The sequence below is a fragment of the Oncorhynchus tshawytscha genome, linkage group LG03 (assembly GCF_018296145.1).
Source record: "Oncorhynchus tshawytscha isolate Ot180627B linkage group LG03, Otsh_v2.0, whole genome shotgun sequence".
Taxonomy (NCBI): Eukaryota; Metazoa; Chordata; class Actinopteri; order Salmoniformes; family Salmonidae; genus Oncorhynchus; species Oncorhynchus tshawytscha.
In genome coordinates, this window is record NC_056431.1 from 70084416 (window position 1) to 70228594 (window position 144179).

Below are 144179 nucleotides of genomic sequence, written 5' to 3' on the forward strand. Positions count from 1 at the left end.
GTGTCCCCCTTCTTATAGAACTTCTCATGGTCCTCACCCATCTGACAGATGAGAGGAGAGATGAGAAGAGGAGAGAGAGCTAGCGAGAGAGCAGCGAGGGGGAGCTAGAGAAAGAGAGAGAGAGAAAGTGAGAGAGATACAGAGAGTAAAACAACAGTAAAATATGATGGATCAAACTGACCCTGTACACTCTAAAGAACAGAACTGTGTTTCTACAACATCCCTTACAGGTCATCAAATTATAGGGTTCTTTTCTATTTCACATTCAAAAATGTACTGTGTAAAATCTCCCTAGCAACACCTAACTTTGAGGGGGTCCAGGATGTAGCACCCTGCCTGGCCCATAGGACCAAACATGTTGAGTACCCTTCGGTCTGTGATCTCTCCGGGCTGACGCTTGGGAATGGGAGCATGCTGCATGAGAGAACAGAGAAGAAAACCCACAGATGGAGAAGAGTCAGAATTAAAAACACACACACACACTTATACGCACACGCACGTGCCAAGCTAAAACCCACACACACAAGTGGCTGGTTCTTGCCCCCTAGTCCTTGGGAATGGAAGCAACATAACAGGGAGAAAGAAGACAAACAGACCAAATCCTTATAATTTGTCTTGAGGGACAGGCTTACTTTTCTATCTGGGGAAAATCCTTTTGTGCCACTGGCTAGGAGGTTCAGATGCAACCTTTCAGGATGACATTTAGAGAGAGGCAACCGAAACAAACAGCCTGACAATCTCTGGAGAAAGAAATAAGGAAAACAACAAGAAGTGGCCATTTTTTATGTTGAGTTAGTGTCTGAACAGTGACAGCTAAATGTTGTTGTTTTTTACCTTTATTTAACTAGGCAAGTCAGTTAATAACAAATTCTTATTGACAATGACAGCCTAGGAACAGTGAGTTAATCACCAGGGGTAGAAAGACAGATTTTTACCTTGTCAGTTCAGGGATTTGATCTTGCAACCTTTCAGTTACTAATCCAACACTCTAACCACTAGGCTACCTGCCACCCTTATTACTGCACACCTGTCAGGTTGGATGAGAGCTTTGTGAGGGAAGGGAGGGCGGTATAAGGAGAGATTGAAGGAGGGAGACAGAGAGAGAGTGATAGAGAGAGAGAGACCTGTCAGGGAAGGAGTGAGGGAGAAGACATCCAAGCAAAGAGAAAGAGGCACTTTTCCTCTTGACTACACTTCTGTCATGATATGACGAAATCAAATGAAAATGTTGTGCATTCTACCAGGAAATGGCTTGCTCTTACTCTTTTTTACGTGTGTATTGTATGATTTCACTGTTTTGGAGTGTCACTAAGTGGATTCACAGGAGCACTGCCTATATTCACTGGAGATTAACAACGGGAGGAAAGCAGAGGAACTCATGGACCTGTTGGCACACCAATCCCCTTGCGAGAATGCAGATACAATCATTCAGATGTATTCCCATTGGTTCACTGCATATTGTAGCCTGTATTTAAACCCTTGCAGAAGCAGCATGGAGGCAAAACGTCTCAGGGCGCCGATGAGGAAGGATCACAAATGAACATGAGAAACTGGAAAGGGGGTGAAGCTCTGGCGGCATCATTGATGGTAAACACGGACTGGGGAGTCCACAGTTTTTTAAAACATTTCCACTGGACAGGAATCACGTTATTTTAAAGAACAGATTTTGTTTTTTAAGGAATAGACTGTGGTTTATTGTAAATATATACTCAAAGACAATTGTGTGGCATTGTGCTGCTCAACATTTCTTTGTTCCTCAGGTCTAACCCAGAGGAGGTGGAGAGGACAGAGCAGAAGGAATACCATGATCGGACTTCCCCACCCCTTAAACTGGACTAAAACCTTTTCTCTTTTTGTGGAACGAAATTCCACTTCAGCCCATTAGTAGGTGGCTTATATTTTTATCTATATTTTTACGTGTTCAAAATAAATGTCCATACTTTTTGCTGAAATCACGCCTCCTTGTGTTTTATGATGAGTGTGGTTGTCACGTTCTGACCTTTTATTTCCTTTGTTTTGTATTTATTTAGTATGGTCAGGGCGTGAGTTGGGTGGGCAGTCTATGTTTGTTTTTCTATGATTTGGGTATTTCTATGTTTCGGCCTAGTATGGTTCTCAATCAGAGGCAGGTGTCATTAGTTGTCTCTGATTGAGAATCATACTTAGGTAGCCTGGGTTTCACTGTGTGTTTGTGGGTGTTTGTTCCTGTCTCTGTGTTTTGCACCAGATAGGACTGTTTAGGTTTTCACACGTTTCTTGTTTTTTGTAATCAGTTGTTCATGTGTACGTTTACGTATTAAAAGAACCATGGACACTTCCCACGCCGCATATTGGTCCTCTGATCCTTTTCGCCTCTCCTCTTCGGAAGAAGAGGAGGAAATCCCTGACAGTGGTTCCCAACTGCTCACGACAACCTTATACGTTTAAGAGTCCTGATCTCCAAACCTCCATCGGGTGGTGTAGTGGCAGGATTGTGACTACTGTATTTGGAACCCAGGACTGTAACAATTAGTGAAATTGCAGAAGAATCCCCATGAGTGTAAGGTACGGCTGCACCATTTTTATTGGAGCACCATGGGTGCCAAAATTCCAAGGCTCAGATGTGCGCTATGAAGACTGGAAAGATCAGATTCAAGCCATGTTGTGCGCAAATGTGGTCGGAAGCTCAGCAATGTGGTTTCATCATGAGTGCATTGGAAGGAGAGGCCCGTAGAGAAATGTTCATTCTTGAAGAGGACGAACAAGCTACCCCTAAACTAATTTTCCAATATTTGATATATCTACTGGTGCTTTACGTGCTCTGTTTTTTAATTGGAGAGAGAAGCCTGAGGAGTCTGCACGTTCATATGCCCTGCACCTACGTGAGCTGGCGCAGTGCTTTCAAAACTGAGACCCACAGGACCACTGCCAAGCAGACAGACACACATGACCAGTACATCCTCGGGTCTGCGAGAAAGGTCAGAAACTAAGACCCCAACCATAACTTCCATCAGCTGCGCCAGGAGGCCCTGTACCTTGAGGAAGATGGGCGTGGCCAATATGAAGATGAACCAACCTGCGCAGTGGTTTGGGATCTTCCAAATAACCCAAACATTATTCTTGAAAAAAAGAGCTAAAAAGAGAATTGCTGGCTGAGATGAAGGAGAAAATGGCAGAGCTCAGCTGAACCATCTGGGAAAAGCTTTGAGGAACCAGGGTGAGGTATGAGGACACTTATTTGTAAATGGACACTGGGTCCCAAGTTACCCTTATGGCAGAGGCTTGTTTAACCAACTTTTTCCAGAACAGGATGTTGGCTCCAAGGAGGACCTTGGCTGTCTGACACTGACTGCGGCATATGGGCTACAAATCCCTCACGTTGGCTATGTACTAGCAGATGTAAAGGTGGGAGAGCTTGTGTTGAAGTACAAAGGGATTGTGATTTCAAGGAGTGAACTCTATAACCCTGACTCCCTACCCAATATAGGCAGTAACATCATGACGGGATACATCTCTCTCTGATTCACAGATTAAATATGAGTTCTTTCCAACACTTTTTAATTTTTCTTTAACCTTTATTTAACTAGCCAAGTCAGTTAAGAACAAATTCTTATTTTCAATGACGGCCTAGGAATAGTGGATTAACTGCCTGTTCAGGGGCAGAACGACAGATTTGTACCTTGTCAGCTCAGGGGTTTGAACTTGCAACTTTCCGGTTACTAGTCTAACCACTAGGCTACCCTGCCGCCCCACATCTGCTGACCCCTCAGCCATGGATCCAGGCCTCCACAAAACCCACATAAAAGGTGTGAGTACCAGTCAAGGTGAAAAATCGAAACTCCTTTCCAGTCACATTGCCATGCTACCACAATAGATGGCCATACCTCCCACCATGTACCAAGAGGTTGATAGTCTCTTAGGGACCGTGCAGAAAACAGGTCTAGTAAGGGAAGCACAAGCCTCAGGGACGCACTAACTGTCTTAGTCAGAAAGAAGAACGGAGAACTTTGAATTTGTGTTGATTATCAGAAAATGAAAAATGTAAACTCATAAAAGATGCCCATCTGTTGCCCAGAATTGAGGAAGCACCGAGCACACTCACAAAAGCCAGTTACTATTCCACCCTAGATTTGGCCAGGTGGAAGTGACAGACCAATACCATGAGAAAATGTCTTTATGAACCCCGCTTGGCCTTTAGGAGTTTGAGCGCATGCCCTTTGGGTCGTGCAATGCCCCCGCAATCTTCAAAGAATAATGCAAAGCTGTTTGCGTAACTTCGTAGCAGAGTCCCCTTTGGTCTACCATGACAGCTTCATTGTGTATTTAGCAGACTTTGAAACACTTGACCTGGATATAGTGTTTGAAAGGCTGAAGAAATTTGGCTTGAAACTGCACCCAGACAAATGTACTTTGTTTCACAAACAGGTCAAGATCCTGTGACAAATTTTCAGTGGAGATTGGGTTGCCCCCGATCCAGAGAAGATTGCCATTGTCCAGAGCTGGCTGGGCCGTCTCTCAGACAGTAAAACAAGTGCAGTCTTTCCTCGGATTTGCTGGTTATTACAGTAGGCCCATACCTGGTTTTGCAAGCTTGGCCCGGCAATTCAATTGTCTCCTAGTCCCACTGTTCTTGAATTCTGGATCTACCACCTGGATGGCATTGTCCAACAGATAGAAACAGATCTTACACGCAGTCAGTAGAGCATGAGACTCTTAATCTCAGGGTTGTGGGTTCGCGCCCCACATTGGGTGCTCTTGTTTTTTGGGGGGGCGGCAGGTAGCCTAGTGCTTAGAGCGTTGGGTCAATAACTGAAATGTTGCTGGGTCGAATCCCGAGCTGACAAGGTAAAAATATGTCTTTTTGCCCCTGAACAAGGCAGTTAACCCATTGTTCCCCGGTAGGCCGTCATTGTAAATAAGAATTTGTTCTTAACTGACTTGCCTTGTTAAATAGGTTAAGTAAAACATTTTTTTTTAAATTACGTGATACTTCTCTCGCTTCTGAGGCACAGCCTCCCAAAATAATGTGTCGAAGCTCAGCACCTGAGGGGGAGAGATGGTGAAAATATCGCAGTCTGTAGTCATCCTTCTTGACAACAATTAACCACAATATGTATGCACTTTCCAAGATTCTTTCGAAAGCCCATAACAGTTCCATGACAGGCCTGTCAAAAGCCACCCATGACAGAGTGTCACTGCCCTCTCCTTTGGGGAAGAAAACCTTACGTTTTTGATAAGAGAATTGCCAGGCAGCATCGGCAGCGCAATATAGGCAGTATTTGGAATGTAAATGTACTTTATACTTCGTCCAACTCGTGAGAACGTCTTCCGTTCTTCACCAGTTTTAGGTTGCCATGGAGCGTGCCGGTTATCGTCCGTTGCCCGGCAACGGTGCAGCGACAGAGTCTAGGGTTTCAGTTAGATTTATTTTTTGCAACTTTCTTCTCTGAAAATGGTAACACCGCACAGGAACATTTTTGCAATATTGCAACAACATTTGGAAATAATATACAATTTCAATGACATAGTAACGATGACTTGAAAGATAAATTACTTTAATGAGCAAGCATTTAAGTCAAATTGGAGGGCAGGAAATGATCTGCGCCCTAAACTCAAAGTACTGAAGGAAGTTTAGTTTATTGGGATCCCTATTAGCTACTGCACTCTTCCTGGAGTCCACATAAAACACTCAAATACATGACAAAGTACAGAACAGTAATAGACAAGAACAATATAAGATTTTAAATTAAATACATTACACTAAATAAAAAATAAGTTATATATAGGAGACACCAAGAGACAACAAAAATAGAATTTACACACTATACATTCATATTCTTATATACAGTACAGGTAAATTAGATCTTTAGAAATAGTAGAAGTGCTGTGATACAATGTTTTTTAAAATCTGTTTTTTAAAGCTAAACTTGACACAGACATAGGCCTATTCTTTCATTTGAAATAAAGAAAGCCATGATTGTTGGTTGCATTTGGTATTTTATATTAAGAATATATACACAAACTACAACAGCATTGTAATTCAATAACAAAACGCAAAGGAGGCTAAATTACCTCCAAGCACATATTGCACCGCTCGTAAAGGCAAAAGATAGTCATGGTAATCCTAAATCAATAAATATAATGTGATTGAAGTATTAACTCATACAAATGAATGAAAAGGGCATATATTGTGCAAACATGGTACACTGCATGACTTGGGTATACTTGCGGAGTAGGACTATATTGACCAGAAAACACTTGAAAGAACTAGACCCAAATGTAATTAATAAGTTCCCGCATTGCAGCCCAATTAGGTGTGTATGTGTAACAAGTGCAACAGTACACTGTACATATACTGTACACATGCATGAAGTTCTGCTGAAGACCACACAGTCGATCTGAATAAATATAGCATCAATCGCAGTGTTTTGCATCTTCCTTATTCTTTTTACATATGTACATACGTCCATCTCCAGCAGCAGCTCAAAGCCATTGGAAGTGAGTATGTTTCTATCTCTCATATGATGAATATATGAATCAGAGTGAGCCAGGAACACTGGATCCCATTAATAACTGTTTTGTAGACCAGCGTTTCCCACAGGACCCACTGGCTAGTTCCTTTTGGGTTGTACCCAATTGCCTTGAGTTGGGGGCTAAAGCCTAGCTAGAAACACGGTTTTGTTTATATGGTGGAGCAGCAGGATATCTTGATTCCAGTTTCTATCAGGTGGTGCTAAAACCATGCAATTACATGGTAGATAGACAGGTAGGTATTGTGAAACAGCATAGTAAGTACACATTACAGAGTATTTACAACTACATTACCTTTTTTGCGTGTTGTGTAATTGGCTCAATTTGATATATTGTGCTGTGCATCTGTTCTTGTTGTTCCCACCACATTTTTAAAAGGGCATTTCACTTCACAGCCAGACCTCTCAAGTGATTCTTATATAAAACTGCAGGCCCCTGTTGTGTTCTTAGGATGCCAGCCCAAGCAAGAAGCCTCCAAAGAATCCACTGGTGACGATAATGTTTGTCTTCACAAACTCTGTGGACTGGGAGGGATTGAGATAAATAACAGTATTAAAATGTAAGAAAAGTGCAATATCCTTTTAAGACAAATAACAAATCTGAATGCATATGGATAATTGATCCCTTGACTTAGCAGCCTAGTCTGTACAAGTAGGCAGAATTTGTATTATGTCAGTATGAATGTAGTTCAATTCACACTGCTTTGTCATGCACAAATCAAATCTAATGCTATTTGTCACATGTGCCGAATACAACAGGTGTAGGGCTACCTGGTCGATAAAAGAGTTGAGCTCTGGTACAGCCCTGTCGGCTTTCTTCTTCAGGTGCCTCTTGGCTTTGTTGACATCCTTCTCCACTCTCTTCCAGTCCACCTGCACATAGCCACTGTGGTTGGCTATCTGGAGAATAGAATATACATTTTTTTTATTTTAGGGACTATTAAAAAAACTAAGCAAAAATGCTATGTAAAATAATCTATGACAATAAGGAATTTAGCTAATAGTATTGTAGCTAAAGAGCCATCTTCTCTTCGCAGTGGGTGACCAGCATGTGGAATAACTCATTTAGACTTTTATACTGTACATTAAAAACTTGTGTTGAGTTCCCACCTGTAACAACAGGAATCCTCCACCCACAGCGGTGGCTGCGATCTTCCCCACCTTCTGGAAAAGATATCCCGCACACCTGGCAGCGAGAGACAACGCAAAACTCAAATTAAACCCTATCCTGCATGTAGTACACTAAACAGGGCAATAGAATCCTCTACAGAGGAAGCCTGTATTTTGATCATACCATGCATTAAAGTACAGTAGCATTGACCAACATGAGAGAGATACATCAAATGATAAAGAACAGTCCTGAGGATGCTCCGTTGTATAATCAACATAGGCTACCTTGGCCTGCAGGACTTACCAGCCACTCACACCACCCAGTGCTATTTGTGTGGCCACCGAATACTTCTCAGCCATTGGACCCGAATTGTTCCCACCAAATAGGCAGCCCCACCATTGTTGACGCCTAGCATATTGTGTCAGGTCGACCACCTCATATGTGTCCTCATTCTCTGGGTCTTGGGGCGGGAGACACAAAGTAGAGCACTTTATGTACAAGAGGCGAACAATGGTCAGTTTCACAAGTATTAATATCCCCGTCAGACGTGTTGGATGATTGTGCCATATTCCATTGGCAACAGTACAAATGAAGTCACGTCAAACCATGTTGGAAGGAGAGGATTATGAGTCTAATTTCTTACAGGCACATCTTGGCACAATAATCCATTCGCGTATGTGGGGAAATAGCAGTCTAAAACGTCAAATTTGCATGGTGTTATAACGTGGTAACAATGTTGCAACTGTAGCCATTCCTACTTATCTTGATATAATCTATGACGTTGGTACATTGAAACATACCGAGTGAGTGCGATCAGAGACCGAAAGAGTAGACCTAATCGTTTTTTTAGCGAGTAGGTTGCCACATATTTGACATATATGGATATGATTTAATGCTCTATAGCGTACATCTAAGATGGAAATATGGGACCAAATATGGAAACATAAAGGTCGTTTTTTGGTTTGAGAGCGACACTTACCCTCTTCACGATCCGCCATTTTGGAGTGTCTTGACTTGAATGTTGTTGACAAATGCTGTCACAGGCGTGATGGGATACATGGTTGGCATAGTTTGTCAGACAGTCAAACAGAATTTCATGCATTTAAAAAAATATCACTCGAATTATTTATCTTATTAGAATGTCTCAATACAGTTTATAATTTAATGCAGCTTTCATAAATGTAGGTTGCCTCACAAATAAACAAAACTGACAAATAAAATGTTTTACCCCCCAAAAAATGTATAGCTTGCAAAATATATAACTGTACACAGTAAATGTAACAGCACAGAATAGGCTACTTCAGTCTGTTCTTTTGGAGCAGGATTATAGCTATAATAGAGTTGGGTCTGTATCCTTTGCAATAAATGACTGATTAATGTTTTTTTTGTGTATTTCATATTAACATTCATCAGAGTGATTTATGGATAATATACCCTGTGGTACTATTGTATGGTATGTGATATGACAACTGTACAGTATGACAAGTGACCTGGTATTCTGGGAGATGTTTTAGGATTACACATAACCTAACTCAATGTCTCCAATATCTAAGAGCTCTTGAGCTTTATGTAACTAAGCCTATGCTATGACTTCATGGTCATTATTATTTCCTTTATATTGAAAAGACACAATCTGGAGTCTGTGTTTCATCCCTTTGGCAGCCCACACATTTCATGGACAGATTTTATTAGATAAACTCCAGCAAAAGTTATGTGTTTCTACATGATGTAGAAAGTTATGTGTTTCTACAATGATGTACTGTTGAATCTTGGGTAAAATAATTAGCAGATTTGGTAGGCCTATGCATATTGGGCTTGCTGCCTATGTGTTTGATAACCATTATGCTTCATTGATTTAATTGAAACCAGGAGATTCATTTGATCCCTTTCTTTTTCCCTCAAACTACACAGCTTCCTGTTACAAGACGGTGACAGGTGGCCATCTATCTCTGTCACCATGACAGTGATGACAGATTTACAGCCCAGCCTATATTTTGGCGCGGGGGGCATTCCAATCGAACTGGAAAGCGACCTCTGCTCTGAGTTATCAAGTCTGATGGACGAAGCCACACCGTCTGCAGGAGACAACAACAACAACAGCCAGCAGGAGGCTCCCCATATACTTCATCAAGGCTCCCCATATACTTCATCCAATATCCACATTTTCACCTTGTGTCATTATGAGTTGAACATTGGTAACAACCCCAACTCCCCAAAGCCTGTTGTGTTGTGATGGACATGTTTAGTCAGCTCCAATATGAGTACTCCAGCATCAGACCATTTAGAGAAGCTTCAAGTTTCACTATTACGTGCACAAGTACAGTGAAATGCCTTTCTGGCAAGATCTAGTTTGGCATATGTCTGAAGATACAGCATCTTGTCTACAACGTCATTGGCATCTTGCAAAAATAAACACATTTGTCTATGCTAACACTTGTAACACTTAGCACTTATATACAGTACAAGTCAAACGTTTTGACTCACCTACTCATTCAAGGGTTTTTCTTTATTTGTATTATTTTCTATATTATAGAATAATAGTGAAGACATCAAACTATGAAATAATACATATGGAATCATGTAGTAACCAAAAAAGTGTTAAACAAAACAAAATATATTTTAGATTCTTCAAAGTAGCCACCCTTTGCCTTGATGACAGCTTTGCAAACTCTTGGCATTCTCTGAAGTATTATAAACTATAATTTTGTAAATCACACACTACATTGTTATAGCAAACAGTGATAACAAAGCAATCACATCAGATAAAATAGCAATAGCAACAATGCAGCATTCATGCATAATCCTTGGCAACCAACTGACCTGTACACCCTCCCATCCATGCTCGTTGGTACGTCCATACCCCCATGTAGTTTAGGTTTCAAATGGTCAAGGTAAGGGTTAACGATAGGGTTAGGTAACTATACTTTCCTAGTTTAAAAAAAAGAAAAAGTAAGGGTTATGTTAAAAGTTTATAGTAAAGGTTAGGATTAGGGTTTAGTGTATGGACGCTCCAAGGATCCCAAATTATCACTAACCATACTGGCAACCCTTGAAAAGGACAGTTACCAATAAGATACCTCAAAGTAGACCTAGAAAAACGTAATGCTTATCACAATACAACATGGGAAACCAATCGAAAGAAGCTGTGGAACTGCGTAAAGTTAAGGGTTTTTTATTCGTGTGTGTGTGAGGAACGACACCCAAGAAAAATGAAGTCACATGATTACACACAGATACATTCGTTGGTCACAGTGAGGAGAGGGCGTTCCTACGGTGGCGGCGTGCATTCGCCTATGTGACACAATTACAACAACTTTGAGCTGGTGTGGGGGGAAGTTTACTATATTACCAAATAACGCCCTATCATAAAAACCGGCATCAACTCTACTCCTTGCATTATTTGGCAAATACATACATGTAGTATTTTGTGTACAATCATGCGATAAGGCTGTTTTTGGACGGGTCTTGTTTTCCTTCAGGATTTGGCAATCACTCGGCTGAGCGAGCAACGTTTTCAGTCCTACCTACGGTGGTGTACTTTCGTTCTTATATTTTGGTGGAGTTTTGTCGCCCGCTTCCCTGTTCCTTTTCTATGAAATTGTGCGGAGTGTCGCTCGACGCGGCTGCTGCTCGAAGTCTCGGCGCTGCTGGTGATGAGGAAAAGAAAATGGCGGCGGGAAAAGCGAATGAAATCGAATTGGACTTTCTGAAGCTAACAGCGCAGGAGAGAGAGAGCTTGGTCGAAATTGACAGGTTAGCGAATGAGCAATGCATTTGCTTTCTTTGTCTACGTTTTTGTGTATTGAGTTTTCGTACATTAAAGTATTTTTAAAACGACCTATATGCCCCAAGTAATACGGAACCGCCTGTGTTGTCCTCTGCTTGCAGTTCACTATTTGGATTTCAGAGGCTTCATGAAGATGGCGCCAGAACGAAGGCCTTGCTGTTAAAGGTATGTCACAGATAGGTCCAGAGTCGCTCCTCCGCTGTCACTCCTGATTCGTGTGTATCTAGAATAAGTGTCAGGGACCTGCTGGACATTTAACCACAAACCCCTTCCATTAGCTAGAAGCCAGGCGCACAAGTGGGTGGATATTACGTTAATGAATTCCCTTTCCAGTCAATGTGAATTATAGTTGTATCTTGACAAAATGTGGAAAAGTGACACAGGCAGCATTTTAATTTAACTAATGTTACAGGACATTTGAGAAATGCATTGGGTGCGTAACTTGATTATGGCGTCCACCCACGGTGCTCATAATGACACAAGTCACATTTCGATGATCGTAATTAATTTTAACAGAACATGCAACTGTAGGATGCAACTGCGTGCGTCCTTTACCAAATTTCCGATGCGCTGTTAGAGTAACTGACACATTGACTTCTCCTCAGCCAACAAGACCAGTAATGAACAGCAAAATCACTAACCTATGTCAATCTACTATCCCCGTAAGTAGACAAGTTTACACTCAGTTTTTGTTATGTGCGAGAAAGAAATATGCTATTCCAAACCGACCCAGGGACAGTTGTGGGAAGATGGATCCTAAATTCATATTACCAGTAAGCCTAGACTACATCTGGCAATGATGCTGATGCAACAGAACAGAACATTTAGCTTAAAATGTTGATAAAACTATTATTTCATCTCATTATAAGCGCAGCAATGTGTACAAGTCAGTAGGCTACATACTAATGTTTGTTCCTTAAAGTGGCCGTTTGAACTACTTTGCAGATATGAAACAGACAATCATATCAGTCAAAAATATACCTTTCCCAGTTTATGCTACAAAACCAACTTTAGAAGAGGTTTTAATACTAGGTTCTGTTTTCCTCAACATTCCATGACATACACCAAGGTATTGTTGGCAGAATAGATGGATGCATTTCAGTGTTTGATTAATACACTGCTCAAAAAAATAAAGGGAACACTAAAATAACACATCCTAGATCTGAATGAATGAAAAATTCTTATTAAATACTTTTTTCTTTAATGTTGAATGTGCTGACAACAAAATCACACATTATCAATGGAAATCAAATTTATCAACTCATGGAGGTCTGGATTTGGAGTCACACTAAAAAAAAAAAACACACTACAGGCTGAACCAACTTTGATGTAATGTCCTTAAAACAAGTCAAAATGAGGCTCGGTAGTGTGTGTAGCCTCCACGTGCCTGTATGACTTCCCTACAACGCCTGGGCAAGCTCCTGATGAGGTGGCGGATGATCTCCTGAGGGATCCCCTCCCAGACCTGGACTAAAGCATCCGCCAATTCCTGGACAGTCTGTGGTGCAACTGTCCAGGAATGGAGGATGGAGCGAGACATGATGTCCCAGATGTGCTCAATTGGATTCAGGTCTGGGGAACGGGCTGGCCAGTCCATAGTATCAATGCCTTCCTCTTGCAGGAACTGCAGGAACAATGGAAGGACAAGCAGGATAGGTAAGCTTGATGTAGGCTACCCTTTTATTAGGGCATGTTTGGAGAGACTATAGTAGCTTGCATTGCTTGGGCATTTGACAGACATTTGATTAGTTGACTTGGCGTTAGTAGTTTGGATGGTATCCAGATGTTCATACCGTTTCTGTACCATGGTAGGACCATGTATGTGGTAGTACTGAATGTGCGTGCGAGGTGCGATATAAAAAAGAAAGAAAAAAAAAAAATTGTGTGTGCATACAGTTGAAGTCGGAAGTTTACATACACTTAGGTTGGAGTCATTAAAACTTGTTTTTCAACTGCTCCATAAACTTCTTGTTAACAAACTGTTGTTTTGGCAAGTTGGTTAGGACATCTACTTTGTGCATGACACAAGTCATTTTTCCAACAATTGTTTACAGACAGATTATTTCACTTATAATTCACTGTATCACAATTCCAGTGGGTCAGAAGTTTACATACACTAAGTTGACTGCCTTTAAACAGCTTGGAAAATTTCAGAAAATGATGTCATGGCTTTAGATAAAGCTTCTGATGGGCTAATTGACATAATTTGAGTCAATTGGAGGTGTACCTGTGGATGTATTTCAAGGCCTACCTTCAAACTCAGTGCCTCTGCTTGACATCATGGGAAAATCAAAAGAAATCAGCCAAGACCTCGGGAAAAAAATGGTAGACCTCCAAGTCTGGTTCATGTTTGGGAGCAATTTCCAAACGCCTGAAGGTACCACGTTCATCTGTACAAACCACAGCATGCAAGTATAAACACCATGGGACCACGCAGCCGTCATACCACTTAGGAAGGAGGCGCGTTCTGTCTCCTAGAGATGAACATACTTTGGTGCGAAAAGTGCAAATCAATCCCAGAACAACAGCAAAGGACCTTGTGAAGATACTGAATGAAACCGGTACAAAAGAATCTACAGTGGGGCAAAAAATTATTTAGACAGCCACCATTTGTGCAAGTTCTCCCACTTAAAAAGATGAGAGGCCTGTAATTTTCATCATAGGTACACTTCAACTATGACAGACAAAATGAGAAAAAAAATCCAGAAAATCACATTGTAGGATTTTTAATTAATTAATTTGCAAATTATGGTGGAAAATAAGTATTTGGTCACCTACAAACAAGCAAGATTTCTGGCTCTCACAGACCTGTAACTTCTTCTTTAGAGGCTCCTCTGTCCTCCACTCGTTACCTGTATTAATGACTGGTCTGAGATATGGCTTTTTCTCTGCAACACTTCCTAGAAGGCAAGCATCCTGGAGTCACCTTTTCACGGTTGACATTGAGACTGGGTTTTTGCGGGTAAGAATCAGAATGTCTACCAATGGGCTTAACTACAGACAGAACTATTTCTCAGCTCAGTGGCCTTCTATTGTGCCCCCCCTTCTATTTTTTTAGTGGCCTTCTATTGCCCCCCCATTTTAGTGGCCTTCTATTTTTTAGTGGCCTTCTATTGCCCCCCCATTTTAGTGGCCTTCTATTGCCCCCCCATTTTAGTGGCCTTCTATTGCCCCCCCATTTTAGTGGCCTTCTATTGCCCCCCATTTTAGTGGCCTTCTATTGGCCCCCCCATTTTAGTGGCCTGCTATTGGCCCCCCATTTTAGTGGCCTTCCCCCCCATTTTAGTTTTAGTGGCCTTCTATTGGTGGCCTTCTATTGCCCCCCATTTTAGTGGCCCCCCCCATTTTAGTGGCCTTCTTTGCCCCCCCCATTTTAGTGGCCTTCTATTGCCCCCCCATTTTAGTGGCCTTTTTGCCCCCCCCATTTTAGTGGCCTTCTATATTTTAGTGGCCTTCTAAAACATTTTTTAGTGGCCTTCTATCCCCCATTTTAGTGGCCTTCAGCCCCCCATTTTAGTGGCCTTCTACCCCCATTTTAGTGGGATTTTAGTGGCAATTTTAGTGGCCTTCTTTAAGAAGCTTTTTGTGCATACAAAACATTTCTGGGAACTTTTATTTCAGCCCATGAGACATGGGACCAACACTTTACAAATCAAATCAAATTTATTTATATAGCCCTTCGTACATCAGCTGATATCTCAAAGTGCTGTACAGAAACCCAGCCTAAAACCCCAAACAGCAAGCAATGCAGGTGTAGAAGCACGGTGGCTAGGAAAAACTCCCTAGAAAGGCCAAAACCTAGGAAGAAACCTAGAGAGGAACCAGGCTATGTGGGGTGGCCAGTCCTCTTCTGGCTGTGCCGGGGGGAGAGGAACCAGGCTATGTGGGGTGGCCAGTCCTCTTCTGGCTGTGCCGGGTGGCGATTATCACAGAACATGGCCAAGATCAAATGTTCATAAATGACCAGCATGGTCGAATAATAATAAGGCAGAACAGTTGAAACTGGAGCAGCAGCACGGTCAGGTGGACTGGGGACAGCAAGGAGTCATCATGTCAGGTAGTCCTGGGGCATGGTGCTAGGGCTCAGGTCCTCCGAGAGAGAAAGAAAGAATTAGAGAGAGCATATGTGGGGTGGCCAGTCCTCTTCTGGCTGTGCCGGGTGGAGATATGTTATGTTTATATTTTTGTTACCTGAGTTTGTGCCTGTGAGATTGAGTCCGAATAGTGGAAGTGTCATCTTCTCTTCCCTTGCAGTTGAAACTCAAACAGAAAATCAACGGAAGTTGTGATCAAAACATTGTAAATAGCCAAGAAACACAAGGACAAAGTTTCACTTCAGTAGACTTTAGTTTCAAGTCAATTAGACTAACTTTTATGCCTGTTCACAGGGCTTATATAAAGGAATCTTTAACTCAGCTCTTTACGTGTGCACAGATCCCCAGCCAGGCAGTTGCAGCGCCAGGGGGAATAGGCTATATAGGAGTCGTAGTTTGACTTTCATTTACCAGCTATAAAATTAAACGGCTACTGCAGCATTTATTTGACTATAAATGTGATCATACTTGACTTTGTTTTTTATTCAAGACATGATCACACTGTGGAGCCCTGAACACCCTCCAACGTGGCTGGTGAATAGATATCTCACCCGCCAATGCCAAAATCAACCCGCAGGCTGTTTTTAGACCCTGCCCCTGCACATCGACTCAACTTGGCTATATACAGGGGGAACCAGTAATCTCACACTGTATTTTATGCATTTTTATTATTACTGTACGTGTTTCACTGTTCTATTAAATAAATGTTTTTTTTTTTATATATAATTTTCTCTTTTCTTTCTCTGTGCATTGTTGGGAAGGGCCTGTAAAGTAAGCATTTCGCTGTTAGTCCACACCTGTTTTATGAAGTATGTACAATTTGTTTTGATATACCTTTGCCTGAAAGTATATATATATTCTTTTACCCTGCAATAGAATTGAATCATGTCGAGGAAATTTGAACATTTCTGGGGGACCGTACTTCATGCCGTCCAATCCCTGTTCTTCATTAGGCTACTCATGCTATGGAGCCTAGATGCAGTGCCTGATTGGACGGCTGGCTCTGTTCATCTGGCAACTCAGGACAGAGCACTGTACCCAGGGGTATATGGGAAATATAGCCCACATAGGGTGGTCAAATAGTGCTCTGGAGTGGTGTGTTATTTGGGGGGTGACCTGCGATGGTGCGGTATTTGGGGGGGGGGGTGACTGGGCATGTTATTTGGGGGACTGCAATGGCATGTTATTTGGGGGGTGACTATAATGGTGTGGTGTTTGGGGGAGGGGTGACCTGGAATGGTGTGTTATTTGGGGGTGTGACCTGAAATGGTTTGGTGTTTGGGGGAAGGGGTGACCTGGTGTGGTGTTTGGGGGGGGAATGGTGTGACTGGAATGGCGTGGTGTTTGGGGGGTGACATTTGTCTGGTTCATATCAGCCACTGTCTGCTTCAGTCAGGTCTTGAGTGATCCTGTAGCACAGTGTCTGGGATGTCTGTCTGGCTGGCTAGATCTGAATGGATGAGACAGGGCTGTGGTGTGACGATTGAGACTACGCTGTCTGTGTGTCTCTGTCTCCCCTCAGGACTGCACTGACCTCTCTCCTCTATTTCTCCTTTATTTTTCTCACTCACTCCACTCACTCACTCACTCACTCACTCACTCACTCACTCACTCACTCACTCACTCACTCCACTCACTCACTCACTCTGTCTGACACCTTTGGCTGCCGGACTGACTCTGAGATCCCCCTCCTAATCAATACAGCTCTACAGTGTCACCTGCTCTACATTGTGCGTCAAATGAGGAACACATGACTACCGCTACACCCTGGTTCCTGGTATGCCATTGCTCCTGCACTGTAATAACATTCCTAACAAATGCAAATGTCGTTTTGATATCAAGTTGGAGGATTTGAAATGGCTCGACCGAACTGCTCCCTTTTCTCTCTCTGAGTGGCTAGGCTATATCCCGGCCTGGTCCTGGTGATATACAGCTGGGGTGCGCATACTTTTTATTCAGCCAGTGACTCTCCATCCTCCAGCTCACTGCCTGTTTCTAGGTGCTGCTCTCTCATTTGACCCTCAGCCAAACTGGGTAGGCACACCTCCCTCTTCCCTCTTTGAAAGTCTGCGGTGATGATTTTGTGTGGCTGTTATTTACATTTTGCCAGGCTGTAACCCCAACTTTGGCATGGGAGCCTTTGCTTGTCACCTTGCCAAACGACTTGGGCGGTGAACGCCTTGCAATGCACCCTCCCACTGAAAGGTGGGATGGGACACCTGTGTGTCTGGGGCGACCTGCCAGAAACCTGTATCTATTTTTATGAGAGGTACAGCGATATGGTTCATTAGATAGACCGTAACCAACGTGTTTAGGAAACTTAGGCCTATAAGCTCAAACTGATTTAGTGTGGACTTCTAAAAGTTGGGGCATTCTTTAGGCCACCATTTTTAATACGGGGTGTTGAAATGATTTCCCTCTCCCCTCCCCCTCCCCTCTTCCCTCTCCCTCTTTCCTCTGCCCCCTCCCCTCTTCCCTCTCCCTCTTTCCTCTGCCCCCTCCCCTCTTCCCTCTCCCTCTTTCCTCTGCCCCCTTTCTTCCCTCTCCCTCTTTCCCTCTGCCCCCTCCCCTCTTCCCTCTCCCTCTTTCCTCTGCCCCCTCCCCTCTTCCCTCCCTCTTTCCTCTGCCCCCTCCCTCTTTCCCCTCTTCTCTCTCCCCATAGGCTGTAAGCTGCTATGACTCTGCCATCCTGAAGTCAGAAGGGAAAGTAGAGCCAGAGATGTTCTGCCAGCTGGGCCACTTCAATCTTCTCCTGGAGGACTATCCAAAAGGTGATCAAACGTACACATACACACACACACAGTCTACACCAGATCACATCCTTAATTTAGTAATAACAATGCTTTTGAAATTGTATGTTTGGCAGAATGTAGGATTTCGGTGTTGGAATTTGTCCTTTAAAAGTAGCAGCAGCTGCCAGACAGACTACACGCCCTCCCTCTTATTCTTCCCAAACCCTGTAAAAGGTGTCTGGAAATGACAAATAATAGTAGGCAGTTATGTTGGTGTGTGGCATGCTCTGCTGTCCCTGTTGTCACACGGAGTCCTTCACTTCTCTGCCGTTATGTAATGCCACTGCCATTGTTTGTGGATGTCTCTGGGCTTTATATGACTACAAGTCTGGGGGAGTTTCTTGAGGAAATGTAGGTCGTGTGCGTTTTCATGCTTGAGTGTTTAAGTTTGAAGAGCTGTTTTATTGTTATGCTTTGGGTGTTATTTGGCCTGTATTGCTGATGAGGTAGTGGCACCACAAGATTGTGTGTTGAGTGGATGAAGATGATGTAATGTTGGCTAATTGTTAGTGTTGTTTTGATCTGTTCACTAACTGCTCTCTCCTCTCAGCATTATCTGCATATCAGAGGTACTACAGTTTACAAACGGATTACTGGAAGGTGAGTGGCTACTTTCTGAAACACCATGTATCCAAGTAGCTGTAGACTGCTACTTTCTGAAACACCATGTATCCAAGTAGATCTAGCTGTAGACTGCTACTTTCTGAAACACCATGTATCCAAGTAGGTCTAAATGTTGACTGCTGACCCCTTGTTTTCTTGGCATTCAACTGCATACCTTGACGTTGACAGTCTGTTCATAAAGGAATGATGTTAGACTAGGGAAGCTGTTCTCCAGTGTCTAGGTCATATTCAGTTGACCGTTTGACCCGGCTAGGCCAGCCACCAGCTCTTATCATGCGGTGTGTCCTCTCCCTGCCCAGTGTGGGTGGATAAGGGGAGGATGGATGGTAGTTCCAGTCTGCCGTGGTGCCCATTGGTGTGTGAGTGGAGATGAGGTGTTGGGGACGTGACCTTGTTGGGGCCGTGACCTTGTTGGGGCCGTGACCGTGATGGTTGACGTGACCGTGATGGTTGACGTGACCTTGTTGGGGACGTGACCTTGTTGGGGACGTGACCGTGATGGGGACAGACAGCGTTGTGTATCTGCCCCTGTTCACTGCGATTCTGGTTCTGGGACTGTGACTGGGCCTGCCTGGGAGAAAGGGCTATGGCTTTAGACTGGAGTAAGGAAGGGCTACCTGGGACTGGGCAGAGGGCTGAAGCTGGGGTGTAGGGTTGGAGCTTGATCGAGGCTTTCTGGACTGAGCATCAGGTTGGGTTTTGGGCTGGGTGTAGGGTTGGAGCTTGAGTCTCACGACTGTTGGCGAGGAGCCAGGTCTCAGGTAGAGGACTTGACTGAGCTATGCTGAGACTGGGAGGAGCAGGGAGGTAGGCTATACTCCCTGAGTCTGTGGAAGAAATGGTCAAAACATTGACTGAACTTGACTGAGTCGGTCTGTCTCATGGGAGGTGAATGTGAAGGGTAGGCTGCCAGGCTGTCAGAAACATTCTTACTCAGACTCTCGCATCCTCTCTCACTTTCTCAACTCTCACATCGTCTTACTCTGGGGACCGATGCATATCGATGAATTATTACTGGTGTTGCATGGTATACTGAAACTTCTGTACTTTTTCCGATACTAGAACCTGAAAAAGGGTTTGATACTAAAATGTTTGTTGCTTTCGGTACTTCTGTCAAATGTGTCTCACGTCGTCTACTGATTGAGAGTGGATCAAGTCTGTCAGTGCAGCCGATGTCCTCTTATCGTCTGCTCCACTTACTCATTGCTAGTTCTAGCAGCTAGAGTCTGTCTGTTCTGAGGAACCACTGCACTCACTGGGAGTCTGGGCTGCATCAGTTATGCTGCACAGAAGTTCAACTCTAATAATGCATGTAGAAATGTTGAAAATATTTAATTACTGTTTGCAAAACAATGTCCATTACATAACTTTATTCATTCACTTCATCTCCCCCGCCTCACCTCTTTCCCAGTCAAGATCATCTTAGTTTGAGCCTCGCTGTCTGAGATGTCATGGGTCTTAAAGAGACAGTGCAGACTTTTATAAAATAACAGATGGCTTCTTCTATGCAGATGTTGTTGATCAATAAAGTCCCAAATGGAAGGGAAACAGTTTGTCAAATGGACTGTGTGATTTATATAATTGATTCATTAATGCATACATTCAAATCTAAAAAGTCAAATGTAATGATATTGTCCTCGTGTGGAAACCCTCAGCCATACTGTCTGTCTGATCCTCTCCTAACTCCTCAGCCATGCTCTCTGTCTGATCCTCTCTCCTCCTAACTCCTCTGCCATGCTCTCTGTCTGATCCTCTCCTAACTCCTCAGCCATGCTGTCTGTCTGATCCTCTCCTAACTCCTCAGCCATACTGTCTGTCTGATCCTCTCCTAACTCCTCAGCCATGCTCTCTGTCTGATCCTCTCTCCTCCTAACTCCTCAGCCATTCTGTCTGATCCTCTCTCCTCCTAACTCCTCAGCCATGCTCTCTGTCTGATCCTCTCTCCTCCTAACTCCTCAGCCATGCTCTCTGTCTGATCCTCTCTCCTCCTAACTCCTCTGCCATGCTCTCTGTCTGATCCTCTCTCCTCCTAACTCCTCTGCCATGCTCTCTGTCTGATCCTCTCTCCTCCTAACTCCTCAGCCATGCTCTATGTCTGATCCTCTCTCCTCCTAACTCCTCTGCCATGCTCTCTGTCTGATCCTCTCTCCTCCTAACTCCTCTGCCATGCTCTCTGTCTGATCCTCTCTCCTCCTAACTCCTCTGCCATGCTCTCTGTCTGATCCTCTCTCCTCCTAACTCCTCTGCCATGCTGTCTGTCTGATCCTCTCCTAACTCCTCAGCCATACTGTCTGTCTGATCCTCTCTCTAACTCCTCAGCCATGCTCTCTGTCTGATCCTCTCCTAACTCCTCAGCCATGCTGTCTGTCTGATCCTCTCCTAACTCCTCAGCCATACTGTCTGTCTGATCCTCTCCTAACTCCTCAGCCATGCTCTCTGTCTGATCCTCTCTCCTCCTAACTCCTCAGCCATTCTGTCTGATCCTCTCTCCTCCTAACTCCTCAACCATGCTGTCTGTCTGATCCTCTCTGTCTCTGATCCTCTCTCCTCTGCCATGCTCTCTGTCTGATCCTCTCTCCTCCTAACTCCTCTGCCATGCTCTCTGTCTGATCCTCTCTCCTCCTAACTCCTCAGCCATGCTCTCTGTCTGATCCTCTCTCCTCCTAACTCCTCTGCCATGCTCTCTGTCTGATCCTCTCTCCTCCTAACTCCTCAGCCATGCTCTCTGTCTGATCCTCTCTCCTCCTAACTCCTCAGCCATACTGCTCTGTCTGATCCTCTCTCCTCCTAACTCCTCAGCCATACTGTCTGTCTGATCCTCTCTCCTCCTAACTCCTCAGCCATGCTGTCTGTCTGATCCTCTCTCTTGTTTTCTGGTTGATTGGTATGTCTGTATGAGTAGGAGGTTCTGTGCTTAGAGGCTTTTGGTTGTGACTGATACCGGTACTACAGTGTCATGTGAAACTATGGCACAATGGTAACCTCAAAGGTGAATTACTGGGACACAATGGTAACCTATGAAAGGTGAATTACTGGGTCACAATGGTAACCTCTGAATTTCACTCTTTGGAAATGAACTGCAGTAGGTATTTAGGCCTCTACTCTGCCATTGACCTTATGGGCATAGAATGCACTTTAATCCTGAGAGGGATGAGGAGCTGCTGTTTTTTGGCTAGGCCAACTAAACGCTTTCCATTTAGATGACTCAGTCAGGACTGTATGTTAGTGATATCAATCCCTCCAGGATTGCATTATCATTTTTTGTTGGCAAAATCAACAATTCCCTTCGTATTAGGCTATGCGAGGGCCTGCAAACTTGACTAGTCACGGCACTATTTCCTCAAAACAGTAAAATCGTCTCAATTTTTGTGCTTTTTCGTGACAAATTGGATCTTTGCATATTGCAATGCAGAAAATGTCAATTGGCACTGCAAAATGAAGTGTCCCCTTCTCTGCAAATATCACAACAAAATCCCAGCTAAATCCTAGAGGGACTGTGACGTGTCCTTTTTTTGTTGAAACTTGACTGAGCAATGTGTTGTTCAGACAGTATCTTTTTTTAAATTTTAAAATTTAAAATGTAATTTTGTACCAGTGCCGTTTGAGAAATAGACTAAATGTTCCTGCCACTAATGTTTGTCTCCCTCTCTCAAGAATGCTGCCTTTTTATATGGCCTTGGTCTGGTCTACTTCCATTACAACACATTTCACTGGTAAGTACGCATGGACAGTATTTTCCTTTGGACTGTAGTGTGTTTTTATTAGCTTGGCCTCGTGGATCTGTGTAGTGATACACAGGCTATATAGTACATTACGTTTGTGTAGCTATTGTATGTTCCTTACTGTGTGTATGTTTTCATTGAAACCTTACCTGACTGGTGGGATTGACTGTTGAATAGTCAATTATGCTTCTTTCATTCTATAAACTCATAGTTTAAAGTCCAATAACATTTTATTGGTCACATACACATGGTTAGCAGATGTTTAGCAAAATGCTTGTGCTTCTAGTTCTGACAGTGCAGTAATATCTAACAAGTAATATAACAATTCCCCAACAACGACCTAATACACACAAATCTAAATGGGTGAATGAGAATATGTACATGTAAGTAAATGGATGAGCAATGGCTGAGCCGCATAGACAAGGTGCAGTAGATGGTATAAAACAGTATATGCACATGATATGAGTAATGTAAGATATGTAAACATTATTAAAGTGGCATTATATAAATTGGCATTGTTTAAAGTGACTAGTGATCCATTTATTAAGTGTCCAGTGATTGGGTCTCAATGTAGGCAACAGCCTCTCTGTGTTAGTGATGGCTGTTTAGCAGTCTGATGGCCTTAGACAGAAGCTGTTTTTCATTATCTCTGTAAATTCTGTTTATCAGTGCTGCCATTGCTTTGTATGACACTTGTTTTTCTAAGAATGTTGCTATTTACTGCCTCTGTCAATTGTAGGTCAGACATAGCCCAGAATACTACTTACAGCAAATATGGAAGAATTGATATGCAGCAAGACTAGAGCCTGTTTGAGTTTTGGGCGGGGGGTGGAATGAGGAAGTTAGGCAGCTGACAGTTCAGGGAAAGGAAATCCTTTTACGTTCATACACTCAAGAGCTTAAGTTACGATCATGAAAAGGTTAAAGCGTGGGGAGAGGGCGTAGTGTGATGGGGGTGCGACCAGTGAAGAGGCGATTCCGGGATGCTGGCCTTCTAGGCAGAGTTCCTCTGTCCAGTGTCTGTTATTTTGGCCATCTTAATATTTTCTTTTTATTGGCCAGTCTGAGATATAGCTTTTCTTTGCAACTCTGCCTAAGAGGCCAGCATCCTGGAGTCGCCTCTTCACTGTTGGCGTCGAGACTGGTGTTTTGCGGGTACTATTTAATGAAGCCACTAGTTGAAGACTTGTGAGAGGCATCTGTTTCTCAAACTAGACACTCTAATGTACTTGTCCTCTTGCTCAGTTGTACACCGGGGCCTCTTCTCTTTCTATTCTGGTTAGGGCCAGTTTGTGCTATTCTGTGAAGTTAGTAGTACACAGCATTGTACAAGATCTTCAGTTTCTTGGCAATTTCTCACATGAAATAGCCTTCATCTCCCAGAACAAGAATAGACCGACAAGTTTCAGAAGAAAGTTCTTTGTTTCTGGAGATTTTGAGCCTGTAATCAAACTCACAAATGCTGATGCTCCAGATACTCAATTAGTTGAAAGAAGGCCAGTTTTATTGCTTCTTTAATCAGCACGACAGTTTTCAGCTGTGCTAACATAATTGAAAAAAGGTTTTCTAATGATCAATTACCCTTTTAAAATTATAAACTTGGATTAGCTAACACAACGTGCCATTGGAACACAAGTGATGGATGCTGATAATGGGCCTTTCTACTAGAGGTCGACCGATTTATCGGAATGGCCTATTAATTAGGGCCGATTTCAAGTTTTCATAACAATTGAAAATCGCTATTTTTGGACACAGATTTTTATTTTTTAAAATTATTTTTTACACCTTTATTTAACTAGGCAAGTCAGTTAAGAACACATTCTTATTTTCAATGACGGCCTGTGTGAAGACTTTCTTCCTAACAAAGACAGCCAACTTCGCCAAACGGGGGATGATTTAACAAAAGCGCATTTGCGAAATAGCACAATCGTTGCACGACTGTACCTAACCATAAACATCAATACCTTTCTTAAAATCAATGCACGGGAGTATATATTTTTATACATGCATATTTAGCTAAAACAAATCCAGGTCAGCAGGCAATATTAACCTGGTGAAATTGTGTCACTTCTCTTGCGTTCATTGCACGCAGAGTCAGGGTATATGCAACAGTTTGGGCCGCCTGGCTCGTTGCGAACTAATTTGCCAGAATTTTACGTATTTATGACATAATATTGAAGGTTGTACAATGTAACAGAAATATTTTGACTTATGAATGCCACAAATTAGATGAAATACGGAGTGGTTCGGTATTTCACTGAAAGAATAAATGTTTTGTTTTCTAAATTATAGTTCGCGGATTCGACCATATTAATGACCAAAGGCTCATATTTCTGTGTTATTATGTTATAATTAAATCTATGATTTGATATTTGATAGAGCTGCCTGACTGAGTGATGTGTACGAGTCTGCTGCTGCCTACCATTCATTCAAACAGCACTTTAGTGCGTTTTGCCGACAGCTCTTCGCTGTGCTTCAAGCATTGAGCTGTTTATGACTTCAAGCCTGTCAACTCCCGAGATTAGGCTGGTGTAACCAATGTGAAATGGCTAGCTAGTTAGCGGGGTGCGCCCTAATAGTGTTTCAATCGGTGACGTCACTCGCTCTGAGACTTGGAGTAGTTGTTCACCTTGCTCTGCAAGGGCCGTGGCTTTTGTGGAGCGATGGGTAAAGTTGTCGATGTGTTTCTGGTTCGAGCCCGTCGAGGAGAGGGACGGAAGATATACTTTTACCCCAGGTGGTGAGGGTAGGCAACAACATCTCCACCCCGCTGAACACTGGGGCCCCACAAGGGTGCGTTCTGAGCCCTCTCCTGTACTCCCTGTTCACCCACGACTGCGTGGCCACGCACGCCTCCAACTCAATCATCAAGTTTGCGGACGACACAACAGTGGTAGGCTTGATTACCAACAACGACGAGACCGCCTACAGGGAGGAGGTGAGGGCCCTCGGAGTGTGGTGTCAGGAAAATAACCTCACACTCAACGTCAACAAAACTAAGGAGATGATTGTGGACTTCAGGAAACAGCAGAGGGAACACCCCCCTATCCACATCGATGGAACAGTAGTGGAGAGGGTAGTAAGTTTTAAGTTCCTCGGCGTACATATCACAGACAAACTGAATTGGTCCACCCACACGGACAGCATCGTGAAGAAGGCGCAGCAGCGCCTCTTCAACCTCAGGAGGCTGAAGAAATTCGGCTTGTCACCAAAAGCACTCACAAACTTCTACAGATGCACAATCGAGAGCATCCTGTCGGGCTGTATCACCGCCTGGTACGGCAACTGCTCCGCCCACAACCGTAAGGCTCTCCAGAGGGTAGTGAGGTCTGCACAACGCATCACCGGGGGCAAACTACCTGCCCTCCAGGACACCTACACCACCCGATGTCACAGGAAGGCCATAAAGATCATCAAGGACAACAACCACCCGAGCCACTGCCTGTTCACCCCGCTATCATCCAGAAGGTGAGGTCAGTACAGGTGCATCAAAGCTGGGACCGAGAGACTGAAAAACAGCTTCTATCTCAAGGCCATCAGACTGTTAAACAGCCACCACTAACATTGAGTGGCTGCTGCCAACACACTGACTCAACTCCAGCCACTTTAATAATGGGAATTGATGGGAAATGATGTAAAATATATCACTAGCCCCTTTAAACAATGCTACGTAATATAATGTTTACATACCCTACATTATTCATCTCATATGTATATACTGTACTCTATCATCTACTGCATCCTTATGTAATACATGTATCACTAGCCACTTTAACTATGCCACTTTGTTTACATACTCAACTCATATGTATATACTGCACTCAATACCATCTACTGTATCTTGCCTATGCTGCTCTGTACCATCACTCATTCATATATCTTTATGTACATATTCTTTATCCCCCTACACTTGTGTCTATAAGGTAGTAGTTTTGGAATTATTAGCTAGATTACTTGTTGGTTATTACTGCATTGTCGGAACTAGAAGCACAAGCATTTCGCTACACTCGCACTAACATCTGCTAACCATGTGTATGTGACAAATAAAATTTGATTTGATTTACATTGGCAATACTAAAGTGCCTATAAGAACATCCAATAGTCAAATGTATATGAAATACAAATGGTATAGAGAGAAATAATCCTAAATAATAACTACAACCTAAAATGTCTTACCTGGGAATATTGAAGACTCATGTTAAAAGGGACCACCAGATTTCATATGTTCTCATGTTCTGAGCAAGGACCTGAAACGTTAGCATTTTTACATGGCACATATTGCACTTTTACTTTCTTCTCCAACACTTGTTCAATTTGGTTTAAATAATGCAAAAAAACAAGTTTCATTATTCAGAATTTAGCCAGAAGCTTGGCAGAAGCTGGCTAACTAACGTTAGTATTCAGCTAACCACAGTTGGCGGTCATCAGCTATCCTTTAGCTCGAAAAGCTATCGCCAGTTTTGTACAACGCGACTCAGACCAGAGCATACCGGACCTATTTTCTATCCATATCCCCGGATTTCTACTGCAAGCTCTGTACATTTACACCTGGATGTTGCAGCTAGCTAGCTGGTATCCGAGTGACTATTGGCTGACGTCGGTCCCGGAGCAAACATCAATTATTCTGGAGCTAGCCAGCTGAAGAGTTCCATCAGCCACTCCTGGGCTACAATCACCTATCCGGACCCGTTTTAATGCCGATACGGAGCCCCACCGGTCCTTCACGACTGGACTACCGACGTTATCTGCAGCTGCGGTCATCCCCCTCATCAAAGGGGGTGACACTCTTGACCCAAACTGCTACAGACCTATATATATCCTACCCTGCCTTTCTAAGGTATTCGAAAGCCAAGTCAACAAACAGATTACCGACCATTTCGAATCCCACTGCACCTTCTCCAATGCAATCTGGTTTCAGAGCTGGTCATGGGTGCACCTCAGCCACGCTCAAGGTCCTAAATGATATCTTAACCGCCATCGATAAGATACAATACTGCGCAGCCGTATTCATTGACCTGGCCAAGGCTTTCGACTCTGTCAATCACCACATCCTCATCGGCAGACTCGATAGCCTTGGTTTCTCAAATGATTGCCTCGCCTGGTTCACCAACTACTTCTCTGATAGAGTTCAGTGTGTCCAATCGGAGGGCCTGTTGTCCGGGCCGCTGGCATTCTCTATGGGGGTGCCACAGGGTTCAAATCTTGGGCCCACTCTCTTCTCTGTATACATCAATGATGTCGCTCTTGCTGAGTCTCTGATCCAACTCTACGCAGACGACACCATTCTGTATACTTCTGGCCCTTGTTTGGACACTGTGTTATCAACCCTCCAGACAAGCTTCAATGCCATACAACTCTCCTTCCGTGGCCTCCAACTGCTCTTAAATACAAGTAAAACTAAATGCATGCTTTTCAACCGATCGCTGCCTGCACCTGCCCGCCCGCCCAGCTTCACTACTCTGGACAGTTCTGACTTAGAATATGGGGACAACTACAAATACCTAGGTGTCTGGTTAGATTGTAAACTCTCCTTCCAGACTCACATGAAGCATCTCCAGTCCAAAGTTAAATCTAGAATTGGCTTCCTATTTCGCAACAAAGCATCCTTCACTCATGCTGCCAAACATACCCTCGTAAAACGGACCATCCTACCGATCCTCGACTTCGGCGATGTCATTTACAAAATAGCCTCATTTACCCTACTTAATAATTTGGATGCAGTCTATCACAGTGCCATCCTTTTTGTCACCAAAGCCCCATATACTACCCACCACTGCGACCTGTATGATCTCGTTGGCTGGCCCTCGCTTCATACTCGCCTCCAAACCCACTGGCTCCAGGTTATCTACAAGACCCTGCCAGGTAAAGTCCCCCCTTATCTCAGCTCACTGGTTACCATAGCAGCACCCACCTGTAGCACGCGCTCCAACAGGTATAACTCTCTGGTCACCCCCAAAACCAATTCCTCCTTTGTCCGCCTCTCCTTCCAGTTCTCTGCTGCCAATGACTGGAACGAACTACAAAAATCTCTGAAACTGGAACCACTTATCTCCCTCACTAGCTTTAAGCACCAGCTGTCAGAGCAGCTCACAGATTACTGCACCTGTACCTAGACCATCTATAATTTAGCCCAAACACCTACCTCTTCCCCTACTGTATTTATTTATTTAGCTCCTTTGCACCCCATTATTTCTATTTCTACTTTGCACATTCTTCCACTGCAATTCTACCATTCCAGAGTTTTACTTGCTATATTGTATTTACTTTGCCACCATGGCCTTTTTTGCCTTTACCTCCCATATCTCACCTCATTTGCTCACATTGTATATAGACTTATTTTTCTACTGTATTATTGACTGTATGTTTGTTTTACTCCATGTGTTACTCTCTGTGTTGTATGTGTTGAACTGCTTTGCTTTATCTTGGGCAGGTCGCAATTGTAAATGAGAACTTGTTCTCAACTAGCCTACCTGGTTAAATAAAGGTAAAATAAAATAAAACATTTGAGGCTAAATAGATTTTATTAATGTATTATATTAAGTTAAAATAAGTTTTCATTCAGTATTGTTGTAATTGTCATTATAACAAATACATTTTTTTTTTAAATCGGCCTATTAATCGGTATCGGGTTTTTGGTCCTCCAGTAATCGGTTTTGGTGTTGAAAAATCATAATCGGTCGACCTCTACTTTGTACGCCTATGTAGATATTCCATTGAAAACCAGCCGTTTCCAGCTCCAACAGTCATTTACAACATTTAACAATGTCTACACTGTATTTCTGATAAATTTGTTATTTTAATGGACAAAAAAATTAGCTTTTCTTTCAGGAACAAGGCTATTTCTAAGTGACCACAAACATTTGAACGGTAGTGTATATAAGATTTATGAGAAGGGGGAGATGAATAGAATATGACGTTCATCTAAACTAAAGGGGGAAATTATTGTCTAAACACCCAGCAATGATGGTGAATATGCACAGTGCTCACTCAACCGGGAATATGGCCGATGCTTTCCACTGGTGCCAATAAGATATAGGCCTACTGTTGTTCGATCAATTAAGTTGAGAATTTTGATAATTAAAAAGCAGATTTGTTTTTTAAAATTGTGTTCTCTTTACAGCAAGAGCCATTTGCTTTCCAAACGTATGTTTTCCCATGATTACATTTGGTATAAACTGTAATATGCCTGGCTGGGCCTCTACTTTTCGCTGACAGTTGCAACTCAACAATCGTCTATTTGGTATAACTCACGCACGTTTCCCAAATTACATGCGCTGCCTGCCTTCCAACTGTAGGCAATGCGGTTTAAATCAAGCTAATGATCCTCTGTGTTCAAATCATGCTTTTGTAGTCTATTTTGAATGATTGTATTTATTTATGTATAGACAGAAGTAGGCTATATAATTTCTTGGGGAAAGCTTCCCTTAACATTATGGACGTGGCGCCTATGATCCTATGTCAATCTACTATTCCCCCATAGTAGAAAAGGTGACCTATTCAATTGGTCAACTTGTCGAGAAAGAAATAACCCAAACAGACTCTAGGACAGTTGTGGGACGATAGATCCCAAATTCATACAACCAGTAGGTCTAGACTACATAAAAAAATTAAGTACTTAAAAAGCAATGAATCTGATCAGAACATTTAGCTTAAAATGTTGATAAACTATCATTTATTAAAATGATTAGCGCACAAGGCAGTAGGCTATGTACAAGTGTGCATTTGGCTACTGGACAATGAAAGCAAGTTGAAAACCAATAGAAATAGCCTACTGGACAATGAAAGCAAGTTGAAAACCAATAGAAATAGCCTACTGGACAATGAAAGCAAGTTGAAAACCAATAGAAATAGCCTACTGGACAATGAAAGCAAGTTGAAAACCAATAGAAATAGCCTACTGGACAATGAAAGCAAGTTGAAAACCAATAGAAATAGCCTACTGGTTTCAAAGGCTTTTGGAAGTCTTTATAAAACTATTGCCTCCCACGGATATGGTTGCGTTTTGCCTAGGCTACTTTGAAACGAGGTTAAACATGCCTCATATGTAGTGAATCGTTCAAGTAAAAAAAAAAAAAAATGAAATAGCTATATGTTTTAAAAATGCCTCCAGCTCGTTGCCTAAGCATTTGAATGGCGAATGAGAAGCACACTTTGTAATCATGGCCCCAAAAACTTTTTTTAACACACGATTGCATTTAGAAATGTTGCGCTATGATTGGGCTTATAAAAGCGTTGTCTGACGGTTTTTGCGTTCTGTCTGTCTGTATGCTGTGTGCATGTGATCAATAAGATGCATAACGAATACACACCAATTTAGTTCCTTTTAAATTATGCAAATTAACTCCATAGACAGATTTACATCAACTGGTATTTCCATCGATGAATAGGCTAAAAAGCATTATTTTGCAATGGGATGTTATTTTTCTCCTGGACAATTTGATTTGTCTGCTCACACTGCTTCTGCAGTGGTGTGCTCTGTGTGTGGAATCCAGTGTTCAGTCTTCGTTATCTGTCTCAGCCAGGTAACCAGTTACCAGACCCTGCTGTGTTGTTAACAGTACTGTGTCTCGGTCTCTTCACATGCTTACCTCACTGTTTTCTACCATTTTCCAAGCCTGTAAAGTGTATGGGACGAGCGACTACCACAGATGCCACTATAACCGAATAAGCCTAAGTAAATCATTTTTAATCACAAAATAAAAAGTACCCCAGATGCTTTTTACCAAAATACTCTCTCTCCCCATATACCTATTATAGGGAATATATTACTATACTTTAGAGTTGAAGTTGGGACCTTATTGTGTAAGTACTTTGCTGTGTAGTGGTGTTAGGCATCTGTGGCATTGCCTGATATTGACTACTGTAGGTGCCCTTTCTCCCTGTCTAGGTCAGTGCAGACCTCCTCCTCAGAGGCCCAGGCAGGACAGAGAAGGTAGGCACGCTATGTTGGTTTCCATATGGAGAAATTCTGCTAGAATGTGTCTTTGACGCAACTTGATGCCATCTTGAATCTACATGTTGTCTAGGCAGTCATTATGCATCTACATTTGAGTAATTCCATAGAGAATAACGCAGCTAGGAAGGTCATATTGCCCTGACTAGGAGCCATCTTGAATCTACATTTTGTAAAGCCAAGTCGGACCATCACGGTAGAGAACTCCAGTGTCGCCCTCCCAGAGTGCAAAGAAACTTGGCGTGTCCCTGGAGAAACACCCTGTCGTTCTCTGCATACATCAAAGCAGTGACCCGCTCCTGCAGTTTTATGCTCTACAACATCTGTAGAGTATGACCCTACCTCACACAGGAAGTAGCACAGGTCCTAATCCAGACACTTGTTCTCTCCTGTCTGGACTACTGCAACTCACTGTTGGCTGGGCTCACTGCTTGTGCCATCAAACCCATGCAACTTATCCAGAACACTGGAGCTCGCCTGGTCTTTAACCTTCCCAAGTTCCCCCATGTCACCCTGTTCCTCTGTACACTCCACTGGCTTCCAGTCGAAGGTCGCATCCACTACAAGACCATGGTACTTACCTACGGAAGAGGAAGAGGAACTGCCCCCCCCACCCCCCACACACACACACCTTCAGGCTATGCTCAAACCCTGCACCCCAATCCGAGCACTCTTCTGCCACCTCAGGTCTCTTGGTCCTCCCACCCCTACTATCAAATGTAATGTTACCAGATGTCTCCAACCAACCCTGGTCCGAGAGCTACAGGGCTTGAGCTGTGGTCTCCAACCAACCCCGGTCCTAGAGAGCTACAGGGCTAGAGCTGTGGTCTCCAACCAACCCTGGTCTGAGAGCTGGGCTGGTCTCCAACCAACCCTGGTCCTAGAGAGCTACAGAGCTAGAGCTATGGTCTTCAACTAACCCTGGTCTGAGAGAGTTACAGGGCTAGAGCTGTGGTCTCCAACCAACCCTGGTCCTAGAGAGCTACAGGGCTAGAGCTGTGGTCTCCAACCAACCCTGGTCCTAGAGAGCTACAGGGCTAGAGCTGTGGTCTCCAACCAACCATGGTCCTAGAGAGCTACAGGGCTAGAGCTGTGGTCTCCAACCAACCCTGGTCCTAGAGAGCTACAGGGCTAGAGCTGTGGTCTCCAACCAACCCTGGTCCTAGAGAGCTACAGGGCTAGAGCTGTGGTCTCCAACCAACCCTGGTCTGAGAGAGTTACAGGGCTAGAGCTGTGGTCTCCAACCAACCCTGGTCCTAGAGAGCTACAGAGCTAGAGCTATGGTCTTCAACTAACCCTGGTCCTAGAGAGCTACAGGGCTAGAGCTGTGGTCTCCAACCAACCCTGGTCCTAGAGAGCTAGCTCCAACCAGGGCTAGGGCTAGAGCTGTGGTCTCCAACCAACCCTGGTCCTAGAGAGCTACAGGGCTAGAGCTGTGGTCTCCAACCAACCCTGGTCCTAGAGAGCTACAGGGCTAGAGCTGTGGTCTCCAACCAACCCTGGTCCTAGAGAGCTACAGGGCTAGAGCTGTGGTCTCCAACCAACCCTGGTCCTAGTAGAACAGTAGTCTGGTCCTAGAGAGCTACAGGGCTGGACTAGTAGAGCGGTGGGACATATTCCCTACATTAGATAATACAACAGGATTTTGTCAGTAATAGCATAATTATAGTATTATTGGGGTTCAGTCAGAGAACACTTTGCATTGTTTAATGTTCTCCCTCTGTCTTCGCCGTCTGTCTGGCCTGGGGACTGTTTAATGTTCTCCCTCTGTCTCTACCAGTCTGTCTGGCCTGGGGACTGTTTAATGTTCTCCCTCTGTCTCCACCATTCTGGTTTTCTGTTAGCTTGTCTGCTGTGCACTCATTTTCACTGCCAATCTGTTCCAGCCTAGAGAAGCTAGTGTGCCTACCACTCTGGAAGGAAGGAATGAATAAGAGGGAGGGAGGGATGAAGGATTGGAACAGGGAAAGGAGGGGAGGGGGAGTGAGGCCAATGGGTTCAGAATGCTTATCCTGTGAGTTTGTGTGTAGTGAGATCAGTGTTTCTACTGTCGTCTCTCGTGCTGTGGCCCTGACATGCGATAGCCTTTGTTTTCACAACTGCACTGTGAGTGGATTTTTTTGGTTTGTGTAGGTTCTTGTAATTGTTTGTTTATGTGTTGAATACGGGTATTTGTATTATCAGAGGGGTGAAGGAGTAGAGTGGGTCAGGTTTACTTTGCAGCCTATATAGTTTGTTTATGTGGTTTACATCAGTGTTGTTATGGATGGGGGTTATGTTGCCACGGTAACAGCGCTGCTTGCTCTCTTGCATCTGTTCATTCTCTCTCATTCTCTGTGGCTCAATCCAGAGATGCTCTAGCAAGGCAGAGAGCTGCAGGACTCTTCCATGCCTCTGAATGTAAAATACAAATGTATTTTACCGTAGTAGGAGCATGTCAAGGTTTTTGTTCCTCGATTTTTATCCCAGAAAAAAAGCAGCCTCATTTAACATATCGTTATTTCTACACATTTTGCTTTTGTGATTTTTTTGTGGTTTATTGTGTGTTTTGTTCCATCCTATGTTTAACGCTCTCCTCCTGTTTCTCTCTGTATGCAGGGCGATACAAGCATTTCAGGATGGGCTCTATATTGACCCCAGTTTCTCCCGAGCCACAGAGATCCACATGAGACTGGGCCTCATGTTTAAAGGCAACACCAATTACAAATCCAGTCTGAAGGTATGTACTATTAAAGGGCTGATCCCAATTAGTCGACTGCATTTGACTTTTAGTCTATATCACTTCCCCATTACATGTATCATCAGTAGTACGTTTACCGTACTTCCTATCATTTCTAATCTACGTTTGTTCGATTATGGTAATTTATGTTAATGCATTCAATTTATTATTATTTTAATTATTCCAGTCTTACCGTTCACATTGTTTGAGTGGACACAGTGTTGTGGAGCGATTCTGTCAATGTTGAGTAAGGACGCGTACCTGATTATGTGTAGAAGTATATAGACTACCTGGGCTGCGAGCAAATGTATATGGGGATGTGATGGTGTTTCTGATTTGCTTCACCTACCACCACTAATGACCTGGGGAGCTTCTCAGAGTAATGTTTTCTTCACCTCAAACATCAAGCAAACAAATTCTGTTTTTACATCCATTGAGAATGACAATCAATTCCTCAATGTATTTGAAAAATCTTTCCAGCGCTCTCCCTTTTAAAAACCTCTCGTCGTGAAAGAGAAAAATGTCATGTTCTGATCCAGTGGAAACATCATAGAACAGGCCGACCTGATTACTTCTTATCAGAGCTTGACTTGGACTGAAATAGGTTCCGGTACTCATTTTGGGTAGTGATGCACCGATATGCCCCTTTTGGCCGATACCGATATCCGATATTTTCCTTGCCAAAAAAAAGATGCCGATATTTAACATTTTAGCAGCCTTTGAAGCATTCTAGTACAATTAAATAGTTAACACACATACATGGACGCAGTGGTCTAAGGCCCTGCATCTCAGTGCTAGAGGCGTAACTATAGTCCATATGCGAGTCCCATAGGGTGGCGCACAATTGGCCCAGCGTCGTCTGGTTATGGCCGGAGTAGGCCATCATTGTAAACAAGAATTTATTCTTAACTGTCTTGCCTAGTTAAATAAAGGTCACACACACACACACACACACACACACACACCAAAAAGTAATTTTGTTGGCATTTACGTATATCCCCATAACCAGTAGAACATCATAAAAACCTATTTCTTTCACTTTACTTGCTGTGCTGTTTCATTGTTCATTTGTTCAGTTTCATTCTCAACCAGGATTTCTATGGGAACACTGTTTGTGTCTATCTGACGTGTCAAATAAGCTTGTTGACCAATCAGGATCTGAATATGACGGCACGTCACATAATAATTTAACGCATTCATACATTTCTTACGTAGTTCTTACACATTGATTACACTCTCACTCGTATTTCACGTCACAATGATTAATTGATACATATGCCTTGATGATGGTAAAGTTGTCTCGCGCACCTACAGTGCTGGTCATAACATTTTAAAAAAGCTAGCTCATTGATGCAAACAATGTTTTTCCCCAGAAACATAGCAAAACGGCAATCTAGGTGTCATCATCTAAAATAACCCTAATTTATAAGACAGTTCTTATTTGATTAATGGTGGTTGGACCCAACGATGTGAAGCTAGCCACAATAAGGATTAGTCACAATAGTGGAGTTTGCAGTTAGCCATCAAAATAAAAGTATGACATAATTCTACCTTTTTGTATTAATTTGTATCACTGTCGATGACATACTTTTATTTTGAAGGCAAACCACAAATTCCTCTTGTGCCTAATCCTTATTGTGAGCAAATCAAGTGCACTATAAATCTACCGCTGGCATAAAAGAAAGCTACAGCAAAGTTGATCTTGTGAGGTTTCAAAACGTTTAAAGCAATGACTAGAGAGAGACTGTCAAAGAATACAGCGAAGAGCTACTGTTTTTGAGTGAATTCAGGTTTTAAGTTCTTACACAGCACTTTCAACATTTTTTTTTTTATAAGACATGAAATGTTCTTCCTATTTCCACTCAGTGCTACATCACTCACTGCAGCAGTAATGAATGATCGGAGAAGTGTATCATGAGGCATGTGCTATTATTATTGTCTTGGGTCTTTTTTTAGAATATCAACTATCGAGAATGTCAACATATCTAGATCTCTGCCTCTCTCTTGAGTCATTTTGTCTTATTTCATCAAACCGTAAGCTTAAAGAATCAGACCAGCTCAATGCATATCGTTGATTCTATTAAAAACACACAGGGTGTGTCTATATATGTAAAAATACACTTTTAAAAATGTAAACCAATCGATTGGTTGAAAGAACAGACAACTTTTGGTCGACCAAGATTTTCTTTAGTCAGGGACAGCCTGCTGATGTATAAGCCTAGGTATGTATCAGTGCTCTCCTTTATGACAGTCAATGTCTCCTATTTCACAGAACGATCGTCCCTTCTGGAGTATGTGTAGAAAAGAATAGCCTGTTTGGTGGGTGTGTAGGCCTGTTTGTTGCCATTGACATTGACACTATAAGCTAGGGTGGATCTCTGTCTTTTCTCCTCTGTGAAAGTGATATGTCTGAATGTATACTTTGTTCTGCTTTGTTTTGTCCAGACCAGACACACGCACCTGAGGGCTTCTGAACCAGACAGGGTTAGAGCTGCCATGCACTGGATAGGGGTTGAATGGTGCTATTATTACCAGCAGAGCTTAGAGAGGAGGAGCATGTAGTAGACTGTCTGAGTCTAAAATGGAATGTGGGACGGTGGGTTTACATGGAATGTGGGACGGTGGGTTTACATGGAATGTGGGACGGTGGGTTTACATGGAATGTAGGACGGTGGGTTTACATGGAATGTAGGACGGTGGGTTTACATGGAATGTTGTGGGACGGTGGGTTTACATGGAATGTTGTGGGACGGTGGGTTTACATGGAATGTTGTGGGACGGTGGGTTTACGTTGTTGTGGGACATGGAATGTTGTGGGACGGTGGGTTTACGTGGAGTGTTGTGGGACGGTGGGTTTACGTGGATGTTGTGGGACGGTGGGTTTACGTGGAATGTTGTGGGACGGTGGGTTTACGTTGTTGTGGGACGGTGGGTTTAAATGTTGTGGGACGGTGGGTTTACGTGGAGTGTTGTGGGACGGTGGGTTTACGTGGAATGTTGTGGGACGGTGGGTTTACGTGGAGTGTTGTGGGACTAAGTGTAAACTCTGACAGTCTATTAGCTAGAAAGGTATCATGGTGGTGTAGAGAACATGTTGCTGTTGTAAAGCACATTTTCTGCAATTCTATAAATGTTCCCATTGAGCTAAGAGAAAATTAGGTGTTTTTAAGCACATTTTTGGAAATTCTACACATTTTGACATGGAGATGAGGGACCATTTTGCAGTTAAAGCTAATTTCCCCCAATTCTATGCATTTTGCCATGGCTATTGTTGTTCCTCTGTTCAAACATGGAACTAAATCAATGTGCATGTCTCCCTGACTGTTCAGATTTTATTTGATTGTTAGTTCTCAGAGATGGTATTATAAAAAATATATATATATGTAGTTCAGTGTACTTTTTATCTGGTTTTGGTTGTTTAAGTTGACACAAACTGTTTGTACATTCTGAAAATTACCAGTAAGTCGGCCCACCTAAGAATTATCTATACAGAAAAAACCCTGTAATTAACTTCATATTAAAGGGATAGTTTGAGATTTTGTCAATGAATCCCTTTATCTACTTCCCCAGAGTTGGATGAACAGGAACAGCTAGCATGATAACTTCCTTCATTCTGGACGCAGAGACATTTAAGTGGTATCCACGATGGTATTCTGTTCCAGCTAGCGATATTTATAAAATAATGGTTTTTACATGGACAAATCCCTACAAATATTTTTTCAATAGTGGACACAGTTTGAAAACCCCTGCGCTAGGCTTCGTCCAATGTAACTATGGATTTGCATGCAGTATATTGGATTAGGGGAATCGTCCTCAGGGATCTGTTCAATAGAGGTAGACCGATTTTTATGATTTTTTTTCAGCGCCGATAACGATTATTGGAGAACAAAAAAAAGCCGATACCGATTTAATCGGACAATTTTTTATTATTATTTTTATTTTTTGTACTAATGACAATTACAACAATACTGAATTAACACTTATTTTAACTTAATATAATACATCAATAAAATCAATTTAGTCTCAAATAAATAATGAAACATGTTCAATTTGGTTTAAATAATGGAAAAACAAAGTGTTGGAGAAGAAAGTAAAGGTGCAATATGTGCCATGTAAGAAAGCTGACGTTTCAGTTCCTTGCTCAGAACATGAGAACATATGAAAGCTGGTGGTTCCTTTTAGTGGAAGTGGTTTCCCTCCCTCCTGAAAGAGGGAGGGGGGAGAGGGAAAAAGGAGGGGTGGTGCATACGGCCTAGTGGAAGTGGTTTCCCTCCCTCCTGAAAGAGGGAGGGAGGGGGGAGAGGGAAAAAGGAGGGGTGGTGTATACGGCCTAGTGGAAGTGGTTTCCCTCCCTCCTGAAAGAGGGAGGGAGGGGGGAGAGGGAAAAAGGAGGGGTGGTGCATACGGCCTAGTGGAAGTGGTTTCCCTCCCTCCTGAAAGGGGAGGGGGAGAGGGTAAATGAGGGGTGGTGCATACGGCCTAGTGGAAGTGGTTTCCCTCCCTCCTGAAAGAGGGAGGGGGGAGAGGGAAAAAGGAGGGGTGGTGCATACGGCCTAGTGGAAGTGGTTTCCCTCCCTCCTGAAAGAGGGAGGGAGGGGGGAGAGGGAAAAAGGAGGGGTGGTGCATACGGCCTAGTGGAAGTGGTTTCCCTCCCTCCTGAAAGGGGGAGGGGGGAGAGGGTAAAGGAGGGGTGGTGCATATGGCCTAGTGGAAGTGGTTTCCCTCCCTCCTGAAAGAGGGAGGGGGGAGAGGGTAAAGGAGGGGTGGTGCATACGGCCTAGTGGAAGTGGTTTCCCTCCCTCCTGAAACAGGGAGGGGGGAGAGGGAAAAAGGAGGGGTGGTGCATACGGCCTAGTGGAAGTGGTTTCCCTCCCTCCTGAAAGAGGCATGTTGGCTGGCTAGAGAAAAGGCATAGAGACGGTTTGTATTTTAATGTAAAAGGAATCGATGAGCCAACCTATGGAAATATCCAGCCATTTTGCATAAATTGATGTGCTTTTGACACCACATGCTACTGTATCTACAACAAACACACCCACTCAGTCACTCTCTCAGCAGGTGCTAATGTAGGCAGTGAGGGAGACCGAGGGAGAGGGTTAGGGATCACTAGAGGAATTGATTGGTACATATTAGTCAGCTGATGAGGATCCTTCTTCCTGGGGAGTGAGGGAGAGGGAGATCCTCTACTGCAGCCATCTGCTGAATAGTAATCATTGACACTAAGAGGGGGAGTTCCTCTACTGCAGCAGTCTGGAGAGCTGTGGAGAGGGAGGGAGAGAAGGGGCAAGGAGGAGCTGTAGAGGGAGAGAAGGGGCAAGGAGGAGCTGTAGAGCGAGAGAAGGGGCAAGGAGGAGCTCTAGAAGGAGAGAAGGGGCTGTAGAGAGCTGCTGGAAGATATTATGATGTTTCAGGGAGGTCCTGCATCGTACAGAAGGTTTGGCATGCATGGTAGAGTATTGTTTGTGTTTTGGTCTAGTGATACATTTTCCATGTTGAGTGTGTGCGACTTTGAAGATGTGTTTGTTTGCTCCGGGTATATCTCCTCAGGAGGGAGGGAGGGAGGTGTGGGGGAGGGAGGTTGGCTGAGGGAGGTGTGGGGGAGGGAGGTGTGGGAGAGGGAGGTTGGCTGAGGGAGGTTGGCTGAGGGAGGTGTGGGGGAGGGAGGTTGGCTGAGGGAGGTGTGGGGGAGAGAGGTTGGCTGAGGGAGGAGTGGGGGAGGGAGGAGTGGGGGAGGTTGGGGGAGGGAGGTTGGCTGAGGGAGGAGTGGGGGAGGGAGGTTGACTGAGGGAGGTGTGGGAGAGGTTGGCTGAGGGAGGTGTGGGGGGAGGTTGGCTGAGGGAGGTGTGGGGGAGGGAGGTTGGCTGAGGGAGGTTGACTGAGGGAGGTGTGGGGGGAGGGAGGGAGGTTGGCTGAGGGAGGAGTGGGGGAGGGAGGTTGGCTGAGGGAGGTGTGGGGGAGGGAGGTGTGGGGGAGGGAGGTTGACTGAGGGAGGTGTGGGGGGAGGTAGGCTGAGGGAGGTGTGGGGGAGGGAGGTTGACTGAGGGAGGTGTGGGGGAGGGAGGTTGGCTGAGGGAGGTGTGGGGGAGGGAGGTTGGCTGAGGGAGGTGTGGGGAGGGAGTTTGGCTGAGGGAGGTGTGGGGGAGGGGGTTTGGCTGAAGGAGGTGTGGGGAGGGAGGTGTGGGGGAGGGAGGTTGGCTGAGGGAGGAGTGGGGGAGGGAGGTTGGCTGAGGGAGGTTGGCTGAGGGAGCTGTGGGGGAGGGAGGTTGACTGAGGGAGGTGTGGGGAGGGAGGTGTGGAGGAGGTTGGCTGGGGAGGTGTGGCTGAGGGAGGTGTGGGGGGAGGTTGGCTGAGGGAGGTTGGCTGAGGGAGGTGTGGGGAGGGAGGTTGACTGAGGGAGGTGTGGGGAGGTTGGCTGAGGGAGGTGTGGGGGGAGGTTGGCTGAGGGAGGTGTGGGGGAGGGAGGTTGGCTGAGGGAGCCTGATTTTTATCTGCCTGACATTGACAAGTGACTGTGTGTGTGACACCGTTAAGTGTGTTTATTCTAGACAGGCGCCTCTGTCTGTTGTTATTTTTGATGAGGTGTTATGCCTTATCTCTTTGATTTGGGTTACATTCCTTTGCTTCCTGTTTCCAGTGTTTCATTACCAGTACAGTGTGTTCATATGTTACAGTATGTATTTTATTATAAACTGGGTGGTTTGAGCCCTGAATGCGGATTGGCTGACAGCCATGGTATATCAGACCGTATACCACGGGTATGACAAACATACATTTTTACTGCTCTAATTATGTTGGTAGCCAGTTTATAATAGCAATAAGGCACCTCTGGAGTTTGTGTCGCGCCTAACAGCCCTTAGCTGTGATATATTGGCCATATACCACACCCCCTCGTGCCTTACTGCTTAATTATACTATGTTCTGTTGGTGTGTCACAGGCTGGTGATGGCAATAAGATGTTGTCTAACACAGAGTAATAAAGGCGTGCTGCAGAACCTGTGATATGTTTTTTTTCGTTCTTGGAGCTTAAGCATTATTGTTATGATGTATTCGTGTAGGGGTCAGAGTATCTGAGCTGAGCGGTCGGAAATCAAAGCTCCGAGCTCATGGAGTGGTGCTTGCGCACAACCTTTCCAACCGCTCTGCTAAAACCCCTCTGCTAAAACCCGCTCTGCTAAAAACCCGCTCTGCTAAAAACCCGCTCTGCTAAAAACCCGCTCTGCTAAAAACCCGCTCTGCTAAAACCCCGCTCTGCTAAAACCCCGCTCTGCTAAAACCCCGCTCTGCTAAAACCCGCTCTGCTAAAACCCGCTCTGCTAAAACCCGCTCTGCTAAAACCCGCTCTGCTAAAACCCTCTCTGCTAAAAACCCGCTCTGCTAAAACCCGCTCTGCTAAAAACCCGCTCTGCTAAAAACCCGCTCTGCTAAAAACCCGCTCTGCTAAAAACCCGCTCTGCTAAAACCCGCTCTGCTAAAAACCCGCTTTGCTAAAAACCCGCTCTGCTAAAAACCCCTCTGCTAAAACCCCCTCTGCTAAAACCCGCTCTGCTAAAAACTGCTAAAACCCGCTCTGCTAAAACCCGCTCTGCTAAAACCCTCTCTGCTAAAAACCCGCTCTGCTAAAACCCCTCTGCTAAAACCCGCTCTGCTAAAAACCCGCTCTGCTAAAAACCCGCTCTGCTAAAACCCGCTCTGCTAAAACCCGCTCTGCTAAAAACCCGCTCTGCTAAAAACCCGCTCTGCTAAAAACCCGCTCTGCTAAAAACCCGCTCTGCTAAAAACCCCTCTGCTAAAACCCCCTCTGCTAAAACCCCCTCTGCTAAAAACCGCTCTGCTAAAAACCGCTCCCCCGAAGGAAAAAAAAACGTATAAAAAAAATAAATAAACTGACGCTCCGAATGTGCTCCATTCATTAAAATAACTCATTTCAAATAGGCTACATGTCGTTTTTAAAAAGCATATAAATACTCTAAATATTTCAGGAGCCAGACAGGTAGTCTAAAAACGAATAAAAATGTATTTATGCTATTTCATTTAAATTATTTCTAGGCCATAGTCTACAAAACTACATTGTGAAGCAATTGCGAGAGTGACACTCTAGGCTGGCACTCAGCATTTAAACAACATTTCGAAACATGAGTTTGGCTTCAGGCTCAAGCGATGGTGTCTGGAGAGCAGGCCAGCAGTAGAGACTACCCTCTCAGCGCTCGGAGAGCAGGCCAGCAGTAGAGACTACCCTCTCAGCGCTTGGAGAGCAGGCCAGCAGTAGAGACTACCTTCTCAGCGCTTGGAGAGCAGGCCAGCAGTAGAGACTACCCTCTCAGCGAGCAGGCCAGCAGTAGAGACTACCCTCTCAGCGCTTGGAGAGCAGGCCAGCAGTAGAGACTACCCTCTCAGCGCATGGAGAGCAGGCCAGCAGTAGAGACTACCATCTCAACGCTTGGAGAGCCACTGGGGTTGCTAAACAACCTTCAGGCCACTCTTACCAAGCTGGGCAGGGATGTGTTTTCTTATTATTTTTCTCTCTTGGTAGACCTAAGGGTTATTTTACCTAATGTCCTTATCAAAACAGAAAATCTCCTTGAAAGAGGTAATATGCCAGGCATATTAGGCCGAAATCAATGATGGCCTATTGTATAGATAATAGAACAAATGAACAAAAGTTTTAGGAGATTTGATTTTTTTATTTAGAAATACTTTGCTACAATGACACACCAGCTACTCACCTGGTTACTTTATGATATAGCATGTGCACGTACCAAGTACACCATCATGCTTTTGGGATACTTGTCTTTTCAGATTTCACAATGATTATTTAGTTGTGGACACTACATTTCCTCCTCATCTTTGACTACCAATGCATGCTGGGCCATGCATGCCCTGAGCTCGTGAAGTGAAAGTTACTGGAGTGTAATTGGAAGGCCAACGCTCCAGCCTTTGGGGAAATTGGCGCCACGCTCCAGTCAAAATTGGGCACGCTCCATTGCTCGCTCCATTCCAGCTTCGCTCTGCTAGTAATACTCTGATAGGGGTGTAGCATGTGCAGGCTTTCGCTCCAGCCCAACACTAACACACTTGGTGCCTAAATGTAGGTTGTGGTATCAGGTGTGGTATAGCTCGCCTGGAACAAAAGCCTGCAGCTCTCCAGCATTACTGGGTCATGACCAGAACATGACACTGAAACCAGTAGAGGCCTGAACTACATCTTGAGACCGGGGCCTTCCGCCTACCTCGGGTACACTCAGGGCATACCCAGCCCAGCATGCATTTGTGGTTTACTTGTGTTCCGCTAAAGATTAGGAGGACCAAGAGCAAGAGAGGGAGTGTGGTGATGTAGTGTCCACAATTAAAGAATCATTGTGAAATCTGAAAAGACAAAAGCATGATGGTGTACTTAGTATGTGCACATGCTATAACATAAAGAAAGGAAGGAGGTGGGTAGCTAGCTAAGTGTGTCATTGTAGCAAAACAAAAAAATCAGATCTCTTAAGTTTCATTAATTTTCGTTATATTATCTATACAATAGGCTGCCATTGATTTAGGCCTGGCAAGTTACCTCTCAAGAAGCTTTCTGTTTTGATAGGGTTATTTGACCTATAATCCTTTAGGCCTACCTACAGGGGAAAAAACAACTATACATCCCTGCCCAGCCTGGAAAGAGTGACCAGAAGGGTGTTTAGCATTCCCAGTGGCTCTGCAAGCTCTGATATTCTTCACTGCTAGTCTGTCGCATGAGCCTGAAGCCACAGACTCTGGCCACACTCATGTTTTTTTTTAATTATTCAAAGGCACTGTAGATGGAGCCTAATAAGGCATTTTTCATTTCATTCTAAGTCACAGTTTAGACTCATGATTTAATACAACAAAATGTTGAAATAGTGTAGCCTTGAGAATGTTGATCTTCCATGTGGAAGGTTCTCCCATCTCCACAGAGGTACTCTGGAGCTCTGTCAGTGACCATCAGGTTCTTGGTCACCTCCCTGACAAAGGCCCTTCTCCCCTGATTGCTCAGTTTGGCCAGGCAGACAGCTCAAGGAGTAGTCTTGGTGGTTCAAAACTTCTTCCATTTAAGAATGATGGCGGCCACTGTGTTCTTGGGGACCTTCAATGCTACAGAAATGTTTTACATCTGTTTCTCGACACAATCCTGTCTCTGAGCTCTATAGACAATTCCTTCGACCACATGGCTTGGTTTTTGCTCTGACATGCACTGTCAACTGTGGGAACTTATATAGACAGGTGTGTGCCTTTCCCAATCATGTCCAATCAATTGAATTTACCACAGGTGGACTCCAATCAAGTTGTAGGAACATCTCTCGAATGATCAATGGAAACAGGATGCACCTGGGCTCAATTTCGAGTCTCATTGCAAAGTACTTGAATACTTATGTAAATACGGTATTTGTTTCTTATATTAAATACCTTTACAAAAGTCTAAACCCTGTTTTTGCTTTGTCACGATGGTGTATTGTGTGTAAATTTAATGAGGAAAACAATACATTTAATACATTTCAGAACAAGGCTGGAACTTAACAAAAGGGGGGAAAAGTCAAGTGGTCTGAATACTTTCGAATGCGTTTTATATCACCCGGCACAGCCAGAAGAGGACTGGCCACCCCACATAGCCTGGTTCCTCTCCCCCCGGCACAGCCAGAAGAGGACTGGCCACCCCACATAGCCTGGTTCCTCTCCCCCGGCACAGCCAGAAGAGGACTGGCCACCCCACAGCCAGAAGAGGACTAGCCTGGTTCCTCTCCCCCGGCACAGCCAGAAGAGGACTGGCCACCCCACATAGCCTGGTTCCTCTCCCCCCGGCACAGCCAGAAGAGGACTGGCCACCCCACATAGCCTGGTTCCTCTCTAGGTTTCTTCCTAGGTTTTGGCCTTTCTAGGGTGTTTTTCCTAGCCACCGTGCTTCTACACTTGCATTGCTTGCTGTTTGGGGTTTTAGGCTGGGTTTCTGTACAGCATTTTGAGATATCAGCTGATGTACGAAGGGCTATATAAAATAAATTTGAATTGATATGTAGGGCAGACAATTGACTACTCATATTCCACATCAATCTGGCCATGCAATATTGGGTTACATTACCTCATGTGCCTCCCCCCCCCCAGCATTACTATTCACGGTTTCAGATATGGGTGCGTGTCAAAATATCTATAGATTTAACCGCTTTTGCAGTAAAATAGTTTAACGCAACCATCATTTTGATATATGGGAGACCTTGGTGGTGTTTTGTTATACCTCTGGTAGAGGTATCACATTTTTGTTGGGGGAGGGGGACTTGCCACTTGCCTATAGATCGAGCCATCTCCATATCAAATCATATTTTGCACATGTTATTGTGGTTGTAGTGAAAATGCGTGAGCTCCTAGCTCCAACAGCGCAGTAATATATGACAATTGATAACAATACACATCTAAAAGTAAAAGAATGGAATTAAGAAATATATAAATATTAGGACGAGCAGTGGCTTTGGCTAAAATACAGTAGAATAGAATACAGTATATACACATGAGATGAGTAAAGCAGCATGTAAACATTATTAAAGTGACCAGTGATTCCATGTCTATGTAAATAGGGCAGCAGCCTCTAAGGTGCAGGGTTGAGTTGCCGGATGTTAGCCGGCTAGTGATGGCTATTTAACAGTCTGATGGCCTTGAGAAAGAAGCTGTTTTTCAGTCCCTCGGTCCCAGCTTTGATGCACCTGTGCTGACCTCGTTTTCTGGATGATAGCGGGGTGAACAGGCTGTGGCTTGGGTGGCCGTGGCTTGGGTTGAAGAGGCGCTGTCACGCCTTCTTCACCACACTGTCTCTGTAGGTGGACCATTTCAGATCGTCAGTGATGTGTACGCCGAGGAACTTGAAGCTTTCCACCTTCTTCAATATGGATAGGGGCGTGCTCCCTCTGCTGTTTCCTGAAGTCCACAATCAGCTCCTTTGTTTTGTTGACGTCTAGAGAGAGGTTATTTTCCTGGCCCCACTCTGTCAAGGCCCTCACCTCCTTCTTGTAGGCTGTCTTGTCATTGTTGGTAATCAGGCCTACTAATGTTGTCTCATTTGCAAACTTGATGGTTGAGTTGGAGCTGTGCGTGGCCACGCAGTCATGGGTGAACAGGAAGTACAGGAGGGGGCTGAGCACGTAACATTGTGGGTCCCCAGTGTTGAGGATCAGCCAAGTGGAGGTGTTGTTTCCTACCTTCACCACCTGGGGGCGGCCCATCAGGAAGTCCAGGACTCAGTTGCACATGGCGGAGTTCAGACCCATGGGCCTCGAGCTTAATGATGAGCTTGGATGGTACTATGGTGTTGAAGGCTGAGCTGTAGTCAATGAACAGCATTCTGACATAGGTATTCCTCTTGTCCAGGCGGGATAGGACAGTCTGCAGTGCGGTGGCATCGTCTGTGGATCTATTGGGACGTTAAGCAAGTTGAAGTGGGTCTATTGTGTCAGGTAAGGTAGACGTGATATGATCCTTAACCAGCCTCTCGAAGCACTGCATGATGACAGAAGTGAGTGCTACGGGGTGATAGTCATTTAGTTCAGTTACCTTTGATTTATTGGGTACAGGAACAATGTTGGACATCTTGAAGCAAGTGGGGGACAGCAGACTGAGACAGGGAGAGATTGAGTATGTCCGTAAACACTCCAGCCAGCTGGTCTGCGCATGCTCTGAGGACTCTAGGTTTTGAGTAGGTTTTAATGGTCACCATGGGAACAACATACCCTATACACATATCCAGTCCCAATCAGGTCTACACACACAGGACTAGGGGAGTTGGGGAAATGATATGTTCTAAGGCAGGGCTTTCCAACCCTTTCCCTGGAGAGCTACCCTCCTGTATATTTTCACTCCAACCCTGTCCACTACCCTCCTGTATATTTTCACTCCAACCCTGTCCACTACCCTCCTGTATATTTTCACTCCAACCCTGTCCACTACCCTCCTGTATATTTTCACTCCAACCCTGTCCACTACCCTCCTGTATATTTTCACTCCAACCCAGGTGTAACTAACCTGATTCAGCTTATCAACCAGGTAATTATTAGATTTGGATGTGCTAGATTCGGGTTGGAAAAACCCCCCACAGGACTGTAGCTCTCCAGGAACCGGGTTGGAGAGGCTGGTTGTCAGGCCGTGTGCGTCCGCGGAGAGTTGGGTCTGCTGTTGAGGAGACACTGCAGCAGGGTTGTGCAGGCTAGTCACATGGTCAACCAGGTCTTTGAACGTCCTCTCTGTCCGTTGCGTTGTCATACTTCAGCTGTTGTTTGTAAGCCTGGCGGGACCAGACATGTGTTGTCTACTTCATTTTAAATGCTAACCTTTTGTCATAATGGACCAACGCTGCATAGAAACCCTCCTTAATGACATGCATTCTCTCTCTGCAGCATTTTCAGCTGGCTTTGATTGACTCCAACCCCTGCACTTTGTCCAAAGCTGAAAGTAAGAACCATTACATCCCCATTTCTCTCTTCTACACTCACACTCAAGCACACCATTCCCCTCCCTGTTTGGTACCGTCACTGAAACCCCAATGAATTCCCCTTCCTGTTTGGTACCATCACTGAAACCCCAATGAATTCCCCTTCCTGTTTGGTACCGTCACTGAAACCCCAATGAATTCCCCTTCCTGTTTGGTACCGTCACTGAAACCCCAATGAATTCCCTTCCTGTTTTCCCCAGTATGTGGAGTTATGTGACCACCTGCCTGAGATTGAGTTGCCTAGGAGACCACATTAGAAGGGATCGGCAGAGAGCTGCTCGCTAGAGCTCAGACTCTGCCACACGTACATGTGAGCAATTTTATGCATATACACACACACACACACACACACACACACACACACACACACACATTGGGGACCTAACCTCTCTCCCATCTCTAGTCACACACCATGCAGACTCCTTCCGTCTGCACCCAGGGACTCAGAAGCAGTACCACAGGGGGAGTCAGAAGCAGTACCACAGGGGGAGTCAGAAGCAGTACCACAGGGGGAGTCAGAAGCAGTACCACGGGGGAGTCAGAAGCAGTACCACGGGGGAGTCAGAAGCAGTACCACGGGGGAGTCAGAAGCAGTACCACGGGGGAGTCAGAAGCAGTACCACGGGGGGAGTCAGAAGCAGTACCACGGGGGAGTCAGAAGCAGTACCACGGGGGAGTCAGAAGCAGTACCACGGGGGAGTCAGAAGCAGTACCACGGGGGAGTCAGAAGCAGTACCACGGGGGAGTCAGAAGCAGTACCACGGGGGAGTCAGAAGCAGTACCACGGGGGAGTCAGAAGCAGTACCACGGGGGGAGTCAGAAGCAGTACCACGGGGGAGTCAGAAGCAGTACCACGGGGGGAGTCAGAAGCAGTACCACGGGGGGAGTCAGAAGCAGTACCACGGGGAGTCAGAAGCAGTACCACGGGGGGAGTCAGAAGCAGTACCACGGGGGAGTCAGAAGCAGTACCACGGGGGGAGTCAGAAGCAGTACCACGGGGGAGTCAGAAGCAGTACCACGGGGGAGTCAGAAGCAGTACCACGGGGGAGTCAGAAGCAGTACCACGGGGGGAGTCAGAAGCAGTACCACGGGGGGAGTCAGAAGCAGTACCACGGGGGGAGTCAGAAGCAGTACCACGGGGAGTCAGAAGCAGTACCACGGGGGAGTCAGAAGCAGTACCACGGGGAGTCAGAAGCAGTACCACGGGGGAGTCAGAAGCAGTACCACGGGGGGGAGTCAGAAGCAGTACCACGGGGGGGAGTCAGAAGCAGTACATGGATTTATTTGCCATAGCTCTCTCTGTAAAAACATGTTTTTATCCATTTCATGAATTTCTACCAGCTGGAGCTTCTGTTTGGTTTCATCTCTAAGGGGAAATGTGAGAGAGCACACTATGTAAGTGATTTAACCTCCAGTCCTTTGTATCAGTTTAACTCTCTCTTTCTATTTACAGTTCAGTTCCACATCGCTCATTTATATGAGATTCAGGTAAGAAATCCTTCCTTATTTCCCCTTTTTCTCTGGTGCTGGTAGTGAAGGCTGCTGAGAAGTCTGCTGTACATTTTGGTGGTGGATAGGTTGAGTTGACCTTGTATAGATCTTCGAGTGACCTAGTATCACTATATACCTTATAATATGGCCTATCTTCTAATCCCTTATCAGTTGTTGTCATTACTCCTAAAAGGGAAGGTAGCTGTGGTCTGTTTACCTTGTGGTCTGTTTACCTTGTGGTCTGCACAAACCGTTATTTCTTTGTCCTCTGTGACAGCAGGAAGTAGGCATATGCAAACTGAAACAAGGCAACAGTCAATATGTCGTCTGCCTCGAATGGGCCTGTTAGTGACAACTAGAAACATTAACAACATTTGTCAGCTGTATCTGTATGGAATTAAAGTACCAACACATCTACACACACTTATAATATGTTAACTTTTTGTGAATGCGCTTATCGAGTCAGTCAAAAGTTTGGACCTACTCATTCAAGGGTTTTTCTTTATTTTTAATATTTTCTATAATGTAGAATAATAGTGAAGACATCTATGAAATAACACATATGGAATCATGTACTAACAAAAAAAGTGTTAAACAAATCTAAGTAGATTTTTGATTCTTCAAAGTAGCCACCCTTTGCCTTGATGACAGCTTTGCACACTCCTGGCATTCCCTCAACCAGCTTTACGAGGAATGCTTTTCCAACAGTATTGACGGAGTTCCTACATATGCTAGCTTGTTGGCTGCTTTTCCTTCACGGTCCAACTTATCCCAAACCATCTGTTGGGTTGAGGTCGGTGATTGTGGAGGCCAGGACATCTGATGCAGCACTCATCACTCTCCTTTTTGGTCAAATAGCCCTTACACAGCCTGGAGGTGTGTTAGGTCATTGTCCTGTTGAAAAACAAATGATAGTCCCACTAAGCTCAAACCAGATGGGATGGCGTATCGCTGCAGAATGCTGTGGTAGACATGCTGGTTAAGTGTGCCTTCAATTCTAAATAAATCACAGACGGTGTCACCAGCAAAGCACCCCCACACCATCACACCACCTCCTCCATGCTTCATGGTGGGAACCACACATGTGGATATCATCCTTTCACCTTCTCTGCGTTTCATAAAGGCACAGCGGTTGGAACCAAAAATCTCAGATTTGGACTCATCAGACCAAAGGACAGCTTTCCACCAGTCTAATGTCCATTGCTCGTGTTTCTTGGCCCAAGCAAGTCTCTTCTTATTGGCGTCCTTTAGTAGTGGTTTCTTTGCAGCAATTTGACCTATAAAGGCCTGATTCACACAGTCTCCTCTGAATAGTTGTTGAGATGTCTGTTAGTTGAACTCTTTGAACTCTAAGACCTTTGTCTTAAAGTAATGATGGACTGTCATTTCACTTTGCTTATTTGAGCTGTTCTTGCCATAGTATTGACTTGGGTCTTTTACCAAATAGGGCTATCTTCTGTATACCACCCCTACCTTGTCACAACACAACTGATTAGCTCATGCATTAAGAAGGAAAGAAATTCCACAAATTAACTTCTAACAAGGCACACCTGTTAATTGAAATGCATTCTAGGTGACTACCTCATGAAGCTGGTTGAGAGAATGCCAAGAGTGTGCAAAGCAAAGGGTGATTACTTTGAAGAATCTCAAATCTAAAATATATTTTGATTTAACATTTTTTTTGGTTACACAAATAGTAAAAAATAGAGAAGCCTTGGAATGAGTAGGTGTGTCCAAATAGTAAAAATAGAGAAGCCTTGGAATGAGTAGGTGTGTCCAAACTTTTGACTGGTACTGTATGTACAACATGTCATGACTATAGCTCAAAAGGGATAGGATGTAAGCTTGTTCAAAGTTTGGAATTTCAGTTGATTATTATAGCGCCCCCCTTGGGCCAATCAGTAATTTTGTAAATACCGGATCTCTGATTTCCCCCTCAAGTGAGGAGCAAAAACCCGCGGACACTTGGCTCTCCAAGGAATGACTTTGACGCGTTCGATTTTGGTGAAAAACAAAACTGACCTTAGATCAGTGTCCAGTGACAACGTGAACCAGGAGAACTCTACAGCTCCAGTCGCAGTGCTCTTCTAACCTGCTATAGTCTGCCCCCCCACTCACTCCTCATCCAAACAGCTCTTCTCTGCCATGCCATGCCTATAGCTGTGGTGATGCCAGGGAAACAACAAATAGTTTCAAATGTCCATGGGTAATGAGGTGTTTTAGGGGCGAACATGGTTATTTGCTGGATAGTAGACATGTTCAGTTGGTAAGACTGCTACTGCTTGGTAACACCTTGATGTTGGTCCCTGAAACACACTGTGGTGACATCAAGCCATAGGACGGCTACCTGCCCCGCTGCTTTTAGCCGTTCGTGTTGTGTCCTAAGCTTTAGAATGAGTTGAATTTCAGATGTACAGTCAGTAGGATTTCAGTTTTCCTGCATTAAAGTCACTGGCCACTAGGGGCGCCTCTGGGTGAGCATTTTCTTGTTTTCTTATGGCCCTACACATCTCATTGAGTGTCGCCTTAGTGCCAGCATCGGTTTTTGGTGGTAAACCAGCTACAAACAATATAGATAAACTCTCCTTCTAGATAGTGAGGTCTACAGCTTATCATGAGGTATTCTACCTCAGGCGAGCAGAACCTCAATACTTCCTCAATATTATAGATGGTGCACCAGCTGTTGTTAACAAAGAGACACACCCCCTCTGAGCTTCCCCGATGCAGTCGTTCTGTTCTGCTGATGTATAGAAAACCAGCTAGATTTTTATTTGACGTGTCCTTGTTCAGGCACGACCCAGAGAAACCTAGGATATTACAGCTCTTCAGATCACGTTAATAGGATGGACTCGAATGGAGCTGATCCAGTTTACTCTCCAGTGATTGCATGTTCGCCAATAGAACTGTAGAGGCGTTTTATCCACGCTCCGACATTGTCTCGTTAGTTATCCCGCTCGGTGGTCTCTGTAGCAACGTCTTCTCCTTTGAGTGTCAGTGTTTTGGGCCTGGTCTGTGATAATCAATGTCCTTCTCCTCCAACTCATTGAAGTAAAAGTTCTTGTCCAAATGGAGGTTAGTGATAACTGTTCTGATGTCCAGAAGCTCTTTTCAGTCATAGGATGGCAGAAACATTTATATAAAAAAAATAGTTACTATCAGCTCCGAAAATACACAAAATGGTTCAATTTGTCAGGACCCTGTAAAATGGCTACCATTCCCTCCTGCGCCATTATCCCATTTTGGACCACAGTGAGCCTCTCTCCACTAGCCTGCCTATTGTTCTAGCAGTGAGGAGAATCCACCATATTTATTGAATGTTTTCATAATTTATCTGCAGATAATTGCCAAAAAGCCTATCAGTATGCAAATTAGGGAGCCAAATGAACAGCTCTCTTACCGAGACATTTCGGTAGGCTACTGACAAGTCACTCACTTCAATGTCACTTTCTGGCAAGTCTGGATGGACTTCATATCGAAAAATGCAAACAAGATCTTTAGAGTACTTGTCTGGATGCGATACCATGGACATATAACTAGGTTGTATGATTTATGAAAGGCAACGCTATGAGAGAGACTTTATTCAGTCAGTCCGACAACTTTTATAAACAAGTCAAGCTTGCTGTTTGTTAATCAGAGCACAGTAAATAGTATGGGTTTGCCCACATGGCCTTACTCGTAAATTGACAGTTGATAATGGGATGGAATAATACTTGTGAATGAAAACAGAAGTGTTTTAATATGCTTAAGTAGATGTTGGCAAAATAACTACGTGCCCATTTTAACAGCTGCAGATTTTAGGCTGGTTGCGGGTGCGTGTGTCCTCCATCTTGCAGCCGGCAGCCAAGTTTGCTGTCACTCAGTCAGAATCCGCATCGCCTTTTCATATTTTTCCCTACTCATGCCTCGCTTGTTAGATGTTATGCAAAATGATAGCTTGATCGCAAATGTTCTTCAGGCATGTGATCTACCATAGTAACAGGCAGCGGCAATCTGAATGATCAGACTGAAAACATGCAAGGGAATAGTGATTGGGTGAAATTATGAAGCGAGCGGATGGAGAAATACAACTTCACTCTATGCAATCAGAGCAGCAGGATCAACGTACAGCCCGTCCTTCTCTTTACAATCAGAGCAGCAGGATCAACGTACAGCCCGTCCTTCTCTTTACAATCAGAGCAGCAGGATCAACGTACAGCCCGTCAGCAGGAACAACGTACAGCCCGTCCCTTCTCTTTACAATCAGAGCAGCAGGATCAACGTACAGCCCGTCCTTCTCTTTACAATCAGAGCAGCAGGATCAACGTACAGCCCGTCCTTCTCTTTACAATCAGAGCAGCAGGAACAACGTCCTTCTCTTTACAATCAGAGCAGCAGGATCAACGTACAGCCCGTCCTTCTCTTTACAATCAGAGCAGCAGGATCAGAGCCCGTCCTTCTCTTTACAATCAGAGCAGGGATCAACGTACAGCCCGTCCTTCTCTTTACAATCAGAGCAGCAGGAACAACGTACAGCCCGTCCTTCTCTTTACAATCAGAGCAGCAGGAACAACGTACAGCCCGTCCTTCTCTTTACAATCAGAGCAGCAGGATCAACGTACAGCCCGTCCTTCTCTTTACAATCAGAGCAGCAGGAACAACGTACAGCCCGTCCTTCTCTTTACAATCAGAGCAGCAGGAACAACGTACAGCCCGTCCTTCTCTTTACAGACAGCCACATGACTGATTGACATGAGAAAGGTGTGTGCTTTCACCCGAAAATGTATTAGTTTCAGATGATTCTTACAAAAAAAAGAATAACATCATAGTCGTATACAGTAAATTGCCAGTTTTGTCCGACTATTTGGAATACCATTAGTAAATAACCTATACACCACCACGTGGCATTCGGAAAGTATTCAGTAAGTATTCCCTCAACTTTTTTGTTTACAGCCTTATTCTAAAATGGATGAAATAGTTTGATTTCCCTCATCAATCTGCACAAAATAACTCATGGCAAAGCAAAAACAGGTTTTTAGACATTCTTGATTAAAAAAAAATTGGGATTTTTTTAAAAACCAAATCACATTTACATAAGTGTTCAGACCCTTTATTCAGAACTTTGTTGAAGCACCTTTGGCAGCGATTACAGCCTGGAGTCTTCTTGGGTATGACGCTACAAGCTTGGCACACCTGAATTTGCGGAGTTTCTCCCATTCCTCTCTGCAGATCCTGTCAAGCTGTCAGGTTGGATGGGTAGCATCACTACACAGCTATTTTCAGGTCTCCAGAGATGTTAGATCGGGTTCAAGTCCGGCCTATGGCTATTATGTACCCTACTCAGGGGGCGTGGTCAAGTTAACCCCTGCCTCACTGTGTATCAATGCTACAGTAGGTGTCTTTCTAGTGTTCTTTTTACAGACTTATCAACCGTAGCATATTTTATGTTCACTAATTAAAGGTTTACTTTTGTAAATTACTTTTTCTAAAATAAGCTCAGCAAGTAGGCACTTGATGGGCACTTGTCAGCTGTTCAGAGCAAAAATGTGTGCTGTGTGAAGGCATCAACTCATGTACTGCTCCAGAAGTTGTGACTAGCGACAGCGTGGTGGTGCTTGGATGAACGGCCAGTCATATTGCTCAAATTCAAATGGCATGACATTTACATGTGTAGTCTTCAATGTTTCTTCAATGTTTTTAATGATAGACTGTGACAGAGCAGGTAAATGTTCAACTGGAATGCAAAAACACTTCTGTACTCGGCGGTCCCGTTCTGTGGGCTTGTATGGCCTACCAGTTAGTGGCTGAGCCGTTGTTGCTCCTAGACGTTCCCACTTCACAATAACAGTACTTACAGTTGACCGGGGCAGTTCTAGCAGGGCAGAAATTTGACGAACTGACTTGTTGGAAAGGTGGTATCCTATGATGCTGCTACATTGAAAGTCACTGAGCTCTTCGGTAAAGCCATTCTACTGCCACTGTTTGTCTATGGAGATGGCATGGCTGGGTGCTTGATTTTTATACACCTGTCAGCAACGGGTGTGGCTGAAATAGCCGAATCCACTAATTTGAATGGGTGTCCGCATACTTTTAGCCTGTAGTGTATCTGGTGGTGGTCTGAGGTGTCCAAACTTCTGTGTCTGACCAGTGAGACCATAAAACACACTGACTCTTTGGTCTGGCTTTAAACATCCTTCCCCTCTCTCTCTTTTCCTCCCCCTCTCTCTCTCACTCTTTCCCCCACTGTCATTCTGCAGAAGAAATTCAGAACAGCAAAAGAAGCGTATGAGAATTTACTCCAGACAGAGAATCTTCCTGCACAGGTGAAGGCTGCTACACTGCAGCAACTAGGTAAGTCCTCTTTCCTCTCTCCTCTCTCCTATGTACTACGGCATCGAAGACGCCCACTTGTTACAAGCAATATGTCACTTGTCCTTTTGATAACATGAACCTATATTTTTCTTTGCGTCTTGTTGAATATGTATCCTAGTTTGTTCTTGAAGGTTCTATTTAAAAAGTGCAGTCTTTTACATGTTATGTACAAAAAGTGTTTAACTTTCTAGAGCAGTGTCTATAGGACGAGTGTGTGGTGTTTTGAGTCGTCAAGTTACTTTACCACATTTATGCCTCTCTAATATTTTTTGTATTTTATTTTTTATAAACAATACAAAACATACAAACATTACTGCATCACACCTGCCCATATCCACTAGCCCTATCTCCAGCACCCTAATACATTTCTTCCACATGTCCTCAAACTGCACCATTTGTTGCTGAAGGTACTACTATGTACCAGGTGTATAAGGCTGATGACACAGGATTGCATTGTGTTCTGGGAGAAGTTGTGCTCCTTGTTGTTTACCATATTCCCAACTGGACAGTATTCCCAGATCCCCACCTCTTCCCTGCTCCCATCACACGTTTCCCAAGTCTCTCTCTGCCCTGGCCTGACTAATGCAACAGCTCATCATGGAGGTGTTAGTGTCTGTACCCCAACCCCCACGCTATACACACATACGTAGTCCTCTCTGAACACAGACAGCTCTTGTCTTGTTTCTTGCCGTCTTCCCCCAGTTTGGGATGTTCCCTCGGGTCTGAAAAACATTCTCTTTTTCTGCCCTGCCAGCCACCCTACTAGGAAACACAAGTGTTTCGCTACACCAGTAATAACATTAGATAAATATGTGTGTGATCGATAAAATGTTATTTGGTGGTGGCCTTCCAGTAAGGCCCGCCACAGCTGTTGTGTGGAGCGATGGGGAGATGTGTTTGTGTCTGTGTGTGTGTGTCCGTCCTTAGGGAGGTGTGTTTGTGTCTGTGTGTGTGCCCGTCCTTAGGGAGGTGTGTGTAGAGCGAGAGAGAGAGAGGTGGGAGCGACCCCAGGGGTGAGTTGTTTAGACCTTTGAAGACACGGCTGATGTGTGTATGGACGACGAATCCCCCGCTCTCCTTCCCTCCCTCCCTCTTTCTCCTCCCTCTTCTTTAGAAAGCTCTAGATAGATGAGCCTTTTGGTCCTTTTTATGAGACTGGTGCTTTTACACTCCAGGCAGACAGCAGTGTTCCCCTCTGTGACTGACAGTCTAGTGTAGTTTTAATATGTTGTGTATATTAGTGTAGTACTAGACCTGGTAATGGACTAGCAGAAGTACCTGCAGGATCAGTTGTGTTGACTTACTATTGGAGACAGTAAAGTTTAGTGGTTCTGTTGACCAGCTAGCAGAAGGCTAGCCCTGGACCCAGACTAGCAGTGGTTCTGTTGACCAGCTAGCAGAAGGCTAGCCCTGGACCCAGACTAGCAATGGTTCTGTTGACCAGCTAGCAGAAGGATAGCCCTGGACCCAGACTAGCAGTGGTTCTGTTGACCAGCTAGCAGAAGGCTAGCCCTGGACCCAGACTAGCAATGGTTCTGTTGACCAGCTAGCAGACTAGAAATGGTTCTGTTGACCAGCTAGCAGAAGGATAGCCCTGGACCCAGACTAGCAGTGGTTCTGTTGACCAGCTAGCAGAAGGCTAGCCCTGGACCCAGACTAGCAGTGGTTCTGTTGACCAGCTAGCAGAAGGCTAGCCCTGGACCCAGACTAGCAATGGTTCTGTTGACCAGCTAGCAGAAGGATAGCCCTGGACCTAGACTAGCAGTGGTTCTGTTGACCAGCTAGCAGAAGGCTAGCCCTGGACCCAGACTAGCAGTGGTTCTGTTGACCAGCTAGCAGAAGGATAGCCCTGGACCCAGACTAGCAGTGGTGTAAAGTGCAGTGATTCTGTTGACCAGCTAGCAGAAGGCTAGCCCTGGACCCAGACTAGCAGTGGTTCTGTTGACCAGCTAGCAGAAGGCTAGCCCTGGACCCAGACTAGCAGTGGTTCTGTTGACCAGCTAGCAGAAGGCTAGCCCTGGACCCAGACTAGCAGTGGTTCTGTGGGACCAGCTAGCAGAAGGCTAGCCCTGGACCCAGATGAGCAGTGGTGGTTGTTGGATCCTTCACCCTGCTAACTCCCCTGGTCTCCTCCAGGCTGGATGCATCACACAGTGGAGCGGTTAGGGGACCCAGGCTCCAAGGACAGCTATGCCATCCAGTGTCTACAGAAGTCACTAGAAGCAGACCCCAACTCTGGACAGTCCTGGTACTTCCTCGGCAGGTAAAAGCATTTTCTTTCATAGTGAATTCCTTTCGGGCTCTTGTTTTCCTTTTAGCAAGTGTGTAAAAAACGTTAAACCGCTGTGTGTTGAATAAGACTCTGCCCTGAAGGTCTTTTCTCTCTGCAGCTCCTGTCTCAGCTGTTTCTCTACAATCTATAGGCCTAGAAACTGGAGCCGTTTCAGAGCTGCTCCTCCACTGATTATTATTGATCCAAGTCTGTACTCTCTGGGAAGACAGCGTGTTACACAGAGACCTATTGATTAATAGCTCTGTAAATCTGAGCTATTAATTAGATGGAATTGTTCCTTTCTGTTATTCCACACGCTTTTATAAAGGCTTTTATATAGTGCTTACTTATTGAATCCACTTGTTTTAGTATAGATCATTAGACCACAGTTGACCACGGCGCCGACAGAGATGGCTGCCTCGCTTCGCGTTCCTAGGAAACTATGCAGTGTTTTGTTTTTTTACGTGTTATTTCTTACATTAGTACCCCAGGTCATCTTAGGTTTCATTACATACAGTCGAGAAGAACTACTGAATATAAGATCAGCGTCAACTCACCATCAGTACGACCAAGAATATGATTTTCACGAAGCGGATCCTGTGTTCTGCCTTTCAACCAGGGCAACGGAATGGATCCCAGCCGGCGACCAAAAAAAACGACGCCGTAAAAGAGGGAAACGAGGCGGTCTTCTGGTCAGACTCCGGAGACGGGCACATCGTGCACCACTCCCTAGCATTCTTCTCGCCAATGTCCAGTCTCTTGACAACAAGGTTGATGAAATCCGAGCAAGGGTAGCATTCCAGAGGGACATCAGAGACTGTAACGTTCTTTGCTTCACGGAAACATGGCTCACTGGAGAGACGCTATCGGAGGCGGTGCAGCCAGCGGGTTTCTCCACGCATCGCGCCGACAGAAACAACCATCTTTCTGGTAAGAAGAGGGGCGGGGGCGTATGCCTTATGGCTAACGAGACGTGGTGTGATCACAGAAATATACAGGAAGTCAAATCCTTCTGTTCATCTGATTTAGAATTCCTCACAATCAAATGTCGACCGCATTATCTACCAAGAGAATTCTCTTCGATTATAATCACAGCCGTATATATTCCCCCCCAAGCAGACACATCGATGGCTCTGAACGAACTTTATTTGACTCTTTGCAAACTGGAATCTCTACATCCTGAGGCTGCATTCATTGTAGCTGGGGATTTTAACAAGGCTAATCTGAAAACAAGACTCCCTAAATTGTATCAGCATATCGATTGCGCAACTAGGGCTGAAAAAACCTTGGATCAATGTTACTCTAATGTCCGCGACGCATATAAGGCCCTGCCCCGCCCTCCTTTCGGAAAAGCTGACCACGACTCCATTTTGCTGATCCCTGCCTACAGACAGAAACTAAAACAAGAAGCTCCCACGCTGAGGTCTGTCCAACGCTGATCCGACCAGACTGCTTCCATCACGTGGACTGGGATATGTTTCGTATTGCGTCAGATAATAACATTGACGAATACGCTGATTCGGTGTGCGAGTTCATTAGAACGTGCGTTGAAGATGCCGTTCCCATAGCAACGATTAAAACATTCCCTAACCAGAAAAAGTGGATTGATGGCAGCATTCGCATGAAACTGAAAGCGCGAACCACTGCTTTTAATCAGGGCAAGGTGACTGGTAACATGACCGAATACAAACAGTGCAGCTATTCCCTCCGCAAGGCTATCAAACAAGCTAAGCGTCAGTATAGAGACAAAGTAGAATCTCAATTCAACGGCTCAGACGCAAGATGTATGTGGCAGGGTCTACAGTCAATCACGGACTACAAGAAGAAAACCAGCCCAGTCACGGACCAGGATGTCTTGCTCCCAGGCAGACTAAATAACTTTTTTGCCCGCTTTGAGGACAATACAGTGCCACTGACACGGCCTGCAACGAAAACATGCGAACTCTCCTTCACTGCAGCCGAGGTGAGTAAAACATTAAAACGTGTTAACCCTCGCAAGGCTGCAGGCCCAGACGGCATCCCCAGCCCCGCGCCCTCAGAGCATGCGCAGACCAGCTGGCCGGTGTGTTTACGGACATATTCAATCAATCCCTATACCAGTCTGCTGTTCCCACATGCTTCAAGAGGGCCACCATTGTTCCTGTTCCCAAGAAAGCTAAGGTAACTGAGCTAAACGACTACCGCCCCGTAGCACTCACTTCCGTCATCATGAAGTGCTTTGAGAGACTAGTCAAGGACCATATCACCTCCACCCTACCTGACACCCTAGACCCACTCCAATTTGCTTACCGCCCCAATAGGTCCACAGACGATGCAATCTCAACCACACTGCACACTGCCCTAACCCATCTGGACAAGAGGAATACCTATGTGAGAATGCTGTTCATCGACTACAGCTCGGCATTCAACACCATAGTACCCTCCAAGCTCGTCATCAAGCTCGAGACCCTGGGTCTCGACCCCGCCCTGTGCAACTGGGTACTGGACTTCCTGACGGGCCGCCCCCAGGTGGTGAGGGTAGGCAACAACATCTCCACCCCGCTGATCCTCAACACTGGGGCCCCACAAGGGTGCGTTCTGAGCCCTCTCCTGTACTCCCTGTTCACCCACGACTGCGTGGCCACGCACGCCTCCAACTCAATCATTAAGTTTGCGGACGACACAACAGTGGTAGGCTTGATTACCAACAACGACGAGACGGCCTACAGGGAGGGGGTGAGGGCCCTCGGAGTGTGGTGTCAGGAAAATAACCTCACACTCAACGTCAACAAAACTAAGGAGATGATTGTGGACTTCAGGAAACAGCAGAGGGAACATCCCCCTATCCACATCGATGGAACAGTAGTGGAGAGGGTAGTAAGTTTTAAGTTCCTCGGCATACACATCACAGACAAACTGAATTGGTCCACTCACAGAGACGGCATCGTGAAGAAGGCGCAGCAGCGTCTCTTCAACCTCAGGAGGCTGAAGAAATTCGGCTTGTCACCAAAAGCACTCACAAACTTCTACAGATGCACAATCGAGAGCATCCTGGCGGGCTGTATCACCACCTGGTACGGCAACTGCTCCGCCCACAACCGTAAGGCTCTCCAGAGGGTAGTGAGGTCTGCACAACGCATCACCGGGGGCAAACTACCTGCCCTCCAGGACACGTACACCACCCGATGTTACAGGAAGGCCATAAAGATCATCAAGGACAACAACCACCCGAGCCACTGCCTGTTCACCCAGCTATCATCCAGAAGGCGAGGTCAGTACAGGTGCATCAAAGCTGGGACCGAGAGACTGAAAAACAGCTTCTATCTCAAGGCCATCAGACTGTTAAACAGCCACCACTAACATTGAGTGGCTGCTGCCAACACACTGACTCAACTCCAGCCACTTTAATAATGGGAAATGATGTAAAATATATCACTAGCCACTTTAAACAATGCTACCTAATATAATGTTTACATACACTACATTATTCATCTCATATGTATACGTATATACTGTACTCTATATCATCATCTACTGTATCTTGCCTAAGCTGCTCTGTACCATCACTCATTCATATATCTTTATGTACATATTCTGTATCCCCTTACACTGTGTATAAGACAGTAGTTTTTTTTTGTAATTGTTAGTTAGATTAATTGTTAGTTAGATTACTTGTTGGATTATTACTGCATTGTCGGAACTAGAAGCACAAGCATTTCGCTACACTCACATTAACATCTGCTAACCATGTGTATGTGACAAATAAAATTTGATTTGATTTGACCTGGTTTGGCTAGTGTGGCAGACAGCGTTGCAGTGGATAGATGGCCTCCTGTCTGTGAATCCTGTAGTACAACTAAGGGCTGCAGCAGTATGTTGTTGTGTTAGCGGCTATGAGAGAAGTTACTTTATAAATGTAATATGTTAGTTACTAGTTACCTGTCCAAAATTGTAATCGGTAACGAACCTTTTGGATTACCCAAACGCAGTCATGTAATCTGATTACAATCAGTTACATTTTGTCTTCTTCTAATGCCTCTTAAGGGGAATGTAATCTAAAAGTATGTTACCAATTGAACGACATCTATTGCAGGATAAATCAGTGTTAAAGTTCACATAGCTGGCCATTTATGGATGTTATATTCTACTATATGTGATGGTTATGTAGGCTTCTTGAAACCCATCGCTTTCTACTACATAAATAATACAATGATTAAATGATATCTTTACATTAAAAACCAAAGTCTATCAGAATGCCAGTCATTCCAATAAATGTTATACCCCTAGATCTTCAAGAATAGCACTTGGAAATATGAAGGTATAGATTAGTCAAATTGTTTTGCCTGAGCATGACCCAAAACGAAGGATTTATTAGCCAGCCCTACTCTGTTGTTTATGATTTTGTTGTCATTGAGGACTGATTGGGCTCATTGATTCGAGTTGATAAATAAATGCTGTTCTCATGGAATGGCATGCTTTGAACACTACTGAAAAGTGCTATTTACACGTGAAAAAAGTAATGCCATATGCTGCATTTGCTATAGACCTGTTTACCTTTTTGTTGGGGACACTGATATCTTGGTAATATGCAGCTGTTTAAAGGGCAAATCAACAAATCTGTTTTGGTAAAACGAGGGATGGGCTTGGAGGAATGTGACCACTCAGATTAATAGACAGAGCTATTAATGCAAGGACTGACCATCCATGATATGAAGATTATTGTTTTAACCATGTTATGAGGCTATAAAGCATTTATTTACACTACCGGTCCAAAGTTTTAGAACACTTACTCATTCAAGGGTTTTTCTTTATTTTATACTATTTTCTACATTGTAGAATAATAGTTAAGACATCAAAACTGTGAAATAACACATATGGAATTATGTGGTAAATAGGGGTAAGTGTTAAACAAATCAAAGTATATTTTATATTTAAGATTCTTCAAATAGCCAAATTTGCCTTAACGACAGCTTTGCACGCTCTTGGCATTCTCTCAACCAGCTTCTCCTGGAATGCTTTTCCCAACAGTCTTGAAGGAGTTCCCACATATGCTGAGCACTTGTTGCCTGCTTTTCCTACACTCTGCGGTCCAACTCACCCCAAACCATGTTATATTTGTGGTTCTGATGGAGTTTGACAGTTGAAGTAAGCTTATGAAGCGCTTGTAGGTTATATTATTCAAGAATCAGTGGGTATATATCCAGTGCCTTCAGCAGGGTTGTACATTTTGGGGAGTATTTAGGGGTGGAAACTTTCCATGGGAATTAACGGGAATATATGGGAATTAATATTAATACCATTTAAATGTAGATGTTTTTTGCATTGGATATATTTACCATATCATATGGAGACAGATTTAAACCTTTTACCTTATCAAAAGTAGACATAATTGCAAATGATTAAATCCTTCCTGTAAAAAAAAAAAAAAAAACTGTTTAGTTACGATTTTAACTTTAAGAGCTGACTCTTCACATGGGATGATTTCACTGAACAACAAAAGGGAATATTGAATGATCCCCAATGATCCAGGAGTTTCAGGCTGCTTACCACTCTCTCCCAAAATACATCATCCAGGAGGATCCTCTTGATGGGACTGTGATATGGCCATTTCTCGGAGAGACTCCTTCCCCTCCAGGAGACTGTCAAACATGATGACAACACCACCCCCAACGGGTGTTGTTGGGCAGCTTCAATGTGGTGCTCTTATTCTTCTCACTTTGCTTGGTGAGGTAGATTGCTGCTATAACTTGATTATCCTTCACATTATCCTTCAGCTTACTCCAACTCCTTGGCTGTCTTGTAGAGTCTATCCATTGTTTTCAGTGCCATGATGTCCTTGAGGAGCAGATTCAATGCATGAGCAGCACAGCCAATGGGTGTGATGTGAGGGTAGGACTCCTCCACTTTAGACCAAACAGCCTTCATGTTCACAGCATTGTCTGTCACCAGTGCAAATACCTTCTGTGGTCCAAGGTCATTGATGACTGCCTTCAGCTCATCTGCAATGTAGAGACCGGTGTGTCTGTCTCTTGTGTCTCTGCTCTTGTAGAATACTGGTTGAGGGGTGGAGATTATGTAGTTCATTCTTCCTTGCCCACGAACATTCAACGACCCATCAGAGATGATTGCAATAGTCTGCTTTCTCTATGATTTGCTTGACCTTCACTTGAACTCTGTGGAACTCTGCATTCAGTAAATGAGTAGATAAAGCATGTCTGTTTGGAGGGGTGTATGCTGGGCGAAGAACATTCAGAAATCTCTACCAATACACATTGCCTGTGAGCATCAGAGGTGAACCAGTTGCATACACAGCTTGAGCAATACATTCATCAGCATTTCTCTGTTTCTCCATTAAGTCAAAAACCTTAAGATTCCAGGAGGACCATGAGCTGTTGCTATCAATAAGGTGTCTGATTCATCATTTTCACCTCGAATAGAAGTAGAGGGACTTTTGTCAGAGGTTGCTTGTTGTGAGCACTGAGGGAACTTCATGCACTTGGCCAGATGATTCTGCATCTTTGTTGCATTCTTCACAAATGATTTGGAATAGTATTTACAAATGTACACAGCTTTTCCTTCTACATTAGCTACAGTGAAATGTCTTCACACATCAGATAGTGCCCGTGGCATTTTCCTGTAAAGATTAGAAAAACCCCAAATACAATTCCATGTACAGATAAATAGTTAAGCAGTTAGATGAAACAACTCCTTTGTAAGATCATGTTTTAAAACGAAACGCGTATTGAAACAGGTGAATTAACACTCCTCAGTTAGCAGGCTCAAGCAAGCTAAAACTAACTAGCAGAAATAGTTTTGATTTAAAATGATTTAGAAATGATTTAAACACACTTTGCTGTAGGCTACCATTTACTAATTAACGTTAAAGACTAAGTAGTTTTTTCAGGATAAAAAAGGAATTGAATGAAGCAAAGCACAGGCAAAATCCTAGAGGAAAACCTGGTCGTCTGCTTTCCACCAGCCACTGGGAGATGAATTCACCTTTCAGCAGGACAATAACCTAAAGCACAGGCAAAATCCTAGAGGAAAACCTGGTCGTCTGCTTTCCACCAGCCACTGGGAGATGAATTCACCTTTCAGGAGGACAATAACCTGAAACACAAGGCCAAATCTACACTGGAGTTGCTTACCAAGAAGACAGTGAATGTTCCTGAGTGGTCCAGTTACCGTTTTGACTTAAATCTACATGAAAATGTATGGCAAGACCTGAAAATGGTTGTCTAGCAATAATCAACAACCAATTTGACAGAGCTTGAAGAATGTTGAAAAGACCAATGGGCAAATGTTGCACAATCCAGGTGTGGAAAGCTCTTAGAGACTTACCCAGAAACGCTCCCAGCTGGCGCTGCAGTACAGCGCCCTTAACCACTGCGCCACCCGGGAGGCCCCCAGATTGACCCTTTTTTCTTGTTTTTATTTTATTTAACATTTAACTAGTCAAGTCGGTTAAGAACAAATTCTTATTTACAATGACGGACACCGGACAAACCCCGGACAAACCCTAACGCCCCGGACAAACCCTAACCCGGACTACGTCGGGCCAATTCTGCGCCGCCCTATGGGACTCCCAATCACTGCTGGATGTGATTTAGCCTGGATTCCAACCAGGGTCTGTATTGACTCCTCTTGCACAGAGATGCAGTTCCTTAGACCGCTGCGCCACTCGGGAGCCTGAGCTAGGTGAGATCGCGAGGTGAGACGACCACATCACAGTCGTAGCAAGTACATTTTCTCTCAATATAGTAGTTATCATCAAGTTGGTGCAAGTAGAAAAAGTGCAGGCCGTGGGATTTTTGCTATTGGTTGTTGTGTGGTAGAGCCACTGAATGCAACGGGTAATGGTTCTGCATGAGCTGTAGTCACCCTTTGAGCTTGTAGATGTGCAGTTGCACAACTGTGTGTAGAGTGTTAGCTTTAGGGCTGACCCCATTTAGTCAACCGGTCAATTGTTTTGTTGATAGGCTGTTGGTCGACCAAGATTTATTTAATGGAGCGCTAGCAACAACAATAAAAATATGGTATACGAGACACCTGTCTGATTGGCTCCTGTTTGAGTGGACTGGTCCATTGTAATGAGCTTTTTGGGACATGGGAAGTATATGTTCACATTGCTAAAGCAAGTGGAATAGATAATAAACAGAAGTGAAGAAGAAAAAAAACCAGTAAACATTACACTTCCAAAAGTTCCAAAGGAATAGAGACATTTAAAATGTCGTATGTCAATATACAGTGTTGTAACAATGTGCAAATAGTTAAAGTTAAAAAGGGAACATAAATAAATATGAATGTGGGTTGTATTTACAATGCTGTTTGTTCTTCACTGGTTGCCCCTTTCTTGTTGCAACAGGTCACAAATCCTGTTGCTGTATTTCACCCAGTGGATATGGGAGTTTATCAAAATTGGATTTGTTTTGTAATTCTTTGAGGGTCTGTGAGGGAAGTATGTCTCTAAAATATGGTCATAGATTTGGCAGGTTAGGAAATGCAGCTCAGTTTCCACCTCATTTTGTGGGCAGTGTGCACATAGCCCGTCTTCTCTTGAGAGACAGGCCGCCGTAGGCAGACCTTTCTCAATATCAAGGCTATTCTCACTGAGTCTGTACATAGTCAAAGCTGTCCTTCATTTTGAGTCAGTCACAGTGGTCTCGGTCTCACTCTTGCTCCCTCTCGGTCTCACTCTTGCTTCCTCTCGGTCTCTCACATCTCGGTCTCTGACGGTCTGATAGTATCTCTCTCTTCATACTCATATTGATAGTACTAAGCATAATGTGTGTTCTCTCCAGGTGCTACTCCAGTATTGGGAAAGTCCAGGATGCCTTCATCTCCTACAGACAGTCCATTGACAAGTCTGAGGCCAGCGCTGACACCTGGTGCTCCATAGGGTAAGACCTGACACTGCAGCCAGCGTGTACTCACCTATCATCTGTCTGTAGGATCCTTGGAGAAGTCTTAAAGGATAACTCAATCTGAAGGCTTGTAGGTGTTGGCCATGGCAACAGGAGGGAGGTAGTGGTCCCTAGAGTTAAATATGGATAGACTTGGTGTGTGGCCACTCGAGGGAGAGAGGACACTAAAAACTCCATGCACTCCCCCCTCTCCCCATCACTTGCTCTTTCTCACGTTCTCTCTTCCTTCTTCCCTCTCTCCCACCCCTTCTTTCCCCTCTCCCTCCCTCTCCTCTCTCTCTTCCCTTCCTTTCCCTCCCTCCCTCCCCCAGTGTTCTGTACCAGCAGCAGAACCAGCCTATGGATGCTCTGCAGGCGTACATCTGTGCAGTGCAGCTGGACCACAGTCATGCGGCTGCCTGGATGGACCTGGGCACGCTCTACGAGTCCTGCGGGCAGCCGCACGACGCAATCAAGTGTTACATCAACGCCACGCGCAGCAAGGCCTGCACCAACACCGCTGCCCTCATACACCGCATTAAGCTGCTCCAGGTAGGCAGGGACGCAGAGAGGGAGGGATACATACATACACACACATGCAGAGATATGTAAACACACACACACACATACCAAGCAGAAACAAATGATTTGACTGGCTGTTTTCTGTTAAACGTAGTGCTGTGTGTTGTGTTACACTGTATGTATGTGTTTTAAAGCCAATGACATTAATCACTCTCTGAAAGAGTTGTATTTTATACATGTGTGTGTCCCTGTTTATTGTACAGGCTGTGATTATTCTGTTTTTTTATTTGAATCATTGAGATATGATCACTGATTCATATTGATGCCATACTACACAATCTCACCAGTAATCGTAAGACATAATGTCATGGCATTGACCATTCTTTGAGTGATTATTTTCATTTGACCTCATCTCATCTCTGGAGAGGCTGTATTTAATGTGCAATTGCCTAATAGTGTAACAAGGTGCTCGGTCAGCAGTGTCAGTGGGTTGTCCTACCATAACGTAGAGCAGTACTGAAATACTGAAATGTGACTTTATGCCCCCCTCCTCCTATAGGCTCACCCTCAGACAGGTAGTGTTGCGGGGGAAGGGTGGTAAAATGCTTCCTAGTATTGAGGAGGCGTGGAGCCTGCCCATCCCCGCTGAGCTCACCTCCAGACAGGGGGCCTGAACACTGCAGCAGGCAGCCCAGGGCCACAGGCACAGCAGCAGGTGAGACCTCTAGAGACCCCCCCAGATAACAAACCCCTGCTACTACTACTACTACCTAAACTAACCTGTCCTGGTGCATCTTAATAGCCTTCATCGTCTTCCTCCCCTCATTGGCACTGATCTGCAAATTCAGGATAGTTGAGTAGAGTGGATGCCCTGTAGCCTTATCTGCATTCACCTGACCATCTAGAAACGTTTTGTATCAGTGCAGACAAACCAAAGGAGTTGAGAGAATCCCCCTCACAAACACTAAGCTCACATACGGTACATTTACTAGGTGTAATTCTCTGTGTGGTTCATAATACAGTAGATTTACTAGGTGTGGTTCATAATACAGTAGATATACTAGGTGTAATTCTCTGTGTGGTTCATAATACAGTAGATTTACTAGGTGTAATTCTCTCTGTGGTTCATAATACAGTACATATACTAGGTGTGGTTCATAATACAGTAGATTTACTAGGTGTAATTCTCTGTGTAGTTCATTATACAGCAGTATAGGTCATAAGTCAAGTCACTTTTCTCACCCCATCTCCTCACCCTGACTAGCTGTTGGACATGACATGTACAGAATGAATGTAAACTACTGATATGCTGTTTATCTGTTAGTGACTATGAATATTTAATTCATTGTCAACTTGTATGTCTTGTGTTTTTTTCTTGGATGACTGTTTGACATTAAAACTACCTTGGCACCAAAGGTTTGATGGTAAACGGTGGTAACCCAGATATTTTTGTTCCTTATGTTTCATTGCATTCTTCTTGCCAAGAAAAAAAGACTTCACACAGTTTGTTGGCTCTGAGATTCCTGATTAGAAGTATCACTTAGGTTGTTGTCAGGATTGTGGCATCTGCTCTGACCCCCTCCTCTCTTCCCTCCCCCATAACCATCCCACTCCTCTCCTGCCTCCCCTGTATACCCTCCTCTCCTTCCTGCCCCCCACTCCTCGCCTGCCTCCCCCTAATACCTTCCTCTCCTTCCTGCCCCCCACTCCTCGCCTGCCCCCATACCCCTCATCTCCTGCCCCCTCTATAACTCTCCACTCCTGCCTTCCCCCTCCTCTCCTGCCTCCCCCTATAACCTTCCTCTCCTCTCCTGCCTCCCCCTATAACCTTCCCCTCCTCTCCTGCCTCCCCCTATAACCTTCCTCTCCACTCCTGCCTCCCCCTCCACTCCTGCCTCCCCCTATAACCTTCCTCTCTACTCCTGTCTCCCCCTCCACTCCTGCCTCCCCCTATAACCTTCCTCTCCACTCCTGCCTCCCCCCTCCTCTCCCCCCCCTCCAGGCATGTAAGCCCCACCAGGGAGGTGAGGGAGTTCAGGTACAGACACAGGTCTCTCCCCATCCCAGCCACACTGACAGTCAGGCCAGCCCTGCCAAGAGGAAACGCACCACCAGCCCAGCTAAGGTAGGGTTCAGTCTTTTACCCATCCAACTGACCCTATTCATTAAGGCATTCATTCAAATGTGTTTCAACGGATAACTAAAGTGAGTGTTTCTTATTGGACATGTCCAGGTAGTCCTGCCCTTTTTCAGTAAGTTTACAATCCAGCTTTGGTACTAAAGCCTAGGAACTGTCCACTCCATCACACAACTGGTGAACGCATAAAGGAATGACGCTGAATGAAACATTTACACAGTATATTGACGAGCATCTCTCTCTTCTCTGAGCACAGAGTGGTGTCGACTTGTGGACAAACGACCCGGTACAACAGCAGATCCCCAGCTGGTACCTAACGCCACAGAGACTACAGGTGGGTATTCGTTAACCCCTATAGGTTAACATATGGAATTGTTTTAAGATGATGAAGCCATTTGATTGTGAATTTTAGGACCCTGTAGGTATAAAAATAAAACATAAATATACCTATTAGAGGTCGACCAATTATGATTTTTCAACGCCGATACCGATTATTGGAGGACCAAAAAAGCCGATAACGATTAATCGGCCAATTTTATTTTATTTTTTTACATTTGTAATAATGACAATTACAACGATACTGAATGAACACTTATTTTAACTTGATATAATACATCAATAAAATCAATTTAGCCTCAAGTAAATAATGAAACATGTTCAATTTGGTTTAAATAATGCAAAAACAAAGTGTTGGAGAAGAAAGTAAAAGTGCAATATGTGCCATGTAAGAAAGCTAACGTTTAAGTTCCTTGCTCAGAACATGAGAACATATGAAAGCTGGTGATTCCTTTTAACATGAGTCTTCAATATTCCCAGGTAAGACGTTTTAGGTTGTAGTTATTATTAGAATTATAGGACTATTTCCCTCTATACCATTTGTATTTCATTAACCTTTGACTATTGGATGTTCTTATAGGCACTTTACTATTGCCAGTGTAACAGTATAGCATCCGTCCCTCTCCTCGCTCCTCCCTGGGCTCGAACCAGCAACACAACGGTAACAGCCACCATCGAAGAAGCGTTACCCATGCAGAGCAAGAGGAACAACTACTAGAAGGCTCAGAGCGAGTGACGTTTGAAACGCTATTAGCGCGCGCTAACTAGCTAGCCATTTCACTTCAGTTACACCAGCCTCATCTCGGGAGTTGATAGGCTTGAAGTCATAAACAGCGCAATGCTTGACGCACAATGAAGAGCTGCTGGCAAAACGCACGATAGTGCTGTTTGAATGAATGTTTACGCGCCCACTTCTGCCTACCACCGCTCAGTTAGATACTTGGATGCTTGTATGCTCAGTCAGAATATATGCAACGCAGGACACGCTAGATAATATCTAGTAATATCATCAACCATGTGTAGTTAACGAGGGATTATGATTGATTGTTTCTATAAGATAAGTTTAATGCTAGCTAGCAACTTACCTTGTCATACTGCAGTCTCCTTTTGGAGTGCAACGAGAGAGAGGCAGGTCGTTATTGCGTTGGACTAGTTAAGGCTGCAAGATACAGGGTCCATTCCGATTAATCGGTCGGCCTCATATATAAATATATATATAAACTCAGCAAAAAAATAAACATCCTCTCATTGTCAACTGCGTTTATTTTCAGCAAACTTAACATGTGTAAATATTTGTATGAACACAAGTTTCAACAATTGCGACATAAACTGAACTTGTTCCATAGACCTGTGAATAACGTGTCCCCGACCAAAGGGGGGTCAAAATCAAAAGTAACAGTCAGTATCTGATGTGGCCACTAGCTGCATTAAGTAAGGCAGTGCATCTCCTCCTCATGGACTGCTCCACTTTTGCCAGTTCTCACTGTGAGATGTTACCCCACTCTTCCACCAAGGCCCTAGCCCTCACCCTCCGATCCAACAGGTCGCAGCCGTGCTCAATGAGATTGAGATCCGGGCCCTCCGCTGGCTATGGCAGAACACTGACATTCCTGTCTTGCAGGAAATCACGCACAGAACGAGCAGTATAGCTGGTGGTATTGTCATGCTAGAGGGTCATGTCAGGAAGGGTACCACATGAGGTAGGAGGATGTCTTCCTTGTAACGCGCAGCATTGAGATTGCCTGCAATGACAACAAGCTCAGTCCGATGATGCTGTGACACACCGCCCCAGACCATGACGGACCCTCCAAATCGATCCCGCTCCAGAGTACAGGCCTCGGTGTAACGCTAATTCCTTCGAAAATAAATGTGAACCCAACCATCACCCCTGGTGAGACAAAACCGCGACTCGTCAGTGAAGAGCACTTTTTGCCAGTCCTGTCTGGTCCAGCGACGGTGGGTTTATGCCCATAGACGACGTGGTTGCCAATGATGTAAGGCAGGTCCTCACCAGACAACAGGCCTACACGCCCCCAGTCCAGCCTCTCTCAGCCTATCGCGGACAGTCTGAGCGCTGATAGAGGGATTGTGCGTTCCTGGTGTAACTCGGGCAGTTGTTGTTGCCATCCTGTACCTGTCCCGCAGGTGTGCTGTTCGGATGTACCGATCCTGTGCAGGTGTTGTTTACACGTGGTCTGCCACTGTCCGTCCTGTAGCACTGTCTTAGGCGTCTCACAGTACAGACATTACAATTTATTTCCCTGACCACATCTGTGGTCCTCATGCCTCGTTGCAGCATGCCTAAGGCATGTTCACGCAGATGAGCAGGGGCCCTGGGCATCTTCCTTTTGGTGTTTTTCAGAGTCAGTAGAAAGGCCTCTTTACTGTCCTAAGTTTTCATGACTGTGACCTTAATTGACTACGGTCTGTAAGCTTTTAGTGTCTTATCGACCGTTCCACAGGTGCATGTTCATTAATTGTTTATGGTTCATTGAAGAAGCATGGGAAACAGTGTTTAAATCCTTTACAATGAAGATCTGTGAAGTTATTTGGATTTTTACGAACAATGTTTTCAAGTGTTTGTATCTGAGAGATATAAGAAGTCAGGATTTGTATTTATATATTTTAGATCCATATTTTGTCATGTTATTTTTGGCTCATTTTACCCGCGATTAAAAAATCTATTTGTACAGCCCAGTCCTGGTCACTGGTGGAAAAATACACAATTGTCATGCTTGAGTAAAAGTAAAGATAAATTAATAGAAAATTACTCAAGTAAAAGTGAAAGTCACCCAGTAAAATACTACTTGAGTAAAAGTATTTGGTTTTAAATATACTTAAGTATCAAATGTAAAAGTATAAATAATTTCACATTCCTTATATTAAGCATTCCACACGGCACGATCTTGTTGTTTTTTTACGGATAGCCAGGGGCACACTCCAACACTGACATAATTTACAAATGAAGCATTTGTGTTTATTGAGTCTACCAGATAAAGGCAGTAGGGATGACCAGGGATGTTCCCTTGATGTCTGTGAATTGAACCATTTTCCTGTCCTGCTAAGCATTCAAAATGTAACGAGTACTTTTAGTTGTCAGGGAAAATTTATGGATTAAAAAGTACATTTTCTTTAGGAATGTAGTGAAGTAAGAGTTAAATAATATATATATATAAATAGTAAATTAAAGTACAGATACCCCCAAAAAACGACTTAAGTAGTACTTTAACGTAAGGACTTTACACCACTGGTTCTGGGTTACCTTCAGACGACGCACCCTGAAGCTTTTGTGCGCCGTAGAGCAGATCAAACGACACCTTTGTGTTTGAGAGAGTGTCCCTATTCGTTATTGGTGACATTTGTTTGTAGCTCCAACGGTTTGGTCTGGACAGTTGGTTTTGTGAGAAGACTTCTTCAAAGTCAAAATGTGTGGGTGTCGTAGAGCCAAACAACTGACACTATCGTGTTTGTGAGAGTCTCCCCTTTCCATAATGGTGACATAATACACTGAAATTGTTGCATGTTGCGTTTACATATATTTTTTCAAAGATTTTACTGTAGATTCATATAAAGAAATCAGTCAATTGAAATAAATTCATTAGGCCCTAATCTATGTATTTTACGACTGGGAATACAGATATGCATCTGTTGGTCACAGATATGGATCAGAAAACCAGTCAGTATCTGGTGTGACCACCTCATACATGGCGACACATCTCCTTTCCATAGAGTTGATCAGGCTGTTGATTGTGGCCTGTGGAATATTGTCCCATTCCTCTTCAATGGCTGTGCGAAGTTGATGGGCATTGGCAGGAACTGGAACACACTGTCAGCCATGTTGATACAGAGTATCCCAAACATGCTCAATGGGTGGCATGTCTGAGTTTGCAGGCCATGGGAGAACTGGGACATTTTCAGCATCCAAGAATTGTGTGCAGATCCTTGCGACATGGGGCTGTGCATTATCATGCTGAAGCATGACGTGATGGTTGCGGATGAATTGGCACGACAATGGGCCTCAGGATCTCGTCACGGTATCTGTGCATTAATAGTGCCAACAATAAAATGTAATTGTGTTCGTTGTCCGTAGCTTATGCCTGTCCGTACCATAACCCCACCACCACCATGGGGCACTCTGTTCACATGGTTGACATCAGCAAACCGCTTGCCCACATGACGCCCGCCATCTGCCTGGTACAGTTGAAACCAGGATTCATCCATGAAGAACACACTTCTCTAGTGTGTCAGTAGCCTTCGAAGGTGAGCATTTGCCCACTGAAGTTGGTTATGACGCCGAACTGCAGTCACATCAAGAGCCTGGTAAGGACGAAGAGCATGCAAATGAGCTTCCCTGAGACTGTTTCTGACAGTTTGTGCAGAAATTATTTGGTTGTGCTAAACCACAATTTCACCCTGTCCGGGTGTCCCGCAGGTGAAGAAATCGGATGTGGAGGTCCTGGGCTGGCTTGGTACCACGTGGTCTTCAGTTGTGAGGCCGGTTGGATGTGCTGCCAAATTCTCTAAAATTACATTGGAGGCGGCTTAAGGTAGATAAATTAACATTCAAATCTCTGGCAACAGCTCTGGTGGACATTCCTGCAGTCTGCATGCCAATTGCACGCTCCCTCAAAACTTGAGACATCTGTTGCATTGTGTTGTGTGACAAAACTGACCAATTTAGTGGCTTTTTATTGTCCCCGGCACAAGGTGTACCTGTGTAATGATCGTGCTGTTTAATCAACTTCTTGACATGCCACATCTGTCAGGTGGATGAATTATCTTGGCAAAGGAGAAATTATCTTTTTGTATGTATGGAACATTTCTATTTTTTGTTTTGTTTTTTTTCAGCTTGAGAAACATGGGACCGACACTTTACATGTTGCGTTTATATTTTTGTTCAGTGTAGTTTGTAGCTTACATAGTTCAGGTTTTAGACGATATCATGACGATTCTCTTGTCCGGATCCTCTCGTGTAGAAAAAGTCAGCTTTCACAAGCTCCATGTTATGGAATTAGGTGCACATTTTATACCAGGGGAAATAAAGACACACGGGGAGCTGCAGCTCAACGGTATGTCTCTAGTATAAACACACAGGGGGAGCTGCAGCTCAACGGTACGTCTCTAGTATAAACACACAGGGGGAGCTGCAGCTCAACGGTACGTCTCTAGTATAAACACACAGGGGGAGCTGCAGCTCAACGGTACGTCTCTAGTATAAACACACAGGGGGAGCTGCAGCTCAACGGTATGTCTCTAGTATAAACACACAGGGGGAGCTGCAGCTCAACGGTATGTCTCTAGTCTAAACACACAGGGGGAGCTGCAGCTCAACGGTATGTCTAGTATCAACACACAGGGGGAGCTGCAGCTCAACGGTATGTCTCTAGTATCAACACACAGGGGGAGCTGCAGCTCAACGGTATGTCTCTAGTATAAACACACAGGGGAAGCTGCAGCTCAACGGTATGTCTCCAGTATAAACACACAGGGGGAGCTGCAGCTCAACGGTATGTCTCTAGTATAAACACACAGGGGGAGCTGCAGCTCAACGGTATGTCTCTAGTATAAACACACAGGGGGAGCTGCAGCTCAACGGTATGTCTCCAGTATAAACACACGGGGAGCTGCAGCTCAACGGTATGTCTCTAGTATAAACACACAGGGGGAGCTGCAGCTCAACGGTACGTCTCTAGTATAAACACACGGGGAGCTGCAGCTCAGTATAAACACACAGGGGAGCTGCAGCTCAACGGTATGTCTCAGTATAAACACACGGGGAGCTGCAGCTCAACGGTATGTCTCTAGTATAAACACACAGGGGGAGCTGCAGCTCAACGGTATGTCTCTAGTATAAACACACAGGGGGAGCTGCAGCTCAACGGTATGTCTCTAGTATAAACACACAGGGGGAGCTGCAGCTCAACGGTATGTCTCCAGTATAAACACACAGGGGGAGCTGCAGCTCAACGGTATGTCTAGTATCAACACACGGGGAGCTGCAGCTCAACGGTATGTCTCTAGTATAAACACACAGGGGGAGCTGCAGCTCAACGGTACGTCTCTAGTATAAACACACAGGGGGAGCTGCAGCTCAACGGTATGTCTCTAGTATAAACACACAGGGGGAGCTGCAGCTCAACGGTATGTCTCTAGTATAAACACACAGGGAGCTGCAGCTCAACGGTATGTCTCTAGTATAAACACACAGGGAGCTGCAGCTCAACGGTATGTCTCTAGTATAAACACACAGGGGAGCTGCAGCTCAACGGTATGTCTCTAGTATAAACACAGCTGCAGGGTATGTCTCTAGCACACAGGGGAGCTGCAGCTCAACGGTATGTCTCCAGTATAAACACACAGGGGGAGCTGCAGCTCAACGGTATGTCTAGTATCAACACACGGGGAGCTGCAGCTCAACGGTATGTCTCTAGTATAAACACACAGGGGGAGCTGCAGCTCAACGGTATGTCTCTAGTATAAACACACAGGGGGAGCTGCAGCTCAACGGTATGTCTCTAGTATAAACACACAGGGGAGCTGCAGCTCAACGGTATGTCTCCAGTATAAACACACAGGGGGAGCTGCAGCTCAACGGTATGTCTCTAGTATAAACACACGGGGAGCTGCAGCTCAACGGTACGTCTCTAGTATAAACACACGGGAAGCTGCAGCTCAACGGTATGTCTCTAGTATAAACACACAGGGGGAGCTGCAGCTCAACGGTATGTCTCTAGTATAAACACACAGGGGAGCTGCAGCTCAACGGTATGTCTCTAGTATAAACACACAGGGGGAGCTGCAGCTCAACGGTATGTCTCTAGTATAAACACACAGGGGGAGCTGCAGCTCAACGGTACGTCTCTAGTATAAACACACAGGGGGAGCTGCAGCTCAACGGTATGTCTCTAGTATAGACACACAGGGGGAGCTGCAGCTCAACGGTATGTCTCCAGTGTAAACACACAGGGGGAGCTGCAGCTCAACGGTATGTCTCTAGTATAAACACACAGGGGGAGCTGCAGCTCAACGGTATGTCTCCAGTATAAACACAGGGGGAGCTGCAGCTCAACGGTATGTCTCTAGTATAAACACACAGTGGGAGATTCAGGATTCAAAATGACGTCAGTGTTTGACGCTGTGGAGCATCAATCAGCTTTGCTGGGTTTTAATGCGAGTAATTTTAGACTCGGCCCTTTTCCAAAGCAACTTGAGGACTGAATAGTAAGAATAAAAGTCTTAAGCGAAACAATTCAGAATGTAAATAGTTAAGGATGGTTCTAAATACCTTTCCCTCCACCTCTAGCTCCTGGATCAGCTCCGGACCAACCGGACCAGTCTGAAACCACCACAGGTACAGATGCTGGATCAGCTGGAAAACCAGTTCTTCCTCATGCAGCAGCATCAACAGCAGGTACATACACACACTCAAACAAACATGTGGCTTTATGTATGAATAACTTAAGCCATCGTTCCATTCCAGTGTTTAAAGACATTTGGAGTGCTATATATAAGAAAAAGACGTGCTAGTATAGTTTAGTCTAGTACAGTTTAATTTTTTTAGATAATAATTAAAAATGTATTTCCAGTAACTATGCTTTTCTGTCTCTCTTCCATCGCTCTGTTTTTATTTTCTAGGTGAAACAGCAGGCAGCAGGCCAGTTGTGGCCCACACAACCCAACGGCCCCTCGCTATCCCCAAACTCCCTCCCCTCACCTCACCCCCTCTCCCGGACTTCATCTGTCAGTCACACCACAGCCCACCCTCCCTGCACTCCTCAGCCAATGGCCAACGGACCTTTATCTTTAAGTCACCTGGGACAGCTGGGTAATCAGGAGGCGGGGACCATGGGCAATAATCACACTCCCGATTTACCGGGTGCAGGGACTTTACCGGGGGGTCTAACGGAAAGTGGCAGGAGTAACAGAAACGTGCCTTACCTGCAGCAGAACTGTCTACCTCACAACTGCACAGCCGCTAGTGATACCAGTACCCCTACCAGCAACAACACTAGTAGTACCAATACCCCCACCAGCAACACCACCAGTCACCGCAGTAACAGTACCAGTAATGCAGAGGAGGCCTGGAAGAGCCAGCAACACACCAACTCCCCTGAGGTACATATTGATGGTACTGTCTCAGTTGAGCTGCTCATATTGTCTGTCTAATCTCCTTCGTTCTAGCTCTCTTTTGCTCTGACTTGGTCTCACACTCACTCTTTCTTGTTTTGTCTCACCCTATAATGTTCGTTGCTGTTTTGTCTCACCCTCTGTTTGTTGCTGTTATGTCTCACCCTCTAATCTTCATTGCTGTTTTGTTTCTCCGTCAGGGGCTTCACAAAGGTCCAGGTTCATATTCGGCAGGTCCCAATGGAGAACACCCTTCCTCCCCCTCCCATCCCACCCAGGCAGCTGGCCCTGGTGCTCAAAGTCTAAATCAGGTCGGACATTCCACCGGGCCCTGCCCTGCCTCCTCTTCCTCCTCCTGTTCCTCCCTCTCCTCCTTCTCCTCTTCGCCACAGAGGGGCGGTGCCCCCAACTATCTCCCCTCCTCTCCCCTCTCCTCCACCACCACTACCTCAGGGGCCCAAACCAAAGAGACCACGCCTTTAGGAAGCAGCAGCGGATTGGCTACCCATGCAGGGACACTGCGCAGTCCCAGTCCCAGTCTCACTGCCCTTACACATGGATTGGCTAATCACATCCAGCAGGGGGCGGTGACCACCACGTACAGCTCGGGGAGCCAATCCCAGCCCGGCTCTCCTCCTCCGGGCGCGCTCAGTTCAGACGACCCTCAGCTCTCAGCCTTGCTCAGAGGAAAGGACAATAATAAGGATGATGAAAACCACGATAGTAATAATAATCATCATCGTGGCGTTAATCAAGGAGCCACCACGGACGATAACATCAAGGTCAACAACATCCACCCGGGAGGTCCCAAACCCCTGTCGGAACACTCTGTGGCATCCTCGCCCCTCTCAGCCATGTCCGTCACCACCCCCTCCCCCCACCTCTCCACTAACCCCCCACAGCCACCAACCTCGCCAGCCTTAACAGCAGTTCGCCCAACAGCGGAACCACCGGTACCACCACTACCCCACAGGTCAATGGTAAGGGGCTAGAGGACTCTCGCAGTCCAGTCAAGGTGGATCCCACTGAGCTGTCTCACAGAAGGCCAGCCCTGGCCTCATGGTCCTCAGTATCCATCTACCCCAGCTCAAACCAGGTGCTCAAAGCATGCAGGTAGGACATCATATCCTTCTGTCACATCACACTTCAATTGTAGCCAATTTGCGTTTTGATCGGAGTGTATGTATGGATGTGGTAAAGGCTGTGTGTTGTTATGCAGTGTTTCATTGTAGATGTCATACTAACTAGAGTTCACTGAGTCACATGGAGCTGACTGGTGTGGCTGACTGACTGACTGGTGTGGCTGGCTGACTGACTGGTGTGGCTGGCTGACTGACTGGTGTGGCTGGCTGACTGACTGGTGTGGCTGGCTGACTGACTGGTGTGGCTGGCTGACTGACTGGTGTGGCTGGCTGACTGACTGGTGTGGCTGGCTGACTGACTGGTGTGGCTGGCTGACTGACTGGTGTGGCTGGCTGACTGACTGGTGTGGCTGGCTGACTGACTGGTGTGGCTGGCTGACTGACTGGTGTGGCTGGCTGACTGACTGGTGTGCCTGGCTGACTGACTGGTGTGGCTGGCTGACTGACTGGTGTGGCTGGCTGACTGACTGGTGTGGCTGGCTGACTGACTGGTGTGGCTGGCTGACTGACTGGTGTGGCTGGCTGACTGACTGGTGTGGCTGGCTGACTGACTGGTGTGGCTGGCTGACTGACTGTGTGGCTGGCTGACTGACTGGTGTGGCTGGCTGACTGACTGGTGTGGCTGGCTGGTGTGGCTGGCTGGCTGGCTGACTGGTGTGGCGGGCTGACTGACTGACTGACTGGTGTGGCGGGCTGACTGACTGACTGACTGGTGTGGTGGGCTGACTGACTGGTGTGGCGGGCTGACTGACTGACTGGGTGTGGCTGACTGACTGACTGACTGACTGGTGTGGCTGACTGACTGACTGGTGTGGCGGGCTGACTGACTGACTGACTGGTGTGGCTGACTGACTGACTGGTGTGGCTGACTGACTGACTGGTGTGGCTGACTGACTGACTGGTGTGGCTGACTGACTGACTGGTGTGGCTGACTGACTGACTGGTGTGGCTGACTGACTGACTGGTGTGGACTGACTGACTGGTGTGGCTGACTGACTGGTGTGGCTGACTGACTGACTGGTGTGGCTGACTGACTGACTGGTGTGGCTGACTGACTGACTGGTGTGGCTGACTGACTGACTGACTGACTGGTGTGGCTGACTGACTGACTGACTGACTGGTGTGGCTGGCTGACTGACTGACTGACTGGTGTGGCTGGCTGACTGACTGACTGGTGGACTGGACTGACTGACTGGTGTGACTGACTGGTGTGGCTGGCTGACTGGCTGGTGGCTGACTGACTGACTGGCTGGCTGACTGACTGACTGGTGTGGCTGGCTGACTGGCTGACTGGTGTGGCTGGCTGACTGACTGGTGGTGGGCTGGCTGACTGACTGATGTGGCTGGCTGACTGACTGGTGTGGCTGGCTGACTGACTGGTGTGGCTGACTGACTGACTGGTGTGGCTGACTGACTGGTGTGACTGACTGGTGTGGCTGACTGACTGACTGGTGTGGCTGGCTGACTGGCTGGTGTGGCTGACTGACTGACTGGTGTGGCTGGCTGACTGGTGTGGCTGGCTGACTGACTGACTGGTGTGGCTGGCTGACTGACTGACTGGTGTGGCTGGCTGACTGGTGTGGCTGGCTGACTGGTGTGGCTGGCTGACTGACTGACTGGTGTGGCTGGCTGACTGACTGACTGGTGTGGCTGGCTGACTGACTAACTGGTGTGACTGACTGACTGGTGTGGCTGGCTGACTGACTGACTGGTGTGGCTGGCTGACTGACTGACTGGTGTGGCTGGCTGACTGACTGACTGGTGTGGCTGGCTGACTGACTGACTGGTGTGGCTGGCTGACTGACTGACTGGTGTGGCTGGCTGACTGACTGACTGGTGTGGCTGGCTGACTGACTGACTGGTGTGGCTGACTGACTGACTGACTGGTGTGGCTGACTGGCTGGCTGGCTGACTGACTGACTGGTGTGGCTGACTGACTGACTGGTGTGGCTGACTGACTGACTGGTGTGGCTGGCTGACTGACTGGTGTGGCTGGCTGACTGGTGGTGTGGCTGGCTGACTGACTGGTGTGGCTGGCTGACTGACTGACTGGTGTGGCTGGCTGACTGACTGACTGGTGTGGCTGGCTGGCTGACTGACTGGTGTGGCTGGCTGACTGACTGGTGTGGCTGGCTGACTGACTGGTGTGGCTGGCTGGCTGACTGACTGGTGGGCTGGCTGGCTGGCTGGCTGACTGACTGGTGTGGCTGGCTGGCTGACTGACTGGTGTGGCTGGCTGGCTGACTGACTGGTGTGGCTGGCTGGGTGGCTGACTGGTGGCTGGCTGGCTGACTGACTGACTGGTGGCTGACTGACTGACTGACTGACTGGTGGCTGACTGACTGACTGACTGGTGTGGCTGACTGACTGACTGACTGGTGTGGCTGACTGACTGACTGACTGACTGGTGTGGCTGACTGACTGACTGACTGGTGTGGCTGACTGACTGACTGGTGTGGCTGACTGACTGACTGACTGGTGGTCTGACTGACTGACTGACTGGTGTGGCTGACTGACTGACTGACTGGTGGACTGACTGACTGACTGGTGTGGCTGGCTGACTGAAAGACTGACTGGTGTGGCTGGCTGACTGGTGTGGCTGGTGTGGCTGACTGACTGGTGTGGTGTGGCTGACTGACTGACTGACTGGTGTGGCTGACTGACTGACTGACTGGTGGTGACTGACTGACTGACTGACTGGCTGGCTGACTGACTGACTGACTGGTGGCTGACTGACTGACTGACTGGTGTGGCTGACTGACTGGTGTGGCTGGCTGACTGACTGACTGGTGTGGCTGGCTGACTGACTGACTGGTGTGGCTGGCTGACTGACTGACTGGTGTGGCTGGCTGACTGACTGACTGGTGTGGCTGGCTGACTGACTGACTGGTGTGGCTGGCTGACTGACTGACTGGTGTGCTGGCTGACTGACTGGGTGTGGCTGGCTGACTGACTGACTGGTGTGGCTGGCTGACTGACTGACTGGTGGCTGGCTGGCTGACTGACTGGTGTGGCTGGCTGACTGACTGGGTGTGGCTGGCTGACTGACTGGTGGTGTGGCTGGCTGACTGACTGACTGGTGTGGCTGGCTGGCTGACTGACTGGTGTGGCTGGCTGGCTGACTGACTGGTGTGGCTGGCTGACTGACTGGTGTGGCTGGCTGACTGACTGACTGGTGTGGCTGACTGACTGGTGTGGCTGACTGACTGGTGTGGCTGACTGACTGACTGGTGTGGCTGGCTGACTGACTGGTGTGGCTGACTGACTGACTGGTGTGGCTGACTGACTGACTGACTGGTGTGGCTGACTGACTGACTGGTGTGGCTGGCTGACTGCGGTGGCTGACTGAGTTGCTGATGACTTATTTATTTTGGTAAGAAAGACGACTGTGGTTCGAGTTGCCTCTTGAAGGTCTTTGTGCTGTAGCCAGCCAGTCTGGCCTTAAGGGCCTGTAGCCCTTAGTTAGCCTTTAGTTGGTGGCCGGTAGCCTAGTGGTTAGAGCGCTGGACTTGTAACCCGAAAGATTGCTGGATTGAATCCCCGAGCTGACAAGGTAAAAAATCTGTCGTTCCGCCCCTGAGCAAGGATTCAGAGAGGTTAGGTTAAATATGGAAGACACATTTCAGTTGAATGCATTCAGTTGTACAACTGACTAGGTATCCCCCTTTCATTAGTTAGCCTTCTAGTTAACCCTTTAGTTAGCCTTCTAATTAACCCTTTCGTTAGCCTTTTAGTTAACCCTTAGTTAGCCTTTTAGTTAACCCCTTAGTTGGCCTTTTAGTTAACCCCTTAGTTGGCCTTTTAGTTAACCCCTTAGTTGGCCTTTTAGTTAGCCTTACCTGTTACGTTCCGCTCTGGGTTACCAAATAGTTGTATCAGTGTTGTGCTCATTAGGGGGCGGCAGGTAACCTAGTGGTTAGAGTGTTGGACTAGTAACCAGCAGGTAGCCTAGTGGTTAGTGTGTTGGACTAGTAACCAGCAGGTAGCCTAGTGGTTAGAGTGTTGGACTAGTAACCAGCAGGTTAGCCTAGTGGTTAGAGTGTTGGACTAGTAACCAGCAGGTAGCCTAGTGGTTAGAGTGTTGGACTAGTAACCAGCAGGTAGCCTAGTGGTTAGTGTTGGACTAGTAACCAGCAGGTAGCCTAGTGGTTAGAGTGTTGGACTAGTAACCAGCAGGTAGCCTAGTGGTTAGAGTGTTGGACTAGTAACCAGCAGGTAACCTAGTGGTTAGAGTGTTGGACTAGTAACCAGCAGGTAGCCTAGTGGTTAGTGTGTTGGACTAGTAACCAGCAGGTAGCCTAGTGGTTAGAGTGTTGGACTAGTAACCAGCAGGTTAGCCTAGTGGTTAGAGTGTTGGACTAGTAACCAGCAGGTAGCCTAGTGGTTAGAGTGTTGGACTAGTAACCAGCAGGTAGCCTAGTGGTTAGTGTTGGACTAGTAACCAGCAGGTAGCCTAGTGGTTAGAGTGTTGGACTAGTAACCAGCAGGTAGCCTAGTGGTTAGAGTGTTGGACTAGTAACCAGCAGGTAGCCTAGTGGTTAGAGTGTTGGACTAGTAACCAGCAGGTAGCCTAGTGGTTAGAGTGTTGGACTAGTAACCAGCAGGTAGCCTAGTGGTTAGTGTTGGACTAGTAACCAGCAGGTAGCCTAGTGGTTAGAGTGTTGGACTAGTAACCAGCAGGTAGCCTAGTGGTTAGAGTGTTGGACTAGTAACCAGCAGGTAGCCTAGTGGTTAGAGTGTTGGACTAGTAACCAGCAGGTAGCCTAGTGGTTAGAGTGTTGGACTAGTAACCAGCAGGTAGCCTAGTGGTTAGAGTGTTGGACTAGTAACTGAAAGGTTGCTAGATCGAATCCCTGAGCTGACAAGGTAAAAATCTGTCATCTGCCCCTGAACAGGGCAGTTAACCCACTGTCATTGTAAATAAGAATTTGTTCTTAACTGACTTGCCTAGTTAAATACAGTCAATAAAAAGTGTAGATCTGAAGGACCTGGACATGATGAACATGGCAGATCTCCACAAGCTTTCCTCTCTGATAGGCTAGGGGGATGTCCTCGGGTGGACACCAGTGACTAGACTGGGCCCTAGGGGATGTTTCTGGATGGATGTGTTTTTAGCACATCTGTTTAGTGTCTACAGGAAGTGGCCAGGAACTGACAGGGCTGTAGAGTTCCTGAGCAGTAAGCCCTGTGTGTACACAACCTAAGCCATAGCTGTTATTCTACTGTACATCTACAGCTCTGTATATGACTGGAGCTTTGGTGAACTGCTTCTCTAGGCTTCTTTATCTTACTGAAGCTCTTCAATAGGCTGTTTACACAGGCAGCCCGATTAGAATCTTTTTTTTTCTCACTATTTGGTGTTTAGACCAAATTTTCACATCAGATGTATTTTTTCCCCAAAGCACAGGGGGAGCTTTTTCCCCAAAGCTGATCTGATTTGTCAAAAGTCAAATAAAAACTGTTTATCTGAATTGGACTGCCTGTGTAAACATAGCCATAGTACCTGTTCATCTGGAATCTGTTTTAATGTTGATCTGTTAAGTGTTTTCTGCTCCACAATGCATGTCTAGACTCCAGATTCATCGTGTTGGTTTGTGCTGCTGCTATTAGCTGAAAAGTGATCTGTGCTGTCTCACCTAGCCAATTAAAGAGGAGAGATACAACAAAAAGCATTGTTATTGGAACAGTTTAAAAATACTGTTTCTGAGACCTGGTGTTTTCTCTATCAACCCCCCTGTGTCTTTAGGAACCTGGGGAAGAATGGCCTGTCCAGCAGCAGTATCCTCCTTGATCAGTGTCCCCCGCCCAGGCCCCCTGCCCCCTCACCCTCGCTGCCGAAGGACAAACTCAACCCCTCCACACCCAGTGTCTACGTGAGTAAATAGCTGTGAGGGTTTTTACTCATGTCTGTATGTTGGGATTAGGGTTTCCGTTAGCCTGTAATAGTCGGCTTTTGGACTATTTTTATTTTTAGAAAAGCAGATGAATGAAATTGGCGCTGGCCAATTGTCCGGGAGAAGAAGAAAAAATCCCACTGTGAAATGAGTCTTTTTATCCTCTTGAATTTGCAGAATTTAGTGGAATTAAATTGGTATGTGTAGGCTACAGTATATTCATTATATATCTTATTTATCATACGGATACAACATACAGATACAGAGGAGCAGTAAATCTGTCAGACAGCGTGAGAGCTGCTGCTGCAGCAGCATCTCAAACAACCATCAGAAGGCAGGTTTCATCAGCGTGAGAGCTGCTGCTGCAGCATCTCAAACAACCATCAGAAGGCAGGTTTCATCAGCGTGAGAGCTGCTGCTGCAGCATCTCAAACAACCATCAGAAGGCAGGTTTCATCAGCGTGAGAGCTGCTGCTGCAGCATCTCAAACAACCATCAGAAGGCAGGTTTCATCAGCGTGAGCTGCTGCTGCAGCATCTCAAACAACCATCAGAAGGCAGGTTTCATCAGCGTGAGAGCTGCTGCTGCAGCATCTCAAACAACCATCAGAAGGCAGGCTTCATCAGCGTGAGAGCTGCTGCTGCAGCATCTCAAACAACCATCAGAAGGCAGGTTTCATCAGCGTGAGAGCTGCTGCTGCAGCATCTCAAACAACCATCAGAAGGCAGGCTTCATCAGCGTGAGAGCTGCTGCTGCAGCATCTCAAACAACCATCAGAAGGCAGGTTTCATCAGCGTGAGAGCTGCTGCTGCAGCATCTCAAACAACCATCAGAAGGCAGGTTTCATCAGCGTGAGAGCTGCTGCTGCAGCATCTCAAACAACCATCAGAAGGCAGGTTTCATCAGCGTGTCACACGCCACTTTGCAATGAGCTGACGGCAGTAGGCTGTGCCTACTTAAGTGTTTGAAACCTGAACATTTTAAAACATATGAGGCATGTCTTCAAAGTAGCCTATTAGATCTCCTCTCTTTCTACATTTCTAACAGATATTTGAATCTTTGTCACCGTTTGTGTGACAGGCACCCTTTTGACACTGTGGTTTCCTGCCATTTGCATTATGGAACAAATATTCACTTGTAGCCTACTACTGTCTTGTGCGCATTGCTGCGCTTGTAATGTGAATAAATAATAGCTTATTAATATTTTAAGATAAACGTTCTGATCTGTTGTGTCAGACTTACTTTTTAAAGTTGCATCCTCGACCTGCATGTTCTGTTATTATGAATTACCATATTCTAAGTGTGATGTCACTCTGAGCACTGTGGGTGGACGCCCTAATCAGGTTATGCGTATGGGTCCGGCAGATTTCTCCAATTCCGGTAAATTTAAAATGTTGCCCGTCAAATATCCTGCGCCACATTTTCCTAACAGAAACCCTGGTTGGGATTTCATTCCTGTGCTGGGCTCTATGGCTGGCCTGGGCTCTATGGCTGGCCTGGGCTCTATGGCTGGCCTGGGCTCTATGGCTGGCCTGGGCTCTATGGTCTTAGTGTAGTGTTTATTACAACTAATGGTCTAGTGGCATTTCAAGTCAAAAGTCAACATTTAGTGCAGCAGGTGGGCTGGTGGTTAGAGGGGGCTGGTGGTTGGGGGTGGGCTGGTGGTTAGAGGGGGCTGGCGGTTAGAGGCGGGCTGGTGGTTAGAGGGGCACAGGTAGTAAAAGGTGGGCTGGTAGGCTAGTGGTAAGAGCGTTTGGCCAGTAACTGAAAGGTTGCTGGTTCAAATGCCCGGGCTGACAAGGCTCTGTCGATGTGCCCTTGAGCAATGCACTTAACCCTAATTGCTCCTGTATGTTGCTATGGATAAGAGCATCTGCTAAATGACTCAAATGTAAATAATTTGGTAGTCAGTTGGTTACAGTTTGGTAGTGTGGTTTGGCTATACTCGACATTAGTGTGTGTGGTCTCTGATCTGTCTGTTTCTCCCATGGTGTGTAGCTGGAGAATAAGAGAGATGCCTTCTTCCCTCCGCTTCATCAGTTCTGCACCAACCCCTCCAACCCTGTCACTGTCATCAGAGGGCTGGCCGGGGCGCTCAAACTGGGTGAGTTACACACACGGCTGGCAGTCATATACTGCCATTACACACAGTACTGCTGCTGGTGGCTTTCCAGTCCAGCAGAATGAATACAAGTCAACTGTCTAGTCCTTCTGTCTCATTTTTGTTTAACGTAGTAAAGCTATGTGTGTGTGTGTGTGTTTGCATTCATTCACTGGCTTGGGGGGGGTGTGTGTGTGTGTTTGCATTCATTCACTGGCTTGGGGGTGAGTGTGTGTGTGTTTGCATTCATTCGCTGGCTTGGGGGTGTGTGTGTGTGTTTGCATTCATTCACTGGCTTGGGGTGTGTGTGTGTGTGTCTGTTGAACAACTTTACATGTATGAGAACAGCACCACCTGCAGGCAGAGAGTGTCATTACATTCAATGTAGCATGTGGAGTAAAGTATTTGCTGCATATAAAATATATTGGCTCCCTCACTCCATCAGTTCTCTACTGTTGCATGCCACATCAACACACACTGGATAGGTGCAGTGTTTTACAGGGTCAGTCATAGTAGTATGATAGGTGTTGTTTTACAGGGTCAGTCATAGTAGTATGATAGGTGTTGTTTTACAGGGTCAGTCATAGTAGTATGATAGGTGTTGTTTTACAGGGTCAGTCATAGTAGTACGATAGGTGTTGTTTTACAGGGTCAGACATAGTAGTATGATAGGTGTTGTTTTACAGGGTCAGTCATAGTAGTACGATAGGTGTTGTTTTACAGGGTCAGTCATAGTAGTATGATAGGTGTTGTTTTACAGGGTCAGTCATAGTAGTATAGGTGCAGTGTAATGTGTTGTTTTACAGGGTCAGTCATAGTAGTATGATAGGTGTTGTTTTACAGGGTCAGACATAGTAGTATGATAGGTGTTGTTTTACAGGGTCAGTCATAGTAGTATGATAGGTGTTGTTTTACAGGGTCAGACATAGTAGTATGATAGGTGTTGTTTTACAGGGTCAGACATAGTAGTATGATAGGTGTTGTTTTACAGGGTCAGACATAGTAGTATGATAGGTGTTGTTTTACAGGGTCAGTCATAGTAGTATGATAGGTGTTGTTGTACAGGGTCAGTCAGTCAGACATAGTAGTATGATAGGTGTTGTTTTACAGGGTCAGACATAGTAGTATGATAGGTGTTGTTTTACAGGGTCAGTCATAGTAGTATGATAGGTGTTGTTGTACAGCGTCAGACATAGTAGTATGATAGGTGTTGTTTTACAGGGTCAGACATAGTAGTATGATAGGTGTTGTTTTACAGGGCCAGTCATAGTAGCACGGCGCCCCTGGAAGAAATTAGCCGCTAGTGCACCTGCTTGAAACTCACTCAAAATATCTGGATGGATAAATAGTTTGTATTTCATTAAGCTAGAGTGCTTCTGAACTCTTTGTTTTACTGCACTGGGAAATACTTTTCAGCCATGCTGTCAGGAATTAGCTGAAGTGACATATTTTTTGCAGCTGCAAGTTGTGAGTTTACTAAACATCACCTTTCTCTTTTTATCTCTCCACTTTTCCTCATTTCCCATCCCTTTCTCTGTCTCCCACTTCTTTCCTCTCCCTCGCTGTTTTCCCTCCCTCCACCCTTCTCTCTCTGTCTCTCTCTCCCTCCACCCGTCTCTCTCTCCCTTCACCCTTCTCCCCCACCCTGTCCACTCTGTCAGACCTGGGTCTGTTCTCTACTAAGACCCTGGTGGAGGCTAACCCAGACCACCTGGTGGAGGTGCGGACTCAGCTGTCTCAGCCCACTGATGAGAACTGGGACCTGAGCGGCACCAGGAAGATGTGGCGCTGCCAGAGCAGCCAGTCACACACCACCATCGCCAAGTACGCCCAGTACCAGGCGTCGTCCTTCCAGGATTCACTACGGGTTAGTAGAGGGAGCGGCTGAAGGATACAGGCACACAGACAGACCGACACAGAGAACCATCACTATTGCAAATGCTCTCAATACAAGACCTTGTTGATTAGAGACTCAAGGAGTTTTGAGCTGGGTCCTGTTCTCTGAAAGGCTGTGTGTTCACTGTGCTGAGAACCAACCCCTGTCAGACACTGAATATTCACATGTTCTCTCCTCACTCTGTCACTCAAACTAGACAACGTAAATCTATATTGAATGTATTTCCCAGGAGGAGAAGAAGATGGAGCTGGAAGCAGAGGCAGCCAACGCAGAGAGGTAAGATGCCCTCTCTGTCTCTGTCCCTCCCTCCCTGGCCGTCTCTCTCTCTCTCTCTCTCTCGGTCTGTGTGTCATATCGCTCTGCTCTGTCTAAACTACATCTCCCATGATCCTGCAGTGTGGCGTGCCGGAAGAAAGGGCCCTTCAAACACATCAAGTTTGGCACCAACATCGACCTGTCTGACGATAGGAAGTAAGTGTTCCACACAACTCTCACTGACAACATTATGTAGTTCTGTTAACGAGAGACTTTAGTTTGACCTTTTCATGTAAACCAGATTGATTATATCATATGGTCCAAAAACAGACTGGTTAGGGTCTACAGGTGGAGCTGTCTCCAGACCATTTGGTTGTAGAAACAGACACGAGGTATGGCTTAGGGAGAAGGGACAAGGGCTGGTTTTGGATTAGGCATTGTTATCATGATGAGGATCTCTGAGGTTGGGTGCGGTGTGAGTTTAGTGCTGACCCTTGCCCTCTGACCTCGTCCAAGGTGGAAACTGCATCTGCAGGAGCTCAGTAAGCTGCCAGCCTTTGCCAGGGTGGTGTCTGCTGGAAACCTGCTCAGCCACGTAGGACACACCATCCTGGGCATGAACACTGTCCAGCTTTACATGAAGGTCCCTGGGAGCAGGACGCCAGGTACACACAGACACAGATGCACTCATACACACTGTACACACACACACACACACACACACACCTAAATGCAACACAAACACCAGACCTGGGTTCAGATACTATTTCAAATAACAACGTTACTTTCACATTTCCAAGTAAATATTGAAATGTTTTTTTTTTTTTTAAGACGAGGAGTTGAATATTGTAATGTATTTAGAAATACTCAAATACACTGACTCAAATGAAGTCCCATGCATTTAACCCAGGTATTTGAGCATTGGGCCAGTAACCGAAAGGTCGCTGGTTTGAATATGTGAGCCGACAAGGTGAAAAACCTGTCAACGTGCACTTGAGCAAGGCACTTAACCCTAATTTGCTCTAGGGACACCATACTACTATGTCTGACCCTGTAAAACAACACATTACACTGCACCTATCATACTACTATGTCTGACCCTGTAAAACAACACCTATCATACTACTATGACTGACCCTGTAAAACAACACCTATCATACTACTATGTCTGACCCTGTAAAACAACACCTATCATACTACTATGACTGACCCTGTAAAACAACACCTATCATACTACTATGACTGACCCTGTAAAACAACACCTATCATACTACTATGACTGACCCTGTAAAACAACACCTATCATACTACTATGTCTGACCCTGTAAAACAACACCTATCATACTACTATGTCTGACCCTGTAAAACAACACCTATCATACTACTATGACTGACCCTGTAAAACAACACCTATCATACTACTATGACTGACCCTGTAAAACAACACCTATCATACTACTATGTCTGACCCTGTAAAACAACACCTATCATACTACTATGTCTGACCCTGTAAAACAACACCTATCATACTACTATGACTGACCCTGTAAAACAACACCTATCATACTACTATGACTGACCCTGTAAAACAACACCTATCATACTACTATGACTGACCCTGTAAAACAACACCTATCATACTACTATGTCTGACCCTGTAAAACAACACCTATCATACTACTATGACTGACCCTGTAAAACAACACCTATCATACTACTATGTCTGACCCTGTAAAACAACACCTATCATACTACTATGACTGACCCTGTAAAACAACACCTATCATACTACTATGACTGACCCTGTAAAACAACACCTATCATACTACTATGACTGACCCTGTAAAACAACACCTATCATACTACTATGTCTGACCCTGTAAAACAACACATTACACTGCACCTATCTGTTGTATGTGACAATAAAACATAATAAAATACTTAAAGTGGTTGATTCACATTATTTGAAAGTACTCAAATACACAGAAAATATGTATTTAAATAACAAATAATCATATATTTGATTCCAGGTCTGACACACAATTTGTTTTTTTGTAGTCATTTTGTTTTCTGAGGTATCTGTCTTGTCTTTTAGGTCACCAAGAGAACAACAACTTCTGTTCAGTGAACATCAACATCGGCCCGGGGGACTGTGAGTGGTTCTCTGTGCCCCAGCCTTACTGGGGAATCATCAACGACTTCTGTGAAAAGTACGTCAACAAAAATCTCCTGCTTCTAGCTCAACACAAAGTGCATCTCCTACCTCTGTCTTGATAACAGCCAATACACTCTGAAGTCACAGACACGTCTAACTCTGCTTTGACTGTCGTGGACCTAATGCTAATAAAAGTAGAATAATTTTTTCATATTTTCATTCATTGGTGATGTAACAATCATTCATTGGTGATGTAACAATCATTCATTGGTGATGTAACAATCATTCATTGGTGATGTAACAATCATTCATTGATGATGTAACAATCATTCATTGATGATGTAACAATCATTCATTGATGTAACATTCATTCATTGAGGATGTAACATTCATTCATTGAGGATGTAACAATCATTCATTGAGGATGTAACAATCTATTTGATGAACTGCAAGGAGTCGGCAGTATTTGTATTTCTAACATCCTGTGTGTCTCTCTCCTCCAGGAACAACATCAACTTCCTGATGGGTTCATGGTGGCCCAACCTGGAGGACCTGTACGAGGCAGATGTCCCTGTCTACCGCTTCATCCAGCGCCCCGGAGACCTGGTGTGGCTCAACACGGGCACCGTCCACTGGGTCCAGGCCATCGGCTGGTGCAACAACATCGCCTGGAACGTAGGACCCCTCACTGGTAAGACGGGGAGAACAAGGGGATATACTTACTATGAACATGCACTGCTGTTTTATGGGTTTTAATGCTGAATTCGTTGGAGCATCATTTAAATATGATAGATGGATTCTGACAAGCCTTGACATTGTGAAATTGAAATGATATTGTCATTAATTACCCCCCTTCTACCTTCTCCCTCTCCCCCTCTGTTTCCCTCACTTTCACTTTATCTTTCTCCCCCGCTTTCTCTCTCGATCTCTCTTGCGCTCTCTTTCTGTCTCTCTCCCTCCCTCCCTCCTCAGCGTACCAGTATAAGCTGGCAGCAGAGCGATATGAATGGAATAAGCTGCAGAGCGTCAAGTCCATTGTCCCCATGATACACCTCTCCTGGAACATGGCCAGGAATATCAAAGTCTCCGACAGCAAGCTCTTCCAGATGATCAAGTGAGTCTCACACACACACACACACAATTCCCTTTCGCGCGGCCTCTCACTCATACACACCTGCGCTCGTGCACGCACACACACACCTAACCCCTGTGTGTCTCGGTCTCTGCTAGGTACTGTCTGCTGCGGACATTGAAGCAGTGTCAGATGCTGCGGGAGCTACTGCAGGTGTCAGGCAAGGAGCTGGTGTGGCACGGCAGGACCAGAGACGAGCCCGCACATTACTGCAGCATCTGTGAGGTACACACACACTGTCCTTGTGGGGCCCAAACAATTGATTCCAATTCAAAAATCCTATTTTCCCTAAGCGAGGTTTCCGTTAGCCGGTGATGATTTTTTTTAAAGGAGGTATAGCCGATAATGTAAAACTGTTGCCGACCAAAATGACCGGGAGAAACAATTATCCCCTTACAAAATAATGCTTTTTATTCATTGATGGTAATACCACTTCATAGAAACACAGTTGACCGTCATGCTTATCAGTCTATTGGTTAATTTGCCTAATTTACTAGAAATAAATTGGCCAGTTTTTTTTTTTTTTTCTTCGTTAGTCACCATCTTATTTGTCCAACACAACTATCACATGCACACAGCATACAGAGTCTATTCTGAGTGGGATTTCTCCTGCTGCTCCTCAGCTGGTTGCTGCTGGAGTAGAACATGTAGTTCTCCTGCTGCTCCTCAGCTGGTTGCTGCTGGAGTAAAACATGTGGTTCTCCTGCTGCTCCTCAGCTGGTTGCTGCTGGAGTAAAACATGTGGTTCTCCTGCTGCTCCTCAGCTGGTTGCTGCTGGAGTAAAACATGTGGTTCTCCTGCTGCTCCTCAGCTGGTTGCTGCTGGAGTAAAACATGTGGTTCTCCTGCTGCTCATTGTTGCTGGAGTAAAACATGGTTCTCCTGCTGCTCCTCAGCTGGTTGCTGCTGGAGTAAAACATGTGGTTCTCCTGCTGCTCCTTGTTGCTGGAGTAAAATGTGGTTCTCCTGCTGCTCCTCAGCTGGTTGCTGCTGGAGTAAAACATGTGGTTCTCCTGCTACTCCTCAGCTGGTTGCTGCTGGAGTAAAACATGTGGTTCTCCTGCTGCTCCTTGTTGCTGGAGTAAATGTGGTTCTCCTGCTGCTCCTCAGCTGGTTGCTGCTGGAGTAAAACATGTTATTCTCCTGCTACTCCTCAGCTGGTTGCTGCTGGAGTAAAACATGTGGTTCTCCTGCTGCTCCTCAGCTGGTTGCTGCTGAAGTAAAACATGTGGTGCTCCTGCTGCTCCTCAGCTGGTTGCTGCTGGAGTAAAACATGTGGTTCTCCTGCTGCTCCTTGTTGCTGGAGTAAAACGTGGGTGCTCCTTGTTGCTGGAGTAAAACATAGGGTTCTCCTGCTGCTCCTCAGCTGGTTGCTGCTGGAGTAAAACATGTGGTTCTCCTGCTACTCCTCAGCTGGTTGCTGCTGGAGTAAAACATGTGGTTCTCCTGCTGCTCCTTGTTGCTGGAGTAAAACATAGGGTTCTCCTGCTGCTCCTCAGCTGGTTGCTGCTGGAGTAAAACATGTGGTTCTCCTGCTACTCCTCAGCTGGTTGCTGCTGGAGTAAAACATGTGGTTCTCCTGCTGCTCCTCAGCTGGTTGCTGCTGGAGTAAAACATGTGGTTCTCCTGCTGCTCCTCAGCTGGTTGCTGCTGGAGTAAAACATGTGGTTCTCCTGCTACTCCTCAGCTCCTTGTTGCTGGAGTAAAACATGGGGTTCTCCTGCTGCTCCTCAGCTGGTTGCTGCTGGAGTAAAACATGTGGTTCTCCTGCTACTCCTCAGCTGGTTGCTGCTGGAGTAAAACATGTGGTTCTCCTGCTGCTCCTTGTTGCTGGAGTAAAACATGGGGTTCTCCTGCTGCTCCTCAGCTGGTTGCTGCTGGAGTAAAACATGTGGTTCTCCTGCTACTCCTCAGCTGGTTGCTGCTGGAGTAAAACATGTGGTTCTCCTGCTGCTCCTCAGCTGGTTGCTGCTGGAGTAAAACATGTGGTTCTCCTGCTGCTCCTCAGCTGGTTGCTGCTGGAGTAAAACATGTGGTTCTCCTGCTGCTCCTCAGCTGGTTGCTGCTGGAGTAAAACATGTGGTTCTCCTGCTGCTCCTCAGCTGGTTGCTGCTGGAGTAAAACATGTGGTTCTCCTGCTGCTCCTCAGCTGGTTGCTGCTGGAGTAAAACATGTGGTTCTCCTGCTGCTCCTTGTTGCTGGAGTAAAACGTGTGGTTCTCCTACTGCTCCTTGTTGCTGGAGTAAAACATGGGGTTCTCCTGCTGCTCCTCAGCTGGTTGCTGCTGGAGTAAAACATGTGGTTCTCCTGCTGCTCCTCAGCTGGTTGCTGCTGGAGTAAAACATGTGGTTCTCCTGCTGCTCCTCAGCTGGTTGCTGCTGGAGTAAAACATGTGGTTCTCCTGCTGCTCCTCAGCTGGTTCCTGCTGGAGTAAAACATGTGGTTCTCCTGCTGCTCCTCAGCTGGTTCCTGCTGGAGTAAAACATGTAGTGCACAATTTAACCAGATCTATTTTTATTTCTCAACTGGTAGTTGAAGCACGCCTCCCATTCACCATTCAGGTGCAGGCAACAGGATATCTGCGTTTCACCCACCATTTAACAATGTGAGCTGGAGGCAGTATGTATTTTAAAACATACTTTGTTTGTGTCCTGACTGTTTTACTTAATGTTATGAGGCATGTCCTACCTTGCTTCAAATCCGACCATGGAAACGAGGCATTTTTTTTTTATAAAGGAGAATGTGCGTGAGTTTCAAGTTTGGGGACGCTTACCATTGGTTTTCATGTAAACTTTATTTCGTTGTCCAGAAGCCAAAGGCACAATCCTGTTCGTATCAGCAACCCATCCTAGTTGTCACATCACCAGATTACCACTCTTTCTAAGTTTCTAACTGTTCAGATATGGAACTACTATCAGGTGCGCTGTTCAGAAGGGTGTTTTTTTTTATCGTAAATTACATTTTGGCAAATGTTTAACGTTTTCTTGGCTGCTTCATTAATCGTGTTGCATGTTCTGTTAAGATGCATTATCATATTGTAAATGTGATTTGTGTCATTCCGAGCACTATGGGTGGACACCGTAATGGGCTTATGCACCCAATGCATATGGTTCAGTAGAATTTCTCAAATGGATTGTAAATTAAAATCTTCCGGTCGCATTGTCTGGCGTCACCTTTCCCAAATGGGAACTCTGCCCCTAATTAGCGTTAGTGTAATGAATGGAAGCCTGTGGGTATCTGCTAGAATGCTTGTCAATGCTAGCAGATACCATAGACTTTCAGTCATTCCGCGAACACTAGACACTGAGGCATGCAAATTGTGGGGATGACTCTGGGGAAGTAACTAAAGGGCCTCGTTGCCACAATCCCGAAGTATCCATTTAACCCCTAAACCCTAAACCTAAACTTAAACCCTAAACCTAACCCCTAAACCTAAAATAGCCTTTTTCCTTGTGGGGGCTGGCGAAATGTCCCCTCTTGTCTGAATTTTCCTTGTTTTACTCTCCTTGTGAGGACTTCTGGTCCCCACAACGATAGTAAAAGCAAAACAAACACATGTACCTCTCCTCACACACTCACTCTCGCCCTATTTCCAGGTGGAGGTGTTTGCCCTACTGTTTGTAACCAGTGAGAGCAACAGCAGGAAGACGTACGTGGTGCACTGTCAGGACTGTGCCCGTAGGGGGAGCTCTAACCTGGACAACTTTGTGGTGCTGGAGCAGTACAAGATGGACGACCTCACACAGGTCTACGACCAGTTCACACTCGTAAGTCAACAAGGACACGAGTGACTATATGATGACCAGTAGGTTAACACTAGACCAGCTAAAGCAGCCATTTTGACTGCTCGTGAATTTAAAACCATTTATTGCTCTGCCATGCCCCCCCGTCTTTGACTTTTTCTATAATCCACACTGTCATTGTTAGAATCTTAATGTCACAAACAGAACTGGAGTTCTAACCAGCATGCCATTTTATGAATGGTTTTCCTCCTCCTTCCCGACAGTAGGGCATGCTCTGCTCCTTCTCACAACAGTGGAAGGTACGGTGCCCAGTTGATACCCTGGGCTTCCGAGTGGTGCAGTGGTCTAAGGCACTGCATCTCCGTGCTAGAGCCGTCACTACAGACCCTGATTCGATTCCAGGCTCTATCACAACCTGCCGTGATTGGGAGTCCCAAAGGGCGAACCTAAATTGTACCGAAACTAATTTCACACATATAACAGATTAAATAAATGAAGAAACAAGTATGATGGATGAGAATGGGGGAGAATGGATGAGCGAGGAGAAACAAACCATGCATTATTGTGTAATCACCAATTGTGACCGACCGTCTCGATTCGTTCGGTCTTATGTAGCAAAATTTTAAATTGTGTATTTTACAATCGATAAAAGTAGAGACTCGGAGCTCTAAAATTATATTTCATACACTACAGTTGAGGAACAATGGGAAAGTAATTCTGCTTTGAAAGTTGATACATTTGTTAAATCACTTTTGAGAAAATGGCCTTTGATGTTTTGGCACTACTACTGGAGAGCTCATCTTTGTCTACAACCATTCAGTATCGTTCACACCATCTTAAGCTTTAACCCCACCCATCTCTTTAAGAATTCACATGTGAGGCTGTGTACTAAACAACCAAAGATTAAAAGACTAAAGGTTGATTTATACTACGGGTGTGTTCGTAAATTTCATCTGGAGTGCCAGAGTGTTTTCTGGGAGTTTGTAAAACTGAGTGTTCTAACAGAGCTGGGTAGGCTGTTTTTATGTTATCCAGAGCTTTGGTGACTGCAACTGTGCTGTTGGCAACAATTTAATTATGCTTTTTTGCCAACGTTCACTGACACAGGCCATATTCAACGGGTGTTGAGCGTTCGTAAATGTGCCAGTTATTCTGTGCTCTAGCTAGCTAGCTAGCTAGCTAGCTAGGTAAACAATGAACAATAATCCCAACTCAAAACATTACTAACCTGAATTAATCTGCAGGTAGCTAACCAACCAGGTTCAATGTTAGCTAGCTAACATTAGGCTATAATTAGCAATGCAAATGGCTTTGCTTTGAATATGTAATCCAGAGACGGGTGATTTATACAACCGCCTGCTGTGTGTTCACTTTTCGTTTGCATATTTGCAATCAAACAGGCAGAATTATCTGCATTTCCTTAGCTGTCATACTCTAATTCCACTGATTTCAAAACTTGGTCCACCAGACAGTGGAGAGCAACACTTATGTAGTTCTACTATGTGATATCTTTTTTTTTTTGTCCCATTAGAAAGGATTACCTACACATACTGACCACATATATTATAGACAGAAGCGGCTACATGGCAGACCAATCCGAACTCATCTCTCGGCATGTCCAGCCCACTCATTATCTCAGCCAATCATGGCTAGCGGGAAGTTTGCCAACTTTTTACGTGGCTAAACCAACAATTTTATTTGTATTTACAGATGGCATACAAGTTTGTTGTATGCCATCTAGCGCGCGGAACCCCTCAACAACATTCCGCTGAAAAGGCAGTGCGCGAAATTCAAAAATATTTTTTTGAAATATGTAAGTCCAATACAGCAAATGAAAGATAAACATCTTGTTAATCTACCCATCGTGTCTGATTTCAAACATGCTTTACAGCTAAAGCACAACATATGATTATGTTAGATCACCGCCAAGTCAAAAAAAACACACAGCCATTTTTCCAGCCAAAGATAGGAGTCACAAAAAGCAGAAATATAGATAAAATGAATCACAAACCTTTGATGATCTTCATCAGATGACACTCATAGGACATCATGTTACACAATACATGTATGTTTTGTTCGATAATGTGCATATTTATATCCAAAAATCTCAGTTTACATTGGCGCCTTACATGCAGTAATGTTTTTATTCCAAAACATCCGGTGATTTTGCAGAAATACTCATAATAAACATTGATAAAAGATACTAGTGTTATTCTCAGAATTAAAGATAGACTTCTCCTTAATGCAACCGCTGTGTCAGATTTTTTAAAAACTTTACGGAAAAAGCATAATCTGAGAATGGCGCTCAGAACCCAAAACAGAAACTGTTTTCTATCCAATACTAATAATAATATGCATATATTAGCTTCTGGGACAGAGTAGGAGGCTATTCATCCAAAAGTGAAAATGCTGCCCCCTATCCCCAAAAGGTTATTAAGGCACATCAAAGTTCACATATTCCAGAAGGTATTTCTGCCAAAAAACAGATTTAAAAAAAAATCTAATTAAAGTTTAAGTTCAAATGGCTCTCCTGTGACGCGCGACATACACCTAGTTTCCTGAAATAAGTCATATTTGTGATTGAAAAACAGGAAGGGCCATTATTTTGTGTTGGTATATTCTAATTATAATCTCAATGTTATCTACACAGTATCAGTAGTTTTCGGTCTACTGACTTAGAGTATATAGTGAGAGTGTGCGTAATTTGCAATGGTAAGAAGACCAAGATGCTGCTACAAGATATTAATAAAAATGCCAAGAGTATACAAAGCTGTCTTCAAGGCAAAGGGTGGCTACTTTGAAGAATCTAAAATCAAATATATATATATAATTTTTGATTTCACGTGTTATTTCATAGTTTTGATGTCTTCACTATTATTCTACATTGTAGAAAATAGTTTAAAAAATCAAGAAAAACTCTTGAATGAGTAGGTGTCCAAATTTTTTAACTGGTACTGTATATACATACAGTGCCTTGCGAAAGTATTTGGCCCCCTTGAACTTTGCGACCTTTTGCCACATTTCAGGCTTCAAACATAAAGATATAAAACTGTGTTTTTTTGTGAAGAATCAACAACAAGTGGGACACAATCATGAAGTGGAACGACATTTATTGGATATTTCAAACTTTTTTAACAAATCAAAAACTGAAAAATTGGGCGTGCAAAATTAATTATTGCAAAGTTCAAGGGGGCCGAATACTTTCGCAAGGCACTGTACATAGTTTTCAGACCCCTTCCCTTTGTTCACATTTTCTTACGTTACAACCTTATTCTAAAATGTATTTAATGTTTTCCCTCTTCAACGTACACAATACCCCATAATCACGAAGCCAAAACTGGTTTTTAGATTTTTTTGCAAATACATTATAAATAAAAACCAGACCTTATTTACTGAAGTACTCAACCCTTTGCTATGAGACTCAAATTTGAGCTTAGGTGCATCTTGTTTCCATTGATCATACTTAATGTTTCTACAACTTGATTGGAGTCCACCTGTGGTACATTTCTTTTGATTGGACATGATTTTGAAAAGCACACACCTGTCTATATAAGGTCCCACAGTTGACAGTGCATGTCAGCAAAAACCAAGCCATGAGGTCGAAGGAATTGTCTGTAGAGATCCGGGACCAGGTACCAAAACATTTCTGCAGCATTGAAGGTCCCCAAGAACAGTGGCCTCCATCATTCTTAAATGGAAGGAGTTTGTAACCACCAAGACTCTTCCTTGAGCTGGCTAAACTGAATAATCATGGGAGAAGGGCCTTGGTCAGGGAGGTGACCAAGAACCTGATGATCACTCTGACAGAGCTCCAGAGCTCCTCTGTGGAGATGGTTGTCCTTCTCTGATGGGAGAACCTTCCAGAAGGACAACCGTCTCTGCAACACTCCACCAATCAGGCCTTTATGGTAGAGTGGCCAGACGGAAGCCACTCCTCAGGTACATGACAGCTCGCTTGGTTTACCAAAAGGCATCTAAAGGACAATGAGAAACAAGATTCTCTGGTCTGATGAAATCAAGATTGACTGCCATGTATCACATCTGGAGGAAACCTTACTACTACTGTGAAGCATGGTGGTGGTAGCATGATGCTTTGGGGATGTTTTTCAGCGGCAGGGACTGGGAGGCTAATCAGGATTGAGGGAAGGATGAACACAGCAAAGTACATCGAGATCCTTGATGAAAACCAGCTCAAGAGCGCTCAGGACCTCAGACTGGAGCAAAGGTTCCCCTTCCAACAGGACAATGATCCTAAACACACAGCCAAGACAATGCAGGAGTGGCTTTGGGTCTCAAAGTCTCAATGTCCTTGAGTAACCCAGCTAGAGGCCGGACTTGAACCCAATCGAACATCTCTGGAGAAACCTGAAAATAGCTGTGCAGCGATGCTCCCCATCCAACCTTACATACCTTGAGAGGATCTGCAGAGAAGAATGGGAGGAACTCCCCAAATACAGGTGTGCCAAGCTTGTAGCATCATACACAAGACAAGGCTGTAATCGCTACCTAAGGTGCTTCAACAAAGTACTGAGTAAAGTGCCTGAATACTTATTTAAATGTGATATTTCAGTTTTTATTGTTAATACATTTGCTAAAATGTCTAAAAAACAGTTTTTGCTTTGTCATTATGGGGTATTGTGTGTAGATACTCTGCCTGTCTTGAGCTCTCGCTAGCAAAGTTGCAACATTGTATCAACTCTGGGTTTCGGCCATTGAGTCTGTGACAGACATTTGTTTGCACACAGGAGAGAAGTGTTCTGGTATTTTCAATACATTTTGATAGATTCATCACCCTGAAAGAGAAATAAAAAAATGTTGTACAAGTCCACCAAGGAGGAGTATTTAGATGAAGTAATATTGCTTTCTTCATCTAATGCTTGGTCGAGTAGTTTGCATAGAAATGCTACAAAACCTAAAAATCAAGCTTGCTAAACTCAGCAAGGAAAAAAAATGAAGTCTTTCTAAGATAATTTGTAAAAATCCAAATAACTTCACAGATCTTCATTGGAAAGGATTTAAACACTGTTTCCCATGCTTTTTCAATTAACCATAAACATTCACCTGCACCTGTTGAACGGTCGTTAAGACAAGAACCGCTTACAGACGGTAGGCAATTAGGTCACAGTTATGAAAACTTAGCACACTAAAGAGGCCTTTTTACTGACTCTGAAAAACACCAAAAGGAAGATGCCCAGGGTCCCTGCTCATCTGCGTGAACGTGCCTTAGGCATGCTGCAAGGAGCCATGAGGACTGCAGATGTGGCCAGGGAAATAAATTGCAATGTCCGTACAGTGCGACGCCTAAGACAGCGCTACAGGGAGACAGGACGGACAGCTGATCGTCCTCGCAGTGTCAGACCACTTGTAACAACACCTGCACAGGATCAGTACATCCGAACATCACACCTGAGGGACATCTACAGGATTGGAGGTGGAGGGTCCGTCATGGTCTGGGGCGGTGTGTCACAGCATCATCAGACTGAGCTTGTTGTCGTTGCAGGCGATCTCAATGCTATGCGTTACAGGGAAGACATCCTCCTCCCTCATGTGGTACCCTTCCTACAGGCTCATCCTGACATGCCCCTGCAGCATGACAATGCCACCAGCCATACTGCTTGTTCTGTGATTTCCTGCAAGACAGCAATGTCGATGTTCTGCCATGGCCAGCTAAGAGCCTCGATCTCAATCCCATTGAGCACGCCTGGGACCTGTTGGATCAGAGGGTGAGTGCCAGGGCCCCACCTGCCCCCCCCAAGAAATGTCCGAGAACTTGCTGGTACCTTGGTGGAAGAGTGGGGTAACATCTCACAGCAAGAACTGGCAAATCTGGTGCAGTCCATGAGGAGGAGACACACTGCAGTACTTAACTTCTTGCGGATCATTGGGACGCTACAGATGCGTCACGAACGTCAGAAATGGCGATAAAATAAATTGCTTACCTTTGAAAATCTTCATCTGGTTGCAATCACAAGGGTCCCAGCTACATAACGAATGGTCATTTTGTTCAATAAAGTCCTTTATATCCCAAAAAAGTATGTTTCAATGGCACGCTTGACTCAGTAATCCACCGGTTTCCCTCGTTCAAAATGCATACAAAATTAATAAACTTCTTCTAAACAAGTCAAACAATGTTCCTAATCAATCCTCAGGTATCCTATTATGTAACTAAATTATCAAATTTAAGACGGAGAATACCGGAGACCATTACCGGAGATAAATAATGAAGTAAGCACACTCACCGGAATGCGCTACAAACACTACAGCCAAAATGAGAGCCACAAAATTCTAGATAATTTTTCAAAAAACCTGGGGGAAAAAAGCCTGAAACTCTTTCTAAAGACTGTTGACATCTAGTGGAAGCCCTAGGAACTGCAATCTGGGAGGCCTTCCTTTTATATTCCCATTCCAACCATTTGTATTTTTAAAAATCTGGAAGGATTGTCCTCTGAGTTTTCGCCAGTTCTGTTATACTCACAGATATTATTTTAACAGTTTTGGAAACCTTAGAGTTTTCAATCCAATACTACCAATTATATGCATATCCTAGCTTCTGGGCCTGAGTAACAGGCAGTTTACTTTGGGCACCTCATTAATCCAAACTTCCGAATACTGCCCCCTAGCACTAAGAACTTAATGCTGCTGGTGGCCAGATACTGTTACTTTTAATTTTGCCCCCCACCCTCTGTTCAGGGACACATTGTTCAATGTCTGTGGAACTTGTTCAATTTATGTTGAATCTTGTTTTGTTCATACAAATATTTACACATGTTAAGTTTGCTGAAAATAAACGCAGTTGACATTGAGAGAACGTTTCTTTTTTAGTTTAAGTTACTGTCCCAAGGAAGGAAGTTTAAACAAGTGGAAAAATGGACACTGAAACAGGATATTGACAAGCTAGATGCAGAAGGAAATGTGCATTATGCAAGGAGCCAACATTCACTTTCACTAAGCAATCATTCTTCCTTGCATAATTACTGCAGTCACTTCCACATGGTGTCAATAAGTGGGCACCCCTTAAAAAGCATTACCCACACATGGTGTCAATATGTGGGCACCCCTTAAAAAGCATTACCCTACACATGGTGTCAATATGTGGGCACCCCTTAAAAAGCATTACCCTACACATGGTGTCAATATGTGGGCACCCCTTAAAAAGCATTACCATACACATGGTGTCAATACGTGGGCACCCCTTAAAAAGCATTACCCTACATATGGTGGCATTCACAGTAGTAAGTCTACACACTAGTGAGTCAAAATTCATATTAGTTTTTTTTTTTCAAAAAAAGGTACTAGCTTGTTGATTAGTAAGTCTTCAACCAGTTTACATGAATCTCATCTCGCTCTCTCTCATCTCGTTCTCCCTCCACAGGCTCCTCCTTTGCCATCATCCTCTTGACGGTAACATTCTGTTGTTCTGAGGACAATAAGAATCCATGCTGTACTCCCAGAACCCACCGGAAGACCCTTTTCTGATATTCAGGAAGTGAGCCAGCAGTCCTCTTCTGCTTTCTGTAGATATTCCACAAGGCAGCTGGGTGAAAAGCTGTGTGTCTATGCAACCTGCCCAGAGTGGAGGTGAGGTGTCTCCTCCTAGAGGACTGGAGGGGGAGGGCATTACTCCTGCCTTCTCCACCAGTCGTGGTGGAAAAAGTACCCCATTGTCATACTTGAGTAGAGGTAAATATACCTTGATAGAAAATGACTCAAGTAAAAGTGAAAGTCACCAGTAAAATACTACTTGAGTAAAAGTCTACTATATGGTTTTAAACATACTTCAGTATCAAAAGTAAATATAATTGCTAAAATATACTTAATCAAAAGTAAAAGTATAAATAATTACATTTTTTTTATATTAGGCAAAGCAGATGGACACATTTTATTTTTTCATTTACAGATAGCAAGGGGCACACTCCAACACTCAGATATCATTAACAAATGAAGCATTTGTGATTAGTGAGTCTGCCAGATCAGAGGCAATAGGGATGTTCTCTTGATAAGTGTGTGAATTAGACCATTTTCCTGTCCTGCTAAGCATTTCAAGTGTAACGAGTACTTTTGGGTGTCAGGGAAAATGTATGGAGTAAAAAGTACCTTTTTTTTTGGAAATGTAGTGAAATAAAAGTTGTTCAAAATGTAAATAGTTGAGTACAGATACCCCCCAAAAAATGACTTAATTGCTGTTTGGCACAATAGCTGACAAAAATGATGACTGCATTTCTTTTGTATATATTTAGTTAAAACTGGCAACAACATCACACAAAGACTACTGACTTGATACACATTTCCCTTTTTTAATTATGTTTGTGTGCTGATACAAACGTTCTCTGAGTTGGTGTCCCCCCTTGAGTCTACGTCCTAGAATCGCTGGTCTTTTGTATGTTAGTAAATAGAAGTCGTCTTTGGGCAAGAAAATACATTTAAAAACATTTTGTAAAGTAATATATATATTTTTTACTGTTTTAGTTATTTTGGAACCATATAGTTTGGTTCTGTAGGTAAAATAGTATTCCAATGAGAGAGAAATTAACAGCCAAGTCACCAAGGGACTTTTATGGAATAAACTTTTTTTTTCTAACCTTTGTTGTAAATTTACACTATTTATAAAATGTATATTTATTGCTTGAAAATATTTGTTGATCGAATGCTGTAATTTTTTTTCCACAGATGACCTGCCATTTAAAGGAGTTTTATACACATCCCTTCCTATGTTTTCTATACGAATAAAACTTTTCCAGAGACTCCTTGAAATGGTTTTATTGTTTGAAGGATGTTTGAGTCATTAAACAGAAGTTGTATTCATTTACATCGAACTTCTCTCGTGTTTCTTCTCTAGTTTAATCTCTCCTCTGATGCACAGAGATGCTGACCGCTTCACTACCTGATACTGGCTAGCCAAGGTCAGCTGCTGACCGCTTCACTGCCTGATACTAGCTAGCCAAGGTCAGCTGCTGACCGCTTCACTGCCTGATACTAGCTAGCCAAGGTCAGCTGCTGACCGCTTCACTACCTGATACTAGCTAGCCAAGGTCAGCTGCTGACCGCTTCACTACCTGATACTAGCTAGCCAAGGTCAGCTGCTGACCGCTTCACTACCTGATACTAGCTAGCCAAGGTCAGCTGCTGACCGCTTCACTACCTGATACTAGCTAGCCAAGGTCAGCTGCTGACCGCTTCACTACCTGATACTGGCTAGCCAAGGTCAGCTGCTGACCGCTTCACTGCCTGATACTAGCTAGCCAAGGTCAGCTGCTGACCGCTTCACTGCCTGATACTAGCTAGCCAAGGTCAGCTGCTGACCGCTTCACTACCTGATACTGGCTAGCCAAGGTCAGCTGCTGACCACTTCACTACCTGATACTAGCTAGCCAAGGTCAGCTGCTGACCGCTTCACTACCTGATACTAGCTAGCCAAGGTCAGCTGCTGACCACTTCACTACCTGATACTGGCTAGCCGAGGTCAGCTGCTGACCGCTTCACTACCGGATACTGGCTAGCCGAGGTCAGCTGCTGACCGCTTCACTACCTGATACTGGCTAGCCGAGGTCAGCTGCTGACCGCTTCACTACCTGATACTGGCTAGCCAAGGTCAGCTGCTGACCGCTTCACTACCTGATACTAGCTAGCCAAGGTCAGCTGCTGACCGCTTCACTACCTGATACTAGCTAGCCAAGGTCAGCTGCTGACCGCTTCACTACCTGATACTGGCTAGCCAAGGTCAGCTGCTGACCACTTCACTACCTGATACTGGCTAGCCAAGGTCAGCTGCTGACCACTTCACTACCTGATACTGGCTAGTGGAGGTCAGCTGCTGACCGCTTCACTACCTGATACTGGCTAGTGGAGGTCAGCTGCTGACCGCTTCACTACCTGATACTGGCTAGTGGAGGTCAGCTGCTGACCGCTTCACTACCTGATACTGGCTAGTGGAGGTCAGCTGCTGACCGCTTCACTACCTGATACTGGCTAGTGGAGGTCAGCTGCTGACCGCTTCACTACCTGATACTGGCTAGTGGAGGTCAGCTGCTGACCGCTTCACTACCTGATACTGGCTAGTGGAGGTCAGCTGCTGACCGCTTCACTACCTGATACTAGCTAGCCAAGGTCAGCTGCTGACCGCTTCACTACCTGATACTAGCTAGCCAAGGTCAGCTGCTGACCGCTTCACTACCTGATACTGGCTAGCCAAGGTCAGCTGCTGACCGCTTCACTACCTGATACTGGCTAGCCAAGGTCAGCTGCTGACCGCTTCACTACCTGATACTGGCTAGCCAAGGTCAGCTGCTGACCACTTCACTACCTGATACTGGCTAGTGGAGGTCAGCTGCTGACCACTTCACTACCTGATACTGGCTAGTGGAGGTCAGCTGCTGACCGCTTCACTACCTGATACTGGCTAGTGGAGGTCAGCTGCTGACCGCTTCACTACCTGATACTGGCTAGTGGAGGTCAGCTGCTGACCGCTTCACTACCTGATACTGGCTAGTGGAGGTCAGCTGCTGACCGCTTCACTACCTGATACTGGCTAGTGGAGGTCAGCTGCTGACCGCTTCACTACCGGATAGTAGCTAGCCAAGGTCCAGTTGTGCAGTGGAGGTATACCCACTTCGTTTTGTCGGCATTGAGTATACTCCTTAATCCCCAAGATGCGTGTCAAAGTAGTGTAGTGGAGGTATATGCCATATAAATGAAGGCTGATGGAACAGATCAGAACGTTTAGCTTATAGTGTTGATAAACTACTTCACATTTTAAGCACAGCAATGTGCACACAGTGGTAGGCCTACTCACAAATGTTTCAAAATGCAATTTGCGGGAAGACACTTCTAAAATGCACACCACACATGCGAGCAGTTTCATGGACAGAGATGGAAATATCCCATTAGAAATTTAGAAAGAGGGGAGATCCAAAGATGCAAAAACTACATTTGGGTTGCTAATATAACTAGGATAATGCATTTGGCTATGAAAGAAAGTTGATTTGAAAACCAAAAGAACAGGAGAGCGCATATGAGGAAGTCTTTATTAAATAATTGCCTCCACGTTTCTATGGTGGGATTTTGGCTATAGGCTGCTTTGAAACAAGGTAAGACATAGCGATGCTAATGAATATAGCGATGCTAATGATAGGCCTTAACACTCTTCTGGTAGATGGAATGGCTTTCCCGAAATCCTCCATTCAACGTTAACTGCTGTATCTCCCAAAGTAGCATGATTGTTTGCGTCAGTAATCCATCTCGTGTGCACTACAGAAACCAAACAACAGTGCTAGGTACCTGCACAGTTGAAATAAAGGGTAACTACACTCAAATCTACTTTTCTAAGATTTTCCCGATGTGGTTTAAGGATTGTTGTGGACTTAAAACATCCTATGTTGTTTTTCTAGAAAAAGAAGTGGAACTTTGAGAGAGAGAATCTGAAGAAAATGAAACCTCTGAAGCCTGTGAGTTTCTGACTCGGCCTCATGTTTCAATAGTAGGTCTACTAATATCCTACTTGTACATTGATAATTTTAGGTCATTCAGCGTGTATGTCACGTTGTGTGAGATTTTGGGGAAATTGAAGAGTATACCCACTTCTCCGATACGCCACTGCTGAGGTCTGAAGAAGGCAAGCATTACTACTAGGGCTATCAAATGGTTAAAAAAATGAAATTGAGTTAATCGCTGGATTCACATACTGACACCACACCATACTTTCCCACTCATAAACGCTGCTGCTACTGTTCCTTTTGTTACTCATAGCCATACTCTGCCTACAGTGACTTTTTAGAAAGTATTTACACTCCTCAATGTTTTGGTGGTTTTCCAATGCCTCGCAAAGAAGGGTGTCTATTGATAGATGGGTATAGAAAAAAGCAGACGTTGAATATACGTTTGAGCATGGTGAAGTTATTATTTACACTTTGGATGGTGTATCAATATACCCAGTCAAAACAAAGATACAGGAGTCCTTCCTAATTGTTTCTGCAGAGGAAGGAAAACCTCTCAGGGATTTCATTTTAGTATGGTGGAGTAACCACCATGTTGTTGATCCATCCTCCGTTGACTCCTATCACAGCCATTAAACTCTGTAACGGTTTTAAAGTCACCATTAACCTCGTAAACGACATAGAGAACAGAAGGAAGCCTTTCCATTCCAAAACAATAAGGCACTAATGTAAAACTGCAAAAAAATGTGGCAGAGAAATAAACTTTGTCCTGAATACAAAGCATTTTGTTGGAGGCAAATCCAACACATCACCACACTTCATACACTAAACAAAAATGTAAACGCAACATGCAAAGTGTTGGTCCCATGTTTCATGAGCTGAAATAAAAATGTTCCATACAAAAAGCTTGTTTCTCTCAAATGTTGTGCACAATTTTTTTTTTTACATCCCTGTCAGTGAGCATTTCTCCTTTGCCAAGATAATCCATCCACCTGACAGGTGTGGCATATCAAGAAGTTGATTAAACAGCATGATCATTACACAGGTGCACCTTGTGCTGGGAACAATAAAAGGCTACTCTAAAATGTCACATATCTCAAGTTTTGACAAAGTGTGCCAATGATATGCTGACTGCAGGAATGTCCGCCAGAGCTTTTGCCAGATATTATATTGTTCATTTCTCTACCATAAGCTGCCTCCAAATGTCGTTTTAGAGAATTTGGCAATACGTTCAACCAGCCTCACAACCGCAGACCACGTGTAACCACACCAGCCCAGAACTCTACGTTTCTTCACCTGTGGGATCGTCTGAAACCAGCCCCCCGGACAGCTGATGAAACTGGGTTTGCACAACCAAAGAATTTCTGCACAAACTGTCTGAAACAGTCTCGGGGAAGCTCGTCGTCCTCACCAGGGTCTTGACCTGACTGCAGTTTGGCGTCGTAACCAACTTCAGAGACGTGTGCTCTTCATGGGCAGATGGCAAACAGCCATATATAGCATCACGTGGGCGAGCGGTTTGCTGATGTCAATGTTTTGAACATAGTGCCCCATGGTGGAGTAATGGTATGGGCAGGCATAAGCTACGGACAACAAACACATACTTTTATCGATGGCAATTTCAATGCACAGAGATACAGTGACGAGATCCTGAGGCCCATTGTCATGCCATTCATCTGCCGCCATCACCTCATGTTTCAGCATGATAATGCACGGCCCCATGTCAAAAGGTCTGTACACAATTCCTCAAAGCTGAACATTTCCCAGTTCTTCCATTGCTTGCATACTCATCAGACATGTCACCCATTGAGCCTGTTTGGGATGCTCTGGATCGACGTGTATGACAGCGTGTTCCAGTTCTCGCCAATATCCAACAACTTCACACAGCCATTAAAGAGGAGTGGGACAACATTCCACGGGCCACAATCAACAAATTGAAAATCTCTGGCAAGACTTAAAAATGACTTTCTACCAATGATCAACAACCAACTTGACAGAGCTTGAAGAATTTTAAAAGAATAATGTGCAAATATTGTACAATCCAGGTGTGCAACGCTATTAGAGACTTACCCAGAAAGTTAATTCTAACATGTATTGACTAAGGGGTGTGAATACTTATGTAAATGAGATATTTCTGTATCTCATTTGCAAACATTTATATGTTTTCACTTTGTCATTGTGGAAGGCAGCCTGCATGCAGAGGGCTCTAAATTACCACAATATTACATCTTCATCATCCTATAAGGTTGAAAGCAGTGCCATGTTACAGCTGCTTCTCTTTAGACATATAGCCAGTAGTAGGGTGGATTTGCCATCTGGCAATATATATGCATCCAACACATTTGTAGAGTCACCAAGCTTGATGTAGTCATTGCATGCTATGAATATGAGACCAAATCATTTACTTTTTACTACTTTACTGCATATATGTGAATTTGTCCTAATACTTTTTGTCCCCTAAAAATGGGTTGGGCTATGTATAAGAAGTGTGTTCATTTCTAAACAGTTCACCTGATATGAATTAAAATAACCTCAAATGAAAGCTGACAGTCTGCACTTTAACCTTAAAGTCATTGTATAATTTCAAATCCAAAGCGCTGGAGTACAGAGCCAAAACAACAAAATATATCACTGTTCCAATACTTTTGGACCTCACTGTAGTTAATGTGTTGAGGTTCCACTTCCTTAAGTGTTAAACCCAAAATTCCTGTGATATTACTTAGTGCACATAAATATGTATGTAATTAATCTCTATTGAACAAAAATACATCTGGAAAGGAGTCCTATTTTGACAGTAAAATAAGAGTAACTGTAGTCTAATTGTCAACCCCAAATTCTTGACAATCACTGGATTAGGTTGCAGAAAATATCTTGAGTCATGCATTCCTGCTTGGACGCGTTAGATTAAATAACGTATTTCTTGAATAGCTCAGTATATTTATTAAGTTCTTCATGAAGCACTATGAACTACTTTGTAAGATGACGACTCATGATTTGGTCAGGGGCCAAGGGAAAATGTTAGTCTGGAGCCCTGTAATAATAATAATTAACACATAGGGTAGGTGTTGATTCACAGGAACACATATGACAGGCACTCATTTGCAACATAACGTATAAGGCTTAAGCAGGCAGACAGATGGAGAACAAGAAGAAGTACAGATTGACAGCAGAGAATATGCTGAGACAGCACAACAGGGAGGGAAACCAAATGGCTAAAGGACAGGAACAGTTATAGTGGTGAGTTGTATCTCCAGACAGAGGAACAGTTATAGTGGTGAGTTGTATCTCCAGAGGAACATTTATAGTGGTGAGTTGTATCCAGAGGAACAGTTATAGTGGTGAGTTGTATCTGCAGACAGAGGAACAGTTCTAGTGGTGAGTTGTTTCTCCAGACAGGAACAGTTCTAGTGGTGAGTTGTTTCTCCAGACAGGAACAGTTCTAGTGGTGAGTTGTATCTGCAGACAGAGGAACAGTTATAGTGGTGAGTTGTATCTGCAGGCAGAGGAACAGTTATAGTGGTGAGTTGTTTCTCCAGACAGAGGAACAGTTATAGTGGTGAGTTGTATCTGCAGGCAGAGGAACAGTTCTAGTGGTGAGTTGTATCTGCAGACAGAGGAACAGTTCTAGTGGTGAGTTGTATCTGCAGACAGAGGAACAGTTCTAGTGGTGAGTTGTATCTGCAGACAGAGGAACAGTTCTAGTGGTGAGTTGTATCTGCAGACAGAGGAACAGTTCTAGTGGTGAGTTGTATCTGCAGACAGAGGAACAGTTCTAGTGGTGAGTTGTATCTCCAGACAGAGGAACAGTTCTAGTGGTGAGTTGTATCTCCAGAGGAACATTTCTAGTGGTGAGTTGTATCTCCAGAGGAACAGTTCTAGTGGTGAGTTGTATCTCCAGAGGAACAGTTCTAGTGGTGAGTTGTATCTGCAGGCAGAGGAACAGTTATAGTGGTGAGTTGTTTCTCCAGACAGAGGAACAGTTATAGTGGTGAGTTGTATCTGCAGGCAGAGGAACAGTTCTAGTGGTGAGTTGTATCTGCAGACAGAGGAACAGTTCTAGTGGTGAGTTGTATCTGCAGACAGAGGAACAGTTCTAGTGGTGAGTTGTATCTGCAGACAGAGGAACAGTTCTAGTGGTGAGTTGTATCTCCAGACAGAGGAACAGTTCTAGTGGTGAGTTGTATCTCCAGAGGAACATTTATAGTGGTGAGTTGTATCTCCAGAGGAACAGTTCTAGTGGTGAGTTGTATCTCCAGAGGAACAGTTCTAGTGGTGAGTTGTATCTCCAGAGGAACAGTTCTAGTGGTAAGTTGTATCTGCAGACAAAGGAACAGTTCTAGTGGTGAGTTGTATCTCCAGACAGAGGAACAGTTCTAGTGGTGAGCTGTATCTCCAGACAGAGGAACAGTTCTAGTGGTGAGTTGTATCTCCAGACAGAGGAACAGTTCCTGTGAACTGTGGGAAAACTGTAAACTGTGGGACTTGCACTGTAAACTGTGGGACCTTATATAGACAGGTGTGTGCCTTTCCAAATCATGTACCACAGGTGGACTCCAATCAAGTTGTAGATGTCATGTCCTGACCTTAGTTCCTTTTTTATGTCTTTGTTTTAGTTTGATCAGGGCGTGAGTTGGGGTGGGCATTCTATGTTGTGTATTCTAGGTTTTGTATTTCTGTGTTTGGCCTGGTATGGTTCCCAATCAGAGGCAGCTGTCAATCGCTGTCTCTGATTGAGAACCATTCTTAGGCAGCCTGTTTTCCCACTATGGGTTGTGGGTAGTTGTTTTCTGTGTCTGTGTTTTACCATACAGAACTGTTTCGGTTTTCATGTATTTCTCTTGGTCTTTTGTATTCAGTGTTTGGTTATATTTCATTAAAATATGGACACTTACCACGCTGCGCATTGGTCTGATCTTTCCTACTCCTCCTCAGAAGAGGGGGGAAACCGTTACAGTAGAAACATCTCAAGGATGATCAATGGAAACAGAATGCACCTGAGCTCAATTTCAAATCTCAGCAAATTGTCTTAATATTTATGTAAATAAGGTATTTCTGTTTGGACCTCAGGAAGAGTAGCCGATGCCTTGGCAGCATCTAATTGGGCATCCTAAAAAAAATACTAAATTCAAAAATACTGTCAGAAATCAGCTTCTCTCCCCTAGTTTGTGTGTGGGTCTATTTCCCCCCAATTCCAACCCAATCTTCCATATGATGCCACTATACACAAAGACAGCAGACATCATTACATATCCCCACTGAGCTTCTGTAGATCTGATAGAACAGTGGAACATATTGTTTTTTGTTTCATAAGGAAAAGGAACTTTGCAGTTACTTCAGACAACTACTGTTTGACCTTAGGACTCTGGTTATTAGAACTATTTATCTGACAGTTTTTAGATGTTCTGTTTGTACACTCACTGCTCGCAGGGTAGCATTTTCATCTCTTTGTAGACAATTACATCATCTCAGTAAATTGTCCCTCTAATACGGAGTTACAGACAAAGGAAACCTGGGTTGTGTTCGATAGGGAAATAAGCACTGAACAAAAATATGAACACAACATGTAAAGTTTTAGTCCCATGTTTAATTGAGCTAAAAAAAAATATTCCCAAAAATTATTATTTATATTTTTGTTCAGTGTAATTTCAGGTTGCACCTCCCTGTTTCAAAACTTTATTTCCCTATCGGACCCAACCCAGGTTTCTTTTGTGTGCTTGTAGTTCAGAGGCAATTGTGTTCCTTTAATGCACATTAAAAATGTTGTGCACAAATGTGTTTACAACCCTGTTAGTGAGCCTCCTTTGCCAAGATAATCCATCCACCTGACAGGTGTGTCATATCAAGAAACTGATTAAACAGCATGGTGATTACACAGGTGCAGCTTGTGCTGTGGACAATAAAAGGCCACTTTAATGACGTAAACATGACACGCACACTTAGTTTGCTTACACACACTCACACCTTACCATCTACATGCTTTTATTTGGATTTCTATGCAAAGTATATTATTTAATGGTTCTTTAAGCCTGCTACTAATTACTTGAAATACACTCCTTGGTCAGTTTATTAGGTTCACCACCTAATAAAGCGTGTGACTTAAGTGACTTTGAGCATGGTATGATCGTCGGTGCCAGGCGCGCCGATTCCAGTATCTCAGAAACGGCTGGCCTCCTGGGCTTCTCACGCATGACGGTGTCTAGGTTTTACCGAGAATGGTGCGACAAACAAAAAACATTGAGTCAGCGGCAGTCCGGTGGGTGAAAACAGCTTGTTGGTGAGAGAATGGCAAGAATCTTGCAAGCGAACAGGCAGGCCTCAAGCAGACCAATAACGGCGCAGCACAACAGTGTTGTGCAGAACAGCGTCTCGGAATGCACAACTCATCGGTCTGTGTCACGGATGGGCTACTGCAGCACACGACCACAGCGGGTTCCACTCCTATCAGCTAAGAACAAGAAGAAGCGACTCCAGCGGAAGCGACTCCAATGATCACCAACACTGGACAATTGAGGAGTGGAAAAACATTGCCTGGTCAGTATTTGGCGATAGCAGCATGAGTCCATGGCCCCATCCTGCCTGGTGTCAACGGTACAGGCTGGTGCCGGTGGTGTAATGGTGTGTGTAATGATGTTTTTCCAGGCACACGTTAGGTCCCTTGATACCAATTGAGCAATGTTTCCATACCCCAAAGAAGTTTGGCTGTTCTGGAGGGAAAGGGGGGGGACTGGCTCTACTAGATGGGTGTGCCTAATAAACTGGCCACTGAGTGTATAATCATGCCAAAACATGATTCAAAAATTGAATTCCCTGACAGAGAGGTAATGAAAACACAAATAGACATTTACAGTAGCTGGCTAGGCTAGTCAAATTAACAGTAGCTTTCAATTAACTGGTTAAACTGGTTAAATTAACAGTAGCTTTCAGACTAGCTTTCAATAAATTGGTTAAATGGTCAACGAAAACAGATATTTAAATCCACTCAAACAGATATTTATCTTATTTCAGTCTTTGGGAGCTAGCTACACCACATGACCAAAAGTATGTGAACACCTGTTCGTCGAACATCTCATTCCAAAATCATGGGCATTAAAATGGAGTTGGTCCCCTCTTTGCTGCCTCCACTCTTCTGGGAATGCTTTCCACTAATGTTGGAACATTGCTGCGGGAAATTGCTTCCATTCTGCCACAAGAACATTAGTGAGGTCGGGCACTGACTTTGGGCGATTAGGTCTGGCTTGCAGTTGGCGTTCAAAACCATCCCAAAGGTTTTCGATGGAATTGAGGTCAGGGCTCTGTGCAAGCCAGTCAAGTTCTTCCACACCGATCCCGACAAAACATTTCTGTATGGACCTCGCTTTGTGCACAGGGGAATTGTCATGCTCAAACAGGAAAGGGCCTTCCCCAGACTGTTGCCACAAAGTTGGAAGCACAGAATCGTCTAGAATGACATTGTATGCTGTAGCGTTAAGATTTCCCTTCACTGGAACTAAGGGGCCTAGCCCGGACAATGTAAAACACCCCCAGACCATTATTCCTCCTACACCAAACTTTACCGTTGGCACTATGTATTGGGGCAGGTAGCGTTCTCCTGGCAACTGCCAAACCCAGATTTGTCTGTTGGACTGCCAGATGGTGTAGTGTGATTCATCACTCCAGAGAATGCGTTTCCATAAGAGTCCAATGGCAGCAAGCTTTACACCACTCCACCTGACGCTTGGCATTGCTCGGCCATGAAAACCTATTTTATGAAGCTCCCGACTAACAGTTGTTTTGCTTACTTGCTTCCAGAGGCAGTTTGGAACTTGCTAGTAAGTGTTGCATCTGAGTACAGACGATTTTTACTTGCTACGCTCTTCAGCACTCAGCGGTCCTGTTCTGTGAGCTTGTGTGGCCTACCTAGATGTTTCCACTTCACAATAACAGCACTTACAGTTGACCAGGGCAGCTGTAGCAGGGCAGAAAATTGATGTACTGACTTGTTGGAAAGGTGGCATCTTATGACAGTGCTATGTTGAAAGTCACTGAGCTCTCCAGTGAGGCCACTTTACTGCCAATGTTCGTCTATGGAGATTTCATGGCTGCGTGCTCGATTTTATACACCTCCGCAATGGGTGTGGCTGAAATAGCCGAATCAACCAATTTGAAGGGGTCCACATACTTTTGTATATATAGTGTATATCTGTTCCTCTTCATTAGACAGCAGCTCACGTTTTCATGAGGCTTTGCTTACATCATAGATAGAAGCAGGCCAATGGCTGCCTTCATTACGAAGGGAATGTACAGGAGTTCTGATTGGTTCTACATTTAGCAGTTCAGCAAATTTGCCTGAGCAGACATTGTTGAAATATTCTTTATGAGAAAATGGCCAAGAATTGAAGGTGTCAACTAATTTTATAGTCATCATAAGAATGTTTTAATGTCATAAACAACAATTCTGCTCCTCCCTCGAAGGGGATGGATCAACTTCACATTTTTTGGCTTCGGCCCACCACCTACATGTAACATAGCTTTGAGTACTTTGGGAAAGTGCAACCCCTTATCATCATCATCGGTCTCCCCATCCTCTGTAACGTCAGCGCTGGTAGCCATTCATTCCACTCACCCTGCTCCAGGTCGATGACTCCTATGCTGCTGGCATCTGTGATGAACACTGGTTATCTAGCAAGCTGGACATGTCCTCCCCTAGCCGGGTATAGTAGAGCAGGAAGCCCAGGCTGTTGTGGCGCAGGTCCTGGGTGATCTGGAGCAGCTGGTAGGCCTAATCATTCCTCTAGAGGAACTCCCTGGTGGAACTAGAAAAGGCCCCACAGAGGTCTGGAGCTCGCCCACACCATCAGCCTGCCACACGAGCCCTGGTGGCGGTGGAACGGCCAGCCCTCTGTGCCCGGGAACATCTAGTAATGGGGAGTGGAGGAGGTGAGAGAAGACAGGAGGACAAGAACATTTTTAAAAAGAGAGAAGGAAACAGGATACAGAGAAGAGCAGCGGAGGAGAGGAGGAGGGTAAGATGGTGAACAAACATCAGAGGGCTTGCCACTGGGTTGTTCCAGGTCTCTGTCTCCACAGTAGGAACCCCTTTGAACTATGTACAGGGGGGATAAAGGCAGCAGCTGCATCAAAGGGGTTCCTACTGTTCTGGACAGAGAGTCACCTGAGGTCTCTGCTGCTTTTGTGATCTCCATGGTCAGTGTATTTATTTCCTAAAATATTGAATTTGGCCTTTACTACTATAGCCCATAGAAACTAAATGAATAACACATTCATGAAAGGACGTCAAAAAATAAATCATGAGGATTAAAGTTTTGAAGTGTCTGTCCTCTATCTAGGAGATTTAATATACAGTTGAAGTTGAAAGTTTACTTACACCTAAGCCAAATACATTTAAACTCAGTTTTTCACAATTCCTGACATTTAATTCTAGTTTAAAATGCCCTGTCTTATGTCAGCTAGGATCACCACTTTATTTTAAAAATGTGAAATGTCAGAATAATAGTAGAGAGAATTATTTATTTCAGCTTTTTATTTCTTTCATCACATTCCCAGAGGGTCATAAGTTTACAAACACTCAATTAGTATTTGTTAGCATTGCATTTAAATTGTTTAACTTGGGTCAAATGTTTCGGGTAGCCTTCCACAAGCTTTAATTTTGGCCCATTCCTCCTGACAGAGCTGGTGTCACTGAGTCAGGTTTGTAGGCCTCCTTGCTCGCACATGCTTTTTCAGTTCAGTGCTTTGTGATGGCCACTCCAATACCTTGACTTTGTTGTCCTTAAACCATTTTGCCACAACTTTGGAAGTATGCTTGGGGTCATTGTCCATTTGGAAGACCCATTTGCGACCAAGCTTTAACTTCTTGACTGATGTCTTAAGATGTTGTTTCAATATATCCACATAATTTCCCATTCTCATGATGCCATCTACTTTGTGAAGTGCACCAGTCGCTCCTGCAGCAAAGCACCCCCCCAACATGATGCTGCCACCCTCGTGCTTCATGGTTAGGATGGTGTTCTTCGGCTTGCACGCCTCCCCCTTTTTCCTCCAAACATAACGATGGTCATTATGGCTGAACAGTTCCATTTTTGTTTCATCAGACCAGAGGACATTTCTCCAAAAAGTACGATCTTTGTCCCAATGTGCGGTTGCAAACCGTAGTCTGGCTTTTTATGGCGGTTTTGGAGCAGAGGCATCTTCCTTGTGAGTGGCCTTTCAGGTTTTGTCGATATAGGACTCGTTTTACTGTGAATATAGATACTTTTGTACCCATTTTCTCCAGCATCTTCACAAGGTCTTTTGCTGTTGTTCTGGGATTGATTTGCACTTTTGCACCAAAGTACGTTCATCTCTAGGAGATTGAATGCATCTCCTTCTTGAGCGGTGTGACGACTGCGTGGTCCCATGGTGTTTATACTTGCGTGCTATTTTTTGTACAGATAAACATGGCACCTTCAGGCATTTGGAAATTGCTCCCAAGGATAAACCAGACTTGTGGAGGTCACATATTTTTTTTCTGAGGTCTTGGCTGATTTCTTTTGCTTTTACCATGATGTCAAGCAAAGAGGCACTGAGTTTGAAGGTAGGCATATTTTGAAAACTCCATGTTCCATAGCCTCCCACTGCTCCATTTAAAGGGATATCAACCAGATTCCTTTTCCTATCGCTTCCTCAAGGTATCAACAGTCTTCAGACATAGTTTCAGGCTTTTATTTTGAAGAATGAGCGTGAATGACCACATTGCCTAAGTGGATAGGTGGGGGCTCTCAGAGTGAATTGTGCGCAAAAGAGAAAGGCGGCCATTGTTCCTCCCGGTCCTAGTGAAAAGCCAACTGTCCCGGTTGATATATTATCGAATAGATATTTGAAAAACACCCTGAGGATTGATTATAAAAAACGTGTGACATGTTTCTGTGGACATTATGGATATAATTTGGAATATTTGTCTGCGTTGTCGTGACCGCTCTTTCCGGTGGATTCCTGGGCATAACGCACCAAACTAACGGAAGTATTTGGATATAAAAAATATCTTTATGGAACAAAAGGAACATTTGTCTAACTGGGAGTCTCGTGAGTAAAAACATCCGAAGATCATCAAAGGTAAACGATTAATTTGATTGCTTTTCTGATTTTCGTGACCAAGTTACCTGATGCTAAGTGTACTTATTCTTTGTCGAGCGATCGATAAACTTACACAAACGCTTGTATTGCTTTCGCTGTAAAGCATAATTTCAAAATCTGAGACGACAGGTGGATTAACAAAAGGCTAAGCTGTGTTTTGCAATTTTGCACTTGTGATTTCATGAATATGAATATTTTCTAGTAATATTATTTGACTGTGGCGCTATGCTATTCAGCGTTGCTGATGACAATTATCCCGGATCCGGTATTGGTGGTTCAGAGAGGTTAACATGATTTTTTTGTCTTAGGCTTTATCTGTGTGAGGGAAATCCAGCTCTGAGTATCTATCTACGTACATCTCTGGCCCACCTGCAGTATGAGAGGCTGTTGATTGACAGCTAGCGTGTAGAGCAGTCGTAGTTTGACTGTCTCTGAGAAGTGCTTCATCTGAACTTCATCTGAACTCTGGCCACATCCAACACCTCAGCATAGCGGCACACAATGCGGTCCAGCAGCCTTGCCTAGTTAAATCAAAGCCAGATCCTATATAGGGGTACATTCCAGAATGTTGACGTTTACACACCTGCACCCAGACACACCTGTACCCGTTAACATCTATTCACACTTGTCCCTGAGCCATATCTCCCTATCGAGGAACGTCAAGACCACCGGGCACCAGCTCAACGAATCATCCGTAAGGTTCCCTGGGAAACTCTGCTTCTCAGCCAATGGGAGAGTGGAATCCGGGGACATCCACCAATTGAACCTGAGGAAAGGATATTAAGGAATGTTTCTGAATATAGGAAGCTATTTAAGACTATTGAGACTATTGAGATGCACCCAAAATATCATCTGAAATGTGTTTGAGTGGAGAATGTAACAGGAGCAAACCTTGAATTGGACACTTAATAACCATAGCCTGTATAGTGGCTTTATATAAACATAAGGTAAATATCCTGAACAGTAAGCTTTACTACCCTCATATGTTCTACCTTCGGCATGGCGGCAGGTAGTCTAGTGGTTAGAGCGTTGGGCCAGTAACCTAAAAGTTGCTAGAACGAATCCCCGAGCTGACAAGGTAAAAATCTGTCGTTCTGCCCCTGAACAAGGCAGTTAACCCACTGCTCCTAGGCTGTCATTGTAAATAAGAATTTGGTTTTAACTGACTTGCCTAGTTAAATATAAAATATCTCTATATAGGGCTCTGCCTATAGGTCCTATACGTACCTGACCCATATGGGGCAGTGGAATGTGTGATTGGTTCAAGCTCTGGAATCTGGGCGTGCCCCTGAGGACTGCCTCGAATCTGCAGGGACCCTGCCATCCCGCCGAGCGATAGGTGGAGCAGTTGGATGACGAATGCAGATGAGGGGAGCAGAGGAATGACAAGACCACCGAACACCAGCTCAACGACTCATCTGTAAGGTTCCCCGGGAAACTGTGCTTCTCAGCCAATGGGAGAGTAGGATTCGGAGACATCCACCAATCGAACCTGAGGAAAGGAAGTTAGTCTTGGAACACAATTGAGGCTCAGTTGATCTTTCCTGGCCATTGGATGACATCAGTTGGAAACAATGGAAATATAACAATTTTCTCTGGCAGAAGTTAGCCAGCCTGCCAGCTGAGTGGAGTCTGCCACTAGCACAGTCAGTGTAGTCAGCTCTGCTATCCCTATTGAGACCATGTCTGTGCCTCGACCTAGGTTGGGCAAAACTAAACTTGGCGGTGTTCGCCTTAGCAATCTCACTAGAATAAAGACCTCCTCCATTCCTGCCATTATTGAAAGAGCTCGTGATACGTCACATCTCAGAATAGGGCTACTTAATGTTAGATCCCTCACTTCCAAGGCAGTTTAGTCAATTAACTAATCACTGATCATAATCTTGATGTGATTGGCCTGACTGAAACATGGCTTAAGCCTGATGAATTTACTGTGTTAAATGAGGCCTCACCTCCTGGTTACACTAGTGACCTTATCCCCCGTGCATCCCGCAAAGGCGGAGGTGTTGCTAACATTTACAATAGCAAATTTCAATTTACAAAAACCCCCCGGCGTTTTCGTCTTTTGAGCTTCTAGTCATGAAATCTATGCAGCCTACTCAATCACTTTTTATAGCTACTGTTTACAGGCCTCCTGGGTCATATACAGCGTTCCTCACTGAGTTCCCTGAATTCCTATCGGACATTATATGCTATGTAGCCATAGCAGATAATGTTAACATTTTTGGTGACTTTAATATTCACATGGAAAAGTCCACAAACCCACTCCAAAAGGCTTTCGGAGCCATCATCGACTCAGTGGGTTTTGTCCAACATGTCTCTGGACCTACTCACTGCCACAGTCATACTCTGGACCTAGTTTTGTCCCATGGAATAAATGTTGTAGATTGTAATGTTTTTCCTCATAATCCTGGACTATCGGACCACCATTTTATTATGTTTGCAATCTCAACAAATAATCTGCTCAGAACCCAACCAAGGAGCATCAAAAGTCATGCTATAAATTCTCAGACAGCCCAAAGATACCTTGATGCCCTTCCAGACTGCCTCTGCCTACCCAAGGACGTCAGAGGACCAAAATCAGTTAACCACCTAACTGAGGAACTCAATTTAACCTTGCGCAATACCCTAGATGCAGTTGCACCCCTAAAAACAAAAAACATTTGTCACAAGAAACTAGCTCCCTGGTATACAGAAAATATCCGAGCTCTGAGGCAAGCTTCCTGAAAATTGGAACGGAAATGGCGACACACCAAACTGGAAGTCTTCCGACTAGCTTGGAAAGACAGTACCGTGCAGTATCGAAGAGCCCTCAATGCTGCTCGATCATCCTATTTTTCCAACTTAATTAAGGAAAATAAGAACAATCTGAAATGTATTTTTGATACTGTCACAAAGCTAACTAAAAAGCAGCATTCCCCAAGAGAGGATGGCTTTCACTTCAGCAGTAATAAATTCATGAACTTCTTTGAGGAAAAGATCATGATCATTAGAAAGCAAATTACGGACTCCTCTTTAAATCTGCGTATTCCTCCAAAGCTCAGTTGTCCTGAGTCTGCACAACTCTGTTACGACTTCTAGAAGTAGTGGGTGCGGAGTCACCGTATTTATTCCGGTGACAGAAAGGTCACGCCAAAACACCAGGCGCATATAATGACCGGCCCAAAAACAGGACACAAACAGTCCAGAGAAAATACAAAAATAACACATCCACAAAACGAACAGAGAAACAAGCCCACACAAAAGCAGGCGGGCATAACCGGTTAAAATAGCCCTAACCCAAACAAGAAACAGGTGTAACCAATAAGACAAAACCAACAGAAAAGGAATAGGGGATCGGTGGCAGCTAGACCGGTGACGACGACTGCCGAGCGCCGCCCGAACAGGAAGAGGAGCAATCTTCGGTGGAAGTCGAGACAAAGTGTTTTAGTACTATATCTCTTAACACAATGATGAAAAAATCATGGCCTCTAAACCTTCAAGCTGCATACTGAACCCTATTCCAACTAAACTACTGAAAGAGCTGCTTCCTGTGCTTGGCCCTCCTATGTTGAACATAATAAATGTCTCTCTCTCTCCACCGGATGTGAACCAAACTCACTAAATGTGGCAGTAATAAAGCCTCTCTTGAAAAAGCCATACCTTGACCCTGAAAATTCGGCCTATATCGAATCTTCCATTCCTCTCAAAACTTTTAGAAAAAGCTGTTGCGCAGCAACTCACTGCCTTCCTGAAGACAATGTATACGAAATGCTTCAGTCTGGTTTTAGACCCCATCATAGCACTGAGACTGCACTTGTGAAGGTGGTACATTACCTTTTAATGGCGTCAGACCAAGGCTCTGCATCTGTTCTCGTGCTCCTAGACCTTAGTGCTGCTTTTGATACCATCGATCACCACATTCTTTTGGAGAGATTAGAAACCCAAATTGGTCTACACGGACAAGTTCTGGCCAGGTTTAGATATTATCTGCTGGAAAGATATCAGTTTGTCTCTGTGAATGGTTTGTACTCTGACAAATCAACTGTAAATTTCGGTGTTCCTCAAGGTTCCGTTTTAGGACCACTATTGTTTTCGCTATATATTTTAACTCTTGGGGATGTCATTCAAAAACATAATGTTAACTTTCACAGCTATGCGAATGACACACAGCTGTACATTTTAATGAAACATGTTGAAGCCCCAAAATTGCCCTCGCTAGAAGCCTGTGTTTCAGACATAACGAAGTGGATGGCTGCAAACGTTCTACTTTTAAACTCGAACAAAACAGAGATGCTTGTTCTCGGTCCCAACAAAGAAAGAGATCTTCTGTTGAATCTGGCAATTAATCTTGATGGTTGTACAGTCATCTCAAATAAAACTGTGAAGGACCTCGGCATTACTCTGGATCCAGATCTCTCTTTTGACGAACATATCAAGACTGTTTCAAGGACAGCTTTTTTCCATCTATGTAACATTGCAAAAATCTGAAACTTTCTGTCCAAAACTGATGCAGAAAAATGAATCCATGCTTTTGTTACTTCTAGGTTAGACTACTGCAATGCTCTACTTTCCGGCTACCCGGATAAAGCACAAAATAAACTTTAGTTAGTGCTAAATACAGCTGATATAATCACATTTTTTGGTTCTAGTCAGGATTCTATTACTCCAGTGCTAGCCTCCCTACACTGGCTTCCTGTCAAGGCAGGGGCTGATTTCAAGGTTTTACTGCTAACCTACAAAGCATTACATGGGCTTGCTCCTACCTTTCTTTCCGATTTGGTCCTGCCGTACATACCTACACGTACGCTACGGTCACAAGACACATGCCTCCTAGAATTTCTAAGCAAACAGCTGGAGGCAGGGCCTTCTACTATTGAGCTCCATTTTCATGGAATGGTCTGCCTACCCATGTGAGAGACGCATACTCGGTCTCAACCTTCAAGTCTTTACTGAAGACTCATCTCTTCACTAGGTCATATGATTGAGTGTAGTCTGGCCCAGGAGTGTGAAGGTGAACGGAAAGGCTCTGGAGCAACGAACCGCCCTTGCTGTCTCTGCCTGGCCGGTTCCCCTCTTTCCACTGGGATTCTCTGACTCTAACCCTATTACAGGGGCTGAGTCACTGGCTTACTGGTGCTCTTCCTTGCCATCCCTAGGAGGGGTGGGTTGAGTCACTGACGTGGCCTTCCTGTCTGGGTTGGCGCCCCCCTTGGGTTCGTGCCGTGGCTGAGATCTTGTGGGCTGTACTCGGCCTTGTCTCAGGATGGTAAGTTGGTGGTTGAAGATATCCCTCTAGTGGTGTGGGGGCTGTGCTTTGGCAAAGTGGGTGGGATTATATCCTGCCTGTTTGGCCCTGTCCAGGGGTATCATTGGATGGGGCCACAATGTCTCCTGACCCCTCCTGTCTCAGCCTCCAGTATTTATGCTGCAGTAGTTTGTGTCGGGGGGCTAGGGTCAGTCTGTTATATCTGGAGTATTTCTCCTGTCTTATCCGGTTTCCTGTGTGAATTTAAGTGTGCTTTCTCTAATTATCTCTTTCTTTCTCTCTTTCGGAGGACTTGAGCCCTAAGACCATGCCTCGGGACTACCTGGCATGATGACTCCTTGCTGTCCCCAGTCCACCTGGCCGTGCTGCTGCGCCAGTTTCAACTGTTCTGCCTGCGGCTATGGAACCCTGACCTGTTCACCGGACGTGCTACCTGTCCCAGACCTGCTGTTTTCAACTCTCTAGAGACAGCAGGAGTGGTAGAGATACTTTTAATGATCGGCTATGAAAAGCCAACTGATATTTACTCCTGAGGTGCTGACTTGTTGCACTCTTGACAACTACTGTGATTATTATTATTTGACCTTGCTGGTCATTTATGAACATTTGATCTTAGCCATGTTCTATTATAATCTCCACCCTGCATAGACAGAAGAGGGCTAGCCACCCCTCATAGCTTGGTACCTCTCTAGGTTTCTTCCTAGGTTTTGGCCTTTCTAGGGAGTTTTTCAGAGCCACCGTGCTTCCACACCTGCATTGCTTGCTGTTTGGGGTTTTAGACTGGGTTTCTGTACAGCACTTTGTGACGTTTGCTGATGTAAAAAGTGTTTTATAAATACATTTGATTGATTGATTAATTGAACTAAGTGAATAAACAATCTTGTGTTGCCTTACTTAGCTAAAGGCCCAGTGCAGTCAAAAATGTGATTTCTCTGTGTTTTATATATATTTCCACACTATGAGGTTGGAATAATAATGTGAAATTGTGAAAATTATAATAATGCCCTTTTAGTGTAAAAACTTTTTGAAATGACCGCAGAAAATGTCAGCCTGTTTTGGTTGGATGGAGATTTGTCCGGGGTTTAATTAGTTAATAGACCAAAAAGAAAGAGTTCCAAACATCTCGGCCAATAACAGCTAGTTTTCAGTTTTCCCTCCCTACTCAGACCACTCCCAGCCAGTCCTAGCTAAATTCTTGTTTGAGAAATGTGTCTTTTTTTAAATTGATTTTTTACAATTTTAATTGAAAACAGTCACAGTAAGGTACTTCATGATTTGATATTGAGATGAAAATGGCTGCGTTGGGCCTTTTATGTATGAACATTCTGGTCTTATAATTGTAGTGTGCAGAACTAATGCATAACCAGTAGGTGTCCCTCTAGCTAAACTTGAGAGGTCGTCCAGTGGCAAGTCTGACGTAGTGACACCAGTAATAATACAGTACCTTCAGAAAGGACTCACAACCCCTCAACCTTTTCCACATGTTGTTGTGTTCGAGCCAGAACTTAACATTCATTACATAGAGATCTCATGTGACTGGCTTACACACAATATCCCATAATATTCAAAGTGGAATTATGTTTTTAGAAATGTTTGCAAATGAATTACAATTGAAAAGCTGAAGTGTCTTAAGTCAATAAGTATTCAACCACTTTTGCTGTGGCAAGCCTAAATACATTCAGGGATAAGAATGTGCCCATAGACACCTGTACCCATAGACACCTGTACCCATAGACACCTGTACCCATACACACCTGTACCCATACACACCTGTACCCATACACACCTGTACCCATAGACACCTGTACCCATAGACACCTGTACCCATAGACACCTGTACCCATAGACACCTGTACCCATACACACCTGTACCCATAGACACCTGTACCCATACACACCTGTACCCATAGACACCTGTACCCATAGACACCTGTACCCATAGACACCTGTACCCATAGACCCGTCACACAAGTGTGCATAAAATTGTGCTTCACAAATCATATAATAATTTGCATGTGTTTAAAATGATTTTTTTAATGACTACTTCATCCCTGTACCCCACACATGCAATTATCTGTAAGGTCCCTCAGTCAGGCAGTGAATTTCAAACACTGATTTTACCATAAAGACCAGGGAGGTTTTCAAATGCCTTGCAAAGAAGGGCACCTATTGGCAAATTTAAAAAAACAAACAGACATTGAATATCCATTTGAGCATGGTTATTAATTATTTATTAATTACACTTTGGATGGTGTATCAATACACCCAGTCACTACAAAGATACGGGCGTCCTTCCTAACTCAGTTGCCGTAGAGGTGAAATCCCCGAGGGGTTTCCTTCCATGAGGCCAATGGTGACTTTAAAACAGTTACAGAGTTTAATGGCTGTGATAGGAGACAACCGAGGACGGATCAACAACATTGTAATTACTCCACACATCAGACCTATTCAAATGGAACGGAGTCAAACATGTTTCATTTGTCACATGTGTTTGATACCCTTCCATTAATTCCATTCCAGCCAATTCAATGAGCCTGTCCTCCTATAGCGCCTCCCACCAGCCTCCTCTGACACCCACCCATACAAGAAAGAACAGATTCTTAATTCAAAGCAGTTGTTAAATGATGGTGTATTTTAAGTGGGTGACTCAGCTGATGTGCGTTCCATTCCAGTTCGTTTTTACTCTTATATCCCGTGAGTCACACACACTTCAGCACATAACACACATGTCAATGTTTTGGGAGAGGGAACTGGATGTACAGTAGGGTAGAATAATATTTCACCAGCCCAGAGGGAAGGAAGCACAGTCAGTTGTGGAAGTGGTGGGCTGTTGAAAAAATGTGACGGACAAGGTTCACTGGGTTAGAAGCATGTTCATGGGATAGGGAGAGGGAGATTAAGGATTGGAAAGATTCTGTTTCTCAACCAGAATGATTTTAAATAGTTTATGCAGTTACATTTGAAGGTGCCTTTTACGATGCTTCAGCATCACTTCTGAAACATCAGGACCATCACAGTGCAATCTGATCATGATGTAGTTTATTCCCTTTCTGGTCCTGCTTAGAAAACATGTCTATAACTTGTTTATTCATGTTTCCCACATTTGAAGGACTCCCTATTAGTTTAATGAAATATTTAGCTATGCTTTTTTCCCCATTTGAATTCCTGGCAGCTTTCTTAATTGCGTTATCCAACTTTCACTAGGACTATAGGGCAAGCATATTGTATCTTAGTCCCACAGTAAAGGTATTACAATGACACGATCTCATATTGCCAATCAGTTGTTCAACAGTCAACAGGAATAAACAAGGACAGTGCAATGAAGAACACGCACATGAAAAAAACCCTGTGTTCCAGAATCTGACCACACTGCTCTGTCTGTCCTTCAGATTCAGTCTCTTGTCTCCTGTCTGTCCTTCAGATTCAGTCTCTTGTCTCCTGTCTGTCCTTCAGATTCAGTCTCTTGTCTCCCGTCTGTCCTTCAGATTCAGTCTCTTGTCTCCTGTCTGTCCTTCAGATTCAGTCTCTTGTCTCCTGTCTGTCCTTCAGATTCAGTCTCTTGTCTCCTGTCTGTCCTTCAGATTGTCTCTTGTCTCCTGTCTGTCAACTACTGTAGTAGAACTTTGTTTCCACATGTGCGCATGGCTATAAATACGTCCCAGAAATAGGTTCCTCGCGCGCCCTGTGAGTCACCAAGCGCACATGCCCTTTGCGGTTGCGGTCCTGTGTCCCTCCGGATGTGAAGAGAACTGGGTAGCTGCAGCCCAATATGGTGAGGTGGTGTCCAAATGAAAGTAGTAGGTGTGTGGACAGGAGTGGGTGTGTCTAAAGGAAAGTAGTAGGCGTGTGGACAGGAGTGGGTGTGTCTAAAGGAAAGTAGTAGAGGTGTGGACAGGAGTGGGTGTGTCTAAATGAAAGTAGTAGAGGTGTGGACAGGAGTGGGTGTGTCTAAATGAAAGCAGTAGAGGTGTGGACAGGAGTGGGTGTGTCTAAAGGAAAGTAGTAGAGGTGTGGACAGGAGTGGGTGTGTCTAAAGGAAAGTAGTAGAGGTGTGGACAGGAGTGGGTGTGTCTAAATGAAAGTAGTAGAGGTGTGGACAGGAGTGGGTGTGTCTAAATGAAAGCAGTAGAGGTGTGGACAGGAGTGGGTGTGTCTAAAGGAAAGTAGTAGAGGTGTGGACAGGAGTGGGTGTGTCTAAATGAAAGTAGTAGAGGTGTGGACAGGAGTGGGTGTGTCTAAGGCACTCTGTTTTGATTGAGAGGTTAACACACCATTTTGTCTTTGTGTTTTACCACATAGCTATGGTACATTGAACTACCTTAAAGGTGCTGTATGTTCATGCTGACTTCTGCATAGGTCGTGCATCATTTACAGTGAAATGGCCTCTGCAGAAGTCAGGGCATTCATACTTCTTGCACTTCCCGAGCTGTGGTACAGCTGTTGTGAAGGAAGTGAGTTTGTGTTTATACAGGACCTCCTGCCCTCACCTACCCTCAACCAATCATGTCAATGCAGAGCTATACGAAGCCCTCCCAAATTGTTGAACAATTTGAGAGGTGCACAGCGACGCGGTACGGAGCTCAATTTGGCCTCTGCGTGCCTCCAGAGGCTCCGCAATTGCGTCACACCCTCCATACGGCGCCTCCGACCCCTAAACCTGTCCGCCCTACAGATATAACCACGGGGACTGCGGGTTATGAGTCAACCAGCGCATCGCTAATGCATGTAAAGCCACATTCTGGTAGAATTCCCCTAGATTCCTGTCAGGTTACAGGCTGCTCTCTGCCATGACTCATCGGATGTGCCGAGTGTTGTTTCTAGAGGTTTGCATCGTAACGCACCGAGTCACAGGATTTATATAATAATGCCAGGTGTAAAATAATAAACTACACTTTGCTTTCATCCACTGAGCCGTACCCGTGCTTTGCAGACTGGAGGAGGACTCAGTGGGAAGCTCTGTCAACTCGTGCTATATGTGTCAACAACGCCACTCCTGTGCATTCCTATATGACCTATGACTAATTCAGGAGTGAAAGCAGATCTGGGGATTAGGACCTTGAGGTCGTTCTGCAGTGAGACGTTGATGTTAAATTGGTTTGGGCACAATGGTCTAGTTATATAGCGTGTTTTAATATTTTTTTCTTTTTATTAATGGGGGATTCATTTCCCATTGTGAGTAACACACATTGGGTACTTTTAAGTTTGCGTTACAGGACATTCTTGTCAGAGACTTGTGCTCTCCAAAGGAATATGATAGGACATTCCACATGCCTTAGTTATACCAAACATGATACATCTTATTGTTAGAAGGATTGCATTGGGTAAAGATTTCGTTTATCTTGGTTTCCATAGTTTTTCCATTAAAAAGACATTCATCAATGTAGTCTCTCCTACTTGATGCATGTGGTCAATATTGACAACGAAAAAAGCCATGTGGTGGCACTGTTCACAACAAATCTGTATCATCACCCTTTGGAAAAAATATTTCAGTCAAAGTGCAGTATACTGCAATACTCTGTCCAAAAATAATGTATTTTTTATTTGTATTGCAGTAATTTTGTGGTTAGATTGCAGTACAGCAGAATAACAGTTATACTGCAATTTGTTCTGTAAGGGCAACACATGAAATGGGACTTTTTGTTGTTAGAGATTGATATCACTGGAGGAGATCTTTACTCTACAGGTGAGTTTTTTTTACAAACCCGCCTTTATTTTTGTCAGTTGAATGTTGTAACATTTTTTTAAATTTTTAAATAAGACACAGGCATGTTCCCGTAATTTTTATTTTTTTTACCTTTATTTAACTAGGCAAGTCAGTTAAGAATAAATTCTTATTTTCAATGACGGCCTAGGAACAGTGGGTTAACTGAAATTACAGTCCTGAGTGAATTATGGATAATTCTGACTGAGAAAGATGCAGACGCACAAATATCATACACCCATTATTTTTATTTTTGTGGCAGGTATGATATTTGTTTGTCTGTAAACTTTCTCACTCATCATAATTGACGATTAATTCAGGATTATCCGTAACCATGGTAGCATCCACATGAATGTAGAAGTGTTTAGAATCATTCTATTTTTACTTATAGTAAAAGTGACTCCAAAACGACAATACATTATTTATCATTCATTACTATTTTTAATTTGTATTTTTTTACCTTTATTTTACTAGGCAAGTCAGTTAAGAACAAATTCTTATTTTCAATGACGGCCTAGGAACAGTGGGTTAACTGCCTGTTCAGGGGCAGAACTAAAGATTTGTACCTTGTCAGCTCGGGGATATGACCTTGCAACCGGTTACTAGTCCAACGCTCTAACCACTAGGCTACCCTGCCGCAACATGCCTGCAGCAACATGCCTGCAGCACATTGCTCATTTGAAACAGTGGGCACATGTTAATCCATTGTGGCTAAGGTTAGGTTTAGTCATATTCAGACACATTACAATCATACAGAGGAAAGTAGGTGAAGGGTCAACACTCCCTCAATATCTCTAATAACTTCATTACTGATGTAGCAGTTAAGAAGGAACAGCGAGATGGAAGCTTGAACCAGTGACTCTGTGGTTATCATGTGCTATAATAGTCCAGACCTCTTGGCAGATCCAGTGGTAATTCGATTCATACAGGATTCTATTTTTCTACCATGGAATGAATGCATTTAGGACATTTCTTTAGCATTTTAATAAGAAAAGGGTTTTAGTGCCCCGAGTATTGGTCTTCTGAGCAGGTGATACAGTAGGGCAGACTGGTTGATTGTTACAAGCAGAAGAGAGTTTGTTTTTTAAAATTTGAACACCTGCCCCTGAAAGGTCTGTGCACAGCCCTGTGTGTGTGTGTGTGTGTGTGTGTGTGTGTGTGTGTGTGTGTGTGTGTGTGTGTGTGTGTGTGTGTGTGTGTGTGTGTGTGTGTGTGTGTGTGTGTGTGTGTGTGTGTGTGTGTGTGTGTGTGTGCGTGTGTGCGCGCGTGCCAGCGTGTGTGTACACGTGCACGTGTGTGTGCGCATGTGTGTGTGCATGTGTGTGTGAAGGAGAGGGAAGTAAGGGGGTTTTGGACTGAGTGAGTCCCTTGGCTCCAGCCCAAGAGTCTTGGAGCAGGACTTCAGTGAGTGAATCATACAATGAGATCCAAAAGTATTGGGACAGTGATACATGTTGTTGTTGTTCTGTCTCTGTACTCCATCACTTTGGATTTGAAATTATACAATGACCATGAGGTTAAAGTGCAGACTGTCAGCTTTAATTTGAGTGTATTTTGAACTGTTAAGAAATTACAGTCCTGAGTGAATTATGGATAATTCTGACTGAGAAAGATGCAGACGCACAAATATCATACCCCCATTATTTTTATTTTTGTGGCAGGTATGATATTTGTTTGTCTGTAAACTTTCTCACTCATCATAATTGACGATTAATTCAGGATTATCCGTAACCATGGTAGCATCCACATGAATGTAGAAGTGTTTAGAATCATTCTATTTTTACTTATAGTAAAAGTGACTCCAAAACGACAATACATTATTTATCATTCATTACTATTTTTAATTTGTATTTTTTTACCTTTATTTTACTAGGCAAGTCAGTTAAGAACAAATTCTTATTTTCAATGACGGCCTAGGAACAGTGGGTTAACTGCCTGTTCAGGGGCAGAACTAAAGATTTGTATCTTGTCAGCTCGGGGATTTGAACTTGCAACCTTTCGGTTACTAGCCTAACGCTCTAACCACTAGGCTACTCTGCCTGGTCACAAAATAATCTGAAATACAACCAAATCAAAAAAGCAAATGCATCCAGCAATTTGGTAGTCTCAAGACTGATTTAATCATTGCATCCTAGGAATATGGGACAAAATGCTAAACTTTTTACTACTTTAATACACATATAAGTGAATTTTTCCCAATACTTTTGTGGGTCTAAAATGGGAGGACTATGTGCAAAAAGTGCAGTAATTTCGGTTGACCCGATATAGATGAAAATGCCCTCAGATTAAAGCTGACAGTCTGCACGTTAACCTCATAGTCATTGTATCATTTCAAATCCAAAGTACAGAGTACAGAGCCAAAACAACAACAACATTGTCACTGTCCCAATACTTTTGGTGCTCACTTTAGTTCTCATTGTAATAATCACAGTGATAAAGTGGATCAGATTGTGCAAACACCACACAAATAACCATTGTTTAATAACAAAAGTGTATCCCACAGTCTTTTCTATATCTGACCAGGCTAAGAATGGGACCCTAACTTTAAACCTAACCTTAAACCTAACCTTAAACCTAACCTTAAACCTAACCTTAAACCTAACCTGAACTTTAACCCTAGATAGGGATGACTTAGTAAGGTTGCGCTTCATTCCATTTCAACTCAATCGATGCATTTAAACTTTCCCATACAGGATAGAAAGAAAATGTAAATTCAACGAATGACTGAATGACAGCTGTTTGTAGTCCTGTGCTAAGCTAGAGAGGCGTCCTGTACAGGCGCCTCAGAGATCTATTGTAGTCCTGTGCTAAGCTAGTGAGGCGTCCTGTACAGGCGCCTCAGAGATCCAGTGTAGGCCTGTGCTAAGCTAGAGAGGCGTCCTGTACAGGCGCCTCAGAGATCCATTGTAGTCCTGTGCTAAGCTAGAGAGGCGTCCTGTACAGGCGCCTCAGAGATCCATTGTAGTCCTGTGCTAAGCTAGAGAGGCGTCCTGTAAAGGCGCCTCAGAGATCCATTGTAGTCCTGTGCTAAGCTAGAGAGGCGTCCTGTACAGGCGCCTCAGAGATCCATTGTAGTCCTGTGCTAAGCTAGAGAGGCGTCCTGTACAGGCGCCTCAGAGATCCATTGTAGTCCTGTGCTAAGCTAGAGAGGCGTCCTGTACAGGCGCCTCAGAGATCCATTGATTGTGGCTGTTGCTAATGTCCCCTTAAAACCTTTAACTTTAAGAGGAAGCAGATTGGGCGGGGGTGAGGGGAAGAGAGGGTTGAGGGAGGAGGAGTGAGGGAAGCAGGGAGAGGGTGGGGTTACATCAGTAGCGTGGAGGACAGGAAGTGCTGTCATATTCAGGAGGAAGTGCTGTCATATCCAGGAGGAAGTGTGACTCAGCTCTAGCACATTCCTTGAGGCTGAATTAGCCCAGAGCAGTAAGTGAGGGAACAATTTAACAGTTCAGCAAGTACCGTCTGTGCGCAACACTGAATGTGGTCCCTGGTTTCCTGTCCAGTCCTGCCTTGTCAGACCAAAGACGGCACTAACCGAGGAGGAAGGGATGGAAAGAGACAGAGAGAGAGAGCGGGGGAGAGAGAGAGTGGGTTGTGTCAGTCAGAATAGCAGAAGGACAGCCCTCAAAGCGAGGGAGGGATTCTTCCTCTTCTCTTCAATACCCAGAAGTCACCAGTCCCCATTTCCTCTCTCTCTTTCTGTTTCCTCTGTCAGTTCTCAGATTTCAGTCTCTGCTTTGTGAGGTTAACCCTTAAGTTTACAGAGGAGTCAGACGTTTTGGTTCCTTTTACAACAACTGACAGTCAAGACTCGAATTGAATTGAATATACTGAACAAAAATATGAATGCAACATAAAACAACTTCAAAGATGTTGCTGAGTTACAGTTCATATAAGGAAATCAGTTAATAAAAAAAAAATCATTAGGCCCTAATCTATTGATTTCAGAAGACTGGGCAGGGGCACAGCCATTGGCACACAGTGCCTTCGGAAAGTATTCAGACCCCTTGACTTCTCCACATTTTGTTACGTTACAACCACTAGGTGCCTTGGGGTGGCAGGTAGCCTAGTTGGAGGTTAGAGCATTGGGCCAGTAACCGAAAGGTTGCCGAATCGAATCCCAAAGCTGACAAGGTAAAAATCTGTCACTCTGCCCCTGAACAAGGCAGTTCCCCAGTAGACTGTCATTGTAAATAAGAATGCGATATTAAATGTATTCTAAAGTTGATTAAATTACTTTTTTCCCTCCTCAATGTACACACAACACCCCAAAATGAGAAAGCAAAAACAGGTTTTTAGACATTTTTGCAAATGTATTAAAAACAAAAAACACAAAATATGACATTTACATTGAGTATTCAGATCCTTTACTCAGTACTTTGTTGAAGCACCTTTGACAGCGTTTACAGCCTCAAGTTTGTCTTGGGTATGACCCTATAAGCTTGGCACACCTGTATGTTGGGAGTTTCTCTCATTCTTTTCAGTCTTTCCAGAAATATTTGATTGGGTTCAAGTCCAGGCTCTGGCTGGGCCACTCAAGGACATTCAGAGACTTGTCCCAAGCCACTCCTGCGTTGTCTTACCCCCGTTGTCTTACCCCTCTCAGCCTTTCACCATCTTACCCCTCTCAGTCTTTCACCATCTTACCCCTCTCAGCCTTTCACCATCTTACCCCTCTCAGTCTTTCACCATCTTACCCCTCTCAGCCTTTCACCATCTTACCCCTCTCAGTCTTTCACCTTCTTACCCCTCTCTCCCTTTCACCTTCTTACCCCTCTCAGCCTTTCACCATCTTACCCCTCTCAGTCTTTCACCATCTTACCCCTCACCTTCTCTTACCCCTCTCAGCCTTTCACCATCTTACCCCTCTCAGTCTTTCACCATCTTACCCCTAGTCTTTCACCATCTTACCCCTCTCAGCCTTTCACCATCTTACCCCTCTCAGTCTTTCACCATCTTACCCCTCTCAGCCTTTCACCATCTTACCCCTCTCAGTCTTTCACCATCTTACCCCTCTCAGCCTTTCACCATCTTACCCCTCTCAGTCTTTCACCATCTTACCCCTCCCCTCAGCCTTTCACCATCTTACCCCTCTCTTTCACCATCTTACCCCTCTCAGTCTTTCACCATCTTATCCCTCTCAGCCTTTCACCATCTTACCCCTCTCAGTCTTTCACCATCTTACCCCTCTGTCTCACCTTCTTACCCCTTTCACCATCTTACCCCTCTCAGTCTTTCACCATCTTACCCCTCTCAGTCTTTCACCATCTTACCCCTCTCAGTCTTTCACCATCTTACCCCTCTCAGTCTTTCACCACCTTACCCCTCTCAGCCTTTCACCATCTTACCCCTCTCAGTCTTTCACCATCTTACCCCTCTGTCTTTCACCATCTTACCCCTCTCAGTCTTTCACCATCTTACCCCTCTCAGCCTTTCACCATCTTACCCCTCTCTCCCTTTCACCACCTTACCCCTCTCTCCCTTTCACCATCTTACCCCTCTCAGTCTTTCACCATCTTACCCCTCTCAGCCTTTCACCCACTGACTGAATGTTTCTCCCAGGGCTGTGTGTCAGTATCAGGGTCTTTGACTGTGTCCCCTATGATAAAACACACAGCAGCTCATCACAATTTTCCATTCACTCTCAGGTCAACTCTACTCTAGAAGGAAGTACTGTCTGCTGTGAATGGGGAAAGTGTGTGTAGAGAGTGTATGTGACAGAGAGAATCACGTGGTATGGAACAGGTTTGTCTTCCCCAGTGGAAAAAGGGTACTCAGCTGATTACTACACACAGACACACATGCGAACGTGCACACAATCGCAGCTCACCACACACACACATGCACACACACACACACACACACACACACACACACACACACACACACACACACACACACACACACACACACACACACACACACACACACACACAAACAACACACAAAATCTACACTGCTTCTACTCTGTTTATCACATATCATTATGCCTAGTCACCTTTCCCCTATATATATATATATATCTACCTTTCTCATTCCAGTATCCCTGCACATTGTGAATATGGTATTGGAACTTACCTTGTATATACAGAGCCTTCAGAAAGTATTCTTACCCCTCAACTTATTCCACATTTTGTGTTACAGCCTGAATAAAACATGGATTAAATAGATGTTTCTCTCTCACCCATCTACACACAATAATACCACACAATGACAAAGTGAAAACGTGTTTTAGAACTGTTAGCAAATCTATTGAAAATGAATTACAGAAATATCTCATTTACATATGTACTCACACTCCTGAGTCAATAAATGGTAGAAAACCCCTTTGGCAGCGATTAAAGCTGTGAGTCTTTATGGATAAGTATCTAAAAGCTTTGGATAGCTGGATTGTACAGAATTCTTAAAGCTCTGTCAAATTGGTTGTTGATCATTGCCACACAACCATTTTCATGTCTTGCCATAGATTTTCAAGCAGATTTAGGTCAAAACGGGAACTCGGCCACTCGGAAAATATTCACTGTCATCTTGGTAAGCAACACCAGTGTAGATTTGGCCTTGTGTTTTAGGTTATTGTCCTGCTGAAAGGTGAACTCATCTCCCAGTGTCTGGTGGAAAGCAGACTGAACCAGGTTTTCCTCTAGGATTTTGCCTGTGCTTTGATAAGTTTCTTTTTTATCCTGAAAAACGTCCCTGTCCTCAACGATTACAAACATACCCATAACATGATGCAGCCACCACCATGCTTGAAAATATGGATTGTGATATTCAATAATGTGTTATGTTTGGGGCAAATCCAATACAACACTTTGCAGTCAGGACAAAAAGTGAATTGCTTTGTCACATTTTTTGCAGTATTTAGTGCCTTGTTGATACAGGGATGCATGTTTTGGAATATTTTTTATTCTGTACAGGCTTCCTTCTGTTCACTCTGTCTCTTAGGTTAGTATTGTAGAGTAACTACAATGTTGTTGATCCATCCTCAGTTTTCTCCTATCAAATACAGTTGAAGTTGGAAGTTTACATACACCTTAGCCAAATACATTTAAACTCAGTTTTTCACAATTCCTGACATTTAATCCTAGTTTAAAATGCCCTGTCTTAGGTCAGTTAGGATCACCACTTTATTTTAAGAATGTGAAATGTCAGAATAATAGTAGAGAATGATTTATTTCAGCTATCATTTCTTCCATTACAAATAGGTCAGAATTTTACATACACTCAAAAATATTTTGTAGCATTGCCTTTAAATTGTTTAACCTGTGTCAAAAGTTTTGGGTAGCCTTCCACAAGCTTCCCACAATACGTTGGGTGAATTTTTGCCCATTCCTCCTGACAGAGCTATTGTAACTGCGTCAGGTTTGTAGGCCTCCTTGCTCGCACATGCTTTTTCAGTTCTACCCACACATTTTCTATATGATTTGAGGTCAGGGCTTTGTGATGGCCTCTCCAATACCTTGACTTTGTTGTCCTTAGGCCATTTTGCCACACATTTGGAAGTATGCTTTGGGTCATTGTCCATTTGGAAGACCCATTTGCGACCAAGCTTTAACTGATGTCTTGAGATGTTGCTTCAATATATCCACATAATTTTCCTTCCTCATGAAGCCATCTATTTTGTGAAGTGCACCAGTCCCCTCCTGCAGCAAAGCACCCCCACAACATGATGCTGCCACCCCCATGCTTCATGGTTGGGATGGTGTTCTTTGGCTTGCAAGCTTCCCCATTTTTCCCTCCAAACATAACGATGGTCATTATGGTCAAACAGTTCTATTTTTGTTTCATCAGACCAGAGGACATTTCTCCAGAAAGTACGATCCTTGTCCCCATGTGCAGATGCAAACCGTAGTCTAGCTTTTTTATGTCGGTTTTGGAGCAGTGGCTTCTTGCTGAGCGGCCTTTCAGGTTATGTTGATATAGGACTCGTTTTACTGTGGATATAGGTACTTTTGTACCTGTTTCCTCCAGCATCTTCACAAGGCCCTTTGCTGTTGTTCTGGGATTGATTTGCACTTTTCTCACCAAAGTACGTTCATCTCTAGGAGACAAAACGCATCTCCTTCCTGACCGGTAAGACGGCTGTGTGGTCCCATGGTGTTTATACTTGCGTAGTATTGTTTTTACAGATGAACGTGGTACCTTCAGGCGTTTGGAAATTGCTCCCAATGATGAACCGGACTTGTGGAGGTCTTGGCTTATTTCTTTTGATTTTCCCATGATGTCAAGCAAAGAGGCACTGAGTTTGAAGGTAGGCCTTGAAATACATCCACAGGTACACCTCCATTTGACTCAAATTATGTTAATTAGCCTATCAGAAGCCTCTAAAGCCATGACATACTTTTCTGGATTTTTCCAAGCTGTTTAAAGGCACAGTCAACTTAATGTATCTTCTGACCCACTGGAATTGTAATACACTGAATTATAAGTGAAATAATCTGTCTGTAAACAATTGTTGGAAAAATAACTTGTGTCATGCACAAAGTAGATGTCTTAACCGACTTGCAAAACTATAGTATGTTAAGAAGAAATTTGTGGAGTGGTTGAAAAACAAGTTTTAATTTTTAATTTTGTTATTTTACCTTTATTTTACTAGGCAAGTCAGTTAAGAACAAATTCTTATTTTCAATGACGGCCTAGGAACAGTGGGTTAACTGCCTGTTCAGGGGCAGAATAACAGATTTGTACCATGTCAGCTCGGGGATATGAACTTGCAACCTTTCGGTTACTAGTACTACTACTAATGACTCCAACATAAGTGTATGTAAACATCCGACTTCAATTGTAAATGTTTTAAAGTCACCATTGTCCTCATGGTGAAATCCCTGAGCAGTTTCCTTCATCTTCGGCAACTGAGTTAGACCGGAAGCCTGTATCTTTGTAGCGGCTGGGTGTATTGAAACACCATCCAAAGTGTAATTAATAACTTGCTGCAAGGGATATTCAATGACCACTTTAAAAATGTTTTACCCATCTTCATTGCGAGACACTGGAAAACGTCCCTGGTCTTTGTGGTTGAACCCATGTCTGCTGTACTTGTGCACGTGAAATTCAAACTTGAAACTTGAAAAGGGCTACCCAGACTACCTGCATTGACTCTCTTGCACTGACTTAATGCACACACACTGTTCTCTAACCACAAACATAAACTGACGCCCCCCCCACACACACACTGTTCTCTAACCACAAACATAAACTGACGCCCCCCACACAAACACTGTTCTCTATCCACAAACTTAAACTGACCCCCCACACACACACACACTGTTCTCTATCCACAAACTTAAACTGACCCCCCCCACACACACTACATACGCTGCTACTACATTCTATAATCTATCTATTGCCTAGTCACTTTAGCCCTACCTAAATGTACATTGTTACCTCAATTACCTCGTTCCCCTGCACATCGACTTGGTACTGGTACTCCCTATATAAAACCATGTTATTACCTCGTTCCCCTGCACATCGACTTGGTAACGGTACTCCCTATATAAAACCATGTTATTACCTCGTTCCTCTGCACATCGACTTGGTAACGGTTCTCCCTATATAAAACATGTTATTACCTCGTTCCCCTGCACATCGACTTGGTAACGGTACTCCCTATATATCACCATGTTATTACCTCGTTCCCCTGCACATCGACTTGGTAACGGTACTCCCTATATAAAACCATGTTATTACCTCGTTCCCCTGCACATCGACTTGGTAACGGTACTCCCTATATAAAACCATGTTATTACCTCGTTACCCTGCACATCAACTTGGTAACGGTTCTCCCTATATAAAACATGTTATTACCTCGTTCGCCTGCACATCGACTTGGTAACGGTACTCCCTATATATCACCATGTTATTACCTCGTTCCCCTGCACATCGACTTGGTAACGGTACTCCCTATATAAACCATGTTATTACCTCGTTCCCCTGCACATCGACTTGGTACTGGTACTCCCTATATATCACCATGTTATTACCTCGTTCCCCTGCACATCGACTTGGTAACGGTACTCCCTATATAAAACCATGTTATTACCTCGTTCCCCTGCACATCGACTTGGTAACGGTACTCCCTATATATCACCATGTTATTACCTCGTTCCCCTGCACATCGACGGTTGTTATTACCTCGTTCCCCTGCACATCGACTTGGTACTGGTACTCCCTATATAAAACCATGTTATTACCTCGTTCCCCTGCACATCGACTTGGTACTGGTACTCCCTATATAAAACCATGTTATTACCTCGTTCCCCTGCACATCGACATGGTAACTGCATATCACCATGTTATTACCTCGTTCCCCTGCACATCGACTTGGTAACGGTACTCCCTATATAAACCATGTTATTACCTCGTTCCCCTGCACATCGTCTTGGTACTGGTACTCCCTATATATCACCATGTTATTACCTCGTTCCCCTGCACATCGACTTGGTAACGGTACTCCCTATATAAAACCATGTTATTACCTCGTTCCCCTGCACATCGACATGGTAACGGTACTCCCTCTATATCACCATGTTATTACCTCGTTCCCCTGCACATCGACTTGGTAACGGTACTCCCTATATAAAACCATGTTATTACCTCGTTTCCCTGCACATCGACTTGGTACTGGTACTCCCTATATATCACCATGTTATTACCTCGTTCCCCTGCACATCGACTCGGTACTGGTACTCCCTATATAAAACCATGTTATTACCTCGTTCCCTGCACATCGACTGCACGGTACTCCCTATATATCACCATGTTATTACCTCGTTCCCCTGCACATCGACTCGGTACTGGTACTCCCTATATAAAACCATGTTATTACCTCGTTCCCTGCACATCGACTTGGTAACGGTACTCCCTATATAAAACCATGTTATTACCTCGTTCCCCTGCACATCGACTTGGTACTGGTACTCCCTATATATCACCATGTTATTACCTCGTTCCCCTGCACATCGACTCGGTACTGGTACTCCCTATATAAAACCACGTTATTACCTCGTTCCCTGCACATCGACTTGGTACTGGTACTCCCTATATAAAACCATGTTATTACCTCGTTCCCCTGCACATCGACTCGGTACTGGTACTCCCTATATAAAACCATGTTATTACCTCGTTCCCCTGCACATCGACTTGGTACTGGTACTCCCTATATAAACCATGTTATTACCTCGTTCCCCTGCACATCGACTTGGTAACGGTACTCCCTATATAAAACCATGTTATTACCTCGTTCCCCTGCACATCGACTTGGTACTGGTACTCCCTATATAAACCATGTTATTACCTCGTTCCCCTGCACATCGACTTGGTAACGGTACTCCTATATATCACCATGTTATTACCTCGTTTCCCTGCACATCGACTTGGTAACGGTACTCCTATATAAAACCATGTTATTACCTCGTTCCCCTGCACATCGACTTGGTAACGGTACTCCCTATATATCACCATGTTATTACCTCGTTCCCCTGCACATCGACTCGGTACTGGTACTCCCTATATAAAACCATGTTATTACCTCGTTCCCCTGCACATTGACTTGGTACTGGTACTCCCTATATAAACCATGTTATTACATCGTTCCCCTGCACATCGACTTGGTACTGGTACTCCCTATATAAAACCGTTATTACCTCGTTCCCCTGCACATTGACTTGGTACTGGTACTCCCTATATAAACCATGTTATTACCTCGTTCCCCTGCACATCGACTTGGTACTGGTACTCCCTATATATCACCATGTTATTACCTCGTTCCCCTGCACATCGACTTGGTACTGGTACTCCCTATATAAAACCATGTTATTACCTCGTTCCCCTGCACATCGACTTGGTAACGGTACTCCCTATATAAAACCATGTTATTACCTCGTTCCCCTGCACATCGACTTGGTACTGGTACTCCCTATATATCACCATGTTATTACCTCGTTCCCCTGCACATCGACTTGGTACTGGTACTCCCTATATAAAACCATGTTATTACCTCGTTACCCTGCACATTGACTTGGTACTGGTACTCCCTATATAAACCATGTTATTACATCGTTCCCCTGCACATCGACTTGGTACTGGTACTCCCTATATATCACCATGTTATTACCTCGTTCCCCTGCACATCGACTTGGTACTGGTACTCCCTATATAAAACCATGTTATTACCTCGTTCCCCTGCACATCGACTTGGTAACGGTACTCCCTATATAAAACCATGTTATTACCTCGTTCCCCTGCACATCGACTTGGTACTGGTACTCCCTATATAAACCATGTTATTACCTCGTTCCCCTGCACATCGACTTGGTACTGGTACTCCCTATATATCACCATGTTATTACCTCGTTTCCCTGCACATCAACTTGGTACTGGTACTCCCTATATAAAACCATGTTATTACCTCGTACCTCTGCACATCGACTTGGTAACGGTACTCCCTATATAAAACCATGTTATTACCTCGTTCCCCTGCACATCGACTCGTTAACGGTACTCCCTATATATCACCATGTTATTACCTCGTTCCCCTGCACATCGACTCGGTACTGGTACTCCCTATATAAAACCATGTTATTACCTCATTCCCCTGCACATCGACTTGGTAACGGTACTCCCTATATAAAACCATGTTATTACCTCGTTCCCCTGCACATCGACTTGGTACTGGTACTCCCTATATATCACAATGTTATTACCTCGTTCCCCTGCACATCGACTCGGTACTGGTACTCCCTATATAAAACCACGTTATTACCTCGTTCCCCTGCACATCGACTTGGTACTGGTACTCCCTATATAAAACCATGTTATTACCTCGTTCCCCTGCACATCGACTCGGTACTGGTACTCCCTATATAAACCATGTTATTACCTCGTTCCCCTGCACATCGGCTTGGTAACGGTGCTCCCTATATAAAACCATGTTATTACCTCGTTCCCCTGCACATCGACTTGGTAACGGTACTCCCTATATATCACCATGTTATTACCTCGTTCCCCTGCACATCGACTTGGTAGCGGTACTCCCTATATATCACCATGTTATTACCTCGTTCCCCTGCACATCGACTTGGTACTGGTACTCCCTATATAAAACCATGTTATTACCTCGTTCCCCTGCACATCGACTTGGTAACGGTACTCCCTATATATCACCATGTTATTACCTCGTTCCCCTGCACATCAACATGGTAACGGTACTCCCTATATAAAACCATGTTATTACCTCGTTCCCCTGCACATCGACATGGTAACGGTACTCCCTCTATATCACCATGTTATTACCTCGTTCCCCTGCACATCGACTTGGTAACGGTACTCCCTATATAAACCATGTTATTACCTCGTTCCCCTGCACATTGACTTGGTACTGGTACTCCCTATATAAAACCATGTTATTACCTCGTACCTCTGCACATCGACTTGGTAACGGTACTCCCTATATCACCATGTTATTACCTCGTTCCCCTGCACATCGACTCGGTATTACCTCGGCACATCCACTCCTCCTATATATCACCATGTTATTACCTCGTTCCCCTGCACATCGACTTGGTACTGGTACTCCCTATATATCACCATGTTATTACCTCGTTCCCTGCACATCGACTTGGTAACGGTACTCCCTATATAAAACCATGTTATTACCTCGTTCCCCTGCACATCGACTTGGTAACGGTACTCCTATATATCACCATGTTATTACCTCGTTCCCCTGCACATCGACTTGGTACTGGTACTCCCTATATATCACCATGTTATTACCTCGTTCCCCTGCACATCGACTTGGTACTGGTACTCCCTATATAAAACCATGTTATTACCTCGTTCCCCTGCACATCGACTTGGTACTGGTACTCCCTATATAAAACCATGTTATTACCTCGTTCCCCTGCACATCGACTTGGTACTGGTACTCCCTATATATCACCATGTTATTACCTCGTTCCCCTGCACATCGTTGGTATACTCCCTATATAAACCATGTTATTACCTCGTTCCCCTGCACATCGACTTGGTACTGGTACTCCCTATATAACCATGTTATTACCTCGTTCCCTGCACATCGACTTGGTACGGTACTCCCTATATATCACCATGTTATTACCTCGTTCCCCTGCACATCGACTTGGTACTCTCCCTATATAAAACCATGTTATTACCTCGTTCCCCTGCACATCGACTTGGTAACGGTACTCCTATATAAAACCATGTTATTACCTCGTTCCCCTGCACATCGACTTGGTACTGGTACTCCCTATATATCACCATGTTATTACCTCGTTCCCCTGCACATCGACTCGGTACTGGTACTCCTATATAAAACCATGTTATTACCTCGTTCCCCTGCACATCGACTCGGTACGGTACTCCTATATAAAACCATGTTATTACCTCGTTCCCCTGCACATCGACTCGGTACTGGTACTCCCTATATAAAACCATGTTATTACCTCGTT

The 144179-nt window shown here is 44.5% G+C and overlaps 2 protein-coding genes and 1 pseudogene across 2 annotated transcripts; 1 reads left to right on the forward strand and 2 right to left on the reverse strand.

Moving 5' to 3' along the window:
- Nucleotides 1–5517: 5517 nt before the first annotated feature.
- LOC112242739 (FUN14 domain-containing protein 1) lies at nucleotides 5518–8671 on the reverse strand. The gene is made up of 5 exons (XM_024410603.2): nucleotides 8600–8671; nucleotides 7924–8080; nucleotides 7620–7695; nucleotides 7281–7409; nucleotides 5518–7034 (listed from the first exon to the last, which is right to left on the reverse strand). Exons 1-5 carry the CDS (start codon nucleotides 8616–8618, stop codon nucleotides 6957–6959), a joined length of 459 nt encoding a protein of 152 aa, XP_024266371.1. The 5' UTR covers nucleotides 8619–8671; the 3' UTR covers nucleotides 5518–6956.
- Nucleotides 8672–10890: 2219 nt separating this feature from the next.
- On the forward strand, nucleotides 10891–104968 carry LOC112224689 (lysine-specific demethylase 6A). The gene is given in 32 exon segments (XM_042319944.1): nucleotides 10891–11373; nucleotides 11509–11572; nucleotides 18164–18272; nucleotides 18844–18893; nucleotides 22572–22630; nucleotides 31527–31571; nucleotides 34191–34311; nucleotides 47700–47754; nucleotides 49248–49282; nucleotides 55519–55612; nucleotides 57770–57896; nucleotides 66686–66784; nucleotides 67120–67339; nucleotides 69312–69434; nucleotides 69703–69780; nucleotides 77086–77193; nucleotides 77418–77897; nucleotides 78110–78800; nucleotides 78803–79022; nucleotides 84798–84924; nucleotides 86944–87049; nucleotides 88708–88913; nucleotides 89173–89219; nucleotides 89340–89414; nucleotides 89715–89863; nucleotides 91294–91408; nucleotides 91857–92044; nucleotides 92326–92467; nucleotides 92584–92710; nucleotides 96081–96251; nucleotides 103600–103907; nucleotides 104895–104968. Coding segments are annotated over 31 exon segments (4419 nt in total). The 5' UTR covers nucleotides 10891–11212; the 3' UTR covers nucleotides 103627–103907; nucleotides 104895–104968.
- Nucleotides 104969–114060: 9092 nt separating this feature from the next.
- Nucleotides 114061–120247, reverse strand: LOC112224699 (annotated as a pseudogene).
- Between the last annotated feature and the right edge of the window lie 23932 nt (nucleotides 120248–144179).

Bases quoted from the DNA above. Each gene is read 5' to 3' on its own strand.
- LOC112242739 (XM_024410603.2), bottom strand. The intron at 7,696-7,923 runs GTAAGTCCTGCA...TCTCGCTGCCAG, and splicing joins CTGGGTGGTGTGAGTGGCTG to GTGTGCGGGATATCTTTTCC. The intron at 7,035-7,280 runs GTAGCCCTACAC...AATCCCTCCCAG, and splicing joins TCAACTCTTTTATCGACCAG to TCCACAGAGTTTGTGAAGAC.